This window comes from Rhyacophila brunnea, unplaced genomic scaffold (genome assembly GCF_057557595.1).
Source record: "Rhyacophila brunnea isolate RB1 unplaced genomic scaffold, BYU_Rbru_1.0 scaffold_2, whole genome shotgun sequence".
Lineage (NCBI taxonomy): Eukaryota > Metazoa > Arthropoda > Insecta > Trichoptera > Rhyacophilidae > Rhyacophila > Rhyacophila brunnea.
Window position 1 is genome coordinate 36,758,817 of NW_028232859.1, and position 144,179 is coordinate 36,902,995.

Here is a 144,179-nt window from a genome sequence, read left to right on the forward strand (position 1 = left end):
TAAAGCGATAATATTAGTCGGCATTTCATCAATCATAACTAGATCAGTAGGGTCTGTTTTGATCTATTAATTGCGACAATATCTCGTGTAATATATGTACTGCATATGTACAAATTGAAAGAACAATTCATGAATCCTCACTCAACTCACCGAGTCTGTAACGCGACGCACTACTATCGTCACGAGTCCTTCGCTCGACATAGTAAACCATAATTCCACTCGAATCAAGTCTCTCAGTTCATTAATATAATCAATCTCTTGATCACATCGATCTCACCGGTACCTACATCATTATCCGCGATTATAATTTCACATTGTCATCCTTCGCAACAATGACCTTATATGTCCTCCACCTCATTATACCGCCAAATATCTACTTTTTATAGCATGTCACTTGCTGAACCGAATGTTCTATCTCGTTCACGATGAGAGCATATATAAATAATAAAATATTATATTGGCTTTCAAATAATATTGGATTCTATTTTTACGTCCATAAATATTAAGTAGAACAATCCATAGAGGGACAGCAACAATGATATTCGTGATCGCTAAGTGACAAGCTACGTTATGGGTAGGTACTAAAAAAAATAACTCACACTGTTTTAATTAATAAATTTGGATGTAAGCCAATGGGTTTAACGTAATTATTATTGAATTATATGAATGAAATCAAAAATATGAAATGAATTATTTATGTAAGAAATATAATTATATACCTACAAAATTTAGTTTATTTTTTACCGGCGATGCATTTTCCTGGTGTTAATATTTTCCTGTGTTCAGAAGAATATTACATACACAATACAAATTAACCTCATAAGGAAGTTGCGAAACGATGTGTGATAGTGCGCTTAATTCAGGGAATCACACCTCGGGGACCGGAAATAGGGAAATGCGACACAAATATCAACCCACATACAAACAAGAAGGGATGCAATGTATGTCAATAAACACACTATTGTACTAAACTAGGCAGGTGTTTAGAAATGGTTCTGAAATAACAGTTTTCCAAAAGGCAGGTGTTTTGTTTCCCATAGCACGTTGAATGAATCAAAAGCAGTACAAATCTTTAAATAGCGCAGGTGTCGTTAACATTTTGATTTGTTTTAGTTAAATTATAATAATATTTCATGAAATGAAATTCTACATCTGGAAAAAGTACATTTTTCAATTCACGTGTGTTTTCATGCATTCTGAATTAAATACAAATACCACAACCTCATATTGTGTCAAGTCGGCACTGATGCAATGCTTGAAGAATCGACTCTAATGTATGACAATGGGTTTACATTTAAAATGTATAGTACCTTATCTTGATTTACTATATTCTATAAATACATTCTTATTATAATCATAATCATACCTCTCTGTGCAAAGCATCATTGTATAATTTAAAAACTCATGTACCAAGTATTATTCATCGTAAATAACTGAATAGCGAACGGAAACAGCGAGGAATTCATTTATTTCCGCGACTGATAGACTTCCGTTCTCGGGGCCAGATGTTACTTCAAAATACTGTAGTAGAGATCATCTTATGAATCACCTTTGGAATGCCCTATTAAATTTTTATTTATTTATTTAAAAAACAAAACATTGCGTTAGAGGTGAGTTGGAAATACTGTTACCACTTTGTGTACTCAAGTTTCGGATGAAACTACCCATACTAAGTATTTGTGGCTCAATAAACATATTCCAAAAAAACTTGTGATGATATCATCGCGAGTCGCTGTTCTGTGCACTCGCCAGTTGGTAGACTTTCAACACTACATATTGACATTAAATGCGCACGAACGGGATAGCACTTGAATATAGGTATATTTTAATTTATTAGCCTATTGCGTTCGAATGAATGAATTTTGTGTCGCAGCACAGTGGTGAGATGACGCACAGGCTTAGGCTTGTTATATACCGCTCAAAACAAATCACTGTTATTAATTTTTGTTAACAAGAATATTGTAACCTAACCGAAAAACAACTCATAAATTTAAAATGTTTTTAAAATTTTATAATAAATGGGACTTTTCGACAAGCGGAGCTCAGCGTATTTTTAGCGATTCTATTGAAGCCGATACACAGTCTGAGTTCCCTGAGCCGATACGTATTTCAAAATGCTAATAATATGGAGTTGGTTTTAATTTCAGTTGAGTATGAAACTTTTGTCGCATACGCACGCCAAACGATCTATATAGTATTCCAAATACTAGTAAGTATTTTGGAACAAGTTTATATACTAAGTATTTTTTATACTGGTAGTAAGTATACTTAGTCTTCAAAATCGACCAGTTTTCCCATCTCTACATTGCATATATAGCAAGTCAGAATACAGGACGTTCACAACAAGACATTTTTAATTTTAAAAGAACTGAGTATAAATCAAACAATATAAATAATGTTAAAGAATAAAATAACATCTTAAAACAAAATACACATATCGTCAGTGAAAATTTCTATGATTTACGTCCTTTACTCATTCACTGACTGACTGACATGTACGTTACAATACGTTGCAATATTAACTGACTACAAACGTAACTCCATAATTGAACTGTATACTTGTGTTTTTTTTCGCACAAGTGTACACGAGCATATTTTGATTGTACGAGCGACATGAATGTATTTGAATTTCTATATTAATTGAACTAGCCTTTCTTGAGTATCTATCTATGAATTTCTACACTTTATTATATACTGTATTCTATTCTATCTTTTCAGTCGTATTTTTTTCGTTGCGTTTTAGATGACATAGCCACAGGCAACTTTATACCCTAGGTTTAAATGTAAACTACGTAAACGTTATGTTTGTAGCCGACTTAACATTACTAATGTATCCATTTCAACTAATATGTAGGCATGTGTATCTGGATCCATACTATACTTATTTATAATGTTCTCACATTCAAAGAATATTTCACAGAATTGTCTAAAATACCTCTCAGCTTGTGCGGGATGTATCATAGTCTGCGTTTGACCAAAATTCATAGTAATTGATATGTAATAATCTATAACAGTAACAGATTTGCATTATGTCGTTTATTACCCCGCAACCGTTTGATGAATGTGTATTCCTGTTATATTTTTGTCCTCTCATAATATGTATGAGGTAGGTAGAGGTGAATTTAATGTTTAAGACGGTTAATAACACCAATATAATATTATTTGTTATCCGATAGAATTTGTTTTATATGGCTACCCATTGGCGCAATATATATAGTCAGTATTATCAGTTATTTTAATTAAATTTTATTGTATATAATCTTTTAGTTTAAACTATTATTTTTGAGTACAAAAAGCTACACAAAAGCATCTTATAAATTTGTACTGAGTCTACGTAGGTACCATAGTGTTATAGTTTTGATGTTCGCGCTTTTTTCTGACCTTTCCCATCCGCCTAAGTAGGTACGTTAATATTAATCACCCGCTCAATTAAATGAATTTTAAGAATACATCAATTCAGTTACTTCTTGGAGATCTAAACTGTTTTTTCATTTAATCGATTCTAAAAGAATATAATATTTGAAAGCCTCATAATTATTTTGCAAAATACATGAATTTCCATAAAAGGAACGTTATTACAGGCATATTCTTTACAATATACCTACGTTTTAATGTAGCATCTATAATATGAAAGTCCCTTTCATAAAATATAACGGGGTCGGTGGGCACCTTATTATCGAAAATTGCTTCCGTTCGATTAATTTCATAAAGCAATTAAATACTCCATTGGACCTAATGAGAATTCGTTTCCATGGCGGAAACCTATTTTATTAGGTACCTACCCTTTAAAATAATTCTCAAAAGGACGCAATACTAATAATAAAATAAAAATTGCTGTCACCAGGTAACGCCACTTATAATTGGGAGAGAAACGTTTTTAATAACCATTTTTATTATTAGTAATTAAGCTTAAGCGTTGGACTATCACGCCGTGGGTCTCAGGTTCGAATCCTGGGTCTGGCAAGTACACATATTGATTTTCAATTTGTGTATGAGTCAGGGTATGGACCTAATAGGTTGAGCAAGTGGCTGACATCCATTTCTCGTAAAAACAAAATCTGTTAATACAAACCTCTACTCTGTGGAGGCCCATATGATCCTATTAGGATCGGACATGGTCGGAGAGAGAAAAATATAATATCATTTAAATATTTGTTTTCTTTTCTGTTTCAGATTTTGATTGAAGTCAAATAAAGATTCTGCATTCTTCAACGTAAGTATTTAAATAGATTTTTGTACGTGCATAGTTTAGACACATCAGAAACATACTTGTTGGAAAAAATATTTGTGCCGAATTGGTCTTGATCTTGCTTTACAAGAAATCTGAGTAATGCGCTTTACTTATTAAGCAATAATATTATGTTGAATACTAATCACGTTAAAACATTTAATGCGCCCGAGTTGTTATCCCAAATTCCGTTACCTATTGGCGACCATACTTTGTGATTTCAAATCAAGGTATTAACAATGTGACATGTGTACTTGACTTGATTCTTATGTGGCATCAGGATCTCATAACTTTTAACGTATTTGTACTTGCTAATGATTTTCAATTAAACCATTTTTATTCAGTGAATAATACACAAGATTTAAGAATGTAGCATTCGTTATTAAACACACATCATATTATGCAACATCATATAAAAATACATATTTATAAACACGACAATTTATTACAAACATAACACTATACAAGGAACATAAAAATATCACACATATACAGGACACGAAGCACTGAGAGCCTATCTGAACATATTTAAATTGAAGGATGATCACTGCTGTATATGTGACGGCTAAAACACATCTCATCAGTGTGGTATGTCATCAACAACTGCCTAATTTTAGAAAAGGAACGATTTTTAGGAAACATAATCATAAAATTGACCTCCAATTACCGCACGAAATATTAAACAACAAAATATCTAATTCTGGTCGTTAAAAAAATTAAAATAAAATAACTTACCACAGACTCACTTCACCTAAAACTGTAATCGAGCAAATGCAGTATGTAAATAAATCTACGTAATTAGTAATTATCTCTTTGATCACCCTGTACGAAAAAGCAAAGACACGGTTCGTAATAAATTAATAAAAAAATACATATTAAAAGAAATGAAACATGTTTGTTCCAACCGAGTTCGAAAAGTCACTAGTATCCGTTTGGTAGCTGTTTAATTAGTACCGAATTTTCTTTGTCCCTACCATGTAATGTAAACTCTTTAGCGGAACGATAACGAACACCATAATCAAAGATGTTTTTCTTTCAAGAAATTCCCGAGAGGCATGCAAGCCGGTTTTTGTGCAGGGTATGTAGTACATACGCCCGCCTTCTTCCCGTCGAATCCTAGGGGAAAGTCAACCCTCATTTAATATCGATCCTTAAGTTTCCCTCCCTCGTGCCCCCCTCTGAGTGGAAAATTGGGTAGTATGTTAATTTGGATTGGATGTGGTTTTCGAAGTCGGCGCGGGGCTGGGAAATGTCATTTGAATTAATGTTTCAACGAGACAAACGTAATTATCAGGTATCACACACAAATACTAGATATGTATCGTATTCGCTCAAGGCGTCAAAGTTTTCAAGTGTAACGTATTTATTTGTCTAGTGGATTTATCAATTAAGTAAATTGAACCGCCATCTTATTTATGCTGCCATGTTTCAATGGTGACTATGCATTTTTCAACCAGAGTTTAAAGAAGTTCTTATGAATAATTCTATGTACAATCTATATTAAACAAAAGTATTTGAAATGAATATCGAATGAGGGTACAAAGCGCATATCAATTAGAATTTAAATGTCAACTTTATTTGGAATTAGAAAGGTGAACAACGATATACACGAAATAAAATAGAAACTATGTGTCAAATATTTAAAAAAAATTATTCAACAAAAACCCCGTAAACATGTAAAATTCAAATATTGTATTCTAGTAAATAGTGAATTCTAGTACCCCTAACATAAATAGGCATGGCCCCCACAAGGGCTCTAGCTTAGGGGCCCGGGCTTAAGGGGGGCCCGGCATAGCGGGTCGACCAGATAAATAAGATAAACACATATCTTAAAATTATTACTCTAATAGTAAAAAAGCCGCCTGCAGCGCTATTTTATTTCGGGGCTATTACCATTTTAAAAAATAAGGTTGTGCGATGCTATTTTTGATTGTTGTATGCTGATATTCGACATAATTCGATGTGTTAAAAAAACACTAAAATACACTGAATTTTATTTGACCTCCGTTCATTTGGAAATCGTCACTATAGGGCGTCAGATTGCCTTTAGCGATAGGTAGGGGGTCCTGCCAAAAATTCTGGCCTAGGGGCCCGCTTCAGGATGTGGGGCCCATGTGGATAGGTATATCATATACTTAATTAAAAAAATGATTATTGTTCAATTATAGTGGACTGGCTTTGCCACAAACTCTCGAGTAAGACGTACATCGTGTAGCTCCCGGGTCTTTTGTGCTTTAAAAATCGAAAAGTCATCCGATTTTGAAAAAAAAAAGGTTTCTCTGTTTTGGCTCATGAATGTCAACCTGGTGATACAAAACTTTTCCGAGAGATTCCTCCGGAAAGCCGTAAAACCGGAAAATCTTTTTGAATGTTAGTTTTTTGATAAAGTGTCGCGAGAAAGTGTTTCAGAAAAGTCGGTTTTTGCTCCCAGGCGTCGACGGGAGCCCCCTTGCATTCGAAGTCGTCGGAAAGTTTTCGGAAAATCTCAAGGTTCTTCGTGAATCGAGTGAAAACCATTTTTTTTTTGTCTTTTTTGTGCTATTTGTGACATTGTGAAGGCCCCCTTTGGGCTATAGTGATAAATTGTTTGTGGAATACAGGCGTATGTGCCCTCAACGTTTTGGTGTTTGTCCGAAGAAATTCGGTTCAGACCAACCGATTCTAGCTCCAAAAAACCATAATTTGTATTGTACCATTCCCCGAACACGTGCAAATTATTCATGTTTTGATTTGAACGATTTCCAGAACTTTCTCGAATGATCTGGAAGAATCGAATTTCGAAATCCGCATAGCAATTACACTTAACTGCAAATCCTTCTAGAAGTTTCTCGAAACTACTGGAGGAAATCGAAAACTTCGAGGGACTTTTTTATTAATAATATTACTTGCATATATATTTTAAGTTTAAATTTAATTTAGATTATTTTATTGAATTGAATATTATCATTTACCTAGTTTCTTTAATAAAGAATATATATTTTATATATATTTTTTAGAAATATTTTTTAATTTTTTTTTATAATTCTAAAAAAGGATTTTTTAAATAGTTTTTTAATATTTTTTTTAAATAACATTTTTTTTTTTTTTTTAAATATTTTTTTCAATAATTAAATATTAACAATGGAACTGGAGGCAGTCGTCGCGGAGACTTGGTCTCTCGCAATCAAGCTTGAATCCAGCAAAGCCATACTGGAAGATCGTGCCTCCTACATAAACGCGGTTGCCGCTGCCACTGGTGACGCAGTCAGTGAAGGAACCAAGTATTCTTGGAGCGACGTCACTCGAAAAGGCGCCAAGCCGGTCAGACAGACTTCTCCGGAATGGCCAATTGTGCCACCAACAACCGCCGCAAGGCCCGGCGTGTTCTTTTTTCCTACACAAGAAGGAATGGAGTCTCCGGCCACTAAAGAAGTCGTCAAGAAAGCCATCGTGCCCGCGGAACTAAAAGTCCAAATAACGGGCTTGAGAATGGTACGTGGAGGTGGGGTAATCATTCACCCCAGAACCGAGGAAGAGGCCAAACGACTGGCCGCCGCTCCTGGTCTAAAGGAGGCCGGTCTCCGGGCTGAAATCGCAGGAAAAAGGCTCCCGCGGATAATTGTATTCAACGTGCCGGTCAAGACGACGGAGGACGACCTTAAGGAAGCCATTAAGGCCAACACTCAAGAGGTCACGGGTCTCCCCTCGGAGGCATACCGCCATGTTAAACTGAGCCACAGGGCAGGCCCCAGAATCGGAAAATGTCACATGGTGATATCGGTCCCGGCAAAGGTGAGGGAAGCGCTCATCAATGACGGGCGCATATATATGGGATGGGAATCCTTCCCAACCAAAGACTTTTGTGGCGTCGTCAAGTGCACAAGGTGTCACTTATACGGCCACATGGCAAAGAATTGTTCGGCGAGAAGCGCCACATGCGGCCATTGCACCGAGGAAGGACACGATAGGGCTGATTGCCCTAATATTAAGGCCCCCGGAAAGTGCCCGGCCTGCGCCAGGCACAAGAAGCCGCATCAACATGCAGCGATCGACCCTGATTGCCCAGCGCGCAAGTACGCAATGGCACAGGAGCGGAACCGAACGGATTATTCGATTCAATGATTCGGTTCGGTCAGTTAAATGCGGGCAAAGGGAAGGCTATAACGGCGGAGCTGATCAAGACGGTTCGGGAAATGGACATCGATTTGGTCCTGGTGCAGGAGCCTTACTCCTACGGCCCCAACCTGGGTTTCAGTGGGGGTCGGGTAATGCACCACGGCCTGGGGTCCATGGCCTGCATCTTCGTTGCGAATCCTACCCTAGTGGTGCTACACCTTGCCCACTTGTCGAGCGAACTCTTTGCCGTAGCGGAGGTCTCCGACCGATCGGGGAACTCCATTGTGGTGGTCTCTTCTTACTTTAAATTCAGCGTAAACATCCTGAAATGCGTCGAGCAGCTCGATAAAATTCTGGTTGCATGCCGCGGCAAACAGATTATAGTGGGAGCGGACGTTAATGTTCAATCATGGCTGTGGGCCCCCCGGGGGCCGCGGTCTGGCCGGGACAATCCGGCGCCCCTCGAGGAACTCGTGGCAACTCACGACCTGACGGTGCTGAATAACTCTAATGGTCCAGCCACATTCTCTACCAACAATGGGGAATCTCACATTGATGTCACTTTGATATCCAATGGTTCTGCCGGACGCGTCGTGAACTGGACTGTCCATTTGGAAGCGTCAGCAAGTGACCACCGTCTGATCACGTTCGCCTACAGGACCGAGAGGGGCCACGCGTCTCTCGCTCCACTTGTGAGCGAGTCACTGCCGAGGCGTTTCAGGACCAAGGGAACCGACTGGGTACGTTTTGACCGCGACTTTGCTGAGGGTCTGGACAGGATGGCCTCGCGCCCTCCGCCAAAGGACATGCACGCTGCGGCTGAGGACCTCACGAATCTCATTATTGAAAAAGCGGAGGGCACTATCGGAAGGACGACCCCGAGACCGCCGAACCTCGCACCCTGGTGGAAGCCGAGACTGACAAGACTGAGAGACACGATGAGGAGGGCCAGAAGGGCCTTACAAGCAGCGCGAAGATCGCTGGAGGGGCCGCTGCACGCGGACCATCCGCTTGCGGTCACCTACAGGACCACTAGACTCAAGTTCAAAAAGGCAATCAGTAAGGCTAAGAAGGTGCACTGGAGAGAGTTCGTCACTGAAATGGGTGGCAATGATCCGTGGGGCCCCCCCTTCCGCGTGATGAAGCTGGGCTTACGGCCCGGAAAAGTCATGTCGGCGGTACGGCGCCCCGACGGATCGTTCACCAATAGCTCTGAAGAGTCCGCCACAGTCCTGTTGGATGCCCTTATCCCGCAGGACAACGAGTCGCTCGACATTGACAACGACCGATTTCAGCAGCCTCGCGTCTATGCGCTGCTCCCCTTAAACACTCCGCGATCCGCAGCCACTACCATGTCCGAGCTAAGGATCCTGTTTGCCAGCCTCCCGATTGGCAAAGCCCCGGGGCTTGACTGCATAGATAACGCGCTAGCGAGAAGGGCGTGGTCTCTTGCCTCACACGAGATCACGCAACTCTACAAAGAATGCATGAGTAGTGGCATATTCCCCGACTGCTGGAAAAAGGGTCATCTCACGGTGATCCCCAAAGCCGGCAGTCGCCCTCCTTGTGACCCGAAAGCGTATAGACCGATTACGCTCCTTCCCGTCTTCGGGAAGATATTAGAAAGATTGATAAACAGCAGGATTGAGTCCCACCTGTCGGAAAACTGTCCAATCTCGCAAAGACAATTTGGGTTTAGACCCGGAAAGTCCACCGAGGATGCGATTCGCTTTGTGATCGATTCTGTGGAGAGCTCTGGCAAGGACCTCGTTGCCGGGATTTTTCTCGACATAGCGGGCGCGTTTGATACTGCGTGGTGGCCCTTGGTTCTGGCAAAGCTTAGGCTGAAACAGATCCCCGGGGACCTCTTTGCCTTAGTTCAAAGCTACTTCAGCAATAGGGAGATAACCTACGACTCCGGCCCCAGCCTGATTCACAGGAGGACCACCATGGGGTGTCCCCAGGGCTCCGTCCTCGGACCCCTTCTGTGGAACATTCTGTTTGACGACGTTCTGTCCCTGCCACTGCCTCCGGGCTGCACGCTCGTTGCGTACGCCGACGACTTGCTCCTGCTTGTTGGGGCGACCAGCCGACCGGCACTTGAGCGTGCAGCCACGGACGCCTTGGGCAGAATCCTTAATTGGGGGTTGCTGAACAAGCTGACCTTTGCCCCGAGCAAAACGGAAGCTGTCCTCCTCAGGGGTAGTTCTCGGGTCAACATAACTCGACGGCCGCCCACGGTTCGTTTTGGCCAGACCTCAGTGCGTTTCTCCGAAAGGGTTACGTATCTGGGAGTAATTCTTGATGACAAGCTGTCTTTCGTTCAAATCGGGGTCCAAATTACAGGGATCCGAAACGTGAGAAACGGAGGAATTATTGTTCACCCCCGCTCCGAAGTCGAGGCCACGGCCCTCGTTAAGGCCATGGAGACCTCGGAGGCTGCCCTAAGAGCTGAGCTCGCCGGGAAAAAACAGCCTCGGGTTATTATTTTTAATCTCCCTTCAACCCTTACAGAACCCCAGCTCCGGGAAGCCATCTACACCTCCACCAAGGAGCAGACTGGTCTGCCGGAATCGGCGTACAGGGATATTCGACTCAGCCACAAAGCTGGCCCGAAGACCGGCAGATGTCACTTCGTGGTTTTCGTCCCTGGTGCAATTTGGTCTGCCCTTTTGGTGGAGGACAGGCTGTATATGGGATGGGAATCCTTCCCATTGAAGGACTTTGTGGGGGTAGTGAAGTGCAACATGTGCCACCTTTACGGCCATATGGCAAAGGGATGCAATTCAAAGACTCCCACATGCAGCCACTGCACTGCTTCCGGCCACGATCGCGCAGACTGCCCTCACAAGGAGATCCCACCCAAGTGCGTAGCCTGCTACAAGCACAAACAGCCGCATGACCATCCCACCAATAGCCTCGAGTGCCCTGCAAGACTCCACGCCGAGTTGCGCGAAAGGGCTATGGTGGACTACACTGCCGCTCGATGATCACCTTCGCCCAGTTGAACGTGAACTTGAGCGACGCCGGCTCTGCGGAGTTGATTGAGGTTATGCAGGCCGCCGGCATGTCGCTGGCGCTGGTGCAGGAACCGTACCACTGGGGTTCTGAAAAGGGCCCCAGGCTCGCTGAAAAGGGACTTAGGTGCGCGGGCCTCGTTGTCAGCGCCAGTTGTACAGAGCCAAAGGCCTGTATATTCGCTCTTGACCCTCGCCTTGGCGTGCTGTCGCTCTCGCATCTGTCGACTGAGCTGGTCGCGTGTGCAGACGTCAGCTTACCCGGAGGAGGCAGCGTGGTGGTTATTTCCGCCTATTTCAGCTTTAAGAGTACAAAGGAACACGTGGTATCGCTGCTTGACGGCATCCTCCGCGCAGTTGCTGGCAGGGATGTCATCATCTGTGCGGACGCCAACTCGCAGTCCCCCCTCTGGGCGCCCGTGGATCTCCCCTTGTGCGACGCGGACGTCATCGAGGAGCTGGTGCACCAGCACAACCTGGTCGTCCTCAACGATCCGAATAGCATGCCGACTTTCACGTCGCATGCAAACTCCGGAAGCACTCACATCGACATCACTCTTGCCACTGAGTCCGTCGCGAGACGTATCAGGGGCTGGAGGGTCCATGCGAGCGCCTCCATGAGTGATCATCGGTTGATCACTTTTGAGCTGGCCGCTGACTCCTCGCACGATGGCGTCTCTGACGTATCCCCTTCCCCGCCCACGCGTTTCAGAACGCGTGACGGGAATTGGGAAAAGTTTGAAAAGGCGCTCTCCAAAAAGCTTGATAGGACTTCGAGATACCGTTTTCCGGACCTGCACTCGGCCGCTTCACGACTGACTGCAGATATCACCGGAGCAGCCGAAGCTTCACTCGGACGCTGCAAGCCCAAGCCACCCAGCCAGTCGCCGTGGTGGACGCAGCAAGTTTCGAACCTGCGCGACTTTTTCAGGAAAGCACGCAAGGTCCATCAACGTGCGCGCCGACTCAAGCAACCACCTGCCTCTATTGATCTTCTTGCATCCATGGCTAAGTCCGCCCGATACGACTATAAGAAAGCAATTACTCAAGCCAAGAAGGACTACTGGAGGAACTTCGTCACCATCGAGGGGGGTTCGGACCCTTGGGGTCCTCCATACCGTGCATTAAAGCTTGGTCTCAGACCGACGAGCCTCTTGTGCGGTATCGAGAAACCGGGTGGCGGATACACCAGTACCGAGTCTGAAACGGCTGCGGTCCTGCTCGAGGCACTCATCCCCCTGGATGACGAGTCCAGGGACGATGCCATCATGAGTATGGTCCGCTTTGAGGCTTCTCTTCCTATCGACACGGACCATTCATCGTTGCCCTCTGAACAGGAGATCAATCGCATCATTAGAACGTTGATTGTTGGCAAGGCCCCAGGCCCGGATTGCATTGACAATATACTTGTCAAACGCACATGGGCCATCGCCGCGCCAGAAATTACCAAACTTTTCAGTGACTGCATCAAGAGCGGCACGTTCCCCGACTGCTGGAAGCGGGGCTTACTGAAGGTAATCCCCAAAGCCGGCGGTCGAGAACCGTCAAGCCCCAAAGCCTACCGTCCTCTAACACTCTTGCCGGCTCTCGGTAAGGTGCTGGAGAAACTTCTGTGCTACAGGATTGAAGCCCACCTGGAAGAGCATGCGCCGCTTTCTGAAAAGCAATTTGGTTTCAGAAGAGGCAAATCAACGACAGACGCCATAAGAAACGTGATTGCCATCGCTGAAAATTCTCGCCGTAAATACGTCCTAGGAGTTTTCCTGGACATTGCAGGTGCGTTTGATAGTGCATCCTGGCCTCTTATACTTCAAAAGCTTCGGCTCAAGAGACTACCAGGAAATTTGTTCGCGTCGATTCAGAGTTATTTCACGAATAGATCGATCGAGTTTCGTGTTGGTTCTACCACAATAGAGAGGCGCACCAGCATGGGCTGCCCCCAGGGCTCTGTCCTCGGGCCCCTTCTCTGGAACGTGCTCTTCGACGATCTCCTTAGGATCCCGCTTCCAACCGATTGCACTGTCATCGCCTACGCTGACGATGCGCTGCTGTTGGTGGAGGCCGACAGCAGGGCGAAGATTGAGAGTGCCGTCGGCGAAGCCTTAAAGTCAATTGAGGCGTGGGGTAAAGTAAGCAGACTATCTTTCGCACCTTCCAAGACAGAAGCCATTGTCCTGAAAGGACCGGGACGACTAAACTGTAAGCGGCCACCCACAGTCCGCTTCGGTGACACGAGAGTGAAAGTGTCAAAGATCGTCACCTACCTGGGCGTCCAAATGGACACTATGTTAAATTTCCATCATCATGCCTTTACCCAAGTCTATAAGGCTGGGAGGGCCTTCCAGAGGGTGGGCCGTATGGCTGGTGATGGATGGGGCTTAAAAGTAAGGGCGCTTAAGATTGCCTATGGCGCCATTTATATGGGGATTGCCGCCTACGCTGCTAGTGCGTGGTGCTTGCGTATCCCGAAAAGTGTCAAACTTAGAAGCACTCTTTTAAGCGGACAGCGCAGCGCGCTGCTTTCCATAACCAAGGCCTACCGAACAACTTCTACGGCCGCGCTCCCGGTCCTGGCCGGCATTCTCCCACTAGATCTGCACATACAGGTCAGCGGCGCGTCAACGATGCTCTTCAAAGGCGAGGAGGCCGTTGTTGGTGACTTTCACCTAGCCCCGCCTCCTCGGCTTGTTGCTGAAAAAGTAACCTCGTTGAAGCGGACAATACGTCTCATGACGCTTGACGCGGCGTGGAAGACCTGGCAGCGACGGTGGGATGAATCAACCAAGGGCCGGCACACATATATGTTTTTTCCAAATATTAAATGGCGATTGGAGATAACCAAATATCTGACTCCTGACCATCACACCAGTCAATTTGTGACTGGACACGGTGGGTTCGCTGGCAAGCTCTTTGAGCTTGGACTTGTAAGCCGTCCGACATGTCCATGCGGAGGGGAGATTCAGGATGCCAACCACATCCTCTGGGAATGTCTTAGAATGTGCTCCGAACGGGAGGAGATGCTCAGGTCGGTCCAACCAGCTGTTGGGCCCATCGGGCCGTCCGACTTGGTTGCTACTAAGGCCAATTATCTTGCATTTAAAAAATTTGCGGCGTCTTACTGCGGGCGTGAAGATCTCTTCACATAATTTTTGCTGTCCGTATGATTAGCTTCATTATTTTGTTTTATATACACTAGAATCATTTTTATTTTGATAATTTCCCTGTGCTCTTCTCTCCCCGGCACTTTGCATTAGAAAGTAACTTTAAACTCAGTCAGAGCTCACTCTGAGCGTAGCAACCTTAGTCCTGGGTATCTCCTCCTAGGGCATTCCCGGTCTAAAACTTAACTAGATGCTTCACATCGCCAATGTAGGGTCACGTGATACGCCCGATTAAGACCGGGTGTGGTGCGTGGCGGGTTTTGGTTTGGAGGGATTAACTTCAATATTTCGTTCACCACGCCAAGACGGCCGTCTCTAAGGCCAATTCGGCCTATCAGAGAATGGCCCGAATGGCGGGCAGCAATTGGGGACTTAAACCTAGAGCCCTTAAGGTTGCATACGGCGCAATTTTCATGGGAATTGCCGGTTACGCCTCCAGCATTTGGCATTCTCGAGTAAACTCCTTAACTCTCGTGAGACGCGCACTATTAAGCGGGCAGCGACTTGCGCTGATCTCGCTTACCAAAGCCTACCGCACAACTTCTACTGACGCGCTTGCCGTACTCGCGGGGGTGCTACCCCTCGATCTGCACGTCCAAGTCAGAGGATCGATCACCCTCCTCTTGAGGGGGATCAGCACAATACTCGCCGGTGTCCATCTGACACCACCGCAGAGATCCGAGGACGTTCCTTACAGGAAGACTGTAAGTGACATTGTGTACAAGACCGCATTTGCGGCATGGCAGGCGAGGTGGACCGCCTCCCCCAAGGGGCGGCACACTTACCGTTTTTTTCCAGACGTATTCTGCAGGCACCAAACTAGAAGACTCCAACCTTCGCACTGGATTAGCCAGTTCCTCACCGGCCATGGCAACTTCGCCGCCAGACTCCACGAGTTTGGCTTGATAGTAAGTAGATGGGCCGGGTTGTACCTGCGGGCATGACCACCAAGATGTTGAACACATCCTCTGGGATTGCCCGCTTATGGAATTCGAACGAGCGGAGCTGTTTGCCAGGGTCCGTCCTCACACGGGCCCAATTGGTCATGGAGATCTGGTAGCAACCGAGGCCAACTTTGCGGCATTTGAGAAATTTGCAGCGTCGTATGGGGAGCGGGATAGTCCCGACTCTTCTGTAGACTCATCCATTTCAATTCGTGACACTCAGTATGCGGGTACACAAAGCGCTTAACGTCAGCGGACAGCAGAGCCAGTCCAAAAACAAACATTTTCTTTCTTAACTTTCTTCTTTCAGCACTACGGTGCATAGTTGCAGCATCAGTCCCGTGCGGCTCCGTCTCGGGACGGAATGAGCACTTAAAATCACTTCTTTCAGACACGTTTAAAGCGTCATAGAAAGCGGCCGTGCATATCCACGGTTGTGCATATATGACGGGTGGTGGTGGGCACTTTAACGTATGTTCAATTATAGTAAATAACTTCACATATTTATGGCCATTTAATAAAAGTGTCATATCATTTGCACTGTTACCTAAAACATGGACTAAATGCCATCTGAATTTCTCTGTAGAAATACTATGAGCCTGTTGCACTGATCTCAACCATTTTCATACAACAATATATTTGTCACTTAAGACGATATCGCTACCTACCAGAGGCACCTAGCGGAAAAATACGAAACTTGCAATTTGATACATTTTTTTGATTATTTACAATTTAAACTGCATTAATTAATAATAAATCGAGCTTCAATATTGAGACCATACCTAAATAAGTTTTCATACTTATAAATACAAAGGATTTCAAGTTATACATATTAATATTTTTATAAAAATCAATGTTTCTTAAGATAAATATTAAAACTATGTATTAGTCAAAAATGTCTCAAATTGCAAGCTCCGTATTTTTCCGCTAGGTGCCTATGGTAGGTAGAGGAGTGGTATCGCCTTAATACCCATTTTAACAAAACGCATGGCAAATAATTTTCAACGCCATCTTTGAGTTTGAATAGAAACTTTTCGATTTTTAATGCATTACTGATCTCACAGCTAGTCTTCGTAAAAATGTGTTAATAATATTATAACCTCTATTCAGTCTATTTTGTGGAGGTTCATATATTACGCACATGTATTATTCCTTATTAAAATTATTTCATATAAATTTCATCCATTATCATGCATATGTATTATTTATATTATAATAATGTATGGTCATAATAAAAATTATTTAATAAGATGAATAATTATTGTTATTAAAACTACTGTATTTAGTATAATGACTATAATGACGGATAACTTTAATTGATTGACGATAATTTATAAACACAGCGTTGAAACGTACATACAGATAGATGAAAACTTTCGACTATTATTATTAAATCAAATACCGAAGCATTGTCAGTGAGAGCAATTTTAATGGACTATCAAATGATTGATGGTCATATTACAACATTAATCAAATAAAACAAAGAGCGGTCCGTCATTTTAAATTAAATAATATGCTTATTGAGAGTACATTCGTGCACATTCCATTAATTTAGTCATTTAGTGTCATAATTTATTTCACTTTATTAAAACCTCCATTTCACTATATTGTATTCACCATAATTAACGGTACGTACTCCAATCCGATAAAGGTCTTGACCGCAGGAATCGTTTCCACTCTCTTCCGTCTGCCGCAAGATCTATTGCTATTGTCTCAGGGATACTGTGTACCACTTTATTCAATCACTTCTGTCCAGGTCACCTTTTCCCTTGTGGTTCAGATTATATTATATACCTGTTGCGTGGTTCCTAAATGTCTTCCATCCTTGATACATGAATGTAAATTATATATTAAAGTACCCAACCTTTTAAAAGAATCAGTTCAATTGGTGATTATTCATGTATAATTGAGGCGTCTGTTTTCAAATACGGTTCTTATTTGAAAATGCAATACGATGAAAAAAATAATCTAACATATCTAACAAAACTAACCAGTACGCTTGACACACAAAAACGTCGTTCACTCTAAGGTGAATGCCAAGTGTTAGATATGCACATTGCAAAAAATCATTAAGTAAGTTTATATAATATATAATATATCGTTACATATTATACAGAACGCAAGACGTCATAATTTCTCAAAAAAAAAAAAAAAAAGATAAAAGAAAAAACAAGCAATAACCACCGACAACTGAAATATGTATGGCCTAATTTTCAATTTTATTAGATGACGATAGCAACAATACGATTTTATGTTATTAATATATTATTTTTATATGATTATAAAATGTTGATTTCTCAAATGAGAAACGACTCCTTTCTTAAACCTACGTTATTCAGACTAACCCCCAAAAATGCAATTACTTAATTCAAAACCTTTACGGGGCATGTGCGCCAATAATACTGACAATGTTTTTCCTGGTTGTGCAGTGTTTTATTAAATTAAAATTTCCATAGATTTTGTAATATCCTTCTAAAGAATTCTACTGAATGACTAGCAAGTAAACCTCACAAAAACGTCATAAAGGATACATGTATTTCTCATATTGCGTTTGTGTAATAATACAATGTTATTTTTGCCAAAAGGTCATTTATAGATGAATATATAAGAACAAGTCAAGAATAATTTAGTGTAAAGTGAAGTAAAATCATAAGTTAGTTGGCAGAATATAAAGGTCAGTGATTAATTTTTATGATAGAAAAGTTTTCATATAAAAAAATCATTACACAATTCATTCGATGTTCTCGGTGAAAGCTTTATGCCCCGAATCGCATTAAACTTCTCGACTCCGCAATCAATTTGCCGACAACTTCAAACATCTAAACTTAACTGCCATCCCTGCGCTAATGTCCCGTGTAGCCTCCAGGTGTCGAATCTCGATATAAAACAGGCAGGGCTCACTAAATTGGTCGTGAGTGATCGCAGAATAAATGTTATAGATTTTACATACATTTACTTGACATATCTACTTATAACTAAATACTAAAAAATCTATGTATTTGTCGTTTTCTACAAATGTAGATTCTACTTATGTGATACGTATTATATATAATAGCATTTTTGAACAGAAAATAATGAACCTGGCGATACCTAATTAGTATTTATTTCTTAAAAGTCTGGTTAAATAGATAATTGTTTCGTAAAAGGACACATGACAAGAAACATATTAGTGTGATATATGTATACCAGTGCAGTTTAAATAGAATAATATTTGCTTGGTAATTTGATGAAATACTTACGTATTTTTAAAGCTTAAAAAATACGTGGACCGTTCATGTGCGATTATAAGTTTTGAATCATCTGTATATATTGCGAATAAAGTTATAAACAACATTGTCATTAATTCGTTCCGTTCGGACAGTTTAAAAGTTAACTGTCAAATAGTATGGAGTTGCAAAGAAAAATCAATTTTGCATGAAATACCTCTGGAAACAGGCGCAAATACAGGAACGGAAAAATTCAAATTATTTTGGTGAATGGAATATTACTTCTTTTTTTCTTCAGTGCCTCATGACTGAAAATCATGACCCAGATGATTTGGCTGTCTAACAGCTTTCTAGACAGGTTGTCCCCACTTGTTGGTATTCTATGTCACACTGGAAGACTTGCGGCACATGAATTGGTACATCCATCTGGGCATTCAATTTTTGCTTTAATATTCTGATGTGGCATGTCTGAAAGACAAAACAGTGCGGACGACATAAACGGGCACTAACAATCCTAAAAGTGCGGCCACACCGGCAACAAGTCGCGCGAGAACTCGTTAAATTTTACGATAATTATCATAATTGCTTAAGAAATTTTAAGATAATTATTATGCTTATCGTAAAATTTAACGAGTTGTCGCGCGACTTGTTTTCGGTGTGGACCCGGCATTATAATCATGATCCTAATAATGCAAGCTATGCGTATTCGATAACCAACTGTGGATACGACAGATCGCAATAACTTACCATGTATATACCTCCAGGCCATGTGTTTATCACTAGACTCACAGACTAAAAGTGCGGAGTATTTGGGTATGGGGAATGTATGTGGAACTGTAAATACCTATTAGATGTGGGTAAATATGGAAGTTTATTTATTTATTTAAGAAAACAAAACATTTTGGACATAACAAATCTAAATTTAAGAGGTACACAACATGAGATTTACATTTAGTATAACAAATATTACCCTCACAAGAGAAAAGAAGAGAATATATAAAATAATAATAATAAGAAGAAAAAATAAAATAAAAACATACTTAATATGTACAATTTTATACAGAAAAATTAAATTTCGAATACAAAATACATAGCATGTCACCGAAAATATCTATGTCTTTAGGGAGCGCATTGACTAGTCTTGCAGTGGCATAGTTAGTGGCATCTGCTAGATATCCCGCCGTCTTATAAATCAGTAATTAATTATTATGGATTTTTTTTCCAAACACCCCCCCCCCTCCAAACTATTTTCACGCTTGTTTGTATGTACCAATTTGTTAAAAGATATTCTCGTATCAATCTAAATAAATAATCTAAATGAAAGTTTCTTACAATGAACAAAAGTGGCGTTTCCGCGTGAAGGTTTTGCGTTCCTTTAAACTTTAACCGTAGGTACACATAAAGAAAAGAACATAACATCTTTGTAACTTTCGTCACTTTAGTCACGTCAGTTTTAGGTGCCGCATGAAATGAATAACAAAAAAATTACCTTAGACTGCATACACTTTGTAGGTACAAATATCTTTAAAATTGATAGTTATTCGTCTATATTTTTAGCAGACTTTTAATTTATTATTTTCTCATGATCAATTCTTCTGACGATCAGCTCTCCGCGATTAGTTTGCTTGCGATCGGATGAAGACAATCATTTTTGCGTTAGACGCCGCAGGTGGGGTGGGACAAAGGGGCCGTCTGGCAACACAGTATCAGGCGTACGTTCTACCTCTTATCCCCATGTTCAAGTGAGGACACAACTATTTATTGACCATTATACTTCGGCACTTGCAACTTTCATTGAATCACTTGCGGAAAGTCCTCTGGGAGGTTGTTTGGACATCGGCATGTGGATGTGGCTTGTTTTATAACTGAAATTGTTTTGTAGGGTTATTTTTAGTAATCGCGTAGATACTTTACAAATAAATACGGTTAGAAAAATAAAAGTTATTTATACTTTATACAAATAATTTATTTTCCAATAGTTTCACCTACCACTAGCATGCCAGGCAAACATCCCCAGGCCAGAATCTATGGCGGGCCGTCCTACCTATTGCTAAGGGTAGTGTGATTTTTTTACAGTAGTGTTTCCCAAGCACAGAACCCCAGGGTTAAGGGTATCCCGTGTATTTTTTAGCGATTTTTAAATAAATCCAGTTGATTTATTGAGTTGTCGGCACTTCGCATATTATTACGAGACACTGATCACGACCTCCTTTCATGGTAACCAAGTAACATGCAACCCTTCGACATATTGGATAAAAGCCATTTTATAAGTCAGAAAACATGCTTCAAATAATTATAAAATAAAATTATACACGTGAATTATCATTTAATTATAACAACCATCATCTTACATCAAATCACATATATTATAATCTAATATTTTTGAATGTTAATAATCAATAAGGAAAATCGCGCTGAAGGCGACGTTTTTTTACCACTAAGGTAAATTAATGGTGTCTCCAGACTAGCGCCCTGTAAGCCCCGTGCTTTACGTCATTGTTCATAGAACGTATACGAATCTATCAGTATGATCGTGAATTAGAGCATTGCTAAAGTATTGCTAGAATTAATACTTTTTCGAACGGCCTGTGGCAGGTCACCGTAACGCACACTTTGAATACCGCTGTCTTATGCTAATTATTTGCTGTAGTTATAAAGTTTTAACTATGTAATAGCTTAAAACCAACTATTTTATAGATATCGAATAAGACAAAATCTAACTATACATATATTATGTACGTGTGCAAACATTATCCGCTTGATTAAAAAGCACTTACGTAGCACAAAAATTTAAATAAGTATGTGGAAATAAAAGAATTATTGTAGTTTAAAAATTGTAAGGGGTAAACAGCATGCAAACCATAAATAAATTATAACGTTTCGCGCTTGAAAATGAAATACGGCGACTGCATTTCCGGCTTCCGTTTGAAACGAAGAAACTAATTACAGAAACATTACGATTTGTTTTCCCGCGCAAACGACTGAATGAAAACTACTTTGACCCTTTCTCATGCACCGTTGCGGCGGGACCTTAAAACTGCACAGTTTTCATTAACCACAGTAAGACAGTATCCCTAATGGCATCATTAGCGTAACCGCCGTATTACCCTGGACGACGCGATTCCAATTTGAAAACGACAAACAAGAAATCACAATGTTGCAATCATTTGTTGTTGCTTAAACGATCTCGCACGTAAACACACGCAATCGTTACTCGTCAACTTAAGCTATGCAATCTAGGTGGCATTTACTAAGTATGTACAATAAGTTACATAATACAATTAAGTACCCAAAGATGATACTACTTTGTCAATAAGAAAAAAATGGTAGCTGGCAACTAAATAAAATTGGCATTGACTTTCCATGATATCGTTTTCAACTAGATTTGTCGATATATCCGCTTAAATAATACGACAAATGGCCAGCGAGTTATATATATATATATATGTAACATTTTCTTTCGTATCAGGTTGAGAAAAATACTCCTTTAACAACTAATGTACTATTATGAACTATGATGTTTCTTATTTATCGTTGTATTCATTGGTTAATTACACAGATGTATGAAAATGCAGTATTTTTGTAATGCATTATGTTGATTACTCTTTATTTCCTATATCATCTTTGCCTTTCATTTCAATATATAATTATTTTAGATATGGCTACACACATTCAAATACTTGCTAGAAGGAGAATGATCTTTCCGCTTCTTCTATACTCATCTAAAACTTAAAATGTATTAATAATTAATACTGTTTTATCGATATGTATAAAGTTGAGATGAAAAAATTGTGGACCGAAAAATTGTAGTGTTTATGGCGGCTACCCACCCCAACCCTTAGCTATGGAAATGGGAATATTATAATATGCCTTCAAATATGTCAGTTATCAGGATTAATAGATTATTATTAGGTTTCTTAAAATGTTTATGCAAACAAACCCATTTACAGGACGAGCGTTTTCGGATTGGACTTAAGTGAGATGAATTATCCGATGTAATATGACCATCTGGATTGTGTTACGGAATATAGTTTAGAGGTGCTCCGGAAATTTGGCAAAATATTTATGACACGACGCAGGTTAATTATGTTATGTGTTTAATGCTGGGTTGAGTGTTTTTAGCAGTCTAGCCATATAAATAACTGCATAGCGTTACTTAAATAAGGTGATAAAAGAAACTATTTTCGAAATATTAATATGTTATTATAATAATTTTACCCATACATTGCAGCCGATGCCTACATTGAGACAGTAGTTGCTCAGGTAAAAATACAATACAAGTAGAAGAAACTACTCCATATTATATTTCAAATAATATGAAATAACCATTATATGTTTTTAATTTGTTATTTAAAATAAATAAACACAACGCCTGACGATGTCGAAAGTCGAAATCCCAATTACTAAAACCGATCTAACTAATCATAGGCTTGTGACCACAAAGTACTGGAACACATATACCTACATATAGGTAGGTACGACAGGTTGCACTTAGTTACGTAACGCCGGGTCCACACTGGCAACATGTCGCCACTCGCCGGCAACCTCGTTAAATTTTACGATAATTATCATACTTATCGTAAAGTTTAACGAGGTTGCCGGCGACATGTTGCCAGTGGTGGACCCGGCATAACGTACTGGCCTGTCAGTCGGGGGCTCCGGGTTCGACCCGGTGAGATCACAATACACTTGTGATTTTCTCAAAACCTAGGTGTTTATGTGATTGTGTCACTTCTACTACTGCACTACTGTCATTGGGCATCATGGCATGTTGCAGTATTCGAAATATATTATTTATATATCTTTTTATAAAGTAATTTAATAATAATTGAATAGCGAACATAAAAGTAGTTGCAACCATCATGTTCCACATTCCATCATGAACCACATCAAGTCATGTTCACTGCATAAACCAGAGCGTAGTGTCTGGCTGTCTGCTGGACATTAGGTGTATACGCGGTATGTGCGGGTTAAATTTAATCAGTAAGTGGTGAGACGCTGTTAGGCACAAAGTGGGGTAAAAATGGAGGTAGGTAAGTACCGTTATGCGCGTTTGACGGTCGAATACAAACAGTACACGAAATGCAGTCTGTAGCGTATGTTTACAACCGGTAGTTGAGATTAGCGGTTCTGTCTGTATATGGCATAAAGCCCTAAAACAAAACCAAAATACACAATACTTTATTGTTTCAAAAAAATGCTTATCAATATGAAAACTTTATTATCTAGGTTCAGTAATATCCGATGTAACGATGTAGGGCGCTGGTTTTAATTTTTCAATTCTAAAGTTGAAACACACCAGACTGCCACGTGTGAAGTGAAGCTCTGAGTTAAGTACGCTATTAGCAAACTTTATCATAATTCGAATGCAGGAAAATTTATCGTGGAGGTAATTTTGCTGTAAAGGTTTGAACCATAATATTTTGATTGCGAGCTGAAAGTTGGCTGCTTATGTTCTTGTCATTTGATTGACGTACGAGTATATTACAACGTTAATTTAATCCTAGAATTTACTGTATACTACAATAGTTAATTATTTAGTCTATTAATGTAATAAAAGGGGAGGTAAAACTTTATGTACAAAAGAAACTTTCAGCACATTCAGAGTTGTTATAATACCTTCGTAGGTTTTAGACCAAGGGCTCCCAACACTATTTTATATTAGCCAAGAAACTCCGAGCTCTCATCTATATTTATGTAAAAAAGGCATTTTAATACAACACAAAATTTTACACTTGGTAATCAGATATATGATTACATCAGTATCAATCATCACCGTTTTCTTACTTCGTCTATATTTAAGTGTGATGTGAATTCGCGTAATCACAATTTATTATGTAAGTGTCTATTTTATATGGATTATCAAACATTATAATGTTATTCACTTTAGTAATTTTTGTTAGTTTACCGAAAAACATTAAATGGTTTGCTTCTACTTTCAAATTATCAAATATTACATTTGATTTCACTTTTTATATTATATTATGTAGTTTACTGTCCAAAATTTCAACTTGAATCTCTTCAAGCCTATTATATATTTAGCGGTCAATGACTTCGAGCCTTGTCAGCATTATTTCGACAGTGTAAGAATTAGCAAGTTAATTAAACTATCGCAGAATCAGCATTTTCTACAGTTCGACTACCTCATGCTTTATTATCAAAACACCGCAAATTTGCAAGACGCAGCTGTCAGCAGGTTTCCCAATGGCAACCTAGATAACAATATGATCTGTTAAATTGCAACCTAGATAAACAATTTCAATTTCAATTTCAATTAATTTTAAATTTCAATTTCAATTTATTTATTTTACATATTGTGGACATTACAAATTATAAGTTTAAGACGTTCACAACATGACATTTAGAAACAAAGAAATATTATTAAAACAGTTTTATGTACATAACACAATGTGTAAATACAAAAAAATATTAAGTATATAGGTACAAGGAAGTACACCGGATGAGTTAAACAGACCCTATTTTAAGAATTTAAAAAACAACGTCCGCCTAAATTCACCCTCACGTAAGTGGAATATATCAATATCCGATGCGATTTCATTAAACATGGTTACTGCCCTCCCAATTGGCATTACTAATGGCAGGTTAGTTCTGCACCGTGGGAGAACAAACAACGGATGCCCTCGATTCCTAAGGTAATTATCGGAGACACACAAGCCAACACCACCAAGAATGGCAGAGTTCACATTTACGCCGCGTATTAGTCTGAAAAAATATGTAGCTAAATAAAGATCCCTTCTAAATTTTAAGCTACAGTATGTAAGCATCCCTAAGAGAAAATCAGTCGGATAGAGCCACGGATAATATCCATACAGCCGAAAGTAAAGGAGTCTCAAAAATTTCTTTTGGACTCTCTCCACTATAAGGCCGTACTTCAACTGATGCGGGGCCCAAACGATAGACCCACTCTCAAGTCTGCTTCTAACTAAGGAGTTATAGAGAATTTTTAGTACCGTAACATCCGAAAAGACCCTGGAAGTACGCAAGACAAAGCCCAACATCTTTAGCGCCTTTTTACAACAATGACTCTTATAATGTATTGAATATTTATTTGTATATAATATATCGATGGACGACGATGGAAACAGTCACTCGATTTCGGTCTCTCTCGAACTTCGTCATTTGCTCTCCGTCTTATTCACTATCGGATCGCGGCTCAGTCTGAGCATAGCTCACTGCAATCGCATTATACTGCTATCCTTACTTCTACAATTATTGTAACTCTTTATCAAGACAATAAAACTCTGCGTATATCTACGCTAACGCTGTTTTCAATCAACCTACATCACTTGCTCCTGTACACTTCATCTTATTATAATTATATTCCATGGGTTTATGGTTACACATTGATATATTCCTCTTACGTGAGGGTGAATTTAGGTGGACGTTGTTTTATAAGTTTTTAAGATAGGGTCTATCAAAGTTCACTCTGTGTGCTTCCATCTACTTTTATTTTGTTATTTATTTTATTTAGTTTCTTATTTTATTTCTTATTTTATTACTCACACTTCTGTATTTTTATTTTTAAAAACACTTATTTTATGTCATGTCATGAACGCTTTGAATTTATAATTTGTTATGTTCATTATATGTAAAATAAATAAATTTGATTTGATTTGATTGATCGTTGTATTTTTCTTAATTTGTTGGAGAATTTGTTAGTTCTCACTTTCAGACGAATCCTCTGATTTTCGGTCGTTGACTTAAACCGAGTGTTGATTTCCCGAGGCGGTGGAGAAACATCACATCCATGATGTTTTAAAGAACTCGCTGTATTGATTGTCTAAGCATATTAAAATTTAAAAAAATCATAAAATCGTGATAACACAAATACACATAATGTAAGAACATATGCATTATACATTCTACCCAATTTATTTGAAGAAATTTTAGTTAAAGGTTTTATTATTGTTCAGTCTTTAAGCAAAATTTACGTACGAACTCAAGTTGTTGACTCAACAATTAAATGCATTTAATTTAAGTTTGCATATCGAAAATTAAACTATTGTCTCTCTAATAATTCTATTCAAACCTGCTCGCATAAATACAAACGTTCTCTACACATATTACCTTCGAGTTAACCGATAACATATTATGTTAGCCGACATAATGTGTTCCACCGCGATCAATCGTGCACAGTCCCTCGGGTTTTCCCCCTGGGGCGCACCGTCAGAGGTGTTGGAGGGAAATCTTTCAGAGCGATAAATATCCACCGGGGGATGCATACTCAGTCTGATTCCGATTTACGTATGCGACGCTTTGTCGCTAATATACGGCCCGAATCAAACTATGTAATTATGTTTAATATCTGTATACATGATATCATCGACTAGGAAGGTCAAATGTCTGAGTTGAAATTAAATTACCGAAAAAAATTAAATATTCTCATATTCATATCTCTTTTTTCACGACGCAACAGGTTCTCAATGCCACTAATTACAATAGCGAAACATTCACAAAAACGCAAAGGCTTGAGAAAATCACCTACCTACGTATATTTGATTGAACCTAGAAATCGCGGTATGAGAAACCAGTACCATACACATTGGACTACGAAGACTTGGACTCAATACTGAAGTTGATGGTCACTGAAATTACAGCCTTTCTGACAATCTTCTCCCATCTTGAACGATCCTGCGCATGCTTCAGTCATTGTTTGTTCAGTTGCTTTGCACTCATTATCATAGCTTGGCGACTTTAATTATATCTAGCCGCATTTAGACCAAACGATCAAATCGCACCGTGAGTGTAAAACCAAGGCATCTGCAAATTTTTAAATTTCGAGATTAAATGCAAAACAACTGCAAAAGTCGTGAACTTGATAATGTAAAAGTGAAGTAAATGAAAGAACGTGCAATATAATGTAGATATAAACCGAATATTATGGTTTCTTTTAGAAACTCTTTTTCTCCTAACAAAACAAAGACTTCAAACCCTAATATATCCAAAATATGTCTTTTGCAGATGACTTGGTTTTACACTCACGTTGCGAAATGTTTGTTCTTCCCCCACTCCAGCGAAATTCTTATGTTCGCTCAACAAAAAGTGTTTACGTCAAGAGAATATCGCTGGAGTGGAGGAAGAACAAACATTTGCTCGCTTGGTCTAAATGCGGCTTCACATTGCGTACCGTTGTCCATTTTTCATCCATTGGTTTCATACATAATATATATACCACTCTTAATTTTAATTTTTATATTAAAAAAATATGTAATTGTCTTGTTACACATTTTCGTGCTAATTAATTAAGTAAACGTGTTACTTTCTTTATTAAATAGCAATAATATTTAAAACTGGTATCGCTTCCTTCCTGTACAAACTATAAATCATGCACTTATATTACAGTCATGAAAATAAACACACAACATGAAGCTTTTAATGTACAGATAGTTATCGCATTGTTACATTGCCACGTGACTGCACACAAAATAAGCAAGGAAGCTTTATCTAGACTTAGTATGTTAGTGCCTTATGTTGGGCCAGACAGATATTGAAGTGAAAGTGCTTGCGGAAAATTGTTTTCAGCGAAGAAAAGTAAAATAAATGGCAAACACTCGGCGAAAGGCGTCAAGATGTCTCGCCCCATACGAGGACGTGTCTTTTTATTTTGGCCATCGAGACGAAAATGAAAATTTCTTGTAAAGTTTTGAAAGTATTTTTCCAACTTTGTTCTTTACGCACAAATCGACACCAGAATTGATCCGATCAGACGAGGCATTCTCTCGCTGCAGTGGTCTCGAGCAATGTAAATCGATCAAAATCGCGCGGCATCCCCAGCCGTCTGATGAGATTAGTGCGATAATATTATATGTGACGCATAAAGCCTAAGGGCCAATGACATGACCCGGCTCACGGCTAGCTCAATAATGCTACCGGGCCGTCACTGAGGAGACTAGTGATGAACTAGGAGGGTGGATCTCCTTTGTAGTATCACAACTTTTGAATTCCCAAATAAAACTCTCAGCTGGTGTGGTACCGAGTCAGGTTCTAGAGTTCACGGTTTCACAATAAAGTTAACTGTCATTGTTCCCGTAATTAAATCTCATTAAAGTATCAGTAAACCATTTATTTGTTCACTATAGGATCCCTGTGAAATCTTTCACAAGTTTCCAAAAAGTCACACCTAACTCGGAGAATGTATACGCAGATATTCTTTGAATATTTTTATTTCATGAAATATTTTCTCGTAAGAAAAAATATAAATTGTTCTTTAGTCACATAGTATTGGGTTTATAAAAGAATAGAATTTATTTTATTGTTGTATATAAAATTTATTTATGTTCACAGTATGTTTACAAATATTTATTTGTGTTTTCAAAAGGTTTGTTAATGTTTACAATTTTATTTACTAAAATTTGTTTTTATAATTATGTTTACTTAATAAAGTTTCAAAAATTTATTTTATAATTCCGAAATGATTTGTAAAATTTATTATTACAAACTGAGTTTATTAATTTGTTTTTATAAAACAAATCCGATCACGTAATTTATTCCGATTACGTCACCTCGTATGATGCGTAATAAAAAAATAAAGTTACTCCGCGACGTGCGTCACTACCGGCAGATACGTGGTATTCGCGCCCCGATTTAGCGGCATACGTCACTACCGACAGATACGTGGTATTCGCGTTACGTTTCGCCCGCCGAAAGGGACTTACTTATACGTATGTATCGCGAATGTACCGAGAACCATGTCTCACAAGCTCGCAGTGAGGACTGCTGCTTTGCTGAAGATCGCTGGTGAAGAGTGTAGAAACTAATGAATTTACGGAAAAAGATGTCACCTTTTATACCCTCTGGATAGAGGTTTAACAGGAAACAGTCCGTAAGGGAAAGAAGATATATCCCTTTCTCTCATGAGATAAATTTACGTATATCTCCCGTTCTTGACAACTTTTTAATAGAGATATCTTCTAATTAAGTCGGGTTAAATTTACTCTACCTTATTTTCACAAAATAAAGTCTCAATAGGGATGTTTTAAACACCCTCTAGAACAAGTTTCTCAAATGCGTAGTTACGATGACGTATGCAAAATAGTTGATTTTATATGATTTTTCGTGTTCAAACGAAGGGGAAAGTTTTTAGCTTTCCAACGAGGTATCGGAATAGGTATTCGTGTACTAGATAAGGGGATGGCAGTCTTTAAATTTAAAACTTCAAAACGAAAGGTTGACACCCACGTGCTGGTCCTTTCCACCACTCTTGGCCTTTTTAGGTCAATAGAATTTTACTAGGTTTTAATAAAACTGTTTGGTCCCGCAGAAACTTTCTCATTCGATATTTACCTTTTCGGACGAACATTATTACGTGAAAATACTATAATATTATACTTAACATTTCCACTTAAGTATATAAATGCTTAATTCTAATAAGATGTTAACCATGAGCAGTTACTAACTTATTTAATCTTGCATGGTAACTTTTACATAGTAATTTGAATGTAACCTTGAATCTATTTTTACCTCGCGAGTCAACACAGCTGGGCCGTGTTTTTGACCGAAATAGATTCTCTTTAAAGTTCAAGGTCGCGTGATAATTCGTATTTTTAGTTACGATATTTGATTCTTTTATTACTTAGGATGTGATTAAGATTTATTATTGTTTATGGGTAGAAACCCATTTATACCAGAATCTTAAGTTTTTCCAATTGTTACTTTTATAATATTTATAATAGTTAGCGAGTTATAGCATTAACAAAATCTATAATTATAATTACGCGTCTATAAATATAGGTACGCGTTTACAGTATTTTTATAATGATAGTTAGCTTCTATCTTGTATTGATAAAATTAGTATTAAAATTTTTTATTCACAATTATACAGTATATAAATTTATAAATATTAAATTTTCTTTTTCAATTTTCATACATTTCCATTATTTCTATAAAAGTTATTCAAGCATGTACTTGCTAAATTTTACGTAAACAATCTCTCCCATAACTTATTTTCTAAGTTTAATGGAGATTTCCCGGAAATTTGTATTCAAAATACATCGCGCTGAATTTACGCGACGTGACATTTCGAGGGCTGTGGTCACAGTGTTCCAATTACACTTCAGCAGTCTCGATTTTCTGAGGCGAGATTTTTACGTAAAATTTTTATTACATTTACAAAGAAAAGGTTAACAACGTACATTTTACTTCCTATTACTAAACGATTACGCTACTGGTTACCTGTTCAAGGTCTCTTTCGACCATTTCTTCCCTGCTTCTTCCATAGTTTAGAACCATGGGACTTATATATCCTGTTTGTACCTTGTCGTGAGGTTGTCGCACGGCTATTGAGAAGTAGAATTGACTACAAGGCTAGATTTGTATAGTTATGTCGTTAAACCACACTCTGCCACAAACACTAACTGAAGGTCGGCGTTTCTGTTCGTGTCACCAACTTATGCAATTATATATTTACATTAAACGTAATGCTTATTATTGAGAGTATTTGACTGCTGTATTTGATTTTGTATATAATGCGATTTGTCATTTATTATTATTATAAGTATTTTTTTCTCTTCAAACGCGTCCCATGCAAAATCATTTCGCATACCATTGGTTCACCACCACTGCACTAATTGTTATGTTTAATTGTAGTCAAAATATAAAATATATTAAATATGAAAGGTATATGAGTAATTAGCTCGCCAGGCTTATATTGAAATAATGTAGATGTTAAAGACAACACTGTAATTTAGATGGTTTACAATTATTTATAAAAATGTTATGTTTTATACACATTAATCTAATTAAAATAAATGAAAAAAGAAGAGACATGATTATCTTTAGATCTTTGTTCGCAGAGACAGATAATTTATAAAATCATTAAAGATACCTACATTGCCACTTATCTGTACCTTCTTCGTCCTTAGATATCGACTAATTCTATTTTAAATTTTAAATGAAGCTAAATGCCGTCATTCAATGTATACTGACTAGTAACGAGATCCGTCCATGAGTGAGATCAAGGATAGAGTGTCTGAAGAGAAGAAATCGCATGCCTTTCTCCTGCCAGCATTAGGTTTTGTGCGTTTATTGTTTAGTTCATCCCTATATATATATATTAAGATTAGGTATATTTGCGATGTGACACTCGCTTTTCTATCAGGTGTTCTTGTGCTAACTGATATGTAGGTACTAAAATTTGTAAGTGCTACAGCACAGAGTGTTCTTAATAAACCTCCATATCAGATTCTCTAATTAACTGAATCAAGAAGAATATAATAATTATAGCATTAGAATATGACGAAGCCTAAATACCTCATTTGAAGGAGAGCAGGTTACGATAAGTATTCATGAAAAAAACCATCATTTTCAAATACTTACTGATAGTGTGACTCAAACCTCACATATTTTTAATGACTATTTGAAGGCTCAAATACGAATTGAGCTTTTGGTCTGCCTTAGACTTATTTGTTTTATCAAAAAACTGGAAAATTTCAGAATAAAACGTTTTGTTAATAATTTTAAATAGATTATCACATAAATTGATCCATGTTTATTTCTCCTAAGTATAGCGTTAATTACCCATGTTTATTACGATTTGAGATCCAACATTTTCATGGTATTTAAGGGTAGGTCTAGTGTCTTGCCTTATATTGTCATTACTTAACGGATATACTTAATATAATCCATCAATTCGCGCTATTCACTATGATTGCGTTGACGGTATAATGTTTAGAAAATTATATTTTAATAAATATTATTGTTACGTTACATAGTCAACGGTATGTTAAATAGTCGATTATTATCGAGGCTTTTACAACTGATAGATAAACATGTTTGATATAATATGTAACATTTTGTTTACTACGCGATACTTAAAATCGGCAACAAAAATAGTACAATATGGAAAACTCTAAATCTCGATTGACAAAACTACTTTTATATATCTATCTAATCTAGGTACTATTCAAAGAATATATTATATAGAAAATTCACGATATATGACGATACATATTATTACACAATAACTTGAAGTTTTCCGAAAAACCTGCCACCATTTTCAGTAAGTTTTTTTAAGTAATCAAAATATGAGTTGATCCCGGCCTTACTAATATTGCTTCACATTCACAATATACCCATGTATGGGTTAAAACTTAAAACCTTGTTAAAACAATATTAGTCAATTATTTATTTTAGACAAGTGTGTGTTAAAATAATATTTGTGTGGGTTGAAGTTTAAATACGTCAAGTGACAAGTTTAATGTGCACTATTATGGTTTGGCTTAGGCAGGGTTTAATAGAATTGAAAAATAACTAACCAACACCATCTTTGATTTGCATTCTTAGTTCTATGAAATCAAATAAGTATGTCTGTCAAAGTTAAGTGTGGAATAGTTATATTAGATCTCCACAACTTACCTCCACCCTTCGCCACTGACTAACTACTTTGGATGAAAAGTTATAAGCATTTTATTTTATAATTGTAACACTCTTTTCAAACGATGACTTTTTTATAATGCGTTGTACAACCCCGTAGAAACCCGTTAAGGGATGGATTGTTTTTAAGGGGATTTCCCGAAAAACCTATCAGTTTGTTGTCTACGGACTTTATTTCAGTCACGCGCGACATATTCTAACCGCGCGGGGTTCCTACAAAACGGCGCGAAAGCCGACGCATCCCTCGTAAAGACATTTTTTATATACGTATTCCGTTCACTCACACATTTACTCGTATATATGCTTTACTTTCATTATTAAATGTGTAATGAATTTCTTTGTATCCATCCAAATTAGTATAGTTTAAATAGTGTTGTATTTAGATTTATATAAAACCTTTCAAGATATTTACTTACGATAGAGTTTTTTTTAAAGTAATACCGAAATCATTCAATGATACGGTATGTAGTCCCCAGTCCTAGCTTAATCTACTGCGGATAAGACACTCAATCCAGAATATAATATTCCTTAATGGATTCTGCCGAGGTGTAATCGGGTATTACATTTCGCACCTTTGTACTGAGTTGACATACTTAACATTTATGTGCGTGCTTAAGTGTTGAGCATAAACTTTCTTAGCACTGTTACCGTGAGATTTTATAGACACAGTGGATTTAATGCACTGTGAAATGTTGAAAGCTTTTAAGAAAGCTTTATATTTCAAAATCTGTAGCTTATTTCCCATGCAGTATATATCTCATTGTCGTAGCTTGTTGTAAGAAGTTTAACATTCACTGTAAATTTAATATACTTAATACATTTGGTTAAATATTTCCATTTTAGCCACTTTTTCACCTTTATAATTAAATAATTATTGTTGTATTTTATTCGACTATTTATTTATTATTTTTTCCCATTTCATTTATTCACCTCGCGTGAGATTAATCCAATTTATTCTTCCAGAATAGCGTTAATTCTTCATAAACATTTTTTTTATTCAACGAATAAGACACAAGATTTGAGAATTTAACTTTATATATATTGAATATACTTACATAATTTGAAAACCTCTCATGCATATACACACTAGAAGATATCATTTTGTAGAAAGACATACGACACCCGACGGGACTTGAACATGTATCTGCTGGAATTGTGCCAGTATGCTTTTCCAATTAAGCTATGTCGGTAATTAAGAAATCAATTGAGACCTACCTTTATTTAATATACTAAAACCGAAAGCCAAAATTATAATACAATTCGATAAGCATTTCATGTAACAACTACGTATGCCTGCGTATGATTGCTGCTGACTAGGTAATGATTTTTTAATTACCACCTTTAAAATGTACGTTAATTACATCGATCGGCCGCCTGGTCATTACGCGCCAGGTGCGTCTTCAGCGTCCAAAGTATTAATTGGAAAAGCATACTGGCGCGAATCCAGCAGATACAGGTTCAAGTCCCGTCGGGTGTCGTATTTTTTTCTACAAAATGATTTTTTTAGTGTGTATATCCCTGAGATGTTTTCAATTGATGTATGTTAATTGTTGAACCGCCAATGTGCTTTGCCAATAATTTAAAGTTTATTTTACGAGTATTATCAAAGTATTCCAGGCCAAGAAAATAATGGTTTAGTAATTACAGTATTTACCAAAAATCTTGAAGTATTTAATGTTTGGAAAGCTAACTGGAGATTCATATTATATCAATTACATAATGCACTTTTTTACAATGTACCTACTGTGGGTCTATTTTCCAATAGAAACGATTGAGTTTACTAAACTTAAAGCTTGTATATAAAGTTCCCGATTGTATTTTTTGTGTAGTATCACAATATATTGGCAGCAGTACAAAAGTTAATTTCGAATCTGGTTCAAAGTTACCCCGCTATATATTGTGGCAAATCTTGACGTCACGTCTGTGTTACACCAAGCGGAATTTATTGGTTCTTTCTGCCTCAGCCCTGGTTTATAGTCTTTGTAAGTAAATGGTTTTATTGACTATCTTCCACTGCCGCCTTTTATTTTCTTTTTTGGCAGTTTTTCCCGCCGACTGCAAATACTCTGTTTTTAATAATAATAATATGGCGGAGAGAGGAGGCGTAACTATAAGATGGATGTGTCTGCATTATGCTGTCGTCGTTCAAAGTGCTTAATAAACGAATTCTTCGCTAAAAAAAATAATCGATCAAGGAACCAGCTTAAACTAACAACCAAATAGATGAGGGAAAAAAGTAAATCGTCCGTAACTATTAGATAATCGTAGCTAATAACAAAACCATAATGGTATTATCTTCTGACCTATTGTGTAATATATTAATGCGAATTTACTGAAAACCGATAAGTACAATTATTGATGATTTTACATTTATATATATATATTATATATAAATATGTCACCTAGCACGTAGCCACCAAGCAAGGCTCCTGCCTATGTGGCCTTAGCCATAGTCTACCTATAATGCTTGAATGTAATATGTTATATTATTGTAGTATGTAGGTATATGTATGATTGATAATTAATTCTGTTTAACACTAGAACATGCCATGAAACTAGAGAGTAGTTTAATGAAACAGTAGTATAGTTAGTAATTAAAGTGAAACAATCATAAACGTCCAGACTTTGATAAATCACATACATATATTGTTACCTCACTGGGTTCAAGCCTGGAGTCCCCGGATGAAAAACCAGCGCTTTACGGATTAGACTACGAGGTTATCGCTTAAAGTTGCACAATGATATTATAAAATTAAGCATATTTGACATACAGTTATTAAAATACTATCAAAATAATATGTTGAATATGGAGATTTTTATAAGTATTATAACAACGGTTCAGTCATCAAAAAAGTCTGTGTTATGTCCCTTTATACCCTGTTTTCGAAAAGAGAGAACGGATGAGCATTCAGGACCACCCATTCTGTGGATCTATACAGAATCTAATAATTGGAACCACGTACTATATCTAAGGAATAATTCGGCTTTCGTAAACGATTCTGCTCGAAATGATCTGGGTCTACTTATAAAATTTTAATTAAGTCGTAAACGAATAATACAGATGTAAATGAATCCTACTTACAAATCCACGATCATGTCTTTATACCATCGTTGTCTTATTCTGCTGACGTGTCTGCAGTCTGCATTTAAATGTTGCCACATATAACTATGAAACGTGTATTAATTTAATAAGGGTTCATATTACAAAATATTATTTGTGTGGATGTCTTTGACTTTAATATTGAGATGTAGTATGTAATAAAGTCAGTGAGAGTGTATGTAATAAAATATCAATTAGTTCGTGTTAATGATTGCAACGTATTTTTTTATTTATTCAGCTTTCATTTAAGCCTACGCTGAACCAAATTAATGATCCACGTCCTGCGTAGTTTTGTAAAGTATAAATTTTTATTATTTGTTTGGTTCCACCACTGTCGTCAGATGGAGATAGTACATCTAGTTATTGTAGGTGTTATGTATTCACCCTTCGTTTGGAAGACCCTCGTGGTATGTAAATTGTCTAAATTATATTTGGGAAATGCCATCGCCCAGACGAGTATGCGCCACTTTGTATGCAATGTCTTTCAATAGTCTCTATCAATGTATCAATATTTTTCTTTTTTTCCCTCCAATATATCACGTAAATTTATCTGGCCGTACATTCAAATAAGTTATACCATAATACGACCCTTTGAGAATAGGAAAAGTGTAAATCTAGTTAGTGATACATACAAAGACGAACGCCTTTTCATTCAAAGATTTTAAATAAAATTTGATAACCACGAAATTAAAAAAAAAATGTAATGGTCATATCAAAGTGTTACGGTGACAGGGGTGGCCTAACTCTCATGTGGATTGGGTCTTGGGTCAAGTATCACGCATAAAAATGATACCAGACAAGGAATAAAAAGACGTATTGTTAGACAATAGATACTAATATGGTCACCAAGAGTCAATACACTTTGGAAGAAAGACCAAATGTCGGTTATATAAAACACTCATCAGAGTTATCCTGGCATATGGTTTAGTTTAGACTACTGTTAGGCACATAGATGTATTAAAAGTAGAGATAGGCAACGACTTGGCTTCCTCATACAACTGAATGAAGCATGCCGACAACAGCCAATAACTCACGAGAAATGGCGACGCGATAAAAAAAAATTAGGGTATCACGAAGGATTTACTTTGGTCATTATTACGTACCCATATAATATAATGTTAACGTGGAATTTTTTCCGCAAATTGATTACCAATCTGTTTCACCATACTTTTTCACCATACTTGCCGGCTTCACCATACTTTCAAATACCATGCCGCCCCTAGGCTAGGCACTTAAAATAATGAGAAGATCCTTGATATATTTGAGAGAAAGATACTAAGGACAAAAACTCGGAGCCATAATAGCGTCTTGCGAACGCTGTACAACTCGAAGCTTTATCGCCTGTTGAAGCATTTTTAAATGCCAGATGCACAGAACAGATTAATAGGATAAAAATGCAAAAACCAGTTCCCATAAACTAAGACTGTTATCACTTAATGAAGGTAAGCCAATAAACGCAAGGAATACAGAGCCCCCTGAATGTCTTCAAATATTACAAATGTTTAACGCGTGTTGCTTTTACGTGACAAACTGTAATGCTTAATTTTAGATATTATCATGTACGTAGATGTTGAAAATAATATACTCATTAATACATGCTTAAGTTTATTCCATATTTTTCCACACTTGAGAATCGTACCTTCGACTACATCCAAAAAGTAACGTACTCGACCCATTATTTTTGTGTTTCAAGTGCTGCATATTCAAAATAATATACGAAAAATTCTAATGGCAGCAATCTTGTAGTGAAGGAGAAAAGTTAAAAGTCTCAAGTTGAGATGGCTTGACTACATCACAAGATATTCCAACAAACTGAATCTTAAATAATTACAAAATAAAAAGAACTTTTTATACACCACGTTTTTAAATTTTCTGTTGAATCATATAAACTTGACAATTCTATGTATTAATAAATCCTTTTTTTTGTACTTGATAAGAATACTGAATAAATATTATAGAATACTGAAATATCATTTTGATTTCCATAGTAACGCACGTATATATTAATAATTTAGTTGCTAGGACCCCCTTAGTAACCAATAATAGTCAGTAGTAAATATTACTTTTAACGATTTTTTCCGAAACATACAAAACAGAATTAACTGAAAATTAATTCAATTCTGCTTAAAACTCATTCGCTACTGACTAGATAATATTTTTTAATTACCACCTTTAAAATTCACGTTAATTACATTGATCGGCTGCCTAGTCATTACGCGCCAGGTGCGTCTTCAGCGTCCAAAGTATTAAAGATGGCCAAAAGTATTAAAAGAATGCATTGTCGTCGTGTTCTGATATATTCTAAAAGTTTCAAATCTCTAGCTAGTCGGGAAGTTAGTTAAAAATCTTCAATTGCCCAATACAAATCTTGGACAAACAACAAAAAATGTGTACTGGATACACAAGAAAAAGATCTGTACCGGACAAACAAGAATACGAGCTAATAAAAACGTGGTAAAATAGGATAGCCAGTCGTGGAAAGCTATCCTGGATATGGCTAAAATTCACACTACAGTATTGATCCTTGATGATAGACAATCAATGAAAAGATTGGAAGGGAATATAGCTACATCCAGCAGTGGATCAAGTGCAACTCTAAATACTTTTGAGACCATAAAAGCGATCGGCAAATCAAAAATTTTACTTATTGATTTGCTGACTTCTCAGAACACTTTTGAAAGACACACCTCGTTCCGTAAGAAATTCTCGTTCTTTAAAAAATTATGATAATTATCGTAAACTTTAATGAGGTTGCCAGCAACTTATTGCCAATGTGGACACGGCTTTACGTTACAGTGTACATGCGGAAGAATGTGGAGATGTGGCAGGTGGTGAAGGGAAAGCATGCATATAATTATTATTGTTGATATATTATCTGGTCGTAAATTATTTTAAGTTGAAATAGTTTTATTACAATAACAAAACGAGCATTTGAGAACTGTCATGGCGTGCAGCTAGGGCGTCTGATGGATCGCTATGGAGAAGGATCAAGCTGATCATATCTGCCATAAATTGATCTCTAGGGTTTTAAAATATAAACTTCAATACACGGCGGAAATTGGTTGTGTTTATTGATGTATAAGCATTGCTAGTGTAATCTAGCTTTTTAAAAGTAAACAACATTTTATCGTACATTATAATTAATAACTAAAATAATTCAATAAGTATTTATGCCATCGGTATTTTTTCCATATAATCGGTAACCGGATAAAACAGAAAATGAATAAACAGAACAGTGACAAAAGAGAACAGCCAGTGGAAAAAGAAAACATTTATTTTTGTCGTATTAATTTATTAATTAAATACTTGTAAAACTTAAGCTTATAATATATATATAAGTATACAATATATTATATTATAATCTATGCATGTTAGCCATTCGGCGTAGAAACTTCAATTTGTCTGCTTGATTTTGAGCTCCACATAATTAATTAACTAATTATTTCGTTGTACTTAGTCACCGAAGCATTTTGAACATATTAGATTGATTAAGACGAGATATTCATAGCTTGCCGGCAACACCGAGCTGAGTTCTGTTTAATTGAGGCTTTCCATCGATTATAAATGCAGAAATTATATAATTTGATTTTTTATGGCGTATTGAAAACGTGTGTTATTGAAAATCTATACAGCATATTATAGAGATACGACAATTGCAATAATAAATATTATATTTTTTCTGTTTATCGGTGTTTTGTTTTGTCACCGTTCTGTTTCTCCATATTCTGTTTATTCATGGAACCCATAAAATCAGCACATATTTTTGTAACAATTTGATGATATAATATAAAAATATATAATGTAACATTATGAAGGATATTAATTTTTATAATAGAATTTTAGATTGTGTATTGTGCATTGTGCATTGAGACATTCATTGTGCGAATAAAATGATGAAATATGTTTATAGAGTTCTTTAGTATGGCGTCTTCCATATATAAAGCAATTTACGAAGCTAAGCTGTATACACCAGTCTTCACCACGTTTCTTTTGATTTACTATACAAGTGCATTTACTTTTATGTGTACTTTCGTGACATTTGCAGTATTGGCTGGAGCCAGACAAACTAGAATTTATTTATTTATATCGCCCCCTCAATAAAGCCAGACTATTTTTAACACATTTTTTTTTAATTCCCACTAAAAACTACTTTTCTTTTCAAGAGATTCAGCATTTACTTAGTCGTAATTCATGAAACATTATAAAATGATACTAACACTTAGTGAACATATAGTATTTTGAAAAAAAACACTTTCTGATAGAGTATATAATAACCAATAGAAAAAATCTTTTTTGAAAAAAGTAAGTCACCCCGACGGGGAATCGAATCTTGTATCTCCCGAGTATACGCCTCATCCGTCGCATTAAGCCATTATGCTACGGCGTGACATACTAATAGCGAAAAAATTTTAACTATTGGTCAATTTCTATACCTACCCATCAGCGTTCCTTCCAAATCAGCTACTTTGGCAATCGATTTTTGTTTCTTAAATCAAAGTAGGTACGAGGGTGGGTCAATAAGTCCTTAGAAAAGCCGACAGGTGGCGCGACTAGTACTGCAAGCGGTTTGTTTTCATGCAGCGGCACTACCGATTCAGTATGCTGCGAAGTTTCAATCAGATTGGTCGGGTTGTTGTGTTTCTCGTACATTTAAAAAAAAAATTTGCTTGTGGAAAATGGAAAAATGGAAAATGGAGAAAATTGAGTTTAGAGTTGTTATTAAACATTTTAATATAAAAGGGTTAACAGCAAAAGAAATAAAAAATGAGTTGGATTTAGTTCACGGCATATCTGCTCCTTCACTTGCAACTATTTATAACTGGTTAAATTAATTTAAACGTGGTCGTACAATCGACAAAGGATAAACCACGCTCAGGACGTCCTGTAGAGGTGACTACACCAGAAATGATCAATAAAATCCACGATATGGTGTTAAGTGACCGAAGATTAAAGTTGAGTGAGATAATTGAGGTTACAGGGATCTCAAAAGGTAGCGTCATTTCTATTTTACATGACAAATTGGGCATGAAAAATATTTCTGCAAGATGGGTGCCGCGTTTGCTCACAGTCGGCAATAAACGCAGTAGGGTGGTGGCCTCTAAAGCCCTGTTGTCGCTCATGCAACGCAATCCGGATGAATTTTTTCGTCGCTTTGTGACTGTAGATGAAACATGGATACACCACTATACTCCCGAGACGAAAGAACAGTCAAAGCAGTGGATTGCGAAGGCAAACCATGTCCAAAGAAGGCGAAAACCGTAAAATCAGCTGGTAAGGTTATGGCTACTGTATTTTGGGATGCACGTGAAATTATTTTCGTTGACTATTTGGAAAAAGGAAAAACAATAACAGGGGATTATTATGCATCTTTATTGGACCAGCTAAAAAACAAAATTGAAGAAAAACGGCCTCATTTAAACAGGAAAAAAATCCTCTTTCATCAGGACAATGCCCGTGTTCACACATGTTTACGATCAATGGCTAAAATTGAAGAATTGAAGTTCGAATTGGTCGACCACCCACCGTATTCGCCAGATTTAGCCCCCAGTGACTTTTTCCTTTTCCCAAACTTAAAACAATGGCTAAGTGGACAACGTTTTTTTTCAAATGAAGAAGTCATCGATCGGACAAATGCTTATTTTGAGGACCTTCCGAAAACTTATTTTTCTGACGGTTTAAAAAAAATTGAGAAACGTCTAACCAAGTGTATTGAGCTCCAAGGAAATTATGTTGAGAAATAAAAAAAAATACAAAAATAAAACCTGTGTTAATGCTTTTTTCTAAGGAATTATTGACCCACCCTCGTATATTACTATTACTTTTGATTACTAACCGACGTCGTGGAATTTCTCCAATATTTTTTTCAATAATCAGAATGATATATTCTTAAATCTTGTGAATTATTCGTTGAATAAAAGAAATAGTTAATTATAAATTATTAGCAAGTGCAAGTAGCTACATCTAAAAAATATTGGAGAAATTCCACGACGTCGGTTAGTAATCAAAAGCAATAGTAATATACCTACTTTGATTTAAGAAACAAAAATCGATTGCCAAAGTAGCTGATTTGGAAGGAACGCTGATGGGTAGGTATAGAAATTGACCAATAGTTAAAATTTGTTCGCTATTAGTATGTCACGCCGTAGCATAATGACTTAATGCGACGGATGAGGCGTATACTCGGGAGATACAGGGTACGATTCCCCGTCGGGGTGACTTACTTTTTTCAAAAAAGATTTTTTCTATTGGTTATTATATACTCTATCAGAAAGTGTTTTTTTCAAAATAATATATGTTCAATAATCAGAATGATATATTCTTAAATCTTGTGAATTATTCGTTGAATAAAAGAAATAGTTAATTATAACAGTTAGTATTCGTAATATATATATAAAATACAATACTTGTCTCACTCGGTGACCTTTATCAACTATGCTTTTCCCACATTATATGGATATTACTTCTTCTTCGTTGGCGCTACAGCTCAAGTCAAGCCCTGGCCTCCACCACCGCCGTCCTCCAGCCGGAACGGTCCTCCGCACGTCTTTTCCAGTTCATGATTTTTAGCAGCCGGTTGGTATCTTTTGTAATGTTGTCACCCCATCGTGTGCGTGGCTTTCCCACTGGCCTCCCCCCCCCCTGGGTTTCTTTCGAGGATCTTCTTCGGTATCCGTGACTCAGGCATGCGCTGGACATGGCCTGCCCAGTTTAGCCTCTGGAGTTTTATGAAGGTGGAGAGTTTTGAATCTTGGTATAAGCATGGATAACTACTATTTAAATAAATTATTATGACTAGATATATATATATGATTAAGTACACTACTATGCAGTAGTGTAGTGGGGTCAGCGACCCGGGACTTTTTTTCTGGGACGGAGCCTGTTTCGTCTCTTCGTCAAACAGTTACATATTGTGATAATTCGGAGTCACATACCTTTATAAAATTGTGTCGTTCTTTTTTAACTTCAGAGATATTGAAGAAGTCAAGTTGTATTTAATACAAGTACACTTTACGTAAAAATATAATAATAGTGATTAATCGGTCCAATTACGAAGATTATATTATGGTTATCCAGGCTACTATAATTAACCGAAAAAGAGTAATTAATGATTTTATCTTATTAAAATACTTTTTTGGATTCATTTATTTGACAATTGTAAAATCAGGTATTTAAGATAACTTGTCTTCTTTATAAAGTTCGCTTTACACTCACTAGATGCTTAATATATGGCTTGAGTACTGGATAGAGCTTCACTGCACTTGCGATCTTCCCACTGACAAGGTTCACGGGGAGTATAATTATTATGTAGGTTCCCCAAACAGCAGATATTCCACAAAACCATCATAAGCCATCGATTTTATGGTGAGAACATTACAATTCGAAGTACTCGAATGTCTTTCATAAAGGTTCGCATTCAGTAGCAGTCTTACGGCTGGGAAACTAGCGACGTATATATTTTTTTAAATTTTGTCCCGAAAACACGGGAATTTTGAAATAAATAATATCACAGTTGGTCTGTTTGTATTATATATCATAATGATAAAACAAGTGATTAGAGTCAGATAACGAGAAATGCCATCAAAAAGTGGTTCGCGTTACGCAATCTCATTAAATTTAAACCGTAATCTATTTAAAATTCAACTAATTACAGTAAGTTTCACTTTTCCATTACTTTGACGGCCTCCGTAATCAAAATACACGCAGTCAACGTAAGTCAACATGTATTTGAGGTGTATTATAATCGTATTCAAAATAGATGTAAATACATAAAAAGTCAGTGTTTACTTTACGAAAAAAAGATTGTATCAAACGAGATCGTGCTCGTACGAATAATGTATTTGTTACACTCATGACAGTGTGAAAGGATGTCTAAACCAGATCGAATTGCTGGAGGAATACAACTCGTGAATTGAATTGAATTGAACACCTGAGTAAACCTGTTTCACTTTCTTTACATTTGAATTGCTCCGACTTAGGATTTTCTTATTCGAATGTAAAATAGAAAATGATCGCTGGTAGAGTACGGATATTCAAGGATACCGACTACATTTGAAACATATTATTATTATGTGACGTATAACAGAGATAAAATAAGAAAGACAAATATTCATTTTGTAATTACGCATTTTTGAAGGTCGTTCTTGCATCCTGCAAACTTGAATCTGTTCGGGTAAAAGTCTGTAACAAGTGGTGTTATTAAATGCAATTATACATACATCAATGAAACTAAATTAAATTCATATAAAACGCCATTTCAAAGTTATTATTTTTTTTATTTAGTAAATTAAAATGATTTATATAATAAATTGAAATAGGTAGTTAATTATTATGCATAACATGAAGTTGGTCCTATTTTACTTAGGCATACTGTATGTCACATTAAATTTTAATTGTTTAAATTTTATTCATAACTGTATAGTTTTAAACAAAGGGGGAGCCAAAAATGCTATCAAAGTTAATTTTCGACAAAAATCAACTTACGTAGATTTCTGTTTTACCTCAATACCATTACACGTAAGGTAACCGTTTCATAATTTATATTTATATTTACATTATTGAAATGTGTAGTTTTTTCGTATACTGTTTTTACCATGTGAGTGGCTCTATTCTATGCACAAGACGGCTATCGACGGCAGTTTATTATATTTATGTATTTAGGTACCTATTAAAATTATTGTTATAATAAGTTAGCCATCTAAACTGTCTATCTCGCTCTAAAAAATAACACAGCCAAGAAAGGGGGTGTTAAAACATAGCACTTTTTGACAGTTTAGACGGTTAACTTAGTGTAACAATTAACCGCCTCAATACATAGAGATTTTATTTTTTACGAGAAATGGATTGTTACCACGTACTCAACATATTACGTCCATACTTTGACTCCAAACACAAATTGAAAAACAATATGTATATTTTCCAGACCCGGGATTCAAACCTGGGACCCACGACATTATAAGTCGACGCGAAAGCCGCGTGGTTATCGTGGGTATAAATATAATACTGTCCTGGTGTTATTACTGATATTTATTTTGTTATTAGAAATAATAATACATTTTTCTAATGGATTCAAGCTCTGTACTATTCCACTATTCCACTTAAATGGAATAGTACAGAGCTTGAATCCATTAGAATTTAAATTCAAATTCCATCAAGTACCTTCGGTCGAAAGTATTAATACATTTTTGATTAATTATTTATGTTGACGAGTTTATCTATATAATTAAACAGGTACCTATTTTCAAATGATTATTTAATTGAATAATCGAACGAAATTGGTCAAACAGTATTACTAAATAGGCATTTATTTAAGTATTATATTATTATTATCATGTGCTTTTAACTTGGATTAAGCAAAACAGCAAACAATAAGCAAGCTTTGAAAGTAGGTAGGTACATAGGTACTACGAGTAGGTTACCTTTATTTTCATATATTTTCTATTCCGCTAGGTAAGCGGAAGCATTCATTGTATTCAATATTCACAACGTTTCATGTTCTAAATTTAAAAAGCCCCAAAAACGGAAGTGGGCACAGAACTTCCCCCTGCGCTACCCTCTGACGAGTCGACAGCTCCCTCTTGATGTTTCATCTCCTTTGAATCCTTTTGTTTCATTCACCCATCTCAAAATTCTTCTCCATTTCTCCTTTTCTCCTGATCACTGTCTTGTGCCTTTTGCCTCGCAAGTTTGTGACGAGCATACGGGTATCATCCAGTGACAGAGTGTCATTATTTATGTGGCAACACTGATATGTCACTGATAAAGAAAACAAGTTTTCCTTTATACAAAAATCCTTTTGGACTGGGTAATACATTTATGCGTTCATGTAAATACGGAGTAATATTATTATAAAAGTCCTCTAAAATCACTATTTTTTTTAAATAAATTGTCACATAGAATTAAAAATATGTAAATACCTAATATATTCTCACTATAAATTAAAACAAAACGTATTGTTCCCCTTTCGGTTTCTCGTGAAAATTATTGAACATTATTATCAATAATGTATGTTATTTTGAGGTTCTTGTTCTAATAAAAGAAAGCGATAACAATATAAATAGTTACTTTTTTTGAGTACGTATTGAAAAATCACTTATTTTTTTGATCTGCTATTGAATAAAATATTTTTACAAATATAACATTATTGATAATTTGTGCATATGCGTTTACTTAGAGCTTTCCAGTTATCACATAGCTTGTATGTGTAAACTTGGCACTAATAATCTAAGGTTATTGATCTAAGACTATTTTAATAAATAATTGTATATCAAAAAAGACGTACAGATTATGCTTTTACCCAACATTACTAATTAACTAGTTAATTTGAAATTTTATATTTTCAATAAAAATAATCTAATATTATCGATTCTATGTATATTTGGAATGAAATAATAGTAATTTATTATTACTTTTAAGTTTATGTCATTCAACATTAGTATAATTCAAAAGTGTTATATGAATTGTATTTCTTTTTTTTTTCTTTTAAATTAATCTTATTTGAATGCACGGCTCGGAGATTTGTTATATTAGTTTCTATTTTTAACGGATAATTATTGTTAATATATTATATTCGAGCACCCATTAAACTATGGACTCTATTCAATGATGGTAATAATGTGCAAATTAATTTATATAAGTAATTAATATAAAAATACTAAAAAATAGTCATACATTCAACTGTAAAAATTCAGCTATTTATTTTAAATGCAATAGTGTAATAAATATGCAGCTGTCTTTGGCTCGCTGCATTCACTGTTCAAACATTGACAGTATTGAGAGCATCCAGACCCTCATCTCTTCCGCTCTCCTCAACTAATTTGGAAACTTCCCTCCACGCAAAAGAGTGTTTCTAGTTGGCCTTCGTGCTGGAAAATGCAGGTAGGTACTTATTTTATCCGGCTAGTGCTGCCAATAAATAAACTACGTGGAGGGATTGCAGAATTTAGAGGAGGTATGGTAATATTAAATAAGTGTGAGCTATAGTGTGACGTTTGCCCTTTTTGAAGCGATGTGATTTTAGGCGAACATAAATTCTAAAATGATATTTAAGCAAATCAATGAATTATTGTATGTTACGTCTAATATCACAGTAATAATATGCATTTTTCTATTTTGGTTTTAGGTTTATTATACCGCCTCCGGTCTGTTGAGTCTTAACGTATAGCAGGACAAACATTCATGAAGAAATCTCAATTATGTAGTGGATAGATTAGTAAAATATTTCATTTAAGGGCGGACGTGCTAAGCGTGGGTCAAAATGGAGCTTTTTTTCTATTTTCAAAGCATGATCCTGGACATACACGTTGTAGATAATCTATTTGTATAATTTTGAAGCCTTATTATCCTTTATATTTTTTTTAAACATTTGATGACTGCATAAAGTATTTTTATTACATAAAATAGTATTCTTTTAAACTTCTCGCTATAATGTTTTAGAATATAGTCATATTTCGGTACATAACTGTGCAGTGGTGTTTAAATTTTTTACATTTATTAATTTTTAAACGCATTTATAAAACCATTAGTATAATTTATGACGAGATAATTTTAGTAAAATATTTACGATAAAAAATTATATTGATAATCTCTGTGATCCCAAATTTGACAAGAATTAGGCATTTTATTATTCAAAAAATGGGCAAGATTAGCACATTTGAAGATAATTCTAAAGATAATAATTATAAGCTATGTCTTTGACCATTCAAGTGTGATAAACATCCTACGAATAATGATTGCTTTATAATAATTATTGACCTAAGAATAAGGAAGTGATTTTTTGAAATACGCCATTTCTTTTGGCATTCCCCAGTGGTTAAGCTACAACATACGGCCGTAGCCATAAATTGACAAACTACAATTGAAGTAGGGAGAAAATGATGTTAACGCGCGTGATTGAACATGTACCGTTTGAAAAAAATGATTTTTTTCGGTTAGGTTAGGTAACGTGAATTTCAATATGCTCGCTTGTTGCAATGTAGCATTCACGTATTAACTATATAATATACAATACTTGAACTTATAAGCATAATAGGAAATAAGTGTGCTAAGCTACGATTTATAAATTAATGCTTATACACACACAGATGTTTTTCTTTGGTTTCAAAATCAAATTTATATGTTGGGTTTTTAATAGATATGCATGTTTGTGTGTGAATTAAAGCAGTCATAATTTTTTTAAATACATATTATATTTACTCTTTCATACTATTTCAGAAGCATACCAATTAGAAAAACTATCTTTATAAAAAACAACTAATAAATTTGGATGCTTCTCGGGTGTTATGAAAGATTATACTATAGATTCAATAATTAATGCTAAAGTATTTTTTAGCATGGATACGCGCTTTTTTGTATATTATTCATTTGAATAAAAAATAGATTACTAAAAAATAATCGCTTGGTCACACACGAATAGCTATATGATAATAGATCGCGTATCATTGAGAAGAAATAATTAACGTAGGATCAGAATACTAGAATGGTACCTACATTATTGTATATTTTAACTTATTCATTGAATAAAACTATAGTTAAAAACTAAAATTTGAAGAGATTCTGATGCCGTTCATAAATCAAGGTACGTACCTACTTATTGGTAATCTAATACCTTGATTCAAAATTACAAAAGATGATTGCAAATATTAACAAGATTTGATAACACTAATTGCATACCCGTTGCTACATTTCTTCATGATTACATATGTCATGGATGATTAGTGGTAAAACACGTTGGTCTTAAACAAATGGATACGTTGTTTATGAATATTTTTATGAAGTATTCAAAATTATGTATTTTAAAAACAGTACAAAGTAAATATACTTATATATCATGAATAGCCCTGTCATATATAATTTCCACCATGTCTCACTTTGTTCTTCTAGTTCGGCTGTTTTGTTTTACCGTGAATCTTTTAAGTGAATATTGGGTTGTCCATCCCACGTCGTTCTACTTTCACGGGTAAACATTTCAGCCGTAACTGTAGGTAATCCGAGAGTCTATTGTATAATGTTGCCATTATCCTGTTTCACTGAAAGGATTTGAAGCTTGTGCTAAACTATTCGCTGCGGAATTCCCTCCTTATTGCGAGCGATTCACCCTTTTTGTGCGGCACGCCGAGAAATTTTACGTCCGCTCCTCTCGAAACAATTTTGTCAACGCATGTTCCGACACTTGGCCCTTCTGCTTTTGAGGACTTTGATGAAAGTTCTAAAAGCTTTGTTTTGTCATATCATGTCAACACAAATAACATTAGACAATGATGCACGTTATTATTTCGTACATACATATTAATTAAATTCAAAAATTAAAACAATTATCCTAATCCTCTTGTTGTCAAGGAATCAATGCAAACAATTATTGTTTATTTACCTTAATTTAAAATAACAAAATATGTTCAAAAACGGTCACGTAACTTTAAATAACACCTCAAATTCATAGTGGTTAAGAAATTTTACATTGTTTAGCATTTGTATCGGTGAAGCAGACGCATGGATGGGATGGGATGGATTTGGGTTCAAAACATATTCGCTACATTATTTATAGGACATTTTGTAGTCAGTATGTTACAGAAGGTGCACGACTGAGAAATCCAAATCTCCAAAAAATAAATAAATAATAAAATAAATAAATAAATGGAAAATCGTTAGGTGAGATTGTCATAATAAGATCTAAGTTACCTAATTCTGACTCTAAATAAAAGATAGTTTTATGGATAAATCAATATTATTATTATACGAGGGTGGATCAATAATTCCTTAGAAAAAAGCATTAAAACAGGTTTTATTTTTGTATTTTTTTTTTATTTCTCAACATAATTTCCTTGGAGCTCACACTTGGTTAGACGTTTCTCAATTTTTTTTAAGCCGTCAGAAAAATAAGTTTTCGGAAGGTCCTCAAAATAAGCATTTGTCGGATCGATGACTTCTTCATTTGAAAAAAAACGTTGTCCACTTAGCCATTTTTTTAAGTTTGGGAAAAGGAAAAAGTCACTGGGGGCTAAATCTGGCGAATACGGTGGGTGGTCGACCAATTCGAACTTAAATTCTTCAATTTTAGCCATTGATCGTAAACATGTGTGAACACGGGCATTGTCCTGATGAAAGAGGATTTTTTTCCTGTTTAAATGAGGCCGTTTTTCTTCAATTTTGTTTTTTAGCTGGTCCAATAAAGATGCATAATAATCCCCTGTTATTGTTTTTCCTTTTTCCAAATAGTCAACGAAAATAATTTCACGTGCATCCCAAAATACAGTAGCCATAACCTTACCAGCTGATTTTACGGTTTTCGCCTTCTTTGGACATGGTTTGCCTTCGCAATCCACTGCTTTGACTGTTCTTTCGTCTCGGGAGTATAGTGGTGTATCCATGTTTCATCTACAATCACAAAGCGACTAAAAAATTCATCCGGATTGCGTTGCATGAGCGACAACAGGGCTTTAGAGGCCACCACCCTACTGCGTTTATTGTCGACTGTGAGCAAACGCGGCACCCATCTTGCAGAAATATTTTTCATGCCCAATTTGTCATGTAAAATAGAAATGACGCTACCTTTTGAGATCCCTGTAACCTCAATTATCTCACTCAACTTTAATCTTCGGTCACTTAACACCATATCGTGGATTTTATTGATCATTTCTGGTGTAGTCACCTCTACAGGACGTCCTGAGCGTGGTTTATCCTTTGTCGATTGTACGACCACGTTTAAATTCATTTAACCAGTTATAAATAGTTGCAAGTGAAGGAGCAGATATGCCGTGAACTAAATCCAACTCATTTTTTATTTCCTTTGCTGTTAACCTTTTATATTAAAATGTTTAATAACAACTCTAAACCCAATTTTCTCTATTTTCCACAAGCAAATTTTTTTTTTAAATGTACGAGAAACACATAACAACCCGACCAATCTGATTGAAACTTCGCAGCATACTGAATCGGTAGTGCCGCTGCATGAAAACAAACCGCTTGCAGTACTAGTCGCGCCACCTGTCGGCTTTTCTAAGGACTTATTGACCCACCCTCGTATAAACCAATCATGTTTTATTTTTTGTCTACGCTCGTAGTGAATAAGTGCTCAGCCGTAGTGGTTTGGCGGGCGCGGCGTGGCGGCGTTTTGCGAAACTCAAACGTAAAAACCGTGTGTATTATGCCCCAAAAAAGACACTGTCTACGAACATTTCACACACGGTTATACGTTTGAGTTTCGTAAGACGCCCCGCGCCGCGCCAGCCGAACCACTACGGCCGAGTACTTCATGATAATATATAAACGATATTAAAACAATCATACTCGTTCGATTACCGCAGTAATTTTTCAATATTAAGTTAAGGCTATACTTCAGCTGATGCACAGTCTAAAACGATCGTGACTACGCGACGCGAAGATTGTGCAAATGACGCTTGCAGAACAAAACATAATTTGTCATATTAAAAAGTCAACATGCGTCCATTTAATATTATATTTATTGTTCTATTACTAATAATAATATTATATTCATTGACATGTTTTCTTTTTCAAGTAAATGGGTAACGTTTTTTAGTCATCTTTACACGATTAATTAATTAATTTTAATTTTATTCCCCCGTCGCCATCACAAAACAAATTGACGTATTCATAGCTCGAATTTTCGCTCTCTGATTGCCAGCGAGTCCGAAATTTCGTCGCACCTATAGTTGAAAATTATTTGCCGTTTCACTGAAGTACCGTCTTAATATTTTATTTCACAAGAAAACTTCTAAACGAAATTTTATGTTCATATTTTGTTTTATCTATTAGATGCTTGATACACAGAAAATACTTTCGAAATTGTTCTTTTATACTTTTCAATAAATTTTTGAAAGCTTTCGCGTTACCTAGATATCTAACAAGTTATATGCAGCGTGTGGATCACGCGTCCCTTTTCTATTTATATTTTAGACACTCATAAATAAATTGCCTCATAAAATGAAGAAAAGTTTGAAGATGCAAAACAATATACAGATATGATACATCATTAAGGCTTCCTTTACCCATATTAAAAAGCGAAAAAGTCCCATCAAAACTTTAAAGAACGCGACATTATTTTCGTCAGACGTAAACATTAGGTACACATTATCCGGGAGAAGTTTTCCTTACAAGAAAGATCCTTATGATGCGTATGTACAATTTGCATTCCCTCAGTTTTTGTTTCCAGTTAAAGGTCCCCGACAAGTTTGCCCGCTTCTCTTCAATCTCATTACCGAAGCCCTGGGCCACCTTATTTCGAACTGAGGACAGTGGCGTGTCAATGTTATTAAGTATTGTAATTAATTACGCACCCTCCTGTCTATTAAATATTTTGTTCAAAGCACGCGATTCTTCATTATTCACGGAAAATATTTCGTGTGGAAAATTAACAGTAGACAATATTCTATAATTCCAGCATTATATTATATATAATTTAACATTTTTTTGTATACATTATAGTTTACGGGTTATTTAGAAATGTGTCAAAGATATCTAATGCTGTAAAAATGTACATATTTGTATATTATACCTAAGTAATTTTAATTATTAATCAACATACACTAACTTATTCAAGCTGTGTAAATTTCCCTGTGTACTATTTTTTTGCCAACTTTGATTTTCCGAAAATAAATAATCTATTTTTGTCATATACAATCTAGAAAAAATAATTCAACGTATATACTACATTAATTTATCAAACTGAATAGTTCAAGAGTAAAATAATATTCTTATACTGCATTCAGGAATGATTCAGACTTGCAGTACCTAATTTGAATTGCCAGGCTTGTAGCTAACCTTTATAACTATGCCAAGGATCCCTTTTATCAGATATAATATAATGATGCTACATCTCTTTATAATAAGGGCGTCCTCAACAGCTTTCGTACATACATAATGATTAATAGTGGTGAATTTTCGTAAAAATAAATGACGTAGTATATTTCGGTCGATCTATTCATATTTTGTATATTAAAAGTGTTGGGAAGACAATAAACAAATCAAATAGCCATTGTATTAGTTATTTTGTCGCCTTACTACATAATTCCAGGCACGTCACTGACAAATTCTCTTACTCTACTTTGCACCACCTTCCCCCGGGGTTGACTCTCCCCTACAATTTGCATCTCGTCAACATTCAACCCTCAGTTCAGTTCCACAGTCAGTCACTTGCTCAGGGTTGGTTTTACCACAATAAGGCACGTGCAATTGCACAACAAGTTTTAATTTTGTGCGGCTGAATGTGTTTTAAATGTACGTATAGATATTTATTAAATATAATAATGCTACAGTTAAAAGAGATTATCTGTGTATATAGTGTGGGGTCAAAGATTATGAACTACTTACTATGTTACTGTGTTACAATAGCGATAGCGATTCCAGAATCTTTTAGAAAATAATACTATTGGGTGAATATTTGTAAATAAAATAAAAATCGCGTTCTGCTGTTTTCGCACTTGCTCTAGTTACTTGAATATGTATTTTTTGCGATGTTATACAATTTCCCCCCAAATAATGATGGTTTGTTAAATAAAAAAAAACTTTAGGCTTGTAGCATTAACGCAAAGCGTCTTTATCTTAGTGTGGCACTCGAAAATAATACATGAGTATAAGTATTCAGTTTGCTACAAATTGATCTGCAGTACGAAATAAATTGTAACGTAGCAGGTAGATAACATATTTTCATCTGCACTCTCATAATAGCATCGTCATCAAGTGGAGTCGATCCACTGCTGGATGAAGGCTTCCTCTAGCTCCCTCCACTCTTCTCTTTCCCTAGTTCTTCGCTGCTACCTACATTTATGAGTTCGTATATCTAGCAGGTTTTAGGGCATTCCAGTTTTTATTTAGTACCCCTTGGTTTCCACTCTATAACAGCATTTGTCCAGCGGGTATGCACTTGCCGAGCAACATGCGAGTCCATTGCCATTCCACGTTTAAGTCCATGTTTAAAACGCATACATTAGTACTGCTAGCACATATTGGTTGAAAACTTAACACACAGTTATATAATAAACCAGTTCTTTTATTCAACGAATAATTCATAAGAATTAAGAATGTAACAGTATACATATTGAACATGCATAACTTGAAAACACCCACTAGAAAAAATCACATTTGAAAAAAATATGACGCCCGTGGTTTTTTCAAAGATTTTTCTTCATCATCATTTAAAGGGGGTACTAATAAGTATGATTTTTTTTGTTTATCTTTTCAACAGCTAGTGAATACGTTTTCATGGCTTTTTAACACTATCGTAAAGTAGTGCATGTCCCGTTTATAAATAAATACATTCTTAATATTATGTCATAACTCATGATGCATATTAGTTCTCAAAACATAGTTTTAAATAGGTAGGATTAAAGATTTAACTAAAATAGTATATCTGTATAAAAATCGAGGCAAAGAAAATTCAATTTCGGCTCTGCACAATAGTCAGCGATACTAAAAGATTGAAACAGTTTTTCTTCTATTTTTTGTTTGTTTGTTTGTTTGTCACAATCTTCTATTCATTGCGATCGCGAAGGCGCTGCTGCCATATGTCAAAAATAAATACCTTCCTGCACGATAATAAGTATTATTGTAGCTCTCTGTTTGTATCGTATTACATTAATATAAATCAAATACAAATGTAACTAATCTTCATTTGATCTATAAGAAAATATATGATAAGATAACTCACCACTGATAGTGATAAAGGAGCGAAAAATTATTATACTTACCCAGAAATTAACATACATATTATTATTATAACTTGAAAAAGTGTTAAATTTAAACAGTCTGAAAGTTAGTACTAATTATATAATATTATCGAATAAATCTCTGTAAATAATAAAGGAATAAACATCGTATGCAATATTGTTATATTGTAAGGATAATTGTGTCGCTAGATTTCAAAATCATCTAAGTCCATAACAGATGAATAGGAGAAAAACAGCTTTTTTTCTCAAATACACAGTCACAAGGGTGAAAGTTTATATTATTTCGAGTATAGAATATTTAAAATTAATAAATTCCACATTTTGATAATGCAGAATTGTTAGAAAGCAGTAGTTCTTCAGCAATTTACAAAAAAGTCAAAAATACCTAAAGGTGGGCTTGGCTGATTTTGAAATGTAGCGACACAATTAATAGTTGTACACCTCCTCTATGTTCCTATGCCATCCAAATTAGTCATATTTCCAATGAAATCGGAATCACAGAATGGCTTACAAAATGAAATGAATAAATAATTGTTTTATGACAATAATTATTGAAAGTTTATATGCGTATCTGTCTAGAATGGTTTGAATCGGTGTTAACTGTAATAAGTATTATGCCATTAATCATGTATTAGTAATTTGGTTCGACACAATCTCTGTAAAGGCTCACATTTTCTTGTAATTTTGAAAACCGATTTTCAAAATTATTCACGAATATTGAAATTCGACAATCTGCTACTCGTCTGAATTTATTGTTTCTAGCTATTTGACGAGAGGAGCTTTTTTGTAAACATGTTTTTGTATGACAGCTGAAAACAATCGGTCACAATATGGCGAATGTAATATTTCGATCAATACGAACCGCAAACAAAAAAAAAGATATATGAGATGCGGGAAATGTCACATCAAACAGATTCAAATCATGCGTGTGTTCTTTGTTTTGTTTTTACATACAACATGTAAACCCATTCGAAAGCATTTACAGATTTACACTATGCCGTATCAACGGCCAGTATGAAACATCTTTTATATTTTCATGTCTCATACTGGCCGATTCGATTTTTTAAATTGAAATTTGGAATGAATACAGCCCAATGTATTAATATATATTTGGTACATTCAAATTAGTTAATTGTTATTTAAGTATCTCTTTAAATACGGTTTAAATGTCCTCAGTAATTTATAGATACAAAAATATCAGTTACGTCAAAAAAGTTGTCCATATATTTTGTAATAACGACCTAACGACACACGTCTGATAAATTAACGTCTATTTCCTTAGATCCAGTGACGTTCTATAATATACATAACGTTTTTTTATATGCATTTACAACCTGTTTAAGTTTCTTATGCAGAGCAGAAAACAGATTAATCAGATATCCAGAGACCCAAATAAAGAAACGGCTCACGATGACGAATTCTGATATCTTTAAAACATCGTTTGGTAGGAGAGTAAATGTATTGTTATTTTCGCAGTTTATTAGCACTAGTATACAGTATGATAATAGATTCACACACAGAATGTTAAATAAGGTTAGATTATCTTTTAAGTATTGGTAACGCTTTAAGCTAAAAATAAACGGTACTTACCTATATATCTTACGTATATTTTCTATTTTATTGATATTGCACCGTATAGCTACAATCCTCTATGTGATTCGACAATATCAATTTACATTATTTAAAGATTCTACTATATAACCATAATACAATTAATAATCAATAAGTCTGACAATTTACTACCTACCCAAAATACTGAATATATTAATATTAGACGTCATGGTCTCAAGATTTGAATGAGCCTATTTGTATACTTAACTAAATCTGTTGTTCATATTTTTGTAATCGGATGAACCCAGCCCCGATCATGGTTAAATTATATACCTATTGTGTTTTATTTTAAATAATAAAAAAGTGTAATTACCTATAATATATTTTTTCAATCGTGTTTGCATATTTATCACTATTTTATGCCTGAAACGTTAGAGCCATGTATCTCCTGATGACCTAAAATATTGAGTGAAGGATATTTATTTTAAGAGAGAAGTAATATACATACCCCTTAATTGAGATTAATTGAGATAAGACTTATTTTATTTACATCAACTGAGTGTTGCATTGGGAAATATCTTTAACTGTTGCGAAATGTTTTTTTTTCTTGGGATGCCTTTTAACATTAGAATTATTTGGATCTCACGAATGCGTAGCTTAATCCATCCGAATGCCTAGCTTTAGATCAGCTTAGATAAAGTTAGGTCAGCTTATATAAGAAATTTCTAGATTACATTATGTGAGCTTATACTTGGTCAGGATTGATGTTTGCTTGAAAAGCAAATTGGCATTAACGTAGATAACTAAAACCCATGGGGGGCATCCTATATTAAACTATGGTATGCAACGCGAAATTCTTCCTGTTATGTAACAAAATGTAGAAAGTCAGTATGCTTCCCTCCTCTTTTTACCGTTTACAATACTACGACTGAATTTAAATAATTATTACTACATTATTTTAATTTAAATCGAAAAGGATTTTGTTCAGTATAAACATGCCCCAAAGATATAAAATTCTTTTTTTTTTCTTTCTTTCGACCATGTCCGATCCTAATAGGATCATATGGGCCTCCACAGAGTAGAGGTTTGTATTGACAGATTTTTGTTTTTTACGAGAAATGGATGTCAGCCACTTGCTCAACCTATTGGGTCCATACCCTGACACCCACAAATTGAAAAACAATATGTGTACTTGCCAGACCCAGGATTCGAACCTGGGACCCACGGCGTTATAGTCCAACGCTTAAGCCGCGCGGCCACCGTGGGCATCCCACGGCGCTATAGTCAAACGAATAAAATAATGAGGATGTATTATTTTCCAAAATTATCTAATATTTGATAAAAAGTAATATCGATCACATTTATTTTCTTTTAAATCCATATTCGGGTATTTGTTTTAGCATATTGACCTTTAAGAATCCGTATCGCTCGCCTGCATCGCGCGTCTTCACAGTCATACCATCATCCCATAGCTTCACCATAGACATACACCCTCTGGATTGATCATATTATATTATGTAATATTGAACTCAAATTTATTAGGAACTGGCAGTAGTCACTGCCTACGTCAATGCAGTCCACTGTGTCGACTGCGCTTCTCCTTAGAGACTAACGCCTCATTTGCATGCAGAAAACATAATTAACCAGCCCGCTGGCGCGTTATATTCTCCTGTCAGCTTTAAGGAACATTAAATTAAACGAGTAAAGCTCTCGGATGCAATTTGCTGCCATTTTTAATATCCTGTTTAGTTCCTTGCTACAGAACCACAGGTGCGCAAGGTGGGAATCGTTCTCATTGAATTACATGCACATTTTTAATACCTATTTATTCAACTATATACTTGGTACATTCGTAAAAGAAAGTGAACTAATTGCTGTAGACTCCATTTATTTTAGTAATTCCCGTAGTGTTTAGAAGATTAATTAAATAAACAATAATATATACGGTAGGTACATATAGTAATTTTTTTTCGACCATGTCCGATCCTAACAGGATCATAATATGTGCCTCCACAGGGTAGAGGTTTGTATTAACAGATTTTGTTTTTTACGAGAAATGGATGTCAGCCACTTGCTCAACCTATTAGGTCCATACCCTGACTCACACACAAATTGAAAAACAATATGTGTACTTGTCAGACCCAGGATTCGAACCTGAGACCCATGGCATGATAGTCCAACGCAAATAGTGAAGAAAATATGTATGCCTAATTAAATTGTAATTATTATCATATCATATTTTTTTATGATACTTTAACTGTCTCGTAAAAGCGCCGTGACATATCATTACTTACACTGATTAGGTACAGTATCTGCTATATAGTGAGCCTTATGCCGTGTCTACACTGGTAACAAGTTGCTGGCAACCTCATTAAATTTCACAAATTTGTTTTACCAAAAATTAATTTCATGAGGTTGCCAACAACTTGTTGCCAATGTTACGGCATTAGTAATAGGAGGTGTTAATTAATTACATTAACTTTAATGATCTATAGGTTAATTTCGATTCTGCGTCCAGTGTATTCATTAATAATATTATGGCCTTCATTTGTGTGGATTCTGCACGGAAGAAATCCAATTAAAAAGGCAAATCACGTGTAAAACTCTGGCGTCGCCTTTTACAAACACCATTTAATTACTTTTTTTCTATTAACAATGAAGCGCGTTGAAGAATGTTTATTTTAACTGGTGTTATACGGAAAGGATAGAAAAATAATTCATTTTTTATTGTAATAATCTTTATACTCTACAAATTTAAAATTAAAAAAAAAAAACAATCACATGTCAGGCATGGTTCTTTTGCAAGAAACGGGAAGTACTATATTACTTGAAAACTTTTCCTAAGAAAGACAAGCGTAGTAAAGTTTAGGACGTTCGTAAAATTATTATCTTCGAGTTGCAATGACTTGTTACACGAGGGTGTCATTTTGATATCAAATATTCATTTCAAAGTTCCGCAAGAAGTCCTATGTTGAATTATTTATGGAAATATTCATGTAAACTTTACATCGGCATAATAAAATGGAAAATCAAATGAAGTAGGTACTGTTCTATTTCCCTGGTTTTACAGAGTAGGTACTAAAGTTAGTATTATCTCGATTACTGAGGTAACTTTCTTCATCTTACAATGAGTATCATATCTCTTAAGGGGGGACATGCTCGTCGAAGGTCAAAATTGAGTTTTTATTGTATATTCAAACCATGATCCTGGACACTCCTTAAACGTTGTAGATGATCTATTTATATAATTTTGAAGCCTTATTATCCTTTATAGTTATTTTAAACATTTGATGACTGCATGAAGTATTTTTGTTACATAAAATAGTATTCTTTTAAACCTCTCGCTCTAATGTTTTAGAATATAGTCATATTTCGGTACATAACTGTGCAGTGGTGTTAAGATTTTTTACATTTATTAATTTTTAAACGCATTTATAAAACCATTAGCATAATTTATTACGAGATAATTTTTGTAAAATATTCACGATAAAAAATTATATTGATAATCTCTGTGATCCCAAATTTGACAATAATTAGGCATTTTATTATTCAAAAAATCGGCAAGATTAACACATTTCAAGATGATTCTAAAGATATTTATTATAAGCTATGTCTTTGACCATTCAAGTGTGATAAACATCTTATGAATAATGATTGCTTTATAATAATTATTGACCTAAGAATAAGGTAGTGTTTTTTTGAAATACGCCATTTCTTTTGTCATTCCCTAGTAGTTAAGCTACAACATACGGCCGTAGCCATAAATTGACAAACTATAATTGAAGTAGAGAGTAAAATGATATTGACGCGCGTATTTGAACATGTACCGTTTAAAAAAAAAAAAAAAAAATTCGGTTAGGTACATGTTCAAACACGCGCGTTAACATAATTTTACTCCTTACTTTAATTATAGTTTGTCGTTTTATGGCTACGGCCGTATGTTGTAGCTTAACTACTAGGGAATGACAAAAGAAATGGCGTATTTCAAAAAAACACTACCTTATTCTTAAGTCAATAATTCTTATAAAGCAATCATTATTCATAAGATGTTTATCACATTTGAATGGTCAAAAACATAGTTTATAATAAATATCTTTAGAATCATCTTCAAATGTGTTAATCTTGCCGATTTTTTGAATAATAAAATGCCTAATTCTTGTCAAATTTGGGATCACAGAGATTATCAAAATAATTTTTTATCGTGAATATTTTACAAAAATTATCTCGTAATAAATTATACTAATGGTTTTATAAATGCGTTTAAAAATTAATAAATGTAAAAAATCTTAACACCACTGCACAGTTTTGTACCGAAATATGACTATATTCTAAAACATTAGAGCGAGAGGTTTAAAAGAATACTATTTTATGTAACAAAAATACTTCATGCAGTCATTAAATGCTTAAAATAACTATAAAGGATAATAAGGCTTCAAAATTATATAAATAGATTATCTACAACGTTTAAGGAGTGTCCAGGATCATGGTTTGAAAATACAATAAAAACTCAATTTTGACCTTCGACGAGCATGTCCCCCCTTAAGGGCGATACTAACGATTTTAGCAATAAATGTAGTGTTTTACTGGTGACTTTCATTTTAAATACATTATTAATACGGGAATGGGACGACTGGCCTCCGGACAATTGGACGCCGCACTGTCGTAGACACGTATACAGAACGTAGACGAGGTATTTTAATCAGTTTATATCTACTACTTAGTAGTTTGAATTCATTTTACTCTTAACATAATGTATTCTTTATCACGGATTGAGAATTACCATGCCTAGGGCTTTATATAAAATAAAAAACTCTTTTTTCGTTGGAACTTAAATATATGCACGATTAAATCATTGTTTACGTCTGCATATTTACATTATCACCAACTATTAAATCATAATATAATCATTTAAATATAAATAATAATATTGAATATTTTATTTAAAGTACCTATAAGTACCTAACGTCTTTTTATTTTCGAATTCCGTGGCGTCCAGTTGTCCGGTGCCAAATCGTCCTAGACCCATTAATACGTATCTAAAAACATAATGAAGTTTTTTTTAGTTAAAAAATAAATTTACAATTGAATAAAATGTTATAAAATATGCGATATTTGAATGTCCGATTTGTATTAGTACATCGTATTTTTGGATAAGTTCTTTGTAAGAATTTAAAACATTTAGAAGTGTGGTCACAATACCGATCGTATTATTTACTTCATACTAAAATTATTATCTAATACGCTTTCGTACAATATGTTAAAACATAAACTGTGGATTATAATTGGAGATATAAATTATTATAATTTTGTTGTAAACATAATAGTTTGTATGTCATAGTAATAATGCAATATATACATATATGAATTAGGTAAATAGGTACTATGATTATATTGTAATAGTAATATTCTCTAACATTATAACATTGCCAGACTGTCTCATCATTCTCCATTTAGTAGGTATGCATTAAAGTAGTCAGTAGACACACAACTGCTCACTTTATCCAAAGTTATTTAATGAAAAAACCCCTTGTAATATTGCATATTTATAATATTAATAAGCGCAAGCATTTTATTTAATGTGCATTATAATGCCCTGGGCTAATGAAAATTCTCCCTTTATTAAAAACGATATGAGAAATAGTGAGGCAGGCAAGAGGCGTTTACTTTACGATTTATCTAAAAGTAATTGTAAATTACTAGCGAAATAATCTTTGCGATAGCCCATTCCTATCTTGTTTATTGCAATATAAATATTATTTTCCCCGGCACGGTATAGCAATAAATTCTTGAGTTACAGGAGAAAATTGACAACCATGAATAAATAATAATACTTATAACTAACTAGTCGTACGATTATTTTATTAATTTGTATAAGTTTTTCAGTGTAGTCGAACGTCGAAGAAAACCTTTTAAAAAGATATATAAAAATGGAGCTGAAAAATTACTACTAAATGCAATGATTAAATTAGTTTTACTTATTTGTTTCTGAAAAAAATTACACTATTATCGCCCACATCTGTCAAAAACTGCAAGCATTTTAACGTAATTTTAGATTCACTTAATCAGTCAATTCCATAAATTAATAAATACATGAATATTGTCAATATAAACCATGAAATTTACATGATATTCTTTTGTTTATTACTACATACTATTCACCATTTTGATTACGAAAAATGGTTGACTTGTACCGAAACAAAAATATTATAATTATAATATGAATGTAGTTACTATTATATATAGAAAGGCAGCTAAATACATCGAACTGTTATTATTTAGAACATTATTAGCATGTGAACAATCACAATAATCATATATGTAACTATGTCAGATTTACATAATAGTTATCGAAACGTCAAAATAGATGGTGGCTAAAAAATCTTTATAATCTAATATGTCCACCAATATAATAAAAACATTACAGAAAAGTCATTAAGTATTGTGATATAGGTAAATAGTTCACAAGACTCCCTCTAGCTATGTTTCATTTTTTTGATATTTACTAATTTACAATAAGAATTTGAAACTTACCATTTTAAAATTGTGTGAAAAAATCTCACCGTATGGTAGGAAGTTCTAAAGTTATTCTAGATCAGACTCTAACTACACAAAAAGGAAATCGCGATAGTATTTATATTAAATGAATAGAAGCTTCCTGTATATTTTAACTATTTCCATCCATTCTTCCTTATCGTTACTACTTTCTTTGTAAAGCTCCTCCTCCCTGCAATGAATCAAAGCGCCAAGTTGTATCTATGCTACACACACAGAAAGGAGACATTTTTCACTTGGCATTTACAATATTTTCTAAAAGAACTATAAATAGTAGGCCATGTCGATATTATGATAATATATAATGGGAAATTACGGCAATATAAAAAAGTAATGTTATTAATTACTTAAGTAAGTAATATATTATTATATTGAATATATATATACGGTGGATGGCTGTTTTAATATAATTTTGAGAAAATCAGCAAAAAATAAATGACAAATGGTTGCTTTATAACGTAATTATTATGTGATATTTAAATTATATGAAAATATCATATTTAATATTTAAACTCCAATATTTGATGTGGGAAGTTTGACAATAAAATTCAAGCTATATATATGATATACAATAATATCTACAAAGATAACATTTTACAATGTCATAACATACCTGGAAATCCAATTTAAGCGTTTTTTATACTAAGAGGCATAGCCAATGATATAATATTATATCATTTATTTTTTTTTTGTCTGAAAATTTGTACGTATGCAGTTGCCGTATCATAGTTTACTGTGAGATCGGAAATAAATGGCCGTATAGTATTGAGGTCAAATTCATGTCTAAATAAAACACTTAAAAATATGTAAAAAACGAATTACGAATCCCAGGGGGCGCAGGCTCGATTTATGTAAAAAAATACTCTCATTTATTTATTTATAATATGGAGTACGTACCTACTTACATTGTAATAATATCATTACTATACTTATTGGTTACCAAGCTATAAAAATTAAAAAGAGGAAATAACTATCTAATTGCGTATAAATAAATACAAACTTATTTAATCTGTAATCATTGATCGTATATTATATTTACTAATTTGTCTTGTTTTCATAAATAAATAAAAATAGATCAATATAATTTAGAATTGTATTGTAATTAATACATTTGTTGACAAGCTGTAGTAAAATCGAAAGTTCAAATACCTACCTGACGAGTGACGAGTGATTCAGTTAAAACTCTAAACTGTAGTATTTATTATTCTTTACATAACTTTAACTTTAACTGGATCAAAACTTTTGATATAGAATAATAACAGATATTCAAATACAATGTTTCGTGTTCGCCAACTGATTTTGTTCGATGTTCAGTAGTGAGTAGCTAGTATAGCTTTGCGAACTGTCACAGAACTACTCGTATTGTCGGAAGTCGATTGTGTCTGAAAAGTCACTTGTTCAGCCAGCAGCTTCGATGGCAGGGGTTTCCCCGAGTCCACCGGATATATAACTGGAGCGAAACTGTCTAACTTTGCCTACATTTCGTATTATGTCGTATCTATTATTGGTATCGGGGAATTAATATTTAAACTATCCTCGACACAATAAAATGATACGTTAAATATTGACTTGTTTCGAAGATACAATCAGTTCTAAATCTAAAAGCAATCAAGTACTTACGTAGTAATAAAATCCATTAAGATGGTACTTAATTTATTTTTAATGAATTAAAATAATAAGTTTTATGACAATAACATTTGATACAATATTATTTTTTCGACCATATCCGATCCTGATAGGATCATATGGGCCTCCACAGAGTGGAGGTTTGTATTGACAGATTTTGTTTTTTATGAGAAATGGATGTCAGCCACTTGCTCAACCTATTAGGTCTATACCCTGACACACACAAATTGAAAAACAATATGTGTACTTGCCAGATCCAGGATTCGTACCTGGGACCCACGGCTTTATAGTCCAACGCTTATGCCGCGCGGCCACCGTGGGTGTAATTTGTGGGTATTATTTACTCAACGTGAATAAGTTAAGTTTATCAATACAATACTAAAGTATTTGAAGAAATCATTGATGATTGGCTATGCTATAAATAGCTATCGAACTTTTGTAGTAAAAATTTATGTAGTATATAAAGAGAAAATAGTGTGACCCACAGGACAGATTAATAAATAGAATTCAGATAGGCTATACCCTAATACACTACATTTTGATGCAGGGTTTTGAATGTGTGAGTCTCCTACGAAAATGAAACAGACATATTGAAGTACAATAGTGTGTGCTGCGAGGCGTTAGTCTATTACGACGATACTTACGATATTACATGTCTATTATTACTTGAACGACTACAAATTATTGAAATCTTTCTAAAATTCAAAATATTATGTTGTAACTGTAGCAGTTTTCATTCGTTACATGTCCTAATGCATAACCAAAAGCGTGTTCAGTGTTCATACTTAACGTTGAACATCTTTATTCCGTAGTGGGAAGCAGATCGTGAATGAAACGACACCGATTTGCTTTTGCAGTGAAATGAAGTCACGTTCCGGGCCCTTTATTATGCAAAATGCACGTATGGCAGACGCAATCCAAACTTTGCATCGCAGAGCACGGTTTTACATTTTTGCATTCCATTTTTAAACTATTTGAGTTTTCCGACATATGGCAACATAAAAGTTTACATAAACATGTACGATTACGTCTAATTATGACGTCAAATTGGAACATTCTCATATTACAAAATACCGTAATTGGTTTATAGTTTCCGGTGTTCTTTATTTAAATTTACTATCTTTACTTAACGTTGTAAAAGTAATATAATAATAATGTAAAGAAACGTATTTCAATTTCTTTCATGATACAATAATCTGTGACGTCCCTAGGCAAAGTGCCGCCTTTAATCAGACTTACAATGCCGTACCCTTTCCCGTATTCTTATTTGTCCGGTGGTTGTTTGTCCGGTACAAATCTTGCAATCGATTTTTAACTAACTTTCCGACTAGCTAGACATTTTAAACTTTCAGAATATATCAGAACACGATGCCAATGCATTTTTTTAATACTTTTAGCCATCTTTAAGTAGAATTTAATTCATTTTTAGTTAATTCCGTTTTGTATGAAAAGTTATTTAGATACCATTATTGGTTGCTAGGGGGTCCTAGCAACTAAATTATTAAATAATATATACGTGCGTTGCTATGGAAATCAATATGAAATGACATTTCATTATTCAGTATTTCTATCAAGTACAAATTTTTTTGATCGTTTAAGCTAGTCAAGTCAAGTTTATATGATTCAACAGAAAATTTAAAAACTTTGTATATAAAAAGTTCTTTTTATCTTGTACCTAATTATTTTTAATTTCAAATTATCTGCAAATTCATTAGGCTATTTACTTACCTATCATATAATTTATTTTCAGCTATATTAAACAAAGACAAATAAACCAAAAATCTTAAATTGACATACACACCATCCACTGAAAATTGAAGCATTTCCACGAAGCGTACTCTCAAATAGTGGTGGTTTCAGGAATAGAGAGGTTTGTGAAAATTATGTCTGTGCAAAAAACCGCCATATCAACATAATATATTACAATGGGTATTAACTACAATACAATATTGTAAATATTTTTAAATTTTCGATTATTTTTAAACTCAGATGTCGACACTTTCTAATGAAGCGACGACATCGTCTGCTTCACGTACCGTCACTGCTCTCAAACGTTGTAATATTTGTTTTCGATGGTTCATTCGCCACCCCTTATAATGCGCCGTCCGTATGCAACGCATGACTTGCCTACACCCACATGACGTCACTGGAAATACTGTACATCATGATATGTTTTAATATTTTACTACCTCATGCCCTCGTGTTTGCTTTAGAAAGTAAACGGCTGCAATTTACAACTGACCGATTTATCTTGCATACTATCAATTATTATTTATTAATCTGTAAATATTTATAGGTGGGGTGGGATTATAAATAGTATAATGTTATATTCGAGATTCCATGGAACAAGTTCCAGGAGTATTTATAATAAACATGCCAACTAAACTATTCACTTGGATTTATATATACAATATTTTAACAGATCGTATAAAAATTCAAATTTTAGAAATAATTAATAAAAATCAAACTATAGATACATATTATCATCATCAGACAGGGACGATCTACTGCTAGATGAAGGTCTCCAATAGTTTCGTCCACTCTTATCGGTCTCTACTTATTCGCTGCCACGTTTATCCACTTCGTATCTCACGGTACAGTGCGTAAGGCGCTGGCCTTTCATTCGGGAGCTAGGGGTTTGACCCGGTGAGCATACAATAAATTTATGTGATTTTCTCAAATCCAGGGTGTTTTTAATTGTTTCACTTCTGTTACTAAATGTACTACTTTTAAACTACACTACTGTCATTGGGCATCTAGGCCTGTTTTGGTGTTTAAAACAATATTATATGTAGGTATATATTTTGATATATAATATCTTTAATGACACCTATCTGTATGTAGTATGTGTACGGCGTATATCTACCATTTAAAAACAATAACAATATCAGTATTATCATCTAAGATTATCAAAAAAAAAAACAAAATTTAAACAAATTTATTGTACATTTAAATATAGAACGTTGGAACTGAAAAATTTGCAAAACGCATTACATCGACCAATTTGACACGGCTATTTATTTTATATTACCATATAATATTTAGAATCGCGATGCTCAATGTATTCCACCAGGTAATAATAATTTGTCATGTTGTTATCATTAAGCTGAAATTTCCGTGCAATGCAAACTATCTTTAATAAGATAAATTTTTGTATGTGAGCGCAGGGAATATGTAAACATCCGGTCCGCTCCACTCCCGTTTGGCGGGAGATTAAAGTTTTAACTTCCGGCGACGCGAGAGGACGCAGCGCGACGCGGAAAGTGCCGGCAAAGCCTCGGGAAAAGCCAGTCATTGGCGTGTTTTTACTTTCATGTTGCTACAATGAAAATAAATATGATTTAATAACAGAAGCTAACACGCACGTTATCTGTATACGCCATACGGAGAACCCTTGATTATATGAAATATGTATACTCAACGTGATACGTGATTAGTCTTTAATTAAAGATAAGTTGTGTCGACCGTTTTAATGAGTTTAGTGATATTTTATGTACGTGGTACTGTGTAAATGTTTTGTATAATTTAATATTGATTTCCTAGTTAAATAAAGAAATTATAAAATGTGAGAATTTTTTTCGCTCCCCTTCTCCGCCTACTAATGATTGTAGATAAATTATAATAATATTAGTTATAACTCTATGGAAATGAAAAAAATACAAATTATGTAGGTTGATAAATAAGATAGAAAGGTTTTTGTTTTAAAATGTATTAAAATATAGAATGATGGATAGATAGTAGCAATAATTCATAGTTAACATTCCAGAAGTAATTATACAAGAAGGCCCAACGTAGAATCAAAACGTGGATTATCTAGGCATGGGGAATGTGCCTGGGAATAGGGCTCTGCAGTAATACCAACGGGGTGTATTAGGTAGCAGGCGAAAAAGAGCGGAAGTCGCATTATAACCTAAATTAATTTGAGATGTAATTCGCCTTTGTAAAAAATAATATTAAATTATTATTATGTCACGGTTTTTTTCGAATGGATCCCTCCATACTATTAATCGTCACACCTTTTTTATCAGTTACCTATCAAAGAAGATTATAGTTTTCATCCTTTGTCTATTAGTCACTATATATTGTTATATTGATACGTGGATTTTCACAGTGGCTGTTTTTCTTGAAGCGCACTTCAATTTGCGATTTTTAAATACAATACATTTTTACAGAACATTAAGTAATAATTGTAATTTAACACTCGCTGTTGGCATATCACACATGCATTAAGGCTATACTTCAGCTGGGGCACGGTCTAAAACGATCATGACTACGCGACGCGAAGATTGTGCAAACGACGCGTGCAGAACAAAACATAATTTGTCATAAAACATCAAGATGCGTCCATTTAATGGTATGGTTATTGTTCTATTACATGTTTTCTTTTTCAAGCAAATGGGTAACGTGTTTAGTCATCTTTACACGATTTAAGAATTAATTCTCCCGAAGCCGTCACAAAACAAATTGACGTGTTCACAGCTCGACTATCGCTCTCCGATTGGCAGCGAATCCGAAATTTCGTCGCACCTATAGTTGAAAATTATTTGCCGTTTCACTGAAGTATGCTCTTAAATTATGTATACATAAGTACGTTAATCTATTAAAATAAAGAAGAACCTATAGTAAATCATAATAATTAAATAGCACCTTTAGATAATAAACTGAAGAGACAAACCGAATAGTTATCATTGTTATCAATCTCTTTAGTATTTTATACTAGTTTTTTTATATAAATATTGAAAATAACGCACGTCAATGGTAGCAGTTTGGTAGAATGTGCAAAAGATGCACAAGGGATACTGTTGGCAGCGCCACTATGAAAAGGATGCCAAGATGCTGCGTGGAGGGCCGCATTTCCGGTGGACGCCCTACTTAAAGGATTTGGAGGGCATCCGCCATTAGCGAAGGGTACCCTTAAATGGTAATTAAGTAACAGCGATATTCATGATGAAATGATAATAATATATTCAATGCATGCGTCAAAGATTATAGTGATAGAGTCTGACCGGGCAAACTTTGTATAACTAATCAGGTATAATATTATATCGTGGATAATATACACCATTGTTATAAAATTTTATTAGATATAAGATATGAATCAATAAGTAAATGTATGACTGACCGAATTCCCACAGTATTATGTTATATTGTTAAATATTATACAAGGGATCTTTTGATATAAATAAATAAGAGATACCTTTTAGATTAAGTACTGATAAGACTAGATTTATTCCTACAATATTTTAGAGGGTTGTTTGTTAATAACTGAATTGTTTCAATACCTTTTATTACCTACACGTCTTATTATTGTACTCATTTTTACTGTGGCTTCCCTTTTATCGGATAGCGTCTACTAGAACGGCGAGAGAGCTATCCAGGCAAAATAGAGGCTGATTATATTCAGGCTGTGAGACTGAATTTAAAATTACCATGGTAGTACTAGTTATTGATTATATTCGATTGCATATTTCGTTAAAATTATTACCATTTATTTAAATATGCATTTTCTAGAAACAGTTTACCATATGTGACGATATTTAAATAAGAAGTTTGGTGCATCTAATAACAAACAGAAATATACTTTGACAAACATAGTTATTTATACAGGTGTTTGACACTAATTACGTCAAATACATATATTTTTTTTTATAAATGAAGCAAAGTTAATGAGTTTATGTACAATACCGAAATGAATGTATTTTCCCAACGGTGTTGTTTCACATGGGAGACTATAGATAGATAATCCAATTACATACCTTCGTCGCCACGACATGCCATTGTCACATACAACAATCCTTCTCGGTATCTTCATTACAAAAAAATAAACTTAATTTTATAGTATTTTCAAAATGCCCAGTACTCCAATCTAGATTTTTTTAAAAATTAATAACAACGGGTGTGATATGACAATCATTTAACAAAAGTTTTGGATCAGATTGATAAGTTATAGTAGGTTTGAATTTTTTATCTACAATTAAAATTGTCACTGTGATGACATTGTATGATATTAAACATGACTTTATCTAAAAAACCATTACCTTTGGTTGTGCAACGCACAAAAGATATAAAAAAACATATCATAAATTTTAACTGCCTTTATAAAAAATTACAAACTCTTCGGTAGATTATTTATTTAAATGTCATACTCAAATCAAAGCCATTAAACTCGTGCTTTTACAGGTAATAAAACTCGACTACACACCTCTACATTAAAGTTTCTAGTACGTATATACTTATTCTGTAGTCGATGATAATATTACATAATATTTCTACCAAAGTTCTACCAATAAAATAGTGAAAATATTGCTAACATATTCAATGACTCTACAATGTAGAATATCTTAATACTGTCGAATCGATAAACAAATAATATTATAAAACTGTAAGCACTTTTAATAAAGTCATAAATTCTGCACGTATGTATAATAATTTACTTACTGAGAAATGAGGCAGGTATAATAGTTGTGTCAGTTATGTGTGTATTATAATATATTTTGTCGGAAAAGTTACTGGTGTTCATATTCGTGTTGTCAAGTTTTCAAAGTAAGTTACTGACATAAATGAATCTTGAAGGCACTGTGTTTCATATGGCTGGCAGAGAATGTATTTATTACCTACGAGTGCAGTTTTATATTATAATAAAACTACTATTTATCCTACAGCTTTATATACATTGCTTATACATATTTTACTAGTTTTTTTTCCCGACCATGTCCGATCCTAATAAGATCATATGGGCCTCCACAGAGTAGAGGTTTGTATTAACAATTTTTGTTTTTACGAGAAATGAATGTCGGCCACTTGCTCAACCTATTAGGTCCGTACTCCGACTCATAAACAATTAGAAAAACAATATGTATACATCACAGACCCAGGATTCAAACATGAGACCCATGACACTATAGTCCGACGCGGCCATTGTGGGTGTTTACTATAAATAATATAATATTTGAATATAATTTCGCCAGATTTATGTAATGAGTCCTACACAAATCTCCTGTAGTCATAGCGATTTTGAGCAACGCATAGACCTCTATTCATTGAATGTATTACAGTTGAGTTTACTTGATCACCACCACGTTTTAATATGCCATATTTTTCAATGAATTCTATAAATAAACTATCAATAATGACACACTAAACCAAACCTGATAAAAATAGCATATGTAAATGAAAATAATATACAATATCATTTTTATCCCTCCACCACTAACATGCACCTTTACATAAATTCGGATATATACTGTTATGTGACAAATTTAATGTGAATTATCGTTCAATTTGTGCTAGGAGTGACCCAGGAAAAACTTGCCAAGACCAATTTGCTTCTAAATATCGTGCACAGTAAAGCGAATAATAAAACAATCACTCAGTGGTTGGCATTTTACTGCAATAAGTTCGTCAATAATTGATCGGTTACTTGGATGGCTATAGTATAACCATTCAGTGTCACTCAGGTATGTAAATATCTCTGGTATTGTATTTTAAACTGTTAAATCAAATCATATGATAATAGTAAGTATACTCATATTTTTGATAGCAAGACCTCGTAGGTATAATCAGTGACGCCCCTTGACAAAATGCCGCCCCTAGGCTGCGCTAAAATGCCGTCCCATTTTATACAGTATTTTTTATCATCCTTTCATGACTAATATATCTAAGAAATGTCTTGTATAGATATATTGCTAACAAAATATATACCACTAAGTCTAATTTAAACGCCATCTCTGCTTCAATAGAGAATATTGCGAGTCCACGGTTTCAGATACATTGAAAAATACACCTGACAACTTCTAAAACTCGCGTGTGACTGGCAACAATATTTGGATGAATTTTAAATTAGGTACGTTTATACCTACCTATAATTCGAAAATCTGCACGTGTCTTTGCTGGTCATCAATGACGTAACTTCCAAGGACAACGGAAGTAAACTAGACATCACGAACCCGAAAAAAATACAGTCCTGTTAAACCTTGTATGTTAGTTAATACCTATATTTTGTTTCCAACCAGTGAGCTGTTTTTTTTAATGTTCCTTTATTACTAAGTTTAGGTAGCTATTTCTAGATATATCTACTTATTAATTGATTCTCCTCGATTTGCCGCCCTTCGAGTAAATTCCGCCCCCAAGCGACGCTCAATCTGCGTACCCCCACGGTACGTCACTGGGTATAATGCACTAAGTACCGCTATAAAAATCATAACAAGTTTGAATGCGGAAACAGTCTTTTATGTAAAGCCCTTGCAATGGTTTTAATAACAATACAGCGAAGGAATTTAAAAAACAGACTTTCGTTTGTTATTCATGGGGCGTTTTCAGTCGGCAGCCGAAAGTATGGCACGTTTTGTTGCTTAGTAATTCTTTGCACGGGTAACGAGAAGCTTTTTTTGGTTATAATATATTTTACAGTACTTAGGTTACCTACTTATTATGTTTTTTTTCTCTAATTTTATAATTCACACATTTTCAAAAATATGTGACCTTTTATAGTTTATGTTTCGAACAGCAATCACAAAACTATTCTTACTAATTCTAATTTATTTAAGTTTTGTACTATTCTAGTTTTTTTGTTCTTGTCATTCTATTTTAGTTCTTGTATTTGTTTCATAGGTAGGTAAAAAAAATAGAGACCACACTGTGGTCTCTATTTAGTTACCATGTCATGGAATACCAACATTATGTAAAACTAACTAATTACCATTCCTATGTATAGATGAAATTTTATCAACATAATCAATAACATGGCAACGTCGTTTTACGCTGCCAAAATTATTGCATATTTTTTAAATTTATATTTTCCATAAATTAATAAAATATTTATTGCATTGCACTGCACAGCAAAATTTAACAATTATAAAAAACAGTTAAGTAATATAAATTTTAAATTATTTAATTTTTGCTTTATCAATGTTGCAATTGAATTTATTTGAAGCACTGCAGATGGAGTATTCCTAGCATTGTTTTTATTCATCATTGAAATCTAAACTCCGTTATTATTCACAAATCTCTCAATCTATTAATCGGTTAGTGTTTTTTTTTTTCAAAAATTGTCAAACACCGAATAATACAAGTATGGATTCTGCATAATCTCATCTTAATTTGAAACTATACTTACACCACGCAATTATGTGACAGGTGTCATTTTTGTTTAAAATTAACCCGTCAGAAGAACCACCCGTTTCATTATGCGTTATTCCTTATGCGTCCTAAAATCGATTGACTAAAGCATACATTTAAATACATATTATTTTGTTTAGTAACAATGGTTGGCAAATACGTACCAGCAGAAGTTTACTCTAATGTGTTCAGTCATTAATTACTACGTACCTATGTTTTTCATTACACAGTCGCATTAATGTAACTAACTATTATGTAGCACGTACTCTAATAAAATAGAATGTTGTATAATAAAATAGGAATAACCGTTGTATCTAAAAAATATATTCACCTTTTTGCGTCAGTCGGAAGGTGCTTATAAATAAATTTCACGCTGACTGACTCCGCAAGGAAACAAATAATGTGCGAGTTTGTAGATTTTTTGCCTCCTTGAGCGTTTTTTCGTTCGCCATAAAAATACCACGAGAAGTGAGCAGACACTTCCTTGGCGTGGCAATTCTCATATATCAACATCGTTACGGCCTTTTCCGTAAGTTCATACTATCATTTATCATCGCTTTGCCCTGGAATGCGCACAAAAGCTGCGGATTCCGAGTCTACGAATTTCACATTTCTCCAGGACGCAGCCGTTACTCATCTTTGAAATGTAAAATATTGCGGAAAAAATATTTGAAACGTCTTTGGAAAATAGTAAGCATTCCTTACCACTTTAATGCTGACGTGAAATGGTACAAGACATTCTACAACGAGCTTTACATAAGGTACACTCTTGAGTCTTGACTCTTTCCATATAAACGATGCCACTTTGAAAAATGTATTTAGTTTCCGATAAGCCACGTCAAGTTGGGTGACTTTCAAATACATAAAGACATACTCATACAAATAACTGTACAGGTATTTGCGTAGATATATTATACCAACTTACATACAACATAATAATAAATACAATATAAAAAATATATAACACAATATATGATGACAATATATTGTATGTTTATATTCTATTACCTACTTACCGCGTGATAGACGGAAATACAAAATATTCGCTAACCTATACAGAATGAAGAAACAGACTGATTCGGTTTATTTTTTTAAAATCAATTGAATAGACAACGGTAGGATGTATGCGTGCGCTCTTCTACCCGCACTTAACCGCTACTGTCTTACCACTTATCTTGTATTTTAGAAACTTTAAGACACCGTCCTTTCAATCGGGAGCACCGAGTTCGATTATCGGTGAGATCACTATAATTATATTTATGTGATTTTCTCAAATCTTGGGTGTTGTGTTTGTTTCTCTTCTATTGATAAAGATACACTATTGTTTCACTATATTGGGCCTCATTGGCTCGTTGTAGTGTTAAAAAGAATATTATGTATACATTTATACAATACTATTATTATTAATAATAATAAATAATAATGACACTACTTAATTGTTACGAACAATATAGCTTTTAACCTGTCACCTATGCAAGTTTCGTTAATATTGGTCCAGTAAATTTTTAGATTTTAACATTTAAAAAACTATATTTTTAGTTATTTCGACTATTAACTATTCAAACGTATTTTTTTCTAACAGATATGTTTCTGAAATGTTGCAAAACATCTCTTTTCAATAACGTTTGCTACATTGTATTGACGTTTTAATTTAATAAAACGAATTTTTTTGTAGTACTTATTCCACTTTTAATCAATAAATTAGAACCGGTTTCGTCCGCCTCAGAGGGACATTTGAATTCGAATTGAATTTGAATTCAGTTGAAAAGGTCCCTCTGAGGCAGACGAAACCGGTCCCAATTTATTGATTAAAAGTGGAACAAGTACTACAAAAAAAAATGCGTTTTATTAAATTAAAATATCAATACAATGCAGTTCCACCATGAATTGACAGTTAACAAAATAAAAGAAATTAAAGTTTGCTACATTCTTAGATTTCGGGTATCAATGGCGTGCGGTCTATAAATGCTGTGGATTCACAGTATACCTACCCAGAAATAAAATTAAAATGAATACCTAACAATTAGGTACATACCTACATATGATTATTTTTTTAGAACTATAAACCAAAATACCAATACTTGTGATGTTTATGATTTTGGTATAATTTATTAATTTTACGACTGCTTTGAACTGTTTCGAGGCCCCCTTTTTTAAATCTTTTGACGAATCAATTGTGTCTTAATATGTGTGGGAAAAAATCGCCGCTGTGGTGATTATAGTGTATCAACACAGTACAGCACTATAAGTAGGTATACTACAAATGGCAACACTGCCTCAAAAGTATAATCTGTGATAGGTATCTGATATATGTAACCACTTTAAAACGTGGGTAATTAACGCTAACCTAGTTTCACTGATCGTAATATTATATAAATTTACATAGATCTTTGCAGCGAGATAGTTTATACAGATTTATTTACTGGGGTGGGTATTTTTTTCGATTTCGTATCTTCATTCCAAGCGGATCCTGCCGCAGAAATTCATTTCCCCGTTTCACGCGGTTTAACTTTTTTGTGATAAATAGTTTCCCTTGTAGTCTTTATTCACACCCTGGCTTTTTTGCGGTGAAATCGGATGAGATATTACGGCCTGCGTTGCCATGACAACTCAAACGAAAGCCTTTTATCAACTGCCACCATCTACCACCCCGGCCTCAGACTAATTTGGATAATATCCTATTTTTGTACTTTTTTTATCATTACCTACGCTCAGTTGGCCCCCGGTGTGTTTTTAGCACTGAGTTTGCATAGTAATTTGATGGTGCTCGTATATCAAGCTGGCATTTTTTACAGTACGAATGAAGTACTTTAATAAACTCGGCATTTAAAGTATTTAAACGTTACGTTTGAATTGAAACATAAATGACACCACTTTAGTTACGAGTTAAAAATATGTTGTTCATTTTGTACTTATGTACATTATATTACTTTGTGTAAAAAGATTTTTAGGTAAACATGTAACTATCTGAAAGCGAAAAGTCCCATTATAGTCAGGTCGTAACAAAAGACTGTTAACTTCGATCGTGGTGTTGATTATTGTTCATACTTTGAACGCAATATGGTAAATTGTTGTATAAAATGACTTTGGCTCCAGATCATTACACCAGTCAATTCTTGACTGGACATAGTGGCTTCGCTGGTAGGCTCTTTGAGCTTGGTATTGTTACCCGTTCAATATGTCCATGTGGCGGAGAAATACAGGATGCAAACCACATCCTCTGGGAATGTCCTAAAATGTGTACGGACAGGGAAGAGGTGCTCAAGTCGGTTCAACCAGCTCAAGCCCATCGTATCGTCCGACCTGGTCGCCACAAAGGCCAATTTCATTGCATTTAGAAAATTTGCGGCGTCATACTGCCAACGTGAAGATCTCTTCACTTAGAATTTTCGGCAGTTTCGTATTAGCTTTAATTTGTTACTTACTACAATTTTTAATATTGCCTCTACGTGGTCATCTCTCCCATGGGTACCTTAACTTAAAGTCATGTAAATTCAGTCACAGCACATTTGAGTGCATGGCGGTCTTAGTCTTGGGTAACTACTCCTGAGACATTCCCAGTCATAAAAATAACACAAAGGAAGATGACTTAAATGGCAATAATTGAAACAAAATATGCAATCGAAAATTCATTACAGGTTACTGCATTGCATTCGATGATAATAACTAGCACTCAGAGGCGAAGGGTGGAGATAGGCTGTTAAGGTCCGAAATAAATAGTGCACACTAAACTTTATCAGTCATTTGTTTTCATTGAAATAAGACTACAATTTACAGATGGAGTTGGTAAGTTTTTAAAATTCAATTAAACCCTGCGAAAACCATGTCGTAATAGGAAATAGAAAAAAAATACTAGTCTATTATAAATTATGCAATTAAATCATACATAATTTTGAATACCTATTTTATAGATGAAATAATATTATTTTATCTACGAGTATCATAGTTTGGTTTAGGCAGGGCGTAATGAATTAAAAAAAATATGTGTAATATGTATTCTTAATCAAAGGAAAACATATAATTATGAAAGAAAAAGTGTGCACAATTTTGTCGTATCGCCCAAAGTATACCAAAACTATTATCTATTGGTTTGGGCAGGGTTTAACAGATTTTTAAAAACTAACCAACACTATTTGTTAATTGTAGTCTTAGTTCAATAAAAACAAATATGTGTGACTAACAAAGTTTATGCCTGATCTTAACAGTCTACCTCCACCCATCGCTAGCACTACCATCGTAATTGGCAATTTAGTGCCATGGCTTGAATATTGTTGGCCTTGAGTACCAATACACATAATTTATTAAAGTGAACAGATGAACGTTGTCACAATATCACGCGATGACAGTTAATTAGTTAAACATTATAATATTGCTTTTATGATATAAATTAGGGTTTCATTATGTACTAGAATCATTACGTATTGTATTCTTTAGACTAGACTTCGACCAGTCACTAGACATCAGACTAAATGCCGCCATTATTCAAACTGAAAATTCCGCCTCCCTCACCATATAATAAAGACTTAAATTATTTTATTTAAATACAAAGATCTGATTCACGTTCACAGACATTTATATCCAGTTCTTCTTCCACGGCGCTACATCCCGGGGTGGGATTTGGCCTCCTCCACAACCGCTCTCCACTCACTCCGGTCTCTCGCCACACTTCTCCAGTTACCGGGTCTTCCTATATGAAGCCAGTCCACTTATACGGCGTCAGCCCATCTCCTTCTTGGACGGCCTCTGGGTCTCTTCCGTTGGGGTAGCCACTTCGTCATGATTCTTGGCGCTCTAACTTCAGACATTCTCTCCACATGTCCCGCCCATCGTAGTCTTTGGGACTTACAGTATCTTATGATTGTTTGCCGCATATGAAAAAAAAATCATAAAATACAAAGTAGTTTCTCCTTTTTTCATTAATTTGCCACCTCTTAGAATGTGTTGGCAAGCAATGTCTACTGACAGAATACGAAGTATGCAATTTAATACTATTTTATGATACTTTACATTTTAAAGTATTTTCATTAATCAATTCGTGTCTAAAAACATTAAAAACAAAAATAAATATTTTTTTAATCAAAGATATCAAATATAAAAAATAAACAGTTCTTATGGTAGAAAATGTGCATTAGTTGAGTGTTTTATGGTTATTTTTATTATTAAAATATAATTTAATAAGTTTTTTCGAATAATTTATAGTTTTTTTTTATATTTAACATCGATTAGACATTTACAAAATTTTACAGGAGACTCACAAACATGTGTGAAAAGTGTCCGTTTTTCATATAACATACCAACTTTAAACTCAAAAATCTCTATGAAAACTACCGTTTTTGATACTTTTGATAAGGAGCATGACTTGCACTACCATAATCAATTAAAACATGAATTTAGTGGGAGGTGGCGTTTGTCCCACTTTGATACCAAGGTACTCATTTCTTCAAAATAAAAATGTGTATAACTTGACACCTATTTTATTTATATCGAATCGAGTTTTAGTATGGTTACAATACCGTGTTAGATATATTATTATTGTTATTATTATTTATATTTTTTGATATCACGCACTTTGTGAACTTTTCAAAATATAAAGCGTATTTCTCACGGTTTGTCATATATCAAAATGTGCCGTGATATTTTTTCCATTGAGATACAAAACAGAAATAATTTATAGCCTTCCCTTGTCTTTTCGTTTCAGAAAACACACTGCCAGAGAAATGAGATAGATGGATACCGCAGCAGTTATACAACAGCGCCACCGTACAAGGGATGAAACTCCATTCCCGTGAGCGGCGATACTGAAAACTACTCCAAATAAATTCTAAGCATGGTCATTATGAATTGCGGGGGACGCGGTCAGGAAAGCTTTGATAAATTCTAAGCCATGTTTGGAAGTAAGTTCAGGACTTGGATGGAGGCGCACATCGTCAGGCCGAGGAAGAAGAATCAGCGGCAGGGCGCGGGGAAGGATTGTCCGGTGGGCGGGAAGCCGCCGATCCAAGCGCCGCCGCCCACTCCCAGGCCAAATGCCACCAACGGATGCAAACACGTGAGCTTTGAATCAATCTTCCATAATGTACGGCTGTGTGGGCTTTTAAAAGAGCTTTTTGTTTGGATTGTACGGTAATTTGGGGGTTTTGTTAAGAAAAGTAGTTGCGTTTTTATCGCATTGTAGAGTAAACCAGCAGGCATTGTTTGTAAAGGTCAAAGATTACAATTTCCTTGTTATTTTTGAGCGAAAATATAATGGTTTTTGTAATTATAATCGTGAGTAAGCACTCATTAGAAATAACGTGATTACTGATATTAGTAGGTATATACCTACCTTACTTTAAGTATTATAGTATATTTATATACGAAAGGAAAATATAGTTAAGTGCGAATTGGAAAAAATGTGTTAAATATGCTAAATTAACAATAATGCAAATATGCGTAAAGGAAAAAAGAGACGAACTGAATTAACATACAAATCCATATACCCACATAATATAATTTTCTAAAACACAATATTCTTCTGGCTCTCTTCAAACGTAGTGATATTAAACTTGTCACCCTTTTCCATTCGCACGCAATTAAATTTTTGACTATGCTCACGATAACCGAATGGCTTAAGCGTCGACTTGTAATGTCGTGGGTCCCAGATTCGAATCATGGTTCTGGCAAATACACATTTGTTTTTCAATTTGTATTTGGAGTCAGAGTATGGACCAAACAGGTTGAGCAAGTGGCTAACACCTATTTCTCGTGAAAACAAAAACTGTTAATATAACCTCCACTCCGTGTAGGCCCATATTATGATCATCTTAGAATCGAACATGGTGAAGTAGTAGTATTTTTTACGAATTAAAAAATGCACAATGGTAAATCACCATTACCGCATGAAAGTAAATTATAAATAAAATCCGCAGGCGTTGTCCACATTCTCGTTTAAAGGTATTTTAATAAGTACACATTTTTCACAACTGCTATTCTTCCAATTTAAAAAAGTATGAGTTTTACTATAAACATACCACATAAGCGCGAAGTTCGATAGTTTTAATACAAAATAATATGACGTAGTTAGAGAGACGTCGAGAGAGTAGTCAATGCAATAGGCTTCATGTATGACCAGTGGGAAATAATAACGTTAAAAATAATTAAATTTACTCAATGTAATTCGTGCGCAGTAGAAGAAATCGCAATCTGCGCAATTTAAAGATTAAGTTGTCCTACTATAGTTGCAGGATCCCCCGCCTGTCAAAAATCTCTGCTCCACGATGGATACATTTATTTACAATAACTATTTATTATCCTTAGGTTTTAGAGATCCATTCAAAATTTCAACCAATACTAGCGTGGTATTATTACGGAATATTGTAGTATCTATGCATTGGATAGAATGTTACTTTTATTTTTTTAGTTTAAATTAGTGTGTTGATTAATATAATAAAGTACATTCCAGATAATAAAGATTCCTACTTGTTGGATATTGAACAAAGTTTCACAGGTCTAATACCCAAACTAAGGCGGCGCTCGTGGTGCAGTGGGTAAGGCACTGGCCTTCCGCCCGAGTGTTCTGGGCTCGATTCCCGGTCAGGGCACAATATTTATGTGTTTTTCTCAAAGCCTGGGTGTTAGTGATTGTCAAAAATTACTATAAAAAAGCAAGGACATGGTTATTAATAATTCTAAAAAAAAATACCCAAACTAAAACATTATATTTAGAATAATAACAATAATTAATATGCCAAGTAATTATTTTGTTTTTATCCCTGAAATAATATCACTTTTATGTCTTGAGCAGAGCTTTGCAAAAAATAAAAAAAATAAGCCGGTGGTCGGTATCAATTAATTAAAATGCGACGCTCTGATTTTATCACAGCCTTACTAAAATTACTATTAGCTGACGTTGTGATTTTTTTACGTAATAGGAAAAGAATGAAACTAAGTCAAAAGAAAAGTGTTAATTATTACGGAAACGTCAGTGCTAAAATTTACATTTTGGTGCATCAATTATTATAATTAATTAATTACATTAAAGTACCAAGAAACGATTTTTTTAGAATGTTTTTCTTAGCTCGTATTCTTATTTTTCCGGTGGTTCTTTGTGAGGTACAAATCTTGCAATCGATTTTTAACTAACTTCCCGACTAGCTAGACATTTTAAACTTTTAGAATTTATCAGAACAGGATGCCAATGCATTTTTTAATAATTATTATAAAGCAATCATTATTCATAGGATGTTTATCACACTTGAATGGTCAAAGACATAGCTTATAATCAGAATCTTTATAATTATCTTCAAATGTGTTAATTTTGCCCATTTTTTGAATAATAAAATGCCTAATTCTTGTCAAATTTGGGATCACAGAGATTATCAATATAATTTTTTATCGTAAATATTTCACTATAATAATGTTGACATAAATTATACTGATGGTTTTATAAATGCGTTTAAAAATTAATAAATGTAAAAAATCTTAACACCACTGCACATTTATGTACTGAAATATGACTATATTCTAAAACATTAGAGCGAGAGGTTCAAAAGAATACTATTTTATGTAATAAAAATACTTTATGCAGTCATAAATGTTTAAAATAAATATAAAGGATAATAAGGCTTCAAAATTATATAAATAGATTATCTACAACGTTTAAGGAATGTCCAGGATCATGCTTTGAAAAATGAATAAAAGCTCCATTTTGACCTACGCTGAGCATGTCCCACCTTAAGCTAGTCAAGTCAAGTTTATATGATTCAACAGAAAATTTAAAAACGTTGTATATAACAAGTTATTTTTATCTTGTATTTATTAATGATTATCCTAACAGTTAGCTTGTAAAGAAATCCCTTTATTACGATTATTTATTAAACACAATTAATGCCACAAACAATGTAAACGGACTTATTTTATTAAATTAAACACAACGCGAGCTACAAACAGTGGTAACAGGTTTACATAATTTCAATGGATTTTATAAATTTAATAGATTACTTCTGTAATTCAAACGTTCAAAATGTGTAAAAGCTGGTGACGACATCTGGTGGTAAAATATAAATATATCCGCAAATCATTCGATTTCGTCCAAACTATTGACGAGGATTTGTGATAGGTAGGTACGTATTTATTCTACTTATTATCCCTTCCCACCAACAAAAGAACGTTGTATGGCGAGAAAATAATCATCGTCACCACGTATTAATGGACACAGTATCTGCACAGTAAAAGACTAATATTAAAAATACGCTTCATGTCTTTACAGTAGTATTATACCTACTAACGTATATACGAGGGTGGGTCAATAAGTCCTTAGAAAAGCCGACAGGTGGCGCGACTAGTACTGTAAACGGTTTGTTTTCATGCAGCGGCACTACCGATTCAGTATGCTGCGAAGTTTCAATCAGATTGGTCGGGTTGTTGTGTGTTTCTCGTACATTTAAAAAAAAAATTGCTTGTGGAAAATGGAAAAATCGAAAATGGAGAAAATTGAGTTTAGAGCTGTTATTAAACATTTTAATATAAAAGGGTTAACAGCAAAGGAAATAAAAAATGAGTTGGATTTAGTTCACGGCATATCTGCTCCTTCACTTGCAACTATTTATAACTGGTTAAATGAATTTAAACGTGATCGTACATCAACAAAGGATGAACCACGCTCAGGACGTCCTGTAGAGGTGACTACACCAGAAATGATCAATAAAATCCACGATATGGTGTTAAGTGACCGAAGATTAAAGTTGAGTGAGATAATTGAGGTTACAGGGATCTCAAAAGGTAGCGTCATTTCTATTTTACATGACAAATTGGGCATGAAAAATATTTCTGCAAGATGGGTGCCGCGTTTGCTCACAGTCGACAATAAACGCAATAGGGTGGTGGCCTCTAAAGCCCTGTTGTCGCTCATGCAACGCAATCCGGATGAATTTTTTCGTCGCTTTGTGACTGTGGATGAAACATGGATACACCACTATACTCCCGAGACGAAAGAACAGTCAAAGCAGTGGATTGCGAAGGCAAACCATGTCCAAAGAAGGCGAAAACCGTAAAATCAGCTGGTAAGGTTATGGCTACTGTATTTTGGGATGCACGTGAAATTATTTTTGTTGACTATTTGGAAAAGGAAAAACAATAACAGGGGATTATTATGCATCTTTATTGGACCAGCTAAAAAACAAAATTGAAGAAAAACGGCCTCATTTAAACAGGAAAAAAATCCTCTTTCATCCGGACAATGCCCGTGTTCACACATGTTTACGATCAATGGCTAAAATTGAAGAATTGAAGTTCGAATTGGTCGACCACCCACCGTATTCGCCAGATTTAGCCCCCAGTGACTTTTTCCTTTTCCCAAACTTAAAAAAATGGCTAAGTGGACAACGTTTTTTTTCAAATGAAGAAGTCATCGATCGGACAAATGCTTATTTTGAGGACCTTCCGAAAACTTATTTTTCTGACGGTTTAAAAAAAATTGAGAAACGTCTTACCAAGTGTATTGAGCTCCAAGGAGATTATGTTGAGAAATAAAAAAAAAATACAAAAATAAAAACTGTTTTAATGCTTTTTTCTAAGGAATTATTGACCCACCCTCGTACATTCATATTATTGTCAAAATACAAATTGATTATATACATATATAGGTATATATTTAAAGTCAAAATATGTTTGTTTGATTTCCTTTTCCTACTTGACCCCATTGGACATCCATCTACCTGCCAATTCCAATTATGAATTTTCGCCACAGATAAAGTTTTCATATTTTGGATTCGGTTTTAATTTTATGTTCTTTTATTTGACTTTCAGAATTATTTTCATTTTGACTTGGTCTATGCTAATTATTATTATACATGTATATCGACCAATGAAGCGACCTCGTGCGAAGCCGGGTGTTGCAGCTGGTATTATATTATAATTTATACTATTTCAAAAATACATTTCAGCTTGCATTACAACAAAGATGAATAGGTAGGTACCTATTTTAAATTTGCGTTAATACCATTTACCTAAATTCTGCTAACTTTTCCACTTAACTAATGAGATTTTATAACTAAGGCGGATGTAGACATTTTATAAGTATAAAACATCCGATCACACAGTATTTTAGTGAACCCATAATGTATTTTCAAAGATTTTATGTTCAATATTGGTATCAACAAAGTAAACCATTGATTGTGAGAAAAGTATGTTGTCAAAATAGTGTAAATAGGTATAGCTTTTTATCAAGTTTCTGACGCTACGAAGCAACAGTAGAAAAAACAACTCGATGGTTTACTCACTGAACTGAAAGTCTAACAAATAGAAAGCCTGTAGGTACAGCAATAAATTTATATGAAGCTTTTGGAAGACCAAGAGTTAATTATTTGATAGCACGCTCAGAGTCCATTGTCTGCGGACAATATCCTCTTTAAAGCCCGCGTGGAGTTTCGCAACCACTTCCGGTAAATGATTTTTTTATTGTTAGTCGTTAGCGCCCTCAAACTGAATATACATGAACTATCCACGAATACGAATGGATTGATGTAGAATATCAATTTATTAAGCATAGATACTTCCCATATAATTACTAGATTATGTTAAGATAATATATGTATAATTATTAATTAGATTTGTTTTTTGTCGACAACAAAATGTTTCAATTCAGTGTAGGTAGCTATCTGGTCGGGTTTCGGAGGTTTTTTTGTAAATTCTGGTATTACAACACTTCGATTGATATATCAGAACATTTTATATGTGATTAGATTGGTAATTTTAAAAATAATAATATATACGTTGATATGGTATTATGCTAAATAAACAAGATGGCAACATATTTTTACGCTTTCCTTCTATTACTTACTAGTTTACTACCATACTGTTATTAGTGATGTTTTGGTATTGTTAATCGAAACAATCTAAATAATTGTGGTGCATTATATAAAAAACTTTCTTACGCTTGTACCACTAATGCAGACCGCTTTTTTCTCAGTAGTAGGTACCATGGCAAATTAAAATCAGTGGATACACAAAAGTTCCGAGACGTGTGGTCGACAACACCCCCATTCCCATTGCGGCCCTTCTCTGATGGCGTGCGACACCCGCGTATTTCCCCATGTCCAAAACGTCCGTGCATTAAATGCCAGACATGTAACTTTATGCTATTTATAGTAACGCGGTCTAATACGTTCAGTAATTTAGGTCTTATTTATTATTTTAAGCAACTAAATATTAAAAAATTATTACCATTTTCAATTTGTTTATAACCTCTGTCGGATCTCTAATGTTCGACTAACAATGATTTTGCGAATATCGATTAGGTTTTGTTATAATATTATGTTCAACCCTAAGAATGGGGCCATTTTGAAAAAGGTTAATATCCTCAAACGGTGTCGCGCGAGCCCCCTAATTTGTCTGGGCCATTTTTAACGTTGAATGTTTTATGACTAAGAGGGAGTGGGCTTTTTAATGGCCAGCCTCTATGAGATTATTTTTATCGCCGGTTATATATTTTATTGCTCCCGGTTCAATTTGGGGGACCGACTAAACAGTGTTCAGGAATGAAAATGCACGGTCGACTTTCCCGTCGAGTTTATTTGGGTCATTCAAACTGAGGTACGGTAATTTTATTCATAAATGGAATTTATTTACCCGTTTGAAATATTATGAATTTACAATGACAAGTTTAAAAGAGAACCTGTAGGCAATGCTATCAGTGGCGTAACCAAGGGGGTATTTTGATGTGCACTACACGTACTAGGTACCTGTCATTGTATTTTGGTGTATGCATGTGATACCGACTATACTTCGAAATAGTGGCGGCTCGTCGACTTTCTAGGTAGTGTTTTAGCCATTAATTATTAAATATACATACCTACCTACTTTCTCATAATGCATTATGTACCAAGCTACGTATAACAATATGATTGTATTAATGAGGAAATGAGTAATTTTTTAGAATAAATAATCTAAAAACGTGCTTAAAAATATTAACTTAATTAATAATAATTATTATAGACTTAACATTATCTGTTTTGAACAACGGCATACAGCGAGCGTTTTTACTCACCTAGGGGTCATTTGATTCGCTCCCCAGTAGGCGTATAATAACGCTAACATATTCACATCCTTTGTCAAATGAGATTTGTACTGCGGCGACGGGATGGTACTGAGTCCCCCACGCCGGTCAGCGAAACATAGACGCCATAGTTTTCTTAAGTTGTACATAGGTGTCACTGTGAAATAGGCCGTCCGCGTAATCATCATTGTGTTATTACATAATTTACAAGCATTGCTTTATTTATTTGTAAGTATACTCAATACTATTAAATATCTCTATACAATTTCGACGGGCTTAGATGGATAAAATAAATTAAATAGTTCATTTAATCATGTAATTAAGTAGGTATATTATGACAATGATATAAATATCGGACGTGTATTTTTGACTTGAGTGAGGATGGTCCCTACGAACCCTTATGGTAGAGCCGCCCCTGCTTCGAAATAAAGTAACTCGAGATTCTAGACATCTAGGGGTTAATCATTATATTTTAAAATATGTAGGTAAAGACGCATAAAAATATTTCACGACCCTAAAAGTTATATTAAACATAACTCCCGTGCATGAGGGCATATTGCACACCGACCGGAATTATTCACTCGGTACGTAGGTACCTACTTAGTTTATACTATACCACCGGAGTGTTAATGGCTTTCTCCGCCATAAAATAAACAATCTCAGCAAGTTGTTTATGTGTTAAAATTGCCGGTTGCAATCTTGTGTGTCATTACGCCATACAAATATTGCATTAAAATGTCAGCCCACCACACGAGTTTCATTTTTCTTCACTCCCTGTCTCGTTCCCCAGCTGTGAACAGTTTTAGTTGGTTACTGTGAACCGTAGATATCCATCTGTAAACTTCATTTTCACTACTGTTTTTATTTTTCATATGGATTGCGGTAGACTTTTCCATTAACATAAAATATACGATTAAGTAGGTATATGTATGTAAAATGTACATTTCGCCATAGCACAGTCGACCATGAGCTGTCTTATCGGAAAGATATGGTCGTTTAGCATTGAGATAAAAAAAAATGTGGAGCATTGCGCACAATAATGTCCCAATAATTATTGAAGAGTGACATTCCAAAATGTTATAAGTCTGAATTTGAGATACTTAATCACGTTTTTGTAATTAGCAATTTTCCGATACTATAATGCTTGGAGATTTAACAGGTTATTAAGAAAAGAATTAGCATTGAAAAGTATTCTAATTTATGACTTTCATAAAATAAGGTAAAACAGAATAGGGTAAAATTGCGTGACTTTTTGTGTTTTAAACAATGATTGTGTAATGGAATGTGAGTTTGGAATTATCTATTGCGATAATTATTTATTGAAAATATGTTTTTAAATTTAAATCAAAACAGATAATTCAATCATTTCAAATCTAATTTCATGAGGACATAAATTTCAACACATTTTATCAGATTCTATCAAAATATGGAAACGTTTGATTTTCGACAATTGCGTCTTGGAATGTCACTCTTCAATTTTATTAGATTCAATAAGACATTAATTATATATTTGATACGTACGACTTATCACTTACGAGTACCTACCAAAATTTTATATATATTATACTAAGTAGGTATATGATTGTATTTATAATTTACTTACCTACCTATTTTCTTATGTCTTTCCTTTGTATTCCGGTGGTTTTTACTATTACTATTATTACGTTTTATGTAGATAAGTCTTCTATGTATACATGAATTTGACCCTAATACTATACGGTCATCTATTTCCGATACATTTCATGGTGAAGTGTAATATGGCCGATTGCATATTATGTACAAATTTACGGACACTCATACATACAACGGCTTCGAACGCTTATTTGTTTAGTTTCGGTTTTCGGTTCAGATCCGGTACGAAGCCCTGGTAAATACCACACGCTGTGTTTGGAATTGATCAAAAATGTCTCTGTGCACCTATCTAAATTAAACGTAAATACGTTAAGTACAGTAAAATCTACATTTCCATATTCATTATTATATTCTGCAGAATCTGGATTATCTTTAATATTATTTTATTTTAATATAATATAATTTTTATAAGTTGAAACAATCGGACGAAAAAAATTTGAATTGTCACAACGATAATATAATAGCTGTTTTATGTATTAGCAAATTGTTGTAAGTATGATTAACAATAATCTTCACTTTTTCAAGACCGATATCCTTTGCTCCGAAGCAAAAATGGTCTTTTACCTTTTAACGGTATGTGTGCATATTATCATGCTTGTTAAATTATAATATTATTGTTGTTGTAGGTATACGTTGTTCACTGAGTGTAGAGTTGGGTTTCGGGAATTCTCGAGAAATTTTCGAGATTTTAAATTCCGAATCTCGAGAATTGAAATTTTTAACATTTTGGGAAATCCCGGATCTTGAGAATCTTTTCTCGGGATTCGGGATTTCTTTATTATCAAATATTAATTGAAAAAACGATTTTATATATGAAAAAAGTGGACAGAAAACACAAAACGTGCAAAGACTGATCGGAGCATTTAACATAACGTCGACTCAAAATAAACGCAATTTTTCCAACATCAGGGAATTTTGTGTCTCAAAAGCGTACGCGATTGTGTTTTTTGAAATTCCATTTTAATAAGTAATGTTTTGAATTATTTTTGTTTTCCTACTTCTATTTTGTTCGTCTTTTTAGATAAATAAAGAAAAATCATTTTTTTTTTGGAATTTGTCTGTCTTTACACTAATTTTAGGATTTTTACAGGTTTTTTTAAATTTTCCGATATCTCGTGAATTCTTTTCTGGAATTCCCGAATCTTGAGATTGAGATTTTCTCGGGAAATACCGAACTCTAACTGAGTGAAGGTGGTACCTGCCAACATTTGGCATAATATCTGTCGGTAGGTACTTCATAGGCAGTCCAATTTTACAGAAAATTATTCAAGTATGTTTTTTGTACCAAAATTATCATATTTTTCAAGATCAATTGACTTTTTAAAAAGAAAGCCGTAAATACATTAACGTGTTTCTTCCTTTCGGATAATCTTCACTTTATCGTTTGATACCGGAAACAATTATTCTGTGTAGCTGCATTCATACCAAACACGACAGTTCTCAAGCCACGTCAATGTGGTATCGTCCTCTGCTACGTTTACCGTTGATCTTGGATAAGGATATTATGGAGAATGCTGTACCTTTGTGCTCTTATAATATGGCGAAAGAACTGTAGTATTTTTGGTTTTAATAATACATCTATCGCTCTGTTATCTTAGGGAATTTTAAGGATACGTTTATGCAGCCGCATCTCAAAAGCCTCAACTCAACTAATTAAATGCATAAAAAATCGTTTTTTCCCAAAAGTTTTCTTTATAGATTTAAGATACACGGGTCTCGTGTACAGATATCATTCGGTATTTTGTATACTGTGATTTGCTTCTAATTTCGTACATCGGACAATAATTCATGTTGGTATATCTACAAAAGTGTTTAAAAATATTCAATAGCAAATTACATAGTATATTAATAAAATTAATCACTTTAGATAAGGGGCCATCCATATACGACGACACACGGTTTTGGCTATTTTTAACTGCCCTCCTCCATCGTCCATTTCGTCACATAACCTTTTATCACCCTGCCTATATTACGTCACATTTTTGACATCCCTCCCCAACCTTAAAAAACAGAAGATTTTTTTTTAATATCACTTAAATTTATCCGTAAATCCCCGATCGACGATATATATATTTTATATTTTTTGTTTACTTTGTGATGTTATATTTTCTTTGACCCCTCCCCCCTAGAGCATGACGGCATATATGGACGACCCCTAAATGGAAACTGTAAACAAAATAATGAATGCAGACGAATGTTGTCGAATGATAGCGGAATTTTTAACTAATAATTTATAATGAAATATTTTCGTATGACAACCAAAATACTTACTATGCAGTAAGGTAGGTACATATTATTATGATAAATTTATTAAGTAATTTAAAGTTGTATGGAAAGGGAGGTGTGGCCACACGCGATTTGTCACTTATAAAGATTGTTGTGTTGCTTTTGTTTTGAGCTGTAGGTATCTGCTTTATTTATGAGAAACCCAAAATAATGTGCCATTTTTTTAGATTCCGAGAAAATTCTTCGGTTTTAGTGCAGTCAAATAATTCAATTAATAATTGAATTATTGGTAATTATTACAAGTAAAGAATGGTTAAACGTAAATATGCAAGTCGCAAGACGACCTATATTATAACATAATGGAGAATATTTAAATGTAAAGTTTTAGAGTAAAAAAATCACAGTATTTCGAGGGTACTTTTGTATAGAAAACATCTAATAAATAAAACAAAATACTATTCTTTAGTCCCGGGACCGCGCCAAGGGTGACTGCCGCCTGGGTGCCGGACCAACTTTAACATAAACGATTTATTTATTATCACACCGTCTTATCCCATTGAGACCTTGAAATAATGTTTTTCGATATTTTTGTATACAACTGTGATGTATTAGTGAAAGATCGGAGATGTCATGAATAAGAATATAATACTCGTACATAGGTATAGATCGCGTAACCAGAGTTGAAGTGGCCGAATACTCACACAGACTCATTCAAAAAAGAACAGCCTGTAAAAGAATACTGTATTCTTCACAAATTCACCAATACACACAACTTTCGTATCTGTGTCGCACCAACTCTGGTTGCGCAATCTATAATAGTTGTTTCGATCTAAATACTCAATTTTCCACCCTTTGGTGGTAGATAACGTGCGAAGATACTTACATAATATATTCCATCATAAGATTGAGTTTATATAATTTAATTACATAATAAATGAAATTTTTAAAAGCTTTTTTCGTACTTTCGCCGCCCTTTCAACCCTGCCGCCTAGGTGTTATGTACTCTGGGTGGGCGCGTCTCTGTTTAGTCACTAACTAATTATTTTTTCGCACTTTCGTGTAGGTATCAAATGTTCGGAGGGTTTTAAAAGCCATATTAAATGAAATTTGTTTAAAAGTTTGCGTTATTTGTATACGCAATAAAGAAGTAATTTATTCTATATACAAATTTTGAAGGATAATTCATTTTTGCTTAAACTTTTATCCTGCCATCCTGCGATCGTGGACATGGCAATTTTGTAAAAATACCTATGCAAATGTTACCATTTATATGGAATTTATATTCCAAGAAAACCTCAAATCACTAGAAGCGGTCTACGATTAATTTAATATACGATTAATTAATAATATTAACTGCTCACAGAGGAAAAAAACAGTGTATAATAATTAATGTTAATTCGTAGATAATGGATACATTACGTAACTCATGGCTCGAAATGGACCGGAACGCACCGGAGCGCCGTTCCTGTTCGTGAAATCGGTAAAATTATCGCTCCGTCTCGTGGAATAAATAATTTGACCGTCTGAGCTAGGCCATATAATAGAAAATCTAACACACTTATTTTTATGAAAAAAAACACATACACTTTACTATGTATGATTACTAAAAATCTTCAGACAACTGTCGAGCGTTCCGGTTCGTATTTTTTTCCATTTCGAGCGCTGACGTAACTCTACTGTTGAATAATTTGCATAAACAAAAAATCATTTAAATATTTCATATTATTCAGATCTAACAAATAAGGACGTGAAAAATGGTATTCATTTCATTTCTAGAATTTCCACAAAAGGCCTTTTCCATTAACGCGAAAACAACAAGCAAAATAATAATAATATATTCGCGTTAGAAGTTTTCCTGTGAAAATGTCCGTTGATTTATATATTTGCAAATTAGTAAGCATTTTCACGTTTGCACTCCTTAAAATATCATGTTTCATAATGAAAATGAAATATTCCTAGGTAGGTCCATCACAACCAAGGTTAATATAATAATACATTTAATGTTTTAGCTTAATTAACAACTCAGTGGACCGTTTATTTTATAATTCGAGTAAATTACCATAACGATGGTATAAATAACGTAACGTACCTATACGAATGTTTTGTCATTTTGTGAAATTTCATGTTAAATGATAGTCTCATGTGTGTACCTACTGAATACATCACTGCCAGTAGATGACCTCATACCTCATGCTCAAAGTATTAAAAATACAAAAATGTTAAAAAAAAATAAACAGAAGGTATTATCTTTCCCGGTTCCCCCACCCCTTGTCGTCGTCGGAAAATTAGCTATCATGAATAATATCATACTAGATTAAATTGATAGAGATGAAACTTCAAATCAAATCTGACCTAATGCCTGTGCTCCATTAGCACGCAATACAGATGACTTTTTTTCGCATGGAGCAGCCCCAATCTGCGAACTAAGTTCGCAGACCAGGTTCGTTGGATTTCAAACATGTTTGATATTTTAATCTCCGAGTTGCCAGAATTCGTCCGTCAATCACTATGAAAATTCGATTTGACATTAATACGCAATCATTCGGACCGAAACAAACCTGTACCTAAATTGTTTTAAACAGATTTATTGATTATTTTTTTAATTTACATAATATTAGAAAATGAGAGATTAAACAATTATTTTTTTATTTAAATTTATGAAATTCATAAAGGAAAACGTAAAAAGTGTGTTGTTTTCATCGCTATATTATTTTATGCAAATCTACATATAAATAACACTAAAAGGATTATCGGAAGACGTTAAGATAATCGCAACTTTTGACAGTTCGTTGATCGTCTATTGGTCAGTGACAGAGCATAGACAAATCGGACGATTTATTGTCCTCGGACTTTTGGCGCGCCTGCATAAGCCCATCACTACACGACTAGGGACGTCGTATCGAAAGAAAAGGGATCAAAATCTGGTATATATCGAAAAGAAGTATCGGTCAAATAGTATCCATACTCATACCATTGACGTTCCTATTTACGACTGTTTTTTGTTGATACGGTGACAGTAAAAATGACTTTCGTATAATGTAAAATAGTAATGTGCTGTATTTTACATTGACAGAAGATAATCTAGCTGTTATCTTATGCGCCAGATTAGACTTTAGGAGCACAAAATGTATTACATAGTCTCCTCAATGTTTTCGATTCATACACTTCATCGCCTCTCGGTGGCGTAGTTACTAAATTAACTGCAATCGCGCATCTGATTAAAAAATACGTTACTGTTCGGTTATACGGAATACAGCGGAAAACGCATTTTGAAAATAGCCGATAAACTGGATTATTTGTTAGTTTGGGTTAGTTTAGGTTAGGTTAGGTTGGGTTAGGCTGGGTTAGGTTAGGTTAGGTTTGGTTAGGTTAACCTAACAAATAATCCAGTTTATTGGCTATTTTCAAAATGCGTTTTCCGCTGTATTCCGTATAACCGAACAGTACCAAAAATACTTCTTTCTTTGTTCTAAGTTGAGCGAGTATCAAATGATTATTTATTATTCGTAAAAAAGTGTCTTAATATAAGCTTTAATTGAAATTAAAAATGAAATCTACATTAGTTATTGTAATATCCCACCACTATTGACAACAGTAAATTTTAATACATATTTGATTTGAAACTATATGCAGTATATCGAGAACGCTATATTTAAATTAAAACGACATCCGTTTTAAATTATATGTCTTTCAATTTCTTTACAGAGCTGCAGCAGTTCGAGCGGCGGCAGCGCCAGTGGAGGCCCCGGCAGTAGCATGGAAGCGATGCTGGGAGGGGGCGGCGGCAGCGTCACCGGAACAAGCAACAGGCCTGGCGCTCCGCCCTCAGCGGGGGCTTCCCTCTCCTCCCCCGAGAGCGCCTACTCTACTGGGTACTCCACGGATGGAACATCCCCAGGAGCGTCTTTCCCTCCAGAGTACTACATCAACATCCGAACTGGAACGCATTACTTCCAGCAGAGGCCTCCCCAGGGTCAGCAGCCTGTGCCGACTCCTCTGCCCAAGGCGCAGCCGCCTAAGCAGGTTGAGTTTCTTCTTGACACTAAGTCACCCGCACTGCTGAAGAAAGATGTCCCCAAGGTTTGTATAGATACTCTTTTAGCATACAAAATATGTCAAAATCTTATGTCTAATTCACCCAATAATAATATTTTAAAAACTGTGATTCGGTTAGTTGTAGATAATTATTTTATTTTATATTTAATACGATTACCCTAATTTCTTTGACCTTTTGGGTTAATAGAATTAATTACATGATGTAATGACAAATTAAAACGAATCAACGAAAAGGTTACATTTTGGAAATTTTTCACTAAGTTTATCATTGTAGTAAAATCGAAAGTTAACTACATACTTGATAATTATGTCGTATTTTGATAGCGTTATTCAGTTAAATGACCAGGAAATGTCGTAGTCATGTAGCTCTAAGCTAGGCAGAAAATCAGAAGCAATTTTAAGTAGGTACAAGGAGGGACGGATCGCTGACTGGTTTTGAGACCCAAACGAAAATTTTGCCTGTGCAATAAACTACTGTGTTACCCATTGTAATAGATGCCAGAATTTTAAAATTCTTTAATTGATTTTTTACACTCATATTGTAATGCTGGCCTTCACAGTGGTCAAATAAATTTTTGTGGTCACGTGGTATTCAACCATTATGAAGAGGGCGACATACGCGTTGGCCGGCAAATGTTTGCCGTCTATCGACACAGTGTCGGTATTTCAACACGCATCAAAGTGCGCCAATATATTGGCGCGTCTCATCTGCAGCATGATGCTGCGAAGAATGGCATATGTAATAGACAATCACCGCTATATTGTTTTAAAATGCCTTTTCATATAGGTACCTATCCTCGATTCGGATTTTATAAAATATAATTAAACATTCGAAAGTATAAAGCAGCTAAAACACACTACAATATCCGACAAATACGTAAATTAAGGCGAAGTGAAACTGATTCAAATGAGATTTAATTGCTTAGCATAAAATAATGTAGAACTATAACAATATTATGTCACCGGCACACAAACATTAATTAAAATGATTAACAAGTTTCATACTGTCAATAAGCGTTAATTAGTGCAGTTATTTTTCATCACACCGATTCGTGATTCTTTTGTCTGCGGCGTTGCAACCGACCGTTGTTTTGTTTCGCTGGAAAACTCGCCTGTGTTCCACTAATCAGTCCGTGCAAATTGGCACTAATTTTAAAGCCCAAAGCTTGTTATTTGCCATTTTGTTTGCTTATACGGCCGTGATGGCGAATCGCGCCGTTTCTTGTTTACCTTTCGCGAGCGAGGTGCGAATTTCAGCACGAATATTCAAATGGACATGGAAGCTGTTTATCAGCGCAGAGAAAGTGCAGACATACTGAAAATCCCGCACTGTTATTGCAGCAGCCATTTTGCATTGGCTTATTTGTGTCTGGCAAATTGGTTTAATTTTTATAATTGATGTTTATTGTTTTATGGCAGATTTGTCCAACAAGTAGGTTGTAATAAAAAGTGGTGGTGATCTACCACACACTCTCATTGTCACTCTTCAACTTGAACAAACAATTTCCCATTCTTTGTGTTTTTGTGTTCTTTTGGGCACTCATTTTACTCGTCGTTAGACTATTCTTCTACTGTGAAAGAGAAACTATGCATTAATTTAAAGCGCGGGGATTCACACCTCACCCTTTTCTCACTCCTGCTGCATGTAGTGAGCGATTCAATACTATGACGAGACAGCATAGGCTTTCTCGTTGTTATTTGGAAAACAACTGTCTAGTAAGCTAGTAGGGAAATAAAAATGGTTAATGATTCCCCTTCAAAATTTCAATAAAATCATAAATTATATTACAACTGATGAATATGCACACTGCTCATTTTCACAACTCAGTTCCGTGTGTTGACGTGTCCGACCAAAAGCCATCCTGCAATCGATGCGTTGGGCATACCCAGTGACGTCTCGTGGGGGTAGGCAGATTGGGCGTTGCTTGGGGGCGGCAGTTACTCGAAGGGCGGCAAATCGAGGAGAATCGTTTGGTACATAGAGAAATAGCTACCTAAACTTAGTAATAACGAAAATATCGTTCCATTATAAAATTCAACTCACTAGTTAACTATAGTTACTCAATAGAAACAAAATGACGTGTTAATTAGCATAAAAGGTTTAACAAGACTGTATTTTCAATCGGTTCGCGACGTCTAGTTTACGTCCGTCACCCTTCCATCCATTGTGAACATAAACGATACGGATGATAAAAATACTGTATACAAAATAAGGTGGCATTTTGGCGCTGCCCAGGGGCGGCATTTGTCTAGGGACATCACTGGGCATACCTGTTTTATAATAATTAATGAATGCATAAAAGTATCACCTAGCTATCAATTGAGGGTAGGTACTAGTTTCAAAATCAGTAAAGTATCTTTATGAACTAAAAAAACTGCCAACAATAACGATTTCAAATAGAAATTTTGCTTTACAATACATATTATCTGTTAAATATGCATACATAATAATTTAGAACAACATCAAAAGCATATTCATTAGAATAAATTGAATCGTTGCATAAAAAATATTATTATATTGCCTTTAAAACGCGAATAGCCTATTAGAATTAATGAAAACACATTATAATTGTTGGAAAAATATATTTTGCTATTTTTCGAATAATAGAGACGTATATATCAGCTACCTAATAGCTGTTACCATAGATAGAGGTATTAAATATAAAGAGGGGCAAGAAATCGTCTTTCTCATACAACTGAATGACGCAGGCCAACAATAGCCGACAGCTTACGAGAAATAGCGACGCGATTAAAAAAAATGCAGGGCATCAGGGAGGATTTACTTTGGTCATTATAACGTACCCATATAATATAATGTTAACGTGGAAATTTTGCCGCAAATTGATTACCAGCCTGCGTCACCATACTTTTTCCCCATACTTGCCTGCTTCACTGTACTTTCATATAATCTGCCGCCCCTGGCTGTTACCGACTTAGAATTTATTATCTATAGATGTTGGTTTAATTTTCTCAGCCAAACGAGATGAATTTGATAGTAAATTAACTCACACATAGAGAGATTCATATAAAGTGTAAATAGATGTTCATATACCGCAACTGTAAGTTGCGATCGAGAAATCTCGAGATATTATACATCAGGATTTTGTTTCTTGAGAATATTTTATCATGAACTTTCTTGAGAAATCGTTGATAATTTCTTGTAAATTCGGCGGAACCCGTGAAATATTTTTTAATTCTTCGAGGAAAATCTACATACTTTTTTCATTCCCTTACTTTTCTCCGCAATCCTAACATGGCTCGCGGAACCTGGTCGGGAATCACTGACTTAGAAAATGAGATAAAAATATATTTGACAAAAGGTTTCGGGAAAAAAATATCTCTTACATATTATGGGAAACAAGTAGATAAGGTAAATATTGCCTGATATATAATAATATCATCCAATTAATATTTAGTATTTGAATGCAGAACAAGTAGAACCATTTTTGAAAAAAACTCTGATTTGATTTTCAAAAATAGAGGTTTCATTATACGTAAATAGATAAGTCAATTATTCCGCTTTTCATATACTTACGTATTATTATATTTTCAATATCAAAAGGTAAGGGGTCGATGTGAATTCTCCCTTCGCGATAAAAATTTAAATAAGTCAGCCTCATAAATGTGACAGTCGAATTTTAAAGGAAGTTCCAGGAATAAATTCATTTTCCTTCGCTTAGTTCGGTGTCTGGGTATATAATATATACTTAAATAGATGGTTCGATCTCAATGCATTATTAAATTTATGTGAGTGGCTGGCTCTTGTTTGAAGTGAGCCTGATCAAACAAAGCTGTGGTTAATTGTTCAATATCCATTAGCCATTGCAGCGAGGAACACGTAAAGTAACCATTTAACATTTTTTTTTAAATATAGATCTTAAGGCATTGTAAAGTTCAGTTACCTATCTAAAAATTCAGTTAGCATTAATTTAATAATAACAATAATAATATAGTTTAAAATGCTAGATTTTTTTTCGGTTTTCGCTACCTTCATGACAAGTAATGTTAAACTATATCGCGTAAGCATTATTTTTCGTTATACAACTCTATTGAATAGATGTTTCCCAAACTTACAGCACGACGTATACCTTTGATGATTAATTATCATTTAATTATTATGAGTTATTTTAACCTTTATGCCAAATTAAATTTTGTTTCGGATTCAGATATAACAGATTTATGTTATCTCTTGTCAATGAAAATTATTCTTATTTTGCCGAAGTTATACGTTATACTACCTCCCTACTTACTTGTGTACGGAATTGCAAATTTATAATATTTTCACATAGGTATGTAGATACATACTAAACATACTTATTATAACATAATAATAATATGGTTTTTTTTTTTGAATTATTAATAACCATGTACTTGCTTTTTCGTACAAGGTGGTTGTTAGTAATTTTGGACAATCACAAACACCCAGGCTTTGAGAAAAACACATAAATATTGTGTCCTCACCGGGTCGAACCCAGAACTCTCGGGCAGAAGGCCAGCGCCTTACCCACTGCACCACGAGAGCCGCTTTATTAATAAAACTAGGTACTTACTTAAATCGCAGAAAAGTCAAATATTTTTACAAAAAATCGTCCAACCATATACCGTTTGGTAAACAGGCTGTAACAGTGTTTAAATCTCGAGTATGGATAAATATGGGATAAACTTAAGCATATAAAAGAATATGTTATTTTCAATAAATACGTCTGTATCATAATTTGTATTAAAGTTTGTCAAGTAAACGAAACGCGGATTCAATATTGGTAATATTTGAGTATACTCGGCGAGTTTTTTGTTTCTTGGGTTTTGTGATATGATCGTTATGAAGTCATAAAACAAATCTCGCTTCAGATTTTGGTTCTTGTCTATTTAGTGGAAGCCAGCGGCAAACAATTTTTTAAAATAACCGATATACTTGATTATGTGTTAGGTTAGGTTAGGTTATCATTCTTGAATTCATGAATTCATGAATTTTACCGCTGTTCCCGTCTAGCTTCTAGTAAACAGACTTGTACTCAGATTTTTTACTTCGGCGACTGTCTTCACATTACATATGCGTAAAACTGTAGAAGTCATAGATATAAGTATAATAAAAAAAAATCAAAAATACTAAGTACATAATATTATTATATAGGTAGGTACCTATTCAAAAATGTATTTTCAAATGCAGGGTCTATCGATAAAAAACCAAATCACTATGTACATACTTTATTGATTGTGAGTCGAGTAGGTAATTAAAATCTGCACACTGGGAAAGTTGTTTTTCTTTTCCTCAGTAAACCAAATTATGCTCTTCCAGAGACCAAGTTTTACCAATTAGCCCTTTTGTTTATTCGGACCGACATCCGTCTCTGAACTTTGAGAAAAGGGGGAAACAAAAGCAATCGAAAGTTCCCAGCTGTATAAATTCAATTGTATGGCAGTGCCGTGTATTTGTAATTAGTTCGATGAATTTAATTCCAGCGATGCTTCCCTCCGGGCCATCGTCGATCGGAGTCTTGCGACGTCGTCAGGCCCCCGCCACCCCCCAGAGCCCCGCCCCCGATCGAAGAACCGACTTCCCTCACTCCTCTGCAGACCCTCGTCCTCAGCGCATCTCCTTCGCCGCGGCAAAGAAGTCGCATCAGGACAAACCCGTGGCTCGGCAACGGGACGGCGAGCTCTGGCTCCAGTCTTGGTAGAAAAACCGGAGCATGCGAGGAATCCGGAAGCACTTGTTCCTCTGGTGGTAATGGCGGTTTCCGGTCCGGCGGAAGCGGTTCTGAGGGCGCTGTTAAAAGGACACCCCCTGTACACACGAGAGAACCCAAAAAGTCGGCGTTGGGGTCTTGCAAGGAGGCTAGTCCAATTACTCGTAGCCCGTAAGTATTCCATTCATTTTCTGCTATAACAAATTTGTATTGTATAACAATAAAATGCCAGGCCATGATGATTGTGGTAGGTACTAGGTATAGTGAATGAGGCAGTTACAGCTATAATATGTCCACTGTTCAAATCAGCTGAATGAAGGGGCGAAGTGGTGATACTGATGTCTAATTTTCGATAAAAGAGGAACGATAAAAAGGAAAATAAGTTAACAATCAGTCATCATGAAAACGATAAGGGTTGCGAAATCGTAATCAAACTGGGTGAAAATGCAAATTAACGATTTAAAAGACCCTCGCAATGTAAGTACCTACTATCTGGGTAGTAACTGATGTACAAAGCCCTAAAAATAGACTGACTAAGTTTTACCTTACCACATTTAATTTTTGAAAATAAATTATAAAATTTAATAAACATAATATAGATACAAGCAATTAATCAATATTGAATACCTTGTTCCAGAGTTCCTACTGCATCCTGGTCACCGCGTCGATTAGCAATGACCGTGTCGTCAAGTTCCTCCGGAAGTCATCGGTCGAGCGATGACGACCTCACGTTGCACGAGATGATGGGGAAGTACGACGAGAGCTACGTCTACGAGCGGGAAACCGACATTCTCTCCGATAGTGATCCGACTGACTGCGAGGATTGCGGCGACACAGATGCAGATACCGGTCAAGACGGAGGGGACGAGCAAGATCCCGAAGATTTAGATTTTATAGATAAGGACTCCTTCCAGGATTTGAATCTCAGTGATTCTGAGAGAGGTCCCAGACGATTGGGCCATTCCAACTATTATCATTTCCCTAATGAGCTATCGAGAAAACTTTCGAGACATCGGGACAACGGAGCACGACGAGCGGGAAGCGCGCCTAAAAGAGGTGGTAAATCAAGAGCACCTCCTAGACGCCGCCGCCCTCGCGATCCCGCCACCGCTTCGCGCAGTCTCGGAGGAACCCCAGTCAGTCTGCGAAGAAAACCTTTAGATAATATCATGGAGATGCGCAGTCACCAGTCACCGGTTAGGATGTCAGTCCAACGTACTCTTTTGATAGAAGATGCTCAGATTGAATCGATTAAACGTCGGTCCAACTCGGTCAGTTACGTTCGCAGCTGCGAAGTGAGGCAATCCATACCTGGAGGAAATTACTTGGCAAATTTCGATTCAGAAATAGCTCTCATAGAAGCTGACAAAGAAGCGGATAGGAAGTACAAAGAGCTCATATTGGAAGCGGAGCATATTCTAGTCAGCATGAAGGCCGGCACTCCTATCATGGGATCCCCACGCCGGACGCTAAATAATCCTCCCGCCAATAAAAGAGTCGAATTGTTGAGGAACGCGGAGATCGATTTACTTCCAAAAGTACGCACCGTGGAGTCTGTTCCCGGTAGTCCAAAGCTTTGTTCTCCACGATTCAGCCCAAAAAAGAATCACATAACAAATTTTATACAGATGAACTCTCCGGAACTCAGCAGAAGAGAAACAAACCAGAATATGAATGAAAATATTTTCTCCAGTCCAAAGAAACTTCTGGTTCACTCTCCGCCTGTTCCGAAAAATGTGTTCTTGAAAACCCCTGAAACCACTCGCTCGATCGCAAAATGTCCAAATTCACCGAGAATGGCGAGAAAAAATATGAATCCGCCTAGTCCCATGAGGAAGATGGGGAGTAAACCAAACTCACCCATGCTGCAATTCAACGGACGCGGTACAAATGGTTCTCCGATCTGCCGTCCCGTGACTCCTCAACCGACATCTCCGATATTACATATCGACGATGACAGTGACGAGTCAACCGAAAAAGAACAGTCAAACTCTGACTTTAAAAAATTTGATAGTCCGATTTACAAAACACTCCCGAAGGCTATGGATTTTTTAGATAGAACTCCTCCACTCAAAGTCGACTCGCAGAGTGGAGACAGTAGCAGCCTGGTGGGAGGGACTTCCAGCTCTTCGGACGGAGACGGGGATCAGGTGCGCATCAAGGCGAAGGAAAAGAGACCACCGTTGCTCACGTTTCGCTCGGTGGACATCGGTCACCGAGTACCTGACTCTTCGTACTGCCCGCAGAGTGAGCCTGTGAAGCGGAAGGTATACTCATGCAGTGCCACTTTTGATCGGCTGCAGAAGTCACTGGAGCCGCATCATTTGATCAGGCAGAAGTCAGACGGGGAAGGGTCTACCAATGATGAACAAGGTAAATAATTAATTTAATTTTCGTTTATATAAATCAAAAATGTATTAAGTTCAAGTTTTTACACAGGAGATGTTTATCCATTTTGACTTTCTTAATATTTTTTATTAATATAGAAAATTTTAATAAGTATCAATATGAACTGATAAAATAAAAATGTTTTCTTATTTTTAATAATAATAAAAATGCAACCATATCAGATAAAATACCATTATCTATAATATTGTAAATCGCTGGGTTTCTGAAAACTGAGTTTGTAGGTGCAACAAAATATAAAATATTGAATACCGATTTTTTTACAAGGTATGTCAACTAAAATGCAACTTCAACAAGATCCTACAATCTGGGGAAAATAACCATTACTGACTTCTGGAGCAAACCCCATTGAAGACCCAGTGAAGAAGAAAAAAATGAATTGTCGATAAATGCTCTATTTTAATTTATTGTAAAAAATGATCAAATGGAGATAAACTATAGATAAATAAATAGTTCACACTGAACTTTGTCAGTCAAACGCATTTGTTTTCATCAAACTAATACTACAATGTGTAGATAGTGTTTATTAGTTTTTAAAAATCAATTAAACCCTGCGACAACCAAGCCATAAAATATAATAGTCAAAAAATTCTCATCTGTCTATAAAATATCTAAAATTTTGCAATTAAATCATAATATATAACTTTGAATATTGGGGGAAGGTGTTCCATGTCAGCTATTTTCTGGTATTTTCGGAGGTTAAGCCTGAATCTTACGTAAGATTTATAGAAAAACTATTTATATAATTATGAAGCTTATTCATCGGCAAATATTTATGTTAAACATTTGATAACTGCATAAAGTATTTTTATGACGTAAAATAATATTCTTTGGAACCTTGAAATGTAATAATTGATAACGAAACCATATTTTTGTGACATTAATAGACTGTGTTGATAACCGTTTTTTCCACTAAATATTATGTCAAAACGTTTATTATAGATAGCTTTAATGTTATCAAACATAATGTAGTAAAATATATTCAGTATAATTATAATATTTGCAGTTTCTGTTCCCTCTAAATCTAACGGAATCGACTAGACATTTTGTTATTAAAATATGCTATAATTATAGACATTCCAAATAATCTAAAGCTACGTATCAGAAGGGTTATCATTAATCATTGAATAAATGATGAAACATCTTGTTAATTATAAATTTATAATACTAAATAGTGAAATATTTTAAACGACAATTTCCGTGAAATTTTCGACAAGCTAATCTTCCATTAGAATCGCCTACGAACTGGCGCATGATGTCTAGTATTTATAGCTCGTATTATTTTCACTTTATATGTCCAAAAAAATACGCCAACACACTAGTATTGTACACAAATTTGTTTGTAACACTAAATGCTACAAATTGAGCACAAAAATAGGTTAAATAAACGGATATTCAAGCGTATTATAGCAAACGTAAAATCATTTTGACAGAAGGATCGGAAAGCAAAAAAAATCTGAAGAAATTTGTATTTGCGTAAATTCTACGTAATGTCATACTAAATCATACATTCTAATTTTTAACACTGTTGCAATCTATTTTGCCTAATATTGCAACATAGCAATTAGTTTTCTGTCCCTTTCTACAACTATCTCCCTCTACATTCAAAATAATTATGATTGTAGTAGGTATGTATTTTATAAATTGTGATAGATTTTATTTTATTTCAGTGAAATATATCGGGTCGTCCAGTATTGCCATATCTACTAAAATATTATTGGATTGATATTTTAGTAAATAAGTGAATGAAGTTTTTCACCATTTGTATCTACTATTAGTTTTACTATTTTTATTTAATAAATAATACACATGAGGTTTTACGAATTTCACATTTGTTATTAAACATACTTACATAATTTAGAACACCCCAAACACATCGCGAAGTAAAAATATCTATATTTTTTACTTAGCCAAATTATGAATCTACCTAGGTTAAGTACCTACTGATATTTATATTACAGAAAATTTAACTTTTACTAAATTATGAATTTGCGAGATTATAATAATACAGATGATTTTAAAGAATACTTTCATCAAATAATAACTTAATAATGGATGCCTGTACTTACATAATATTTTCCAATGAAATATTTTTTTCTTTTAAATTAACTTTACTTTCGAAAGTTTAGCCTGGCAATACTATGAACGTCATTTATTTCAGCGGGAATGCGAAATTTTCATCCTCGGTTTTTGACATAGGTACCTAACAATATTATCACAATTATTTATATCGATTGTACTTACAAAAAATGCCACGAACTCACTATCCGATGGCTGGAAGTTCCAAAAAAAGACGTAGGAGAAAAGATGGAAATATTAATACATTAAAAACACAAAGGTTTGAAATTATTATTTTATAATTTGACATAATTATACATAGTTGAAAAAACCACATTTCACAGAAAATTTTGTTTCACAATATTTATTTATCTTGCAAAAGGAAGTTTTGCGTATTACTTATTAATACACACAATTAAGTATAATGATCATTTGTACTTATATTATGTTTGTGCCATGTCTTATTCGAAATTAGTGTGTCTGTGACAAAAATTATAATCTGGTACAATAATTAATAGCAGCTATACATTTTGTTTTCTGTTAACTATCTACTAAACTAATATTTTTGAATGTATTATAGTATTGATATATTGCCGAAGACTATGCCTGAGCATGGAAATCCTCAAAGCATACTACCTGAACCAGAATTTCATCCCACATTTGAACACGAACACGAAGAATTTATTATAGAAAATGAAATTGAAGATTCAAGCCCTAAATTCCGTGTAGAAGGCCGTAGAATTATAGACTTTTCATATTTTTTCCAACAACTTCAATTAATTAGCCACCATGATTCTCCATTTAATTGTAATTTATCACATTTAGAAATTTTTGGGGAAAATCGGGATAACTTTAGTAGTACATTTTTTATCCAATGTAAACTTTGTGGTAAAAAATTAAAAATATATACAACTGAAATGAACAAAAACAAAATGAATCTGTGTGACGCATTTGTATCCAGTATAATCAGTATCGGCAGTGGATTTTCAAATCTGGAAGAAATGTGTTCAGCAATTGACGTTCCATCGATTACAGCAAGAACATACAGAAAGAGTCAACAGAAGGTGTACGAGTGGTTTGAAGAAACCAAAAATAAGAGTATGGAAAACGCTGCGAAAGAAGAGCGACAACTTGCAATCGAAAATGGTGACGTCGATTCTTCTGGTATTCCCATGATATCAGTTGTTGCAGACGGCTGTTGGTCGAAACGTTCATACAGATGCAATTATTCCGCAGCATCTGGCGCTGCCACGATCATTGGTCAAAGAACCGGAAAGATTTTGTACATGTCAGTGAAAAATAAATATTGCGATTTGTGCGCCAAAGCTAAAAATAAAAATATCCCTGCTCAACAACATAAATGCTTTTTAAATTACACCGGTCCGTCAGCTGGAATGGAATCTACAGCAATATTAGAAGGCTTTAAAGAATCTATTAATACACATGGATTGATTTATTCAAAATTGATTGCTGATGGAGATTCCAGCACATACAAAAAAATTCTTGATTGTCACCCATATCCAAATGTAACTGTCGAGAAAGTTGAATGTAAAAACCATTTAATTAGAAATTATTGTGGCAAAATAGAGGCATTAACCAAAGACACAAGATATCCCTTGAATGTAAGAAAAATCATTGCGTCAAGAAAAAGACGTCTGCGGAAAGCCGTCATAGGTGCAATCAAGTATAGAAAACTACAAGATAGTACTTTCGAAGAAAAGGTTATCGCTTTGAAAAAAGATTTTATTAATGGACCGCACCATGTTTTTGGAGACCATACTTCTTGTCTACCATATTTTTGTACAAATGAACCAAATACAGAGGACATGCTTGATGTAAATTATGTACCAGCATTAAAAGAATGCAGTCTATTTTCTCAATTAATGATATATAATTCTCGTTTGGTGCTAAATTCAAAAAGTTTAATTTATAATTTTTCTACTAATATTTCAGAATCTTTTAATAACATGATTGCAAAATTTGTGGGCGGCAAGAGAATTAACTACTCTCAAAGACAATCGTACATGGGACGATGTGCAGCGGCGGTAATCGCATTTAATACAAATAAGTTACATTGCACAATTCAAAAACAAGTTTATAAAAATAGCCCAAAAGCCTTCATAAATCGCTTAGAATCAAGAAGGTTGAAAATAAATAAAAAAAAAATAGGAAAATCTTGGCGAAAACCAATACATTCTGTTCCTTTATCTAATCCAGATTATGGAGAGAGTTGCCAAAAACCTGATATGGACAAAAATCAATATCAATTGTTAAAAGAAACTTTTTTGAAAAAACTCAAACTGACAAACTATGAGAGGAGGGATATAGAAAGACGCACTGTATTACAATCTGAATGTGCAGAATGGCTAGAAAGGCGACGAAACCTTCTTACTGCCTCTGTTTTTGGAAAGGTGTGTAAGCGGCGAGAAAATACAAAATTTGGGCCTTTGGTAAAACGTTTATTATATAGCCAATCATTAGCCAACGTGAAAGCGGTAAAATATGGTAAAGAAAATGAATCAATAGCTTTACAACAGCTTAGTGTACAAGAACGAATTAAGATTGAGAGATGTGGATTGTTTATCGATGATGTGTATGATTTTATCGGTGCAACGCCAGATGGCATCAGCGATGATGATACAATTATTGAAATAAAATGTCCTTTCTCAGCTGCTGGAATAAGTGCAGATGAAGCTATTGTACAGAAAAAAAATTAAATTTTGGAAAGTAGATAAAGACAGGAATATGGTAATAGATAAAAATCACGATTGGTACTTCCAGATTCAGGGGCAGCTTCATATTACTAAGAAAGATGTCTGTTTATTTGGAGTTTGGACGGGACATAATTTTCCTGTTAAAATAGAATTAATCAAAAAAGACGAGACATTTTGGATTGAAAAAAAGATATATCACTTTTATATGAATTGTCTACTGCCAGAAATAGTAGATCCCAGAACCAGTAGATCTATGAATATTAGAGAACCAGAAAGGCTGAATTTCTAAATTTTTATTTTAAATTTTATTATGCTTAATATATTTTCAACAAGTCTATATTACATCACTATTTTATAGTTCATCAAGATATATCTAATTTACTAATATAGTTTACTGTTACGAGACACCCAGAACGAGTGTAATTTTATGAAATTCAAAATAATATGTATACTTACATCTAAATAATGATACCTACAGATCTTGCTGGCGATTCCACTGTGCCATATTTTGTATAAGCATTTGTCTCTGCAGCCGTGGGGTTTGGTTCCGTGTAAAAAGTACATTTTGTTCTCAAGGTCAAAAACCAAATTGGTTGTGCCAATGGCTTATAACCATTCCTCATAAATGATTATAACTGATATCACCTAATAACTGATCAGTGCCACGCACGAGTTAACTCGCGGGATCTTTTAAACGTCATAACTTCTGAATGTACTGTTTGTGTATATTTTCTTAACAATATTTATCATTTTAGTGTGAAAATATTCACGTTAAACATGTTGATTTGGTAAATTTTCACAAATATTTATCATTCTATTCTTATTTCATATTTTTTAAGGGATTCATTTTATTCCAAAAATAACTGACCTACAAGTACCCACCTGGTAAAGATTGGATTTGGATTGGATGGAATTTCCTAGTAGATTTTCCAACTAAACAACATGACGCTTTCTATATATTATTTACTGTTAGTTTTGAAATTATTGTATTTGAAATAAATAATGTATCAATAATACACATAGAAATCAATAGATATATAAAATAGATATCACAGTTTAAAAATCAGAAAGATCAATGCATATTACCATTGTTTATGTTACAATATAAAACAACATTTATCATTGAACGTAGGTACCAAGAAAAATAGACTTCATTAAAATGTGTCAATATAGTATATACCCGATATAATTATATAAATTATTATATTGTTAATTACTCTGTGGGGTCCATATATACTGCTTCAATTGTAATTTAATTTTACAGTATAATTATTTATGTTAAGTACTTGATTTACTTATTATATGTACAAATGTAATATACTTACCTACTTATTAGGATATATCTTGGTGAATTTTAAAATAAGAGGAAATTAAATGGAGGTCATCGTGTCTAACTAGATGTCAGCCGTTGTTAAGTCTTATATAAATATTTATACATTATTAAATTGTTTTTCTGTTTTTTATTGATGTAAAGACATGGCATGTATTCAAAGTAATAACAAATTAGCTGTGTACTATTTATTTAACTTATATTAAAACCCCAAGATTGATTTCGTCTTACGACATATTTTATTCTTCTAAGTTTTACTATGACATTGTAATATGAACCATGGATATAGTATAGTACTTAAAAAAATCAAAACTGGTAATATATTATTTCAATATTTAATTGTCAATTTTCATTTGAAGTCAGCATTTAATTACTGGTATAACACATAATTATTAACTGATATCTACAACTTCAGATGGACAAATTAATTGATATATCATATTATCAGTTTTCATTTCCTTTCAACAATGTATTCATTCTAGCAGCTATTTTAAATATCTTACTAGTTTTTATGTCATGGCACCTTACAAAGGCTCCGAGCAATCGTATACTGAGCTTCGAGAACAGATGTTTACGACGGATACTGGGTGTGCGGTAATTTTAGAAGTAACGGGAGATAAAAGAACGCACCAAATAGCCTCCCATCACGCTGAGAGTGAATACGCAACTTTGTACCTGGCCCGGCCACGTGCTGCGAGTGCCTGAAGAGAATCCCAATCTGGTTTGCCTGTTCTTCAAGCCAACCGGATTCCGGCGTCCTGGATGGCCGCTAAATACTATCTATATAGCATATCTGGCGGAGTTACGGGCTGCTAGTATGACCTGGAACGATGCAAAAAAACTAGAGTGACAGAGATTCTTGGAGGCGCCGCATTGTATCCATATGCTGCAACTAAGATGCGGATATAGCCGAAGAGAAGAAGTAATATACAGCATCTAGAAAACTTAAAGCCTTTGAAATGTGTGTGTATAGATACATGCACCTTTCATTGGTGTTGGAAAGACAATTTTTCTAATATCAAAGTGATATTGAGGCTGAAAAAGACAAGACTTGGAGAGTAAGCTCTACCAAATGACATACCTAATATGATACAAGTAACTGATATGCACAATTATATTATATTTTATATTACGAATCAAAATAGCAACTTTTATATCATTATCGATAATAAATTTAGTGCAAAAATGTTTTTATAAAATTGTTTTATTTTTTAAACATTAGTCACTTTATATTTACCTTGTGTAATTGTACTATTAAATCTATAAAATGGGTGTATATGCTTGATGGTCGACGTCATAAATCACGCCATGTTCGAATCGTACGCCGAAAGCCGGATTTATTTCATTATTAATTAAAAGATTTATTTCATTCCATCTTATTCATATGAAACCGTCGACAAGCAAAGATCTCGGTAGACATTTTCTCCATCTGCAAAAAACATAACATAGGAACTGTTAATAGTGTGATTTTTAATCTTTTATAGTTGGCGACTGTTTGAAGAGTGGTAATTAAAACGGATTAGTGATAATACAAAGCATCAAAAAAGATTGATTAACTAAAATAAAGTAATCAGGTAGGTAACATGTTTAATAACAACTAGAACGCCTTAGATTATATCAAACAAATATAATATAGGTATATGAAATCACAGGTTTTATATAATTCTGGAATGAATGTAACTAACCTCAAAAAAAGGATTGTATTACGTCGGAATTATGAAACATTGAAAGCATGTATAGACTAAGAAAACAATAAATAAACACTTGAATAATATATGCAAAACACACAGAATACTACGATAGTAATAAATAACATAATATTGTACTTACAGATAGTGTTTCTTATTCCTGATATAAAACACAATTGTTTTAGGTACCTTGCAATTTGCAAACATAATATTTGACAGCAGAGAGATTTTTATATTAGTCTATGGCCAAAAATACGGATTTATTTGGCCGGCTAATAAAAAGATTTTAATATAGCAAGAACATTTTAAATATGCGACAAATAAATAAAAGTATATATAATATAGTTGTTAAAAAAATCTGTGTACATTATAAAATATATTTAATATTATAAATACATATATTTTTTAAATTTATGTTATAATTTGTAAACGACGAAGCACGTCAGCTAATACGCATAGTAAATGTTTAAACTTCGGTAATCAAATTCGAATGTGACAGAAAGAGAAAGAATAACTTTTTAATCATATTAGCATGCGTAAAAGAGATGTAACATAATATCACTTTCACTTTAAAAATCATACCTAGTATTCAATGTCATAGTTCAACTTTAAATGAAAAAACAGAAACTCTAGGTAAGCATGTGTGCCCTTGACTGTTATATGTATTTTTAATCCAACGAAAACAAAAAAGTATGAATAAAAAAGTGTGTACAATTTTGTGTATCGCCCAAAATATACCAAAACTATTATGGTTTGTTTTAGGCAGGGTTTAATCGATTTTTAAAAACTAACCAACACCATCTGAAAAATGTTCTTAGTTCAATCAAAACAAATAACTATGACGAACAAAGTTTAATGTGCATTATTTATGGCGGATCTAAACAGCTTCTCCACCCTCAGCTACTGTTCTGTAGTGCTAAATAAAATAGTCCCTGTACATTGTGATTTTTTCATATTACATGAGATGTAATAGAAGATGTTTTGGAGTAACGTTACATTTTTAAAAAGATCTTCTGATCTCCAATCTAGCATGCTCCAGCACCATTAGATGACTGATTACATTCAATATTATTTAGGTAATGTTTGCAATAATCTGACTTCATCTGTATGACATTATGGTACGAGGGTGGGTCAATAATTCCTTAGAAAAAAGCATTAAAACAGTTTTTATTTTTGTATTTTTTTTTATTTCTCAACATAATCTCCTTGGAGCTCAATACACTTGGTTAGACGTTTCTCAATTATTTTTAAACCGTCAGAAAAATAAGTTTTCGGAAGGTCCTCAAAATAAGCATTTGTCCGATCGATGACTTCTTCATTTGAAAAAAAACGTTGTCCACTTAGCCATTTTTTTAAGTTTGGGAAAAGGAAAAAGTCACTGGGGGCTAAATCTGGCGAATACGGTGGGTGGTCGACCAATTCGAACTTCAATTCTTCAATTTTAGCCATTGATCGTAAACATGTGTGAACACGGGCATTGTCCTGATGAAAGAGGATTTTTTTCCTGTTTAAATGAGGCCATTTTTCTTCAATTTCGTTTTTTAGCTGGTCCAATAAAGATGCATAATAATCCCCTGTTATTGTTTTTCCTTTTTCCAAATAGTCAACGAAAATAATTTCACGTGCATCCCAAAATACAGTAGCCATAACCTTACCAGCTGATTTTACGGTTTTCGCCTTCTTTGGACATGGTTTGTCTTCGCAATCCACTGCTTTGACTGTTTTTTCGTCTCGGGAGTATAGTGGTGTATCCATGTTTCATCTACAGTCACAAAGCGATGAAAAAATTCATCCGGATTGCGTTGCATGAGCGACAACAGGGCTTTAGAGGCCACCACCCTATTGCGTTTATTGTCGACTGTGAGCAAACGCGGCACCCATCTTGCAGAAATATTTTTCATGCCCAATTTGTCATGTAAAATAGAAATGACGCTACCTTTTGAGATCCCTGTAACCTCAATTATCTCACTCAACTTTAATCTTCGGTCACTTAACACCATATCGTGGATTTTATTGATCATTTCTGGTGTAGTCACCTCTACAGGACGTCCTGAGCGTGGTTCATCCTTTGTTGATGTACGACCACGTTTAAATTCATTTAACCAGTTATAAATAGTTGCAAGTGAAGGAGCAGATATGCCGTGAACTAAATCCAACTCATTTTTTATTTCCTTTGCTGTTAACCCTTTTATATTAAAATGTTTAATAACAGCTCTAAACTCAATTTTCTCCATTTTCCATTTTTCCATTTTCCACAAGCAAATTTTTTTTTTAAATGTACGAAAAACACACAACAACCCGACCAATCTGATTGAAACTTCGCAGCATACTGAATCGGTAGTGCCGCTGCATGAAAACAAACCGCTTACAGTACTAGTCGCGCCACTTGTCGGCTTTTCTAAGGACTTATTGACCCACCCTCGTACCTAGTAGTACAATAGCTACATAATCATTAAGCGGTGAGAACTTCATGACAATTGAAGTAGATCTCTTATTGTTGTTGCAAGGGTCGGAGGAGTGCCGAGCGGAGCTGCGGGAAAAGGTATCTCGCCTGCGGGCGGAGCGGCTAGAAGCAGAGAGAAGTCGGCAGCAGGCTGATCTTCTACACAACCAGCAACAGACTCAGCACCAGCAACAGCAGGGGCAGTTCCAAAGGCAGTTGACTCTCATTAGGCGGCAGGTAATCATTCATCATCACTTTTAAAACATTAATTGAATGGTTGAATGCCTACAATTTTTTGAGTTTTTAAATGAAAATAAAATATTTGTAATAATATAACTTACAGTGGAACCCCGATCTACCATTCTCGCATAAATCGTTTTCCCGCACGGATAGCTCATTTTAGCCAAACACCCATAAGAACAATGTTAAATAATCCCGCATTAAACGTTCCCCGATTTATCGTTTTCCTCAATCTATCGTCTAAATATTATGGTCCTGTCACAAATATTATCCCGATTGACCGTTTTTGTTAAATATTTTTCATTTCGCTTTCGTAGAATTGTTTATGATACATACTACAGACTTTTCAGTCAGGTTCAGACAGGTTGGTTGGCGCTAAGGCTTGCCTCGCATCTCGTATCAAGTCGCAACTAAAATGCCCCCCATGAAGAAAACTAGAACTCTAGCTGAGAAACTGAAAATAATTCAAAACGTCGAAAAAAATACAGAGTTTTTTATTTTTTATATATCCCGCATTTATGGTTTTTTTCTTAGGGTCCCTTGAAAACCGTAGAATTGGGGTTTCACTGTATAATAAGGACGGTTCGAACCGGCCGAGTGATTTAGTAGAGTGGCGAGTGATTTAGTGAATTTGTAACTGAAAAGTGTCCGAACACAGTGCATTAGTGCTCGAGAGTGCTGCCGTCTGCCAGATAAACTTGTAACTTCAAAAATAATTCAAATGACACTATACAAAAACGGCGTTGTTGAATTGAATCGATTTATGCTCCAAATTCCTATTGATGAATACTAATTTACATAAGATACCTACCTATTATATTTTTGTGGTTTCATAAATTTTTGTATGCTTACCTATGTATTTTTGTAGTTTGTTTAGGTAATAAATAGGTACTTTATGCACAATAATAAAACCTCACCAGACATCCATCGAGCCACCAAAGAAATGTCTTGCACATTCCCAAATGTAGAATATTATTGAAATATTTCCCTTTATCTACGGATCTATGAACACACGTTCGCGACGGTTTGTCGCATTGAAGTATAATAACTGTAAGTTATATTATTTCGAGTAGTATCTTTGCTCCAACGCTATGCCATCTCTGCGGCAGTCGGCGACTAATGAACTCGCCTGTTCAGACTTGTTTCGTGGCTTGTTTAGTATTTCATGAGAGGTGGTGGGGGGTATTCTAGAATAATAGAATAAAATGGATCGACTGGACTGGCGATTTTACTTAGCTACTCGACTAAATTTATCTGTTCAGACACGGTTTTTTACCAAATCACTTGCTACTCAACTAAATCACTGGAACAGTCCGAACAGGCCTATACAGTTAGTAAGTACAGTGGTCGAAAAGAAAAAAAAAATTTTCACTGGAACTAAACCTTTTAATGATTTCGAGATTCTATCAATTAGTCTAGTTTTAACGTAGATCATTTATTAATAAATAGTGAATATAATATTGTTTCATTATGATGTTTGAAAACCACCCCTAACTATGTGATAAAGGTATTAGATCAACTAGTTCCACAATGGCAGACTTCTTTAATCAATTCATCAAATACGAGGGTTGTCCAAGAATTAAAGACCTTTATTATTTAAAAATAAAAATATCCCCATATAAAAGAATATTTTTTGACTATTATCTACTATGGCTTGAATTAGGCAGGGTATAATTGAATTTTAAAAACTAACAAACACTATTGTCCGGCAACTTCATCTTGGCTACGTGGCAAATCTGTGAACTACAATCCCCTCCAGTACAGCTAATCGAACTTCCGGTTTCAAATTAGGAACGCCCCCAAATTATTCATTGCATTTTTGACACTTCGTATTGGACGCATCTATCAATTTACGTAATTTGAAGCTTTTTATATTCAAAAGATGTCTAAAACAATACGAAATAATGCTCGAATTATTATCAGTAAACTTTTGATTTATTGCGAAGAAGAAAAAGTGTCGTATTTAAAAGGCGAGCCTATACAATACTTTCAACAAGCCCATTTTACGGGTTCCTGTCATGTCAGGTATGTCAAAATTCAGTGTTGTAATACTAGAAATATTTCCCCAAATACTGGAAATTATGTTTGTATATTATAAAGTTATGTGTATCGTAAACTATTTTATTAATATTTTTAGACGTATGATAATTAAGTATAAATGATCATTAGTTAGTTAATGAATTGTCCTTGTATTTTTAAACCGATAATTAGGTAGGTACATATTGTTTTAAAATTTATGTAAGGTGGATATAATTTAATTTATAGAAAATTATTTTCACAGTATGTGTTTCTACAACAATTTTACTAAAAATACGATATAAAGACATTTGTAAATTATAAAACATGTGATTGGGTCATCAATATAATATTGAATATGTTATATCTTTTACTTCTACTTTTTTAGTCTATTTCTATTTGTGTTATAGTTATTTAATTAATAAATACCTGCAGCAATATTATCAGTTAATGTAGGTTCAATGATACATTTCCTTCCAAATTCAATAATTACGCTGTATTAATTAACCTAATATAATAGTAATAATTAAGAGGTGAAATTATTTGAAAAAAAAAATTCTATTGATATTTATTGAACAATAATTAGACTTATAAATTAATGTACTTATAAACTTACTGAGAATAGAATTGATATAAACTTAAAACCTTATTTCGCGGGATATGTTTTCTCAAAAAATGACAACACTGAAATATTCTATTCGCGACAAGGGCGACTTCCTGTTTTCGCCTAAATAATGTTGTCGTACAGTATCTACACATTGTAGTATTATTTCAATGAAAACAAATACATTTGACTGACAAAGTTTAGGTGCACTATTTATGTCAGATCTTAAAAGCCTATCTCCAATCTCCATCACTGACGTACACTGTAGTAGGTACTTCCTAATTTCAATGATATAACGTCACCAAATATTTCACGACAGGCACTTGTTGACTTGATTGGGTGTACATTTTTTAGTAAACATCTTTTTTATTATTTTCAGATGCTTCTTCAGACCATAGAAGGATTGAAAAGGAGTTTGGAAGATCAATCGGCCAGCCTGAAGCAAACATACCACGAATCCGATGCAAAACACAAAAACATTGAGTCGTTTTAAAGAGTGATATGTTGTTACAACAATTTATATAAATAATAACACGAACAATTGCATGAATTTGTTACAACTGTGAATTAAATTATACCCATGAGCGGCAAGTTTTTATTTGTGAAGACTCCCAAGATTGAAAAAATATTGTAACAATGGTAGATTTCATCAATACTTTATCTTTATAGGTACAATTATAGGTTTTTAGCTTTGTACTATTTTAGATTAAATAACAGTGTAGCAAATGTCAATACACTCCGGAAGAATTTTCATTTTACTTCTAGTAACTTTACTTAGGCAATGTTTGTAAAACATATTTTATTTATTACATTTTATTTATTATTGTAGAAGTACGTCAACTATGGTAATAAACCGACTTAAGGTTGTGATGCAGAGTAAGGGAAAGGTTTTAATATTCTATTAAGCTTCATAACTGATGAAAAATCAAATAGGAAAACACTATTACATTTACGTACCTATTATTATATAGACTATAATAGTGAGTTCATGCATTTTTTACCTCCAGAACCTGCATAATATACTCATGTGATTGATTATCAGTATAATTTTATTATATTACATAGAATTAACTCGATCACGGTTGATACATTTTGGACACAGTCACCATAAGTGAAATTTGTCGATCAATGAGAGATATGAAAAACAAAACAATATAAAATATAAAAACACTTTATTGATGTACTAAACAAAATAAACAAAAATTAATATAATTATGCAATAAACTGAGTAAATAACATTCATTTTATTCTGCCTTGCAAAAAAGAATATACATAGTGTTTAACCCTGCTTGGCCTATCTGCATTTATTATGTAAAATTTGTTGATAGCTGTCAAATAATCTGATTGTATGCACGATTCCTGGCATGTGGCATATTATATCAAAATAAGTGCAAGACAAAAATATATTATTAAAAAGCCGAGGTCAGTTTTACAACTTTGAATTAGCAACATCTTCCACTAATTCCCACATTTTATTAGGTATGTAATAAATTATGCAAGAATTGTGGACATGTATGCATTAAAACAGGACCGATCCTAGTAAGTGCGAGGCTTGATTGGAGCAATATATAATTTAACAATCTACTAGAAGATCTTACATTATTAATAATTATTATATTTATCTTATATACTATTGGTAAAATCTTTCAGATTCTTTTTAGAAAAATTGAAGTTGCAAGATCTGCCGTCTTATTTCTTTGTTTCTGAAAAATGCACATCAAGTATAATAACTATGCTAGAAGTGTCTGTTCTTCAAGCACAGTATTCTGTTTTTCTAAGCCTACGTAAGATACCATGACATGCTACTGTAAATCAACACTTTGAATGCACATTTTATTGAAACCGAGTTCAATAATTAGACTTCTGAAAGATTCATCATTCTTTCATTGAGTTGAATACTGCGTCAGCCATTTAGAATGCTAGAGCTATTAATCTGGCATTAAATAAATTGACCTACTCGAAATCGCAATCATAACATATGTTTTTATTAGATTTTCATTATAATTGTTGAAATTGTTACCATACTTTATTATATAAATGAAAATTCTACCGAATATTGGCAAAGTAGGATTAGATTGGTGTTTAGTGACTCAAAGTTTAGCATAGTTAATAACCCTTACATTCAATCCAAACAATATGTTACGCTAGGAACATTGAATTTGTAATGTAATCATTGTAGTTATTATTTAAGTAGTAGCCAAAGTTTGTAGTTTAACTACAGTAAGTAACTAACGTAGCTGAATTTTAGAAAATAGAAATTTAATACTCAGAATCATTCCGATTATGAAATAATAATTTCATTGTATACAATAGAGATTATTGCAGCCATAAAAATAGATCTTACTCATTATCTTCCATAATATAAATTAAATAATCTACATAATTTATTATAATAATATGTAGACAATTTTTTCTATTACAATATAATACTCAATATGATTTTAAACTATTTTAAATTTCTCTTACTAAATAATTTTAATGACTTATGTGATGATTCCTACAAAAGGTATTGATTATTTTCAGTAAACAATAAAAAAATGGCAAGTTTTCCTTCACCTATAGATTTACACAGTAAAAACTCTGCTGGTTTCATAATATACAGTACTCTCTCAGTAATCCGCCACCCCAAAAACCAGACAAGTGTCCAATTAGTGAAAGCGGCGGATTATAGTGCATACATACAAAATATGGTAAAAATATAAACAGGTATTTCGTAAAAATAGTTTTTTGGGAAATTTGTACTAGCAAATTACGATTTTATTTATAATCAAAATCAAGTATTTATTAAATTATACATATTTATATACTAATTTTATTAACTAAATATTAAATGGTAAATCATTTGACATAACCAGTTGTTCAGTGAGGCAGATATTCTTGAATGGCTTAGGATTCCTGGCTTTCCCTATGACCAAAAGCTTCAGTTTGTGTGTCCCGGTTGGATTGGAGCACGGCATAATAAAATTGTGATGCGGTCCTTGGGCACTTTCCTTCCTGGTACTTCGTGATGAACGTACGTTTTACGAACGAAAAGTTTCCAAAATAAACTCGTCTCATCTGCATTGTATGCTTGTACACGGCGGACTACTGATTGTGACAATCGAATACCGGTGAATTATAGAGCTTGATTTTGCGCTTTCAACTAGTAAAAATAACGGCGGATTATAGTAGTTGTCGGATAATTGAGCAGCGGATTACTGAGAGTGTACTGTATTGTGGTCACTCACCGACCCCCGTCCGCACTCTCATGCTATATCTTATATATAATTTTATTATAAATTACTTTCATTTACAAAATACTTTTGTAGAAAGAAATATGACACTCATAAAATTAAAGCGAGATATTGTATTGCGTACAATATGAACAATATTTTTATACTTTATTTTAAACAATTAATTTAATTTAATTAAAATTAAATTTTAATTAACGCAATTAAAAACAAAACTAAATAAAAAAAATAGTTATATATTTTATAGAAAATTGTTGCCCAATTGATATTATTTGAAAATCATATTGAGTTTTATACTTAATAATAATTATGTACTATTAGGAAAACATTTTTATACTACCAGTTTAAAATTGATTAGTCTTAGTGTATACAGGAAATTCCGTGTTTAGAATTACACTTATTTATGACTTTCTGGGAGTCTTTTATAGTATTTATCTACTAATACTATTTTGATTATCATGGCTGTTTTTGATTACTTTTACCTACATATTTCGTGCAGGAATACGTTATTCGCATGTTGTTTGACTGTTATTATATTATTTTTGTGCAAATACATAATAATAGTTAATTGAACTCAAACAAATTTATTTGTTAAACATCCATATTATTTAATTTGTTATCAGTCATAAAAACTTATTTATAACTTAATACAGCAAAAAATATTTAATACGAGTTAAAATGTCAGTTAATGTCTTGAAACTGTATGATATTGGACTGGAAAGGTTGCGTTTGATATTTAAAATAAACCAAAGATTATTAAGAAACTGCGTTTTATTTACTTGTTTTCATTGTATAATGGTTGGGACTAATTACACGTAGATAACTTAATAATTTAGATTGTTTCTTCAAGACTTATTTTGGTTACACTGATAATTTTAATATTACACAGAGCCATCTATATAATAAAAGACAAACTTTTTTTACCTAAGATTCAATCCATTTCATAGCGTCTCTAAAATTTTATATTTAATACTATAGTCACAGGCAGATGACTCACTTATTTAAATACAAAGAAAATCTTTTTGTATAAATTTAATAATTTATTAATCTATGTAGGTACTTGTACCTACAGCATAATCTTTTTATTATAATAATAGTAAGTTAATAACATAATATAATTAAATAACATTTCTATTATTGTCAGAGGCGTGGGTGGTTTCAGGATATGAAAATTGTTTTCGCAATTTCAGAGATTTAAAAGTAAAAGCCATTGTAGTGGACTTCTACTAGGTACGTAAACGCCAATTCCGTTATTTTAGTTTAGTTTTTAATCAAATAAAAAAAATATTTGGGAAATTACGTTGCACTGCTATGCTAAAAGGGGTGGGGGTGATGATGCCCAGATTTCTTTCGCGGGGTAATGGGGAGCAGAATAATTTGAAATAATTCCGCTACTGTAGGTAGGTACCTACAATATGCATAAAGTTATTGTAAATGTAAACTGACATTTTTGTTATATCTAACATAGCTGATCTGATTGCAATATTCAGGGCACAGATAATAAATACATACCTAATAATTATTTATTCAATCATATTTTTAATTCAAACTATTATACAATCCATAAAACCATTGAATTTCAATTGTGTGAGAAAACAATAGGTTGTTTTAATTGTCACGGAATAAATTAAATGGGTGAACTGAATTCGCGTGGACTCAACGTGATATTATTATAGAATTATAGATAGGGATATTGACACATACAGTTATAATATTATTTTGTGATTGCAATTGAATAAGCTAGGTACCTGATAATAAATTAATACTTAACTATTTTAGTCTCAAACATACAGCAAAAATGCATTTCAATGTTTCAAGTCATTATAATAATTAATAATAATATGTAATGTCACAATATCATAATATTTCCATAAAATCAATATTATAATAATAAATTATCGTTATTATCAAATCATAAAACAAGGTAAGTTTGGCATAACTTACTGACGGCGAAAATTAGCTTGATGCATACCTAGCTACCATTTTTAATAATTTTAATAAAATAAGATGAAAAAAACGGAAATATTTTTTGTCGCCCTATATATTCCGCTGCCCTCATACAATGCACATTATGCACGTGGATGGGCGGGCCCAATGTCATCTGCATGTTTTATGTGCATGAAAAAAGATGCCAAAGTATTGGCTTTGCATATCAGGTGTTCCGGTTGGATTCACTGTGAAGTCGCCAATTTTGGTGACCATGAGATCCCATAGATAAATATTTGACATTGTTCTATGGAATTTTATCAAGCGCGGGTATTTCTGCGATGTGTTTCAGTTTCACTACTGTAATTGGTGCCCATGTACCCAGAAATGGTGCCCATTGAAAAATTCGCGCTTGTCTTCAGTCTTGGTCTTATTCTTTTAATATTCTAACATTCTAACGTATTCGATTGAAAATATTAACATTTACTATTTAAGGGTTGGATAATATGTCAATGGTTATATTTAAATTGAGGGAAGCTTCAATCCAAATAACATAGATAACTACGACGTTTGGTAGCTAATAGGGATGGTAATAAAAAATGTCCTAACGATTAGGTATTGAAATCTCTGTGAAACGAAATCTCGTCAATGAAGTTTTTCGTTATTCCTATGACATCAATTGAAGTGAATAATAATAAATTAATCAAACAATATCTACCCATTCCAAGCCAGTTGTTCTCAACTGGTTTTTGTTCAAAAGTAAATTTGTGATCGAGGAGGGAATGGCAGGTACATATTTCCGTAACGAAACATTCATAATTTTAGAGACTGGGATCAATATAAATTGGTACAATTTTACAAATAAGCATTTAGGTATATATTTTTCGATCGACAAAACACAGTTTTTAAGGTTAATAAGAAGCAAGCAAAATTGTGCAAAACGTCGAATAAAATACGATATTGTATAATATGGAAGTACTAAATGGCAGAAAATAGGATGAAATTCTAGGGAGGTTCATTTTTCCTTTTTAAGGATGCACTTACATTCACTTATTTGAACCATATACCCAAATAATGATAATAAAGCTTAGTTACATTATAATATATTATCAAATGAGAATACACAGATTTGATAATAGTTATACTTTATACTAGATTTTACCGAATTGAAATTTAATATAGTTTTAAATTGCTGCGGCCGCACACAAACAGGAACAAGGGCGCACCTGCGCCCGTGTGCATGCTGTTGAGAACCTCTGCTCCAAAGAATTGTGGTTAACCACAGAATGTTGTTACCGCCACCCGATAGGCCGATAGTGAGAAAAATATTATTTATTCTTACTAATTATTACAAATTCTCTAATGTATTCCCCAAATTGATTAGATTAATGAGGTTATTTCTATTTGATAAATGGATTTAAATTGCAGTTATAGGTATTATACATAATATTATGTAATTATGTACATAGATATTATAGATAATAAATATTATTAAGGTGCATCTTCCTCGTTCCACGAGGTCACGGTAAAGTTAACTGTAATAATTTTAAAAAGGTAATTTTAATAGTTTTGTAGCAGTGGCGTTGCATAAATATTATGGACTAACCACCCAAGTATCTTCTCTTCAATATACTTAGCGACCTCTATCACATCGCGTACATTTATCTACTCTAATGCTTATCCATTGGTTTATTTTATGGTATTCTCGCGTTATGCCCAACATGTACCTTTCCGTGTCACGTTGCATTACTTTCCCATGAATACGTGAGCACTAGAGGCACACATTGGTTGAACACTTTACGCTTATTAAGTCACAATGGGAGATCACTTTTGAAGATAGATACTATTCAGGCGCCCAAATGCACTCCAAATCAGTTTGTCTCAGCGAGCAATCTCCTCATACATACCACCCGTCAATTGACATTTGTTATCTGAGATAAATAAAATATAATATTAACATAGGTATTTTGTCTGTGTTTCTCCTCGTTATATAACCGTCAGAAGCCAGTTTCGACCTAATCTCCAAAGGGGGTCAATTTAGACATGCTGCTACTTAGTACAAATCAATAATGGAAAACATTCTCTCTATCGCAGGTTGTTGGAACGTTTTTTTCATTATTTAATTTATGATTGCTTAAATTTGTTAGTAACCTTGTACATATCTTGCTTAGTGCACGACACGTCACGTTTTTTTTACTTAGGAAAAACCAATTATGTCCAAACTTGTTATTATGGTAATAATTTTATTAGACTTTTCTCTCACGCAAGATTATATCTGTGACATCAGTGTTTACAAAAAATGTTATTGGCAATAACCTACGATCAATTTTATTTATTGAGAGCGAAGAAAAATCCCCCGTATATTATATTATTTATTATGTCTCGAGTCGATTTTTTGTGTTAACCGGTTCCGATTGACGTAGGTAAAACACCTTTTTGTTATTGTTTTGATGGTTTTTTGCGTATAAACAAAAACGAATCAGATCAATAATCAAATTCCTCTGAAGCTTAGTGCACATAATATTATAACTTGAGTTACGTACATTGAACTCTTTTTTAATTGTATACGTATTGGATATCTAGTCTATCGTACCCAGGTACATACTACGTACTAATTAGACAAAGTAACATTATCTTGTAAGTACCTACCTAGTTGTACTAAAAATTTCGCTACATTACAGAAATACGACAACGATAATTTTTTTCACACTTTTTGAAACTTAATTTTTAAATTTTCTTCCAAGAAGCTCCAGACTGCTATATCCTTTTCAACTTACGAAAATCTGTATAATCTAAAGTTGAACCGACTAATTCACTAATTACTTCTACGTTAATTCGATATGAATTTGCCAATTTAACTTCTCGAATTTGTTACAAATTAATTAACAATAACATTATTTTCTTCTTTCACGTGATTCAAAATTATTCTGTGTAACGTTGATCCAAATATTGGTTATAAGTTCCGGGTCGCTACACCATTACATTACTGACCAGCTGAGCCATCCAATGTTTGCTTTTATATTCCGATACGGCATGTCTAAAAGACAAATCAGCGCGGACGACACAAATGGACATTAACATTAATAATACATCAAATCTTTTGCCTATGGCTTAATATCACCTTCAATAGCAGTTTGTATTCCACGATTATTATAGGAAGCTAATGGTTTTTTGTTTGTTATTAATATAATAACAAGTAACCGTGAGTCTATCCGATATTTTTGTCTGTGTGTACGATTATAATATTTTTTCCACAATACCATAAGTATTTAGTGCCAAGTAGGATATTGAGCCGGATGTTAGAGGAAAGTGAATATTCTAATTAATGGACTGTGAAATGTAGATCATTTGCTCAAAAACACTCGTTTAATCAGGCCTTATTTTAAATTATTGACATAAAAATAACTCTTTTTAGTGATGTCTGGCAAAGTGGACTACGGACTTGTCTGGCTTGAATGACAGAATATTGAACTGTCAATTTAATTGTATAAGTATTTTCATAATCGATAAAAAATGTAATACCTAATCGCGGATCAGACTTTGATCGAACTCGTTTAAAGTAATGTCAATACCTATTAATTTTTTCCGAGCCAGTTAAGTTCACACATTCTGTGTCAGATATTGCTTATTTTGAAATGTACAATTAAATGATTTAGAATAAGTATTATATAATTGCCTACATTTTGTTTAAATACATAATAGCTATATGTTTAGTATTTATTTATTCATCGCCTCTGAAACTGTATTATTTTAAGACGCGGATTTCGTTTAATTCGTAAGGTATGCCAGGTCTCATACAGCCATGTTTAGCTTAGAATACCAAACACTGATTTGTGGCGTACAATGAAAAGTATTGAAGCATTCAACTAATACTCTTATTAATCACGATCTCAGCAACTGATTCGTATGATTCTTTAGCAAATAGCATTGGAAATAAGCAAATTAATTATTTTCAATAATGGAACTATACGCTTCCCCTAACGTAGTTAAATAATGACTCTTAAGTTTTAACCCACGTACTCTGGACCAGTGAGGACCCTAGATAAAATGCCGCCCATAGGCAGCGCCAAAATGCCGCCTCATTTGATTATACATTATTTTTATCATCCTTTCATGAGTCCAATATCTAAGAAATGTGTTGTATGGATACATTACTAACAAAATATCAGACTAAATATTCGCAATTCTGCACGTGTCGTTTCTGGTCACCAAGGACGTTGAAGGGCAACGAAAGTAAACTAGATATCGCGAACCCGACAAAAGCAGTGAGCTGATTTTTTTAATGGAAACATATTTTCGTTATTACTAAGTTTAGGTAGCTATTTCTATATACATAAACCTAATACAAAGTACCCTTTATTCGAATACAAAGGCCTCCTATATTATATCGAGCGCGACACCGGTGTCCCGTCTGAAACGGGCCTTACACCTGTGAGTCTGTTTCTATATGAAGCGCCTAGTTTCAAAAGCCCCTAAAACGGTTTTTGAAAATTTTTGAGTTATATATGTATTTAGATGGATATGTTTGTTACCTATATGATGGCCAAAGACTGAGCTTGAAAAAACGCCAAAAACCGTCAATACGTATGATCAAAAATTAGGGTACATTTCAAAACCCGCTAAAATGGTTGGGTGTGCTTTTCAATTACCCCTAAAATGGAAAGCCAAAATACTCTTTAGAATGTAACGATTTACAAAATAAATACATAAAGTTCACAAATTTAATAGAAATGATTTTTTCTCATTTTTCTCAAAACTACCTAAAACCGTTTAGGGGCTTTTGAAACTAGGCGCTTCATATTTACTTTTAACCACCTTCATTCACAGTGGAAAAAGTTGATTCACATAAGTAGATATAACAAAGCAATGCCTGCATTCTGAGCGTAATTCGAACTAAAATTGGATACTTTTAGGCATAAAGCCCACCAAAGCGGCGCTCGGTGCGCTCTCTACGAAGTAGGCCCCCTCCCACCCGCGCATTACCCTTTACCTATGTAATAAGGGGCTCAAGGAGCACAAAATAATTATTATTATCAGCGTCTCTCATAACAAAGCAATAAAAATATTATTAAATTTCTCGGAGCTTGTAATTAATATTCACGATGACATCATTCTACCAGCGAAATATCGGACACGCAATAACTAAACAGAGGGTTAACCCAATGCTTACGGGCCCTTTTAATTAATTTTGTAATTAACGTGTTAATTTGCATTTGAAAAGTAATTAGCAAAAACACAATTTTGTGCGGCCCGTAAACATTGGGTTAAATAATGCCTTCTCGCCTGTCTATCGACGACGCTTCCAGGAGCGTGATTTTGTTTTTCGTGTTCAATGAATGGACTACGTTGTATTTTCGTTAATTCGTGCCGCTGAGAAGCCACACAACGATGACTCATGGGGCGGGCGGGCACAATGCGTCGTCAAATCCAGTGTGCGCTGGCGTATTTGATTACTTTGTATTTTCGATGCTTCACATAGAATATGCGCGAGCGCTCCGCAAGCCCGCTTTAGTGGACTTTATGCCATACAGATTCTATAGTTGAGGCAACACTCTTAAGCGACAAATCACAATGAAATTCTATCAATTAATTCCATTTCTGAAGAAGGGCCATTTTTTGAAAATACGACGATACTAGGTTAAGTAGAAATTTTCCACCACATTTAATATAGGTATAGGTAGGTACCTAATATGATAAGTATCAATGAAATAAATAATTATTACAATATAGGTGGTTAAATTGTAAAAGTGAGTGCGTATTGTATAGGTAGTTGGAGTTTAGATAAAGTATGATGGTTTATCATAATTTCCTATTGCTTGTCAAGTATAAGGAAGTGACAAATATTATCTGTCAAGTACAACAGCAGTCGTGGGATTGCACCTTAAAATGAGAATATCGATATTAGCGAACACTTTCTGTCTATACATACCATTCTTGTTTAAGTTTGAGTGAAGACAGGTTGTGTAGTGAGTGGTAGGTACTTTTTTTCTAATTAATACATCAAACTCGTGCTCGGAAAATTGTATACATTATGCAGGTCGCCGATCACAGTTCACAGTGATCTCTTGTATCGGAAACAGATGGGTGTATTAGCATTGATATCAAATTTATGGCTAATTAATACACTTAAAAAAGTGATTGAAATTACCGGAAGACAAGGGAAACACAGAAGAAAATAGGTAGTTAAATAAATTATAAATATATTCGTATCGTATATATTTAAATAGAATTTTGAATGATTCAAAAGTAAGTTAGCAAGTAGGTACTCATGAAATGCTCCACAAACTTTGATCTCAGTGCTATACAGCCATCCGTTTCCTGTAAAACAGCTCACGGAGAAACCGTGATACGGGCAAGTTCATACGTAGAATGTATGTAGCCTATACAGCTAACCCAACATCAAGCTTAAATCGCCCCTCGTATCTCTCTTACCAGGTAAAGAAATCGGTATAGCGCTCGAAATGAACAATTTTACGATCCGGAACACTCGATAACTTTCCGAAAATATCGACATGTACTTAATAATTTTATTTGTGTCTTATATATTAAAAAAATGTTATAAGTATATGTTTTGTTATATACCTACCTGGCAAACTCAGACGGTCAAATGGGATTATGACCGATTATATTATCGGCGCCGCATGTAACATTATTCGTTTCGTTCATAAACTTTAAAAATATACTTATTTGAAGTAAATAATTAAGTATAAGATTACTTTTTAATGATTCGCGAATCGGAATGCAATATTTAATTTTTCCACGACACGAAGAGATAATCGGGACAGTGTTTCATGAATCTGCGCTCCGATGCATTCCGGTCCACTTCGAGCACTGAAATCGGAGGAGGTTTCAGTGTGTACTTAGTGTCATATTTACATAGATACAGTGAAATAGCAACAAAATAAATAAACCATTCACAATAGTCGTATGAAAAAAATATAAATAAACAATAATAATTAGAATTTGTTCAGATGACAGTAATGTGTTAAAACTATGTTATTATTAATTATAATTATTATCGGTTGAAGTAGGAAAGTCTACAAGTTAAACGGGTAATGTTTTGTACTTTGATTCATCAATAAATATATAATTTATCCATCCTGGACACTTTACCAACTTTACTAATATGTCAAATTTATTGATAATGATATAGGTGAATAAACTTTGAAATGTGTCAAGTTAGATAATATAACTTAGGGCATTATGTCTATTTAATAATGACATTATGTCATAAAAGATAAGACTGTCTGAGTTTTCCCATTCTGTGTAAATAATAATTAAAATTCATAATATGCTATGCCTAACGATAGTAAGGTGGATACTATAATGGCCATCTCTGTTTTTGGCAAAATTCATGAATTCAAGAATGAAAACTTAACCGAACCTAACCTAATAAATAATCCAGTATATCGGCTATTTTCAAAATTTGATAGCCGTGGTTTCCTGTAAGGTTACAAGAACAGTGTTTTATTTAGACATGAATTTTATCTCAGTACTATACGACCCAAACAAATTGGACGGTCTTTATATACGACCATATTTCCGATACCATATTTCACGGTGAAGTGTAATACGACGAACTGCATACGTACAAATTTCCGGACACGAATAAAGGGTTCCTAGCGCAGAACAAATAAATGCGAAGCCAATCGCCATATACCGTGCAGCACCGCTTCTGGACATAGAAGTGTAGCACTAAAATCTTTTCATTCTGACACGCTTATAGCGTCATGGAAGGCGACGGGTGGAGATGGGGCAACTCAAATCAAGCCTTTGAAGCCAGTTTTGCTTTATTACTAACAACGGCCAGATTATGACTAAGAAACATAAATCCCGCTGAATGTCTTTAAATATTACTAATATTGAATGCGCGTTTTGTTTACGTCACAAAATTTAATGCATGATACATAAGAATGTATACTAACTATTGAAAGTAATATATTCTTTAACACAATATTATGTGTAAGTTCATACCACAGTTTTCCGCACTCCAGAATTACACCTTCTTATAACCTTTGCCAAAAAGTAACCTAATTCCCTTATTTCTGTGTTTCCTAGTTCCTAGCATGTCCGCAAGTAAGGTGGGATTTAATGATATTGTGCGAGCGCATGACAACATGAAGTGAGTTTTTTTATTTATTCTTTTATTAATTCTATGGAATAATTTATTAATTTAAGTACCTATAAATTATAAACATAATTGTATTAGAATGTAGGTAGTCAATCATTGTCCTCAAAACCAACGGTAATTTAGCACACTGTGTTTTTAATATCAGTGGCAAAAACTCGGTACTGAATAATTATTTAATTAGGTAATCAGTTACTTAAATTGGTAAGAAAATTTGTTAAACCAATTTTCCGTTCGATACTTAGTAGGTACACATTTGGTACTTTGAACTGTTAATTAACTGGTATATTTTTTATTCTATTAGTATCTAATTATTGTGTGTTGTCATTTTCATTTGCATTTCACCTTCGCCACTGGTATATAAGAAACAATGCAACTTATAGAAACAATTTCAGAAATCGCACACGACTTTCGGTAGATAAAGAATATATACAAGATCAAATTAATAACGTAGTGGTCAAACAAGCCACATCAATCTATTCATGAATGTTAACAAATTTTAATTTCATTAGTGGGAATTATATTGTCTGCAAAAATAATTTACTAATCTCAATTCAGCACAGCACGCCCATATGCGCTTTATTTTTATCACCACATCCGCTTCCAGTCGGAATAATATTTTATATTGTACAATAAAGGTATAGTATGGAATCTTAAACATAATTTAGAGGTGTTTCTGAAGACTTATACAAGGATCAGTCAATAATAAATTAGTCTATTCGCTATTTTGTGGGGGGAACTTAGTAGAATAAAATATTAACCAAACTATTACTATTACTACACCCTTTTAAGCCACTTCCCTCGGTGCGAGACATGTAGTGTAGAATCGCTACAGAGTGAGAAAGAGTCGGCGATGATGACGGAATTCTTGATGCTCTGCCTTTGGGTATGAAGTGCCACGTTGGCGTCCGGCACACATATTCTCCTAGCCACATGTAGCGCCGCTTCGTGATTACGTTTCAGCTACCGTGCCGGCTCACGAACTGGACTGTTTGTAAAGCGTCAATTACATTGAGCTTTTTTACGAGCTGTTTATTGGCGAATTTAAAAGCGGGCGGTTCAGCTACTGCGATTTGATGATTACACACAAAACTTTCCATTCGCTGATAAGCCACAAGCCAGCGAGCGATTTTGACGGAACGTAGTTCGTTTTTTTACCGGGAGGTCGCTAAGCTCCATAACAATGTTTCCATTACGTCAAAAAGGTAAATTTCAAAATGAGTAGTTCGTTTTTCCACCACCATCGCTCTACTGCGCAGACGCAGTAAGCCCACACGCCGGCGTGTAGTGTGAAAAGTTGACCGGTTTCAACTTTTCTCGGTGGAGTGTTTACAACCTGCTTATTAGCTTATTCGATGATTACACTGGGCGAATTTACAGACAGATTATAAATTTGCCAATAATCAGCTCGTAAAAAAGCTCAATGTAATTGACGCTTAACGCGGTCGTAAAAGTGTTTACCTAATCATCAGCTTTAAGTAGGTCCAGCAATTTCATTTTAATATTGACCGTGTCAATATCGAATAGATAATATTTTAATTGGTTTGTAACAAGTGTCAGGATCGCTTCACTTTTCATGAATTCCTGACACCTTCAGAAGAATAGTTTGCCACAATGGGCCTCCTGGTTTTTTTGTAGTGTGAAAAATGAAGAAAAAGTATATTCTTGTTCTTCACGTGCCATCCCCTATTAGAGTTTGGCAGCGCTCGAAATGGAAAATTTTACGAACCGGAGCACTCAATAATTTGCCGAAAATATTAAACGTATTATTATTATTTTATAAAAGATTTTTTGTTATATGGCGTATCTAGCTCAGATGGTCAAAATATTTTTTCCACGACACGGAGTGATAATTTTGGGGATTTCATGAACCAGAACGGCGCTCCGGTCCATTTCGAGTCCTGCAGTTTGTTCGTGATGACGTTGATCTTTGCTTTATCGTCTGGTAGTGAACAGATGTTTAATTACGAACTGCACTACTGCTATGATCTTTCCTTGGATAAAGCTGTAATTTTATTCTCTCATATTATAGAACTTCTTCAAAACTGTTTGAATACGCCAACATTAAATTTTTCACCCTATAATTAATTTAATAAGTAATACATTTACTGTATATATTATATTTATGTGGTTGTATAGATTTTATACAACCACACCGTGAAATATAATATAGACTTACTAAAGCTCAAAATATTTAATTATGGGATATATGAAAAATCCAAGAGGGAATCCAGGATTGAAAACTATATTGAAGACCTATTCTGCAAATCCGGCGAGGTGCAGTTAGTACAAGACCCACAGGTATGATGTTTGTATGCCTCTGCGAAGAGACCCTGTTGAGAATGATTGACAAGGCATTGCAGTAAAAATATATCATCATGCCGGGGACGTCCAATATAAATACATATGACATATTGTATTATTATCTGTTCAATGTCATGATGACTTATACATTAATATTTAATTTTAACTAATTAATTGATTAAACTGAAAGGAAAATTCATAATATTTTGTTACGTCACATTGTAAATAAAACGCGAGCTGTGTTATGCTTGTAGTAATTATAAATTATAAGTTACAATTAATTTATTTAATAATAATAATAATACGTAGACAAATAAATTAGTGATAAAGACTGATAAGAACTTGTAGCAGTGAACCGTCGACAGAAATTGACTGCACATAACCAGTTATGTCAGGATCAATTATATGGAGTCATCAATTTTACAACTTACTAACCACTCGACCACATTACGCCGTATTGATAAAAACTGATTCATTTGAATGCAACTGTTTATTTAATAATATAATTTCTAACACAATATCATTTTTGCCATGATATGCGATATTTACTATCCAGCTCCTGGAACAGTTCTAATTTATTACATTTTTTAAATATACCTACTTGTAGAGAATCTTGCTTTGTATCATGCTTTTGCAACATTTGTCTGTGTTGAGACAAATTATTTTTTGTTAGCTACCTCACTCGGGTTCCTTTTTTTGCGGCGGCGTGGACATTTTCGCCCACCATAAAATATTTAATAATATATTGATATTATCTATATTCTAGTGAACTAACAAAAAGGGTTAATAATACTATATTTACAATTTTAAGATTAATTTATTTGTTGGTAGTAGGTACCTATTTTTGACGTTTTATTGATATCAGATGGTTCATATACATACCTGCTAACTATAAATTGGACCGTCTTGTAGTGTTCATGAAACTATAATATTTAGTAGTTTGAAGCTGAGGGTAGGTATATATATACCTACCACTTAATATGTCAGGTACCTTAATATCCGTCTCTCCTCTCTTATCATTCACAACATTGGCGTAGTGATCTTATAATCTTATTTAAGTATTAATATGTCTGAATATCAGCGGTAAGTATATATTAATATTTAAAAAATATATTTGTATTATTATTTTATTATAATATATAAATGTATACATTCACACATACATACATATATGATACACTTCTGTGATTCAAATATCATTCAATATCAAAATAGTTAAAGGAGCGGACTTACCTATTGTCATATAGGTATGTAGGTACACAGTAGCGCACCCAGGGGGGGGGCAGGGGGCCTTGCCCCCCCCAAAATATGCAAATCATCAGAATGATTTTACACATTGAAATCGAAAGTCAATAAACTATACCTTGGGCTTAGACAAACAACACGGCAAAAAATAATTTGTAATTCTCCAGCAACCTTTTTAGTAAAATTTCTTAGATTTTAATTTCTAACACAAAAATTTCGAAACACTGATGTCAGGTTTTTTTTTAGAAACCCGTTCCCTAATGAAATTATCGGTGTCCACCCGAATTCTGGAGAGGTATAGGTGATTGTTTGGGAGGGTTGACAGGGCTCTAGCCTGGGGGCCCGGGCTGTGGGGGGCCGGCGTGTCGAGTTGACCAGATAAGTGAGATAAACACACACCATAAATTATCTTTAATAGTAAAAAAGTCGTCTGCGGCGCTATTACACTTCATGACTATGAACATTTTAAATTATATAATTGTCCAATATATTTTCAGATTATTATGTGTCGATACTCGACAGCTCCATTATTAAAGTAGATGTATTGAAAATTGCCAATAATTCACTGTATAAGTACCCTCAATTTTAACTAAAACACAATTTGAAAAACGTTAATGTAGTAGGTATTTCACACTGTCTTTAAGCTAAGCGGTGGATAGGGGGCCCGTAAAATACCCTAGCCCAGTGGTCGGCTAACTCATTAGTCAATAGAGCCAAATATCAACAGTACAACGATTGAGATTTCTTTTGAGAGCCAAATTTCTTATATGCGTAGGTAGTAAGTAGGTACACTGCTAATTTACTTAATGAACTTTAGTTAAAGTTTTAAGTCCTAATTAAATTATAGGTAGGTACACTGAATAAAACTGAATATCATACGTAATAATGATCTTATTTATTAATAAAAATTAAATTGTAAGTCAGGTATCCATAAAATTGAACCATGACAATGACTGACAAACTCAATGTGAATAATGGCCTTGCATCTCCTTGTAAAAATTGGGTAAGTCAGGTTCGTATGTTGTTGATTTAATTTTAAGCACGATTCCAGGTTCTCATCAGTAAATCGATTTCTCAATTTACTCTTGATTTCCTCTCTTGGAAATCTTTTTACTAACCACAAAACTTGCAATATTAACATTGTTGAAAGATTTTATTCAGTACCTAATTAAATTCAGAACTTTATTTTTCTTGACTCTTCTTCTCAGCTGCTTTCTTCCTTGCATCATCGACAGAATATTTAGCGCAAAATTACGAGTTTTTAGTTGTAGTATCTCTCTAAATTTGAATGCGCTAATTTTTCCCAACACATAAATAAAGGTCGGTAAGCCATTTAAGTTTTGAATAAACGCGAAGTCTCGGTCTATTCAACATTACATTTGCGGTTATCCTCTTCCATTTTCTTTGCTTCTTCTTTTTAGCCATGTCAAATATGGCAGAGAGCATCTGTGGCAGAGCCGCACTCAAGGGGCCAAGGAGCCGCAGTTTGCCGACCAATGCCCTAGCCTGAGGGCCCGTTTCAGGATGTGGGGGCCATGGTGTAGGTACACCGAGTGCAATAGACAAAAGACCGATAAACGAGATATTAGGCTGTGTTGTATTGAGTAGGTTGTGTATAATTTAAAAGCAGTAATACTTTTTTGTCCATTTTCAATTAATATGTTGAAACCTCAATATTAAAAAACCAAAAATCTGCGATTAACATTCGGCGAAAAGAACGACTACACCCACTACGGTGGTGGTGTAAATCAAAAGATCATTTTTTTCGGTGGAATTCGGCATACATATTGTAGCTCTCTAGACCAGTGTTCCCCAAACTTTCGACATCTGTGTACCCCTTCTATAATTTTCGTAACACTGAGTACTCCTCATCAAATGCATATAAGTACTTTAATAACAATCAAAATATATTCCTTTTGTAGTACATGAACAAAATAATAATAAACGAAAAATAAAATTCATTCATAATAAAATCTGTACCTCAGAGGCAGACGGATGCAACTCCGTTTTTGGGGAAAATGAGTTTTTTTAAGAATCGTCAGCATAAAGGCTTTATTTATTAGAGGCAGAGAGATGAAAGTCCTAGTTGCTATAATAAAAAAGATATAAAGAATAGCATAAAGATGCAAATGCCATACCTACATTAGAAGCAGAAAAATGCAAATCCAATAATCTGCAATATGTACTAAACGAGAACCAGCCGGGAGAAGAAGCCGGCTTTAGAAGACGATACAGAACTATGGACCATATCCAAGTCATCAGAGAAATCAGAGCGGTAACAGGAATACAAGCTGCGCTATCCATGGGTTTTATAGACTATGAGAAAGCGTTCGATTCTATAAAGAAATTTTCAATACTCGATGCACTCATAAATCAAGGAGTCCCCGGGTGATATATAAATATTTTCTCCATAAACCATCAGCAAAGGAGTCCGACAAGGTGATACGATCTCACCTAAACTATTTACAGCTACCCTTGAAGACTTTTAAGGCAACTTGACTGGAATGGCAAGGGTCCCCATAAATGGAGAATACGTGAGTCATCTGCGCTTTGCCGATGACAATACATAGTAGTTTGCAAGACTCAGAAAACCTCCAAAGCAGAATGCAGGAACTCGCTGAAGTAAGCAACAAAGTAGGCTTGAAAATAAATGTATCAAAGAAGAAAGTCATGTTCAACTGCTTTGCGGGTCAAAAAGAGATCCTCATCAATGCCATTCAGCTCTAACAGGTGAAAAACTACATCAATCTGGGACAAGTGTCTATAGATGGATGTATATTTGATGAAATTGTTCGCAGAGTAAAGCTAGGCTGGAGTGTTTTTGGGCGCCTGAATAATGTCTTCAAAAGTGACCTTCCACTGTGCCTAAAGCGCAAAGTTTTCAACCACTGTGTGCTTCCCGTGATCACAGAAAACGAGATCAAAGAGAGATCCAGAAACATACGAGTAGCACAACGTGGTATGGAGAGGTGCATCCTGGGCATAACGCGAAAGGACAAAAAGAGGAATGAGTGGATAAGGAAGTAGACAAGGGTTTGCGATGTAATAGAGTTTATTAAAAGCTTTAAATGGAGATGGGCTAGACACATAGCTCGAAGAAGAGACAATCGTTAGACAAATCTAGTCATCCAGTGGTATTCAAGAAGTACAAAACGTCCGCAAGGTAGACCCAGAGGCCGCTGGATTGATGAAATGATAAAGTTCTGCGGAAGTACATGGCAACGCAATGCACACGACCGAGAGAAGTAGAATCAGCTTGGAGAGTCGCGAGGCCTTCATCCAGCAGTGAATAGATTCAGGCTGATGATGATGACATAATAAAATTTAAAAAAAAAATGTTTTTTGCTTTGTTATATTTATACCTATAAGTTTTTCTAACTTACAAATTGTTTTATTTTGGCTAGATAAATAAGCCACAAGTCCACATTAACAAAATATCTTTAGAGGCAGAAGGATGCAAATCCATACTACGTTTTTTATTTTATTTTTTAGATATACAATTGTATTATATTTCTTCCTTTCTTACATATTCCAGAAGTACTTTAATTGAATTCGAATTTAAAAAATAATGATCAATCTATGTATATTTTCTTGGGAGTTATGAGTATTCGTTTAAAATAAAAATTGTTTTTGTTTGTTTTCTGGCTTTCCTGAACAATTGGGTATTTGGCACTTGCATCCGTCTGCCTCTGAGGTACAGAAATATAAATAAAAGTTATATTATAAAAAATAACATTCATTATAAACCATGAGAAGGATGAAATTATTTTTGTTGAAATGACAGATCATCATAATTTGGTTCCCTGGTTATTAATTTTAATCTGAGATGCGGTTCCACACCCAAAGGCTGTTCCTTTTTTTGACCTAATGTCTACAAATGCTGAAAAAGCAACTTCACATAGATATGAAGTTGAAAAATGCAATGTACGAGTATTTCAGGAATTTCTCTGTTAAAACTGGATACACATGTTGCATTTGCAACCTTAATGATGTTTAAGTACACTCCTTATATTTATTTTGCAAGAATCCGTCTGAAGCTAATAATTCCAACAATTGCTTTTCTTCCGCATGCGATAAACCTTCTAGCAACATCCATGTATTAATGCTTGTTGCACCAGGCGTAGCCATAACCCGGTGCAGCGCGTACCCCCACCAAACTCTTCCCGTACCCCAGGGTGTATGCGTACCACAGTTTGGGAAACACTGCTCTAGACCAAGCGGGTAGCACAGCCGATATTATTTAAGTAATGTTTAAGCATACTAGGTACACATGTCCAGCATGGTCGCTGTTCACTTCCAATCCGCCAGTCGCTGATGACACGCTCAACGGTTACCGCCACTATGCCTCCAATTTAATAAAAACTAGGAGAAACTGTACAAATTTATCGCCGTGTATTGTGAAATTATGTAAAAATATTAATATGAAGAAGGAAAAGAGCCTATGGGACTAATGTCCATTCTCCTCCTTCGGCCCCCCCCAATAATAAATCCTGGGTGCGCCACTGTAGGTACAGATAAAGGCCCTTCGTTAGGATGTACGCCGTATGGTATAACTCTCTAAGAAAAGGTTAGAGAATTATTGGGAATCCGCCTTAAGTACCTGTTTTACATGAGTGAATGTGCTCTTTATACCTGGTAGAAAAATTTCTGCCCGTTTGACCAAAATAAACCACTGAACAAGTCCTACGCCGCAACACATATTTTTGGCGTAAAATATGGAATACAGGATTCATTCAATACAAAAAACTTTCCGTGTACTTACTATAGCTTTTTTTTCAGAAATAATATAATTATTTTAACCGTATTTTATAATACTTGGTAGTGTAACCAACATAGAATAAGATGGTACACTGCCCTCAAAGTAGCACTGGAATATAATATATATATATATATATATATATATATATAATATGTAGGTTACGAGTATATAGTAATTCCTCTTTAAAGTCTTATTCCCAAAACAGCTCTTGCGCACATTCTATATTGAATATTCGTGTTTCGAAAAGAAAAACAACAGTCATTTAATTCTGTACGTTAGAGGATGAACCACGGAAGTCCAGTTTTTACCGTTTTTGAGTTAAATATGCAGAAAATTTTATTTTATTTCATTACACAAATGAATGAAACACTGAAGTCCATAAGTAGTAAATTAACCGATATAGCTAATTAAAAAACCACTGAAGTCCAATTCACTTTATTGGATAAACAACGGATGTCCTTTTTACGATGTTTATGCTCTAAGAAAAATGTAATAAACCATTATAATAATTCCATAAACACGGAAGTCCAACAAACGTTAGGTAGGTACATATTATTATCTGTACTATAATTTTCGTTTTTCTTTGTACAAATCCACACGCGGAGTCGGATTTCCACAAAATTTGGACAGTAGACGGAGGCCGACAAGCCGCAGTGCGTGATTTAACCCTCTGCACCCCGGGGACAGTTTTACGGTTTTTGCGGAAAAAATGTCGCCACGTACAAGGCCTTGAAACGCGGAAGTTAATGCTGCAACCCCCATGTTTTATTGAAAATGTCGCTAGAATGTGTACATTTAAAAAATATTGGCGTTTATTTCAGCTTGATCGGAGGTCAAATGGCAAAGTTAGATGCAAATGACGTGTTACGCGTAGATCGGAATACTTCACTCACGGACAATAATTGTATGTAGTGGCATCAAAGCCGGAGTGCGTGGTCGGGGTCCCAAATTTCAGTTTTAACCCGTTGCACCCCGGGGAGGCAACAGAGCCGGTATGAGTGGTCGGGGTCTCGAATTTCAGTTTTAACCCGTTGCACCCCGGGGACAGTTTTACAATAATAAATTGAATTTGTACTACTTTTTAAGATATTTAATGCAATAAATGTACAAAAAAATAAAAATCTAAAATATTATACTTTTTTACTTTTTTTAAATTCAATCCTTTGCACTCTACGTAACTCCCGGGCAGCGCCGGGTGATACAGCTAGTTATACAAAATAAGTATTACAAAAATGTTTGATTTATTCTTCAAAGGATATAACCACATGAATGAACCCAAAATTGTGGCTCTATCGCCATATACCTATTCAAATTGACTCTCGATTAAATAAAATAAAAATTTAATTCGGGTTTCATTTGCCAAGCAATAATACCTGTGACGCCTGCGATAGCCCTAAGATGAGTCGTAAAAATGTTAATATTTCTGTTGAAGAAAAAGAATTTCAAAGACACCTTTTGGAAGATCACATGCAGGAAGCAACTGCAACTAAATAAGATTGATAAAACTATTGCAAAAGAAAAAATTCCAGTATGAAAGTAATAATGGTTGACTTGGAGAAGTGTTTACCTACTCCATATCGTTTCCATCTGAGAAAATTGTGGACTCTGAATTTTACAATTTACGATGATACAAGTGGTGGGACACAACACTGATGTGGATGAAATAAAAAGTGGAAGGGGTGGCAATAAGATCGGTTGCTGCATGATGAAATGGGGATTTAGCAATGTTTTAGCAAATATTGAAGAGCTGAAGATTTGGTATGATAATTAATTGCCCTGGCCAAAATAGGAATATCATGATATTTTTTTCATATACCTGGTTTCTGAAAACCATTCCTACGCTGAAAATCATAAATCACAAATTCCTATTACAAGGCCATACACACATGGAGATCGATACTGACTTCTCTATAACTGAACGTCAAAAAAGATGCTGAACGGTATGTAGATAATTGTTACTCCATGAGATTGGGCTCAGTTTGTAAGGACATGTAACAGAAACAAGCCTTTTAAAGTTATTAACATGGAGTTAAATTGATATAAACGATTATTGCTCTTTGCATGCATCTTCAGCTCCTTTTGTGGCTCGAAAAAAAAATATTGATGGCACACCTTTTTTATTTATATCTTAAGATAGCGCTGGTTATCTACGTTATAAGGCGAAGTTCTCCGATGAAGATTTCCAAACTGAGGACCTCCGTAGAAAAACAAGGTAGCAAAATATTTTGTTTCACATTGGCATTCCACATGTTCAAAAGGTTTAATTAGCACGGCCAAATTACAAAGATCTGCAAACTTTCTTTTCCATCCACGTTTCTACACCCGTTATGCAGGCGTATACCGTGCCGTAACGAAAGTTAGGCGCTCTCAAAAATTTGTGCTGAAAGTGTCCCAGGAGCAACTTCCCAAGACCTTGGTCGGCGTGCACTAGAGTGTGCGTGATCCCTTATTTGATATAATATATTGTGGTCAATTCTCGATGAGAAAAGACCTTCTCGCTCGCCGTAAAATGCCGCAAACTTTTTAAAAGCTAAAAAAATTTCCCTCGTAGATACCTAGTCGCAATGGCCGACCGGTCCAACTGAGGGTTGAACCGACTTGAGAAGCTCTTCCCTTTCAACCGACATATGGGAACACTCCTAGAGGATGGGATCGGCATCCTGCAATTCGGCACATAAACAAGTTGGAAATTCTATTAGGCCAAGCTGACAGATCTTGGAGGCAAAACCACCGTATCCGGTTAAGATCTGCAAACTATGAAACAATGGATAGATATTTCGGGAATTTCATGAATCTTATGGTAGAATTCCACATAATTCCTCATCAGCTGATGTCCCGGAGAATGACCAGGAATAACTCTCATTGCGTGGATTTTTTTCTAGAGCAGTAATAAATTTCAAATAATGTTGTACTTATGTAAAAAAAAAATATAATTCCTTTTCATATGTAGACTTACTGAAATATTTTGTGTATTTATAATAAAATAATTATGAATAATGATGCACAGGAAATAAAAATAATTTATACCTATATGGACTTCCGTGTATTATCTATAGGTGAAGTATTGCTTAGTGGTACTTCTACATTATGTGTTAGAACATAAAACACGGAAGTCCATTAATTTATTAATTCTAAATGATTTGGTCTTTCTATCCATACTATGGTCAAAAATAAATTTAATTATGAATGATACCGTTTACAGACCCTAATTATTATAGTTATTAAAAAAGTTATTCAAGTTCAAACATTTAATGTACACTAAAATCACTCTCATGAACAAAAGTCTAAACTTGACTTCCGTGGTTTACCTTCTAACGTATTGATATAGTATTAATATAGAAACCCTTGTGTAGAAAAACGCGCCGATTGTAGATAGAAATGGATAAGATACGAGGGCGAGTTCATCATGGTTGGTAGTGATGAACAGCTATGAAGGAAGACAAGACATTAGAATATTAGATGTATGTATGCCGTATCATGATGCTTATCCTAACCAGAGATTAGAGAACGTGTTCACGGTGCAGGTGTACGTCGCAATGCCAACCGGAAGTGGCGCCCATAAAACGGAAGAAGAGGGCGGAAATTATCGTAACTTTTTACTAATAGTATTTTGATGGCGTTACAATAATATTGTTTCTGTTGACATTTGTGGTATATTAATTTTTGAGCGTGTGGATTACATCAGCTGACATAATATTATACACTACGAAAATAAGACTAATATTTTTATATTAAAATAAGTACCTACATTAATTCTCACAACTGGTTTAGCAGGCTGACTGACGTTCCGTAAGTTCAGTAGGCATTTAAAATGATATTACTAGTATTGCGTCGTTTATGAAGACTTTAATATGAAACGTAAAAACTATAACGGTGATGTAATTATATCGATTAAAAACAAGGAAAAAATACAAAACAAACAAACAAGAAGAATGTGTTTTAGTAAATAAATGTGTTTTTTTTTTCACCACTTAAATCATAGATACATAATATTATAATCAGTGCTAGTGGTGGCATTGTAATAATAATTACTCATAATCAGTTCGTAGTATAAATAAATAATCTATTATCCAGTCAGCGCTCGAAATGGGTTTTTTTGCGAACCGGAACCCTCGTTAATTTCCCGAAAATATTAACTAAAACTAAATAGTATATCTAACTTTATGTATATTTTATAAAAAAATGATTTATGCTATATTCCCTACCTTAAATTATTTTTTCCACGACACGGAGTGATAATCTCGGAGATTTTATGAACCGGAGCTGTGCTCCGGTGCGTTCCGTTCCACTTCGAGCCCTGGATCCAGCAACAAATGCCAACAACTCAAAAAAATAAATACGTCTAGCTTAAAGACGACTTCTAAAGCAAAAGCATGGGTGCCTGATGGATGATTGGCCGTATCCTATGTATTATCAGAAAGCATTATCGTGACTATGACCAGAAACAGAATGTTTTTTTTTTTTAGAATTATTAATAACCATGCCCTTGCTTTTTCGTACAAGGTGGTTGTTAGTAATTTTGAACATTCAAAGACACCCAGGCTTTGATAAAAACACATAAATAATGTGTCCTCACCGGGAATCGAACCCAAAACTCTCCGGCGGAAGGCCAGCGCCTTACCCACTGCACCACGAGAGCCGCCAGGGAAATAGACTGTTATCAAATCGTGTGAGTTCACATGCTATCACGTTGACAAATTTAAACCAAGATAACATAACTTTTAGAAATAGGTAGGTACACTTACTGTCATACTCATAACTCATAACTTATCATGTCATATTACCTATATTTGACCATGCTTATAATCCGACCAGCCTTCGTCCACACACAGCACTCTTTAAAATATGTTATAAATATTTTCTATTCCTTTGTCAAAAACCAAGAACCCTTGTGGTAACTTATTTGGGAAACGTTGATCTAATATCTAAATCCTAGGCTCAGTCGCACATTGAAATTCGTTTCGATTGGGTCCAGGGGTCATCATCGTCAGGATATTATTTGTTATTGACACGAGCACTGTTGAAATACAATTTTATTGGTGGATTTAACAAGCAAATAGTTTTGGAGCTTAAAATTTGTAGGTCTTGCCACCAAAATTGAGGATTTGGAGAGAGACAAATGCAATTTTATTTCACAACACAGGTGGGGCGCTCCAAAAGATCTACATAAAGTAGATACTTACTACGATTTTTAATACATACTATGGAATAGCTTTCCGAACTCATATATATTCGAGTCTACATAATAATATGTATGTGAACAATCATTTTCAAACATGAACAATATAAATAGCATTTAGAGAAGCCAAATAACTGATCAGAATTTTTAGAGTTGCGCCTGAAATTAAAAACTACAAGTTATATACATACCAAACATACACACTCTCCAAAGAAATGCAAGGAAGGTCATTGTTCACATTAGTTTTAAGGAATGCGTCAAAATTGTATGTAATTCATAATTTATAAAAAATATATTTATAATGTCAACAATAAAAACATATAATATTAAGTATTTACGTTAGTTTTATTCGGGAAATCTTCTTCACTTAATAAATAAACAATTATAAAATGTAATTAATTCATTTAAATAAATCATATTTATAAAAATATACGTATGGCTCTCGAATTTTTTTTTAACCGTTGTGCCACTCATATTTGGCTCTTTTGGTTCAAGAGTTTGCCGACCCCTGGATTGGGATAATGCCATAAATTAAAACTGGGCGCAATATTCGATATTTCTTCCGTGCGAATATGCGATGCCATGCTGGTGCAGTGACGTCACGCGCCTAGCCGAAATGAATGACGACGTGCGACATTTTAGTATTATACTTGAGCTACATGTCAGGTCAAATTTGTTCCTTGCGAAACCAGCGTGTTTTTCAAACTAAATTGTCGCATTCGCGTTGAGTGCGGAGGTAAAAATATATTACATCTGTTTTATGAATACAAATAAAATCACATCGACACATCCGACGTGTTGCAGTCGGGTGCAATTGCAACAAATTGCAACTATTTTGTTTTCTATAGGACTCACGTGAAAAAAATGTGAAAAAAATATGAATGGTATTGTTTGATCGGATTTTTATCTTAACTGCGCAATGGAATATTACATATTTTTACACAGGCACATTTCTAGTGCAACTACAGTAGCAACGTAGTGGATATTATAATTTTATGACGTAGTTTTCAATCAACTTTGTCTGAGTTTGTCACTAACTTGCTTCGGAAAATTATAATGCTCCTGGTTCATGGTCATACACATTACAAAACATTAATAAAAAATAGAAAAATTGTAAACAATGAGTAGATATTACAAATTTTAATAAGAATTAAAAAAAATACTTGCATTAACATAATATAATATTGTGTATTGTCTACGAATTGTATTGATTTCAGAGGTTAAGCTGAAAGCTGTAGATATATCTGGTGTGATAAATGATGTGACAAGTTTTTCGGTATTTTTTAGCAGCGCACGGATTGTAATTAAATGGATGATCACTGGAGCTGTACTGCGTACTTGATGCCTCTGAAAAATAGTATCTGCTTATATTTTTATTTACTTCGCAAAGACTGAGGTCGGATAGGCTTAATTAAAGCCTTAAAAGGTGTCCACATCGTGTTTTAATTTTAATCAAGGTATGAATGTGAAACTACGTAGCGGAAGACAATAGAAGAACCTTCTTTTCCTTTGTCGACATTTATTCGTTAGGTGGAGCATATGGATACCGTGAGGTGCCGTCGCTTGCCACTCTTATTTTGTCTTTCCAGGCTATAACAGAACCTTGTAAC

The 144,179-nt window shown here is 34.4% G+C and overlaps 1 protein-coding gene and 1 long non-coding RNA gene across 3 annotated transcripts; one reads left to right on the plus strand and one right to left on the minus strand.

Moving 5' to 3' along the window:
- The first annotated feature begins 4,173 nt into the window (after positions 1-4,173).
- Positions 4,174-116,990, plus strand: LOC147072266 (uncharacterized). Of its 2 annotated transcripts, none has more exons than XM_085947596.1 (6): positions 4,174-4,213; positions 79,364-79,714; positions 94,262-94,636; positions 100,073-100,470; positions 100,937-102,672; positions 112,982-114,527. In XM_085947596.1, exons 2-6 carry the CDS (start codon positions 79,550-79,552, stop codon positions 113,197-113,199), a joined length of 2,892 nt encoding a protein of 963 aa, XP_085803722.1. In that variant the 5' UTR covers positions 4,174-4,213; positions 79,364-79,549; the 3' UTR covers positions 113,200-114,527. The 2 variants fall into 2 exon arrangements, with proteins under 2 accessions (XP_085803722.1, XP_085803721.1); XM_085947595.1 differs by lacking the exon at positions 4,174-4,213 and adding an exon at positions 116,178-116,990 and having other exon boundaries at positions 79,414-79,714; positions 112,982-113,175.
- Positions 109,024-110,702, minus strand: LOC147072267 (uncharacterized). Its single transcript, XR_015070605.1, has 3 exons — positions 110,638-110,702; positions 110,045-110,236; positions 109,024-109,629 (listed from the first exon to the last, which is right to left on the minus strand). It is a non-coding gene; the product is annotated as an uncharacterized LOC147072267 (long non-coding RNA).
- Positions 116,991-144,179: the final 27,189 nt, after the last annotated feature.

What these genes read in the sequence shown, in the direction of transcription:
- LOC147072266 (XM_085947595.1), top strand. Translation starts at nt 79,550, where the DNA reads ATGTTTGGAAGTAAGTTCAGGACTTGGATGGAGGCGCACATCGTCAGG. An exon ending in CCACCAACGGATGCAAACAC is followed by an intron (nt 79,715 to 94,261) that starts GTGAGCTTTGAA and finishes ATTTCTTTACAG; the next exon opens with AGCTGCAGCAGTTCGAGCGG. An exon ending in AGTCCAATTACTCGTAGCCC is followed by an intron (nt 100,471 to 100,936) that starts GTAAGTATTCCA and finishes ACCTTGTTCCAG; the next exon opens with AGTTCCTACTGCATCCTGGT.